Genomic DNA, 144179 nt, shown 5'->3' with positions numbered 1-144179 from the left:
AAAACCTAATATTCAGAATCTATGAAAAATCTTTTCCTTGCATATAATAGTTCATTTCTCTATTTTATACCCTAAAATCACTATTGCTCAAAACGCATTAGTTATTTCTGCAACATAAACACTTACTTTATTATGAAGTTGCTTTTATTTTTGTTTTCCTATAACTAACCCCCTATAAGTAATTTCTATTCATCCCCACTCCCAGAGGGGAGTTATCCCAACCATAAACATCTGCTCAAGGAGAACTGATAACCAATAGCTTTTTCTCTCTAGTCATTTTAGACTTTACCTCAATAAGCAGAAATCACTGTTCAATAGACTACCACTGACTTTAACGGGCTTTTGGCTGAGGATAATCCCAGCAGCAGTTACTTAAAAATGCCCTACCCAGGCAGTCATCTGAAGCAACTTGCCAGCTTCTCCAGTGACCCAACAGCCAAGGTGCATAACAAAGCAGCGAACCTCTCCCTGCACCTCCAATTGCAAACAGCAGCATTGTTGCACCCAGCCTGAATTTCTGCCAGATGCTGATCCTGCAAAGCAAAAGCAGCATTAATTTTGAATGCAGGTGGGCTAGGCCAGATTCTCCATCCGCTCCAGCCTTAGCTGAGTAATTTCCCACGTGCCAACCGAACTCCAGCTTTTTTCTGAATATCATCCTCAGATGAGGAGAAACCCTTGAGAAACAAATTGTTATGCTGCTGGTGTAGTCTGGTCCCTGTTAAAATGAAATGAAGATGATGGTGAGAAGGCAAACACATAACTAGGTCAAGGAGGAATAAAACTGTGTACTTACCAGTGGTGTCATGTGCGCAGTCGCATGGGCTCTGTAACCGATACATGACACTTTAAGCATGCATGAATCCTCCTAACGTGCTGCAGGAAAAAAGCAAATCCTCTGAGACCTGGGAAGAAGGATTTACTTGCCTCCTTATGCCTTGGCTTGTGAGTACGCTCCATTAATTTGGTTTTAAATGACTCTGAAGACAGCAAGCAGTTACCATCTAATCTACTCAAATAAGCGCTTTGGTTAAAAGAGAAAAAAAAAAAAGCTGTTGTCATTTCCATCCGAGAGCAAGCGCTCCTCACTTCACCAGCTGCACAGGCAGAGCTTTGTTCAATAACCCTTACACTCATTTCCAGCAGCCAGCACAGAGGGACAGATTGTGCCTGGCAGAGCGAGGATGCGTATGGAGAGCATCCCACAGGCATGCCAGCCCAGTGGCTAACCATGGTCGGGATTGGGGGCAGAGAAGCTGTGCCAGTCTGCTTGAGCTGCCAAATTTCCTTAAAGGAGATGGATTTGTTTTCCTCCCTGCCACTGGTCTAGATGAAGTTTTGGTCCTTTGCCTATGTGCCCTGTTGCCAGTCGTTACCCAGCTGCTACAGGGCTTGTAATTCAGCTCCATGCCTTGATCATTGCGAAAGAGGTGAGAGAGAAGAGCTGCATACAGAGGATTATTGATTTTTAAATGACATTTTGTTTTGTAGTAATACTCAATTAGAAGAGATTGAAACATCTCCCATTAGGCTTCTGGAAAAGAAACCTTTCCTGGGTTTTTATAGCAACAGGTGCAGGCGAGGGCCATTTACTTTGGGGCTGCATCTTGTCCTTGTGCAAGGGGCAGCCCACACCACCTCTTACCTGGGACAAGTGTGAAATGGGGATCCAGCGCTGCCGTAGGGCTGGGCATAAACCCTCATAGGAATTGTTTGTCCCACAGGCTAGAATGAGTCATTTATCAGGGTCTAGCACAGAAGAGATGGCTGTGGTCAGTCTCTGGCCCTGTGCATAGGAGTCTTGATCCTTATGTTAGACATACACCACTGTCCCTGTATTTCAGCTGAGAAGATGGTGAGCATCAGGACAAAGGAAGATGCCTGATTTTTACACCATGCTTAGCTTTGAAAGGGCATCAGAGAGAATTACTTCCCCTTTCCCCCTCAATGAAAAGATAGAAAGAGCTTAGAAATAAGCACCGATTATTGGCTCCATTTGTACTCATGTTGCTGGAAATAATTTTGAATTACAAATGTACTTAGGGGATCTTGTGCTTCTCCAGAAGCAGCATCACTCAGAGTGATTCAAAAGGAAAAGGTTTGGTTTAACCTCCAAGTTGCACTCACCACTTAAACAGCCTCTCTGTTACAATCCAAGTTTCCATCTACCTTTTTATTATTAAAAATGGGAATGACAAGAAAATGCATAAAAATGCACAAGGCTTAAGATTAGACAACAGGGATTTTCCTCTGCAAACATGTTCCTGAAGCCCAGCAGATCCAGAAAGTATGAAGTTTGATATAAACAGGGGTAAAGAAGCAGGTTTTTGTAACCAGCAAGTGAGCACAGGAACAAAAGGGCAGCAATACCATCATGTTCATCTCAATCAGCTGCATAACTTTGGCATCATAAAGTTCATACTTGTACTGAAAACACAATTGCTAACTTCGTCCTCTGGCATGAAGGTTTCTTTGGATCACGTCAGAGGTGCTGAAGCAAAATTAAACTGGCTCTTTAATTCTGCTGCTGTGCAGTGTCTGCTTTATGAATTGGCAGCACCTACCTCTGGCACCATCAATCCAAAACCTTTATTTCATTTCAGAACTGAAAATTTTATGAAGAAAGAAAAAAAAAAGGGGGGGGTGCAAGAATGCCATGTGGCAGTGCCTCACATTGCAACCATGTATCTGCAAAATTATAATAAGAATGCCTCAATCACAATGCAGATTTTACACAAAAGTATAATGGATCCAGAAATGAAAGAGAATGACCCCCTTTTTGGTCTTATTCAGGCTCTCATAGTTGCATTATACATGCAGACTACATATATTTGCTTTTTCAAACAAGCGCACGGGAGACAATGAAGCAATCTTGTCTGTGGCAGGTGCTGAGTGCCTAAGTTAACACATTTTGCCAGACTTCCCAAGTCAGCCTTTCAGCTGAGACACTAGAGGAAACACAGTGTCAAGTCCAGGTTGACAAACGCTGGCTGATGTCATCTCACCAGATGCTTCATGACACCAGAGCCTCGGTGTTCACTGTTCACCTCTCCTCCCAGCCAGAGCTGGGGTGATATGGAGTGATGACAACGGCGTGCTCAGGTGGAAAGTCCTCTAAGAGGAGGGTTGGCTGCTGACAGAGACAGTTCCTCCAGTTCTTGTCATGCCACCAGTAGAGAAACTCAGGGCATGTGAAGCAAGATGTGCTTTCACAGCACCATAAGGGCCTGTTTAGCTGCAGCATTTGTTAAAGGTTTAAAGACTTTAAAGTAAGGGGAAGAGACAGAAAGACCAAAGCTGAGTTTGCAGGCTGGGGAGGAGCTGGACTCAGGGAAGGGATGGAGGAAGATCCCCACACAGCTTCCCACAAAGCTTCTCAGACCCCAGACTAAAGAAACAGGAGACAACCACTTAAAAGAAATTGATAAAAACACATCAGCAACTTCTCCCTTAGACTTTATGTTTCAAATGCTCACTAAGTATTAAAGAAGAGCTATTTTTAGAAGCTTTTCCCATGTGGGTGGTTAATAACTCAACAAACAACCCTGTGTTCTTGAGGTCACCCTGGCTATGCAGAGAGCAGCTCCGCACTTGGCCATTAGAAAGCTCTGTGCTTTCAGCAAATGCACTCTCAAAAGGGATGCTCTTCCTTATCTCTCTCTCCACAAGCTTTTTTAATGCTCTCCAGAATCATCACATACTTGCCCGTTAAGAGACACCAAACTCATTGTGCCTGTTTATACTTCCAAAACATGCTCACAGAGTGACTTAATTCCTGTTATTAGCACTTGACACAACAGACTGGTTTTCTCGACGCTGCTGCAGCTCCACTCAGTGCTCAGGCATTCCCCCAGAGAGCAATCCTGAGATATTCCTGCAGCTCAGCCACACCTGAGCAACTGGGTTTCATCTCTGGGAAGATCAATACCAGTGACTGAAAGATGTGTGGTACTCTCAGTGGTACACGTACTGTGTGGCAACCCTGACACTAGCCAGCACCCAGAATCGTTGGTGTTTATCTGCTCACCCATCACTTGCGTTAGTGTTCTCACTGCTGACTGCTGGGGTGATCCAGTTCTAAAAGGCTCCACTGCTGCATCGTACATCTTGAATTATACATACAGTGCTCTGACACAGGAGAAGAGCAATCAAAGTGATTTATTTCTGGGCGAACAGAAACTGTCCCTTTGTCTCAAAACAGTAATTACCGTGGGCCACATTCCAATACCAGTCTTAGTCATGGCAGAAGTTACCAGAACAGAGCTTATTTGTGGAGTGAAGTATTTCCTATCAGGTAACAGGATGCAGGTTTTCAGCCCTAAAGCATCTATGTTAAATACTACAACTTTAATTATTTCAATTTCTCTTTAATCAAAAGCTGTGTAACTGCAGTGCCTCTCTTTCTCTTTGCTGATAGCTACTCCCACAGATACACAGAAAAGCAATTAATTAGTACAAATTTTAGAACAGAAATAGCTATGCAGATATCTGTGAAGATGATAAAAATGTCACTACAAAAGCAAGTTAAATGTCAATGTTGTTAAAAATAAATGTCTACTTAATGCAACATTTACCTAAATGTTTCCCAGGAAAACAATAAATACAGAATTAAAATCCTGATGCAGCACAATCACATACAGAGGCTCAAAGGGTAAACTCCACCCCTGCACTGAAAGGCAGCCTGAGATGAAAATCTCATTCCAAGCCTTGATATCATCTGTGCTAGCCCTCTGCACAAAAGTGGATTTTATCCAACATACAGTGACTTTGTAAACAACCCACTTCCTTTTACCAATACTGAGTTTAGTTTTCTAATGTTTCCTTCCACATCTACAATGGTGCCTTATCAAACCCCACACCCTGGCAGAACGTTGGGATTTATACTCCCTTTTCCATCCGCTGGGGCCTCTCAGTCACTGCTTTGCAGAACTGAAGCCTCGGTCTGCCACAAGACCTGCTGCCTCGAGCTCTAAATTCAAGCCCCTGTACTGGGCAGATAATACATTCTCCTCGATTGTCAAATAATGCAGATGGCTCTTCCAGGGAGCTGACTTATTCATCACCTTAGCCAGTCTGCAGGCACATCTGCAAACATTATCAGTAATGATTTTATGTTTTCTAGCAAGTTATTGATATAAGTGTTAAATTGCAAAAGGCCAGCAAATGATCCCCAAGGAGCCCTGCTATACACACACCAGCTCATAGATGATTCCCTCCATCCATCTCCATTTGGAGACCTGTCACTGTCAAAACCATTTTCTTTTGGACATCGTTCATTTTGTCTGTGGATCAAGATGTGAAGGAGGCACACTCAGAAGACTACTGCATCTTTTATCAGGCAAGCTTGTAATCTTCATAAAGTAAAATCCATCAAGCTGATTTGACAAGATCTGCTCTCCTTAGGCTCAGGTAGATAGATGCTAACAAAGTGGTTCTCCCTTAGTTTGTTATTAAAGGAGTCCTATTTCTGTTGTTCCATTATTTTGCTTAGGATCAATGTCAAGCTGACAACTCTACGCTCACCACCAGCACTCTATTTTCATAGAACGATAGCAGTACACTTTTTTTTCCATTCATTGACTAAAAAGTAACATACAGAGGTCACAGAGCTCCTCTCTCCAGGTCTTTAAAAACTCTTGAATATGAATTTCTTGGATATAACGATTCTAAAATGTTCAGAGTCAGCAGCGGTCCTAGCTGCTTTCTGAAATGAAAATGCTTCCAATTAATCTTTTGTGAAAGAGCTACATCTTCTATTTGCTAGGCCATGCAAAACTCTGCATTAGCACTGGTTTGAACATCAATCTCAATAGAAACTATGAAAACTGAGCTAGTCCATAGGTTGAACATCCAAAGCTTCCATTTGAAAAGCTCCTGGAAGCTGGTTTCAGATCTGCACAAGCTTATCCTCTCAACTCTGTGAGAAAGACTTATTTTCGAGAATATCTTCATGAATTACTTGATGAGCTATAACAATTTCTTTGATGCTTGTACGATGGACTAGGAGGGACTATGTAGGGCTTCATGCCAAAGAGAATTAAACTTTTTCTAAACTAGAATAGAATAAAAGCTGTGTTCTACTTAATTTGAGTTATGAGCAAGACCTTGGATTGCTTCCTAATTTGACAAGACTGATTCATTCCCCCCCAAAAGCTGTGCTGGGAGCAATCACCGTAACACCAGAGTAACTCTCAACTTCATACACATCACAAGAGTGACAGAAACCAGCAAATGTCCTCACATGCACTGGCAGCTCCTAAACCTGCAGGGGTTGGACTGCCTGACAGGGAGAACGCTGGGACCTTGACACTGTTCAGACTAATAAGCACATGCTTGACTAAGATTTGAACAGTAGTTGTAATTGCCATCTGCATTATTGGCCTCTGCTGCGTACGAAGAGTGGCAGGCCCACATTTCTGGAATATTCAAGAAGGAAATTCAAGATGTTAGTAAGTGTCTCCTACTCACAGGCTAAAGGTCAGGGTACACAAGTTATCTGCTTTTTTCACACACACCTCCCTCTGCTGGAATCACTTCTGACAATATAACGCTGCAGCTTGATCTGGCAAGCTCTGAGCAACTTGTGAAAAGTCACCCTCCTCACAGAGGGCAGAAGATATACACATAGCCTGGATATTATGAGCTAATATAGAAACATAATACCTTTTCATAGTAGCCCAGCAATATCTAACCCAACCTAATTTCCTGCTGTTTCTTTCAGGAAGCGGCACATCAGAGCATTGGTGGCAGCAAATACAGACTTCAACAAGCTAGAGATGTTGCATGCAGCGCTCTTGTACTCACATCACAGTTTTCATGGAACAGCCCCCATTAGAAACCTGTTAGCAGTTCTTCCCTTTCCAGTGCTTCAGCTTACTCCAGCTACTTGATGCACAAACCCAGCAATGGTCTATAACCAGCCAGACTTGAGAGAACATCGTTCTCCTTGAGGAGAAGTCCGAGATACAGCTCTTCATCCTTCCCAGAAAAAAAAACCAAACCCAGCCTCCTTCTCAATAACATTTTAAAATCCATTGCAGAATTTACTGGAACAACATCCAAAGACAGAAAACACACTGCCAGTATGAAAGATGAAACTGCAATGTAATGAACAATGAATGCCCACTTTTGTGCAAAAATGCAATCCTAGAAAGCTACAAAAACATTTCGAAACAACAGCTCTTTTATTTGGCCATAATACTGCCCTCGTGTTCAGGCCAGTTCACCAAATAAGCCCATATCATTAAAGATGATCTCATCGAAAAGCAGCTCCTAGGAAGTTTTCTTACATAGGAGGGTTTAATTGCCAGCCCTGATGCAGCCTGACTAAGAGTGGTGTTTGCTCAGCACATTTTGGTGGTTTCGGAGACAAAGCCAAGGCTCGAGATATCAAGCAGATGAAGTCATGCACTCCAGATGCTCCAGAAGAAAAATGGATTGCTGGAGGAGGGAGCAGGCCACATTTAGAATTACTACATGGAAATGGAGGTGGGGCAGAAAGTTCTCCTTTTAATGATTCCATACACGAACAGCATCCTGGCATTACCAATAAAATAGTACTTGAAGTGGTGAACAGTTTAACCCCAGGAGAAGCCAGACTCACACACTAAACACGAGCACTAAAATGAAGCACCGAAGCCCACATGCACGTCACAAGGGACAAAGATCTTCGGTGGCTACAGAGGGAGCCTAAAGTGAGTGGCTTCTTATTTTAGGGATCTCAATTAAATGTCACCTTGTTACCATTCCCATCTCTTTCAAGGAAAGTACTGATAATACCAGTCGACAACACATGAAAATAAAAGGTGAATCCTGTGTTTACAGCAAACCTTTCCTTTTTAGAGCCTGCCTAGAAAGCAGCGTAGGGCAGAGAAGGAGTACAGAGCAGCTCTTGGTAGCAATACTTCACTATTCAACTCTAAGGTTGGGAAGCGGGCCAGGACTAGATATTGATAACCACAAACATGTTTGAAAGCAACTGAAGTTTTAAGAGCCCTTCAGTTTCAGTGTTCAACTCTAACCACTTAAGGGAAATAGATTTTCATCCCTTTCTAGCAAATCCTGTACTAGTTGCTTAAAAACTTAAATCTTTGTATTGACCTACCCCTGATCTCCTGTGCCTTCTTTTGTATTCATCTCTGCCTGCAAGCCCTCCAGGGAGGGATGTAGCCTCACACTGCTGCATACTTCTCCAGCTTACATTGCAATTATTATAATGGACAGCTTTCTTTCAGACTGGGGGAGATTTTGGTGAAAATCCTTCCCATTCGCATATGTTTTCAATCATTTTTTCCTCATTCTTACACACATCTCTCTACAATTCAAAAATCCATCATTTCCCTGCAGATAGCACAGCTGGATGGGTACAGCTCATTACTTTCTTAGAAGGTTCTTTTCTTCCAAATTCCTTATTTTTTTCTTTTAACTCTTTCTTTATGCCTTCTTCCACCTGGGTTTGGTCTCTGCTGCTACATGGAAGCATATTATATTCCAGTTATCCACTGCATACTAGATGTGGCTATCCCTAGATAAATGAGAAAACTCCCAAGGGAGCGTTTTTGGAAGTAAAGCCTGTGCCAGTTGCCATGCCAGAATTTCTCTCTGTACAAGACTGGCAGCTGCAGTCAGGCTCAATTCACTTCTACTGCCACTGAAATAGCAGCATGAAACTTGAACAGTGAAAACACTTCATGCTTAGGCAATCCAGCAGCGGATAAAACATAGCTAGCATCCTTGTTGTCAAACATCCCACTGTCTCTCGCCACATTGATTTCACTTCATGCTGAGTCTAGTGGCAAAATCCCAGCACTAATGAAGTTAATGGGAGTTTCACTAGTGAATTCAAGAGGCTTTGGATTTCATACAGACTCTTCAGTCTTAAAGTTCCTTCTGCTCACCTCTGAGCTTAAAGACTGTGGCCGTTACACCCAGCATGGAGGATCTGGGGTTGATCCAATATCATTTTAAGCTAATGGAAAGACTCCCACTAACTTTAATGAGGACTGAGATAGATGGTTAGTGGATGAGAACATTTTATTTGAGAGAGGAAATTTGTTGTTCTACAGCCACTCACACTGTCTTTTTAACCCATCATGTACTTTTTCTGTGCTTCTTTTATCCCCCATGTTGATCCCAGTCATTGTCGATAATGATTTTGCAGAAGCAAGGGAAAGGATCCTCCCATCGTAATCATTCAGGTTTTCACTCTTCCCACCTCCTACCACTTAATGTGAGTGGTAACTATTGAGGAAGTCTGAAGATCAACAGAAGCATTCAGTAGAAAAAATAGAGAGATGCAAAAATGCACTAGAAAAAATAACCTGCATAACTGCGGTTGAGAATATGGCACAGCCTCAATTATGCCTGCAACTTACAGCAACCTCTCTGCATTAGGGTAATGTCCTTTGCTGGAAGGAGACAATAGTAGCCAAACAGCTGTGACAGCAGAGTTGTACTTAAGGGAAGAGTATTACTTTTGTACTGATGCCATCAATAGATACAAGTTAATGCTCTTCCCTTTCTGTATTAATACCATTGGAGACTCCTTCTGTCTCCTGATCTTTCCTGTCAACCCCCTATTCTTCTCGCTGCATCAAAAACTCACAGTTGGGCACCTTGGGCACTGATTCTACCCCACACTCAGTTTTTCTTCAAATACACTCTATAGGGCACCTCCTTAAAAAGAGCTTATATACATCTCTTAGCACTTCCCATTTGTTTTAAATCCCAGTCTTACAAGTGGGAGGCAGTTTCTTTTATACTGGATGAAGCCAGATAAGATAAAAGAGGTTGTGCTAATAATCCAGATAAACTAGGTCTGATCCAAGTCTCCAAGACTGTAGGACTCTGGATATCAGTGAGAGCTGGATGACACTGAAGCCACTGTGAAGATTGCGCAAACCCTCACTGTGTTTCCCCCAATCCTTGGCATGAAATAGGGCTTTTCATAATATTTCACACTTTTTTTTTTTTTTTTACTGCTTTCTTTAAGCCTTAGCCTTGGCATTACGTCATGCTCAAAAATTGAACAGAAAATCACAGGGACACATGTAAGATTGAAATGACAGTCATAGTTACCTGAAACACCAGTCAAAGGGTTTTAATTTCATGCCACAAGAGGGAAACACATTTTAGCCCTGGCCTTCCCACCCTCAAACCCCCATATCGCCACTTGTAATTTTTTTTGATCCCAAGTGTATTCTCAGAGCAATGTATTCAAAGGGAAATGAATAATCACCAGCTTAAAAAAAGTCATTAATCCTCTTTAAGCATGCTTCTGCACGAATCTTAATTCTCATTTCAGACTTCTGTGAACTGAAGTTAAGTGTTTGATATAGTAGGTGCTACCTATTCTCTTCAACTAAACAACCTCCCACTACTGACGCGGGCAAAACATTTCATCAGCCAACAACATGCTCAGCCCTCATGAAGATATTTTTTGGGCTTGCCTGACACACAGTAAAATATCGAACATCAGCTGAAGCTTCTTGACTCCTATTAAACCCCATTTGTGGCAGAAGCAGTGAGGAAATTAATTCCCTGGCATCTTTATGACATGTATCTTAAGAGAGAATTGCACAGTTCCAATTTATATGGCATATCCTCTGCTCTGCTCACTTCTTCACAAACTAAAGTGTGGCTCGGATCAATAGCAAAAAAAAAGGATTAATAACTTTGCTAATAATCTGAATGACAGCAAATCAGTGACCTATAGGGAAACAGTTCTACAAGATCAGTGCATTTTCAAGTGAATGAATGTCCATTCACTAAATTTGCCACTCGGCAACTCTAGCAAGAAATGTGAGTAGCAGAGGGATACACTGTCTATGTGGTGGTGAAAAAGGAAATGACTAGCTGTGTCCATGCTTCTCAGTGCTGCAAAGCATGTGGAAGAAGAAGGAGCTCTAACAAGCAGGTGGCAGAAAACACACAATACCATTTCTTTTTCTAATCCCTTTTTTAATTCCCAGTTTCTTGGAGGGGATCTAGAAAGAGCGCATGCAGCATACAGAAGTAATTTTGTGATATTTTGTGACTTTTTATTGTTCTCATAAATAGAGAATGGAAACATACCACTCTGTTGAGGTGGGCTTCCATAGATCAGACACAAGAGGAAGTCTATAGAGGTTTTTTAACAGTGCCTCATAAACAGGCCCCAGTGTTGTGCTCTCAGTTCTATTTATGATCTCACACCCTAAGCACACAGATACAAGAGAAGAGCATGACAGAGTAAGTATCAGGGCAGCACAGACATTTGACACGGGTACCCCAGGCATACACGGGATCATGTCTTTGCTTGCGAAGAGGACTTTAAGACTAGATAGAAAAGCTGAGTGTGGAGTGAGGGGACTTATCCTAAAGAGCTTGGGCACTTCAGTAACTGATGTTTTGGGACTCAGAACTGAATACTGGTGATTGCTTTTAGACTTTTAAGCTTTCGGGTCACTTTGAACAAGCTTCCTTTAAGTGTGTGCTATTGAAGACATTCCCAAAAGTCCCAGAGGCCTGACACCATCCCCTCGATGGAATCACATTACAAGGAAAACTTGAGTCATCCAAGAAACATTATCTAATAACAAAGCCATCTCTGTAAGTCCCAGCGGACCACAATGTAGGAGGCTGTGAATCACTGAAGACGTGGGAAAATGGCAGCAAGAGAAAATAAAGAAGACCAGCTTGCAGCAGATAAACAGGTGGAACCTTGCTAAATCCTTCTGCAAGCAGTTGTCAGAACCTGATCCCTGCCTGGAAACTTGCTGCTCCTTTCTTTCAGTAGCTAATGTCTGATACTAACCATCTTATAATGAATTCCAGAGTAATTATTGCAATAATAAGCTTGTGAATCCAGCCTGGTCCAGCCAGTAGAGATGAAAGCAACCTCACAAAGCAGCAAGGACTGAAAAGCTGAAACAGAGAACCCGAGTGGAACAAACTGCCAAACTTCAGCTAAACTTTGTGTGATATCATTATACCATTTCAATGATAAACATAAAAAACTCATGAGATTAACAAATTGAAAACTATCATTCATAATCTACCCTTTGAGCTCATTCATGTATTTATAAAGTTCTCATTACAATGATGCAACGAAGTGATTATCTTGAAAACAAGTCCCAAAACTGGTAATATGCCCAGGGAGTGTATGCTTTGTAATTCCAGAAGACTAAGAGAAAGTATGTTTTTATACTCAGAGTTTATTTTTTAGTGCTGGTCTGTCACAGATGAACAAAACGTGCAAAATCGCTATGGGATGGGAACATAAGGTCCAAGAGCACAGGCACAGTAATACCACAGGATTCCTTGGTAAGCTGAAACATTATTCAAAAGGTGAAATAAACCAAAAAAACAAGAAAGCAATAGCAGTATTTTCTTCTCCAATCTGAGGTTTCTAAGTTGAGAAGAAAGCTAATATTCTACATATCTATATGACATTTAGGGACAAGGTTTAGTGGTGAGCTTGGCAGCGTTAGGTTTACAGTTGGAGCTGATGATCCTAAAGGTCTTTCCCAACCTAAACGAATCTGTGATTCTTTAAATTGTTAATAGTAGGAAAGCTTTGTCCATTAAAAATCTATCATTTAAACTACTCTCCCCTAGCTAGGATAAAATAACACCAGGGAATGGAGTTCTGGAGTCAGAAGGCTGAATTTTAATAAATCTGGGAAAAGCCATAACAATTCTATAGCAGAAAAATTAGGAAGTCAGGTTCAGCTAAAGAACAGCGCAGTAGCTGATACCAAAGCAAGGATGAAATCCTCTTCTGTATGATATTTTCTTTGCAGATTTGGCATCATCTCCACTTTTTATCCTTTTTGCAAGATTGGTAAAGTAAATACAGTTCACCCGTGATAGTTTAGAAAGCACAGATGTATAGTTCAGTCAGCTGCTCTTGTCTAACAGTTCTGATCCCCTCTATCCTTTAAAATTAGGCCTCTTGAAATCATAAGGGTAAGTGCCTTAATACTTTCTGACATCAAACAAAAGTCAGTAAGAAACGAATTGTATTAGAATTTGATCCAAAGCCAACTCTAGTCCCTTTGATCTCTCCATTGGATTTCAGTCTGCCTTGGTATAAGCCCACAGAAAACATGCAAAGTAAACGTTGATGCTCTTTGTGGTTATTGCATAATGTTGTGAGGCTCTTTGCAAATGATTTTCTCTTTCTATGTCTCACTCCATGGCCTCTGCCCATTAAAAACAGAAGCATTATCAAAGTAACAATCAAGGTGCCAGATAAAGAATACGAATCTGCATGCAGTATCTGATTGTGGAAAGCAGCCACGTACACAAAGGATCAGCTAGAATTCTACAAAAACATGTAAAAAATTAAGTCAACACCATCATGTTCTAAACCACAAGAGAAAAATATTAAAAAAATGTGTATACAAGGTCTGACACAAACCCCCTGAGACTAACCCTGTAGCTCAGAAACCAAGTATGGGAGGAGAGAAACAAAGTGATGGTTATAGAACATGTTCTAACCCGTCACAGTGAGACAAGGCTCAACTCGATCACTTCGCTCAATCGAATCCAATGAGTGGATGAGTTTTCAAATACAGATGTTTTCTTACCCTTGTGCAAGAGTGAACAGCGACACCAACTTTCTTGTGAAACTGAAGAAATCCCTGATGGAAACTTTCCAGTTATTGACTGAGGCTTACAGTGAAGAGATCACAAAGATCAGTCGGTGCTCAAAGAAACCCATTTTTTGTCAGTAGACGTCAAAGAAAAAATCAACGGAGAATTTCAACAGCCTTTCAGAAGACAATCTGCGGAATTGCTTTGAATGTTGGTAGCATCATTTGCAGCTGTGTGTCAACTCAGAAGGGAACTATTTTGAAGGTGTTCATAGTAGATTTTTTTAATTTGTTAAATAAAAATATTTACAGGCACAGTCTCATTTTTGCGTGTCGGATCTCATATGCAGAGGTACATGTGTGCTTACCAGTGCAGGCAGCATCCCTGGAGGTCAACAATTTTGTGTCTGTGCTTGCATAACTACCCAAGAATCTTGCTTAAGTATGCTAACATGTCTGTGTATTCAACACACATGGAAAGTGCAAATTGTAAACATTTACTAGGAGGCAGTAGAAAGACAGGCCAGTTTCCTGCATTCTGGGGCAAGAAATAAAGAGGGGAAGAAGTATTGACAAACTTCCCTATGGGCTAGAAAGGTCAAGGCTTACAGGAAGGGTGAACAGCATGCAGAGAAAAAAGTAACCTCATTAACTCCTCCCATTTCTTGCAGCACTTGGTATCTGTCATCTTAGATTAGCATGAAAATTTTTAGTTGTCTAGATCATAGCTTAAGTTCAAAATACTGTTTTTCTTGATTTCTGCTGAAATAGATCCAGCATGTTGAGAAACCATTTCTGCTTTTTTTTTTCCCAAGCTACTAAATTATGGATGTGGTTTTCATCACCGGGAAGCCCAGCAGCCCAAAGGTCAGGGAAGGATTAGCTCAGAGCATCATGGTAGAAGTTCAGATCCTCCCATCCTGCCTGGGAGGAGAGGGGTCCCATCCAGAAATCAGAGGAGCCCACAAGAACTGATGGGGAACCAGCAAAAAGAATGGGTGAGTCAATACTAGCAATAAGAAAGGTGTGTTTTAGTCCAGAAGTGAACAATAACTGTAGCAAGGTGGGTGCTGTTTTTTTCTCATAAGTAACAAGTGATAGGACAAGAGGAAAAGGCCTCAAGTTGTGCCAGGAGAGGTTTAGATTGGATATTAGAAAAAATATCTTTCCGGAAAGAGCAGTGAAGCATTGGAACAGCCTGCCCAGGGAAGTGGTGGAGTCATCATCCCTGGAGATGTTCAAAAAGCATATAGACATGGCACTTCAGGACATGGTTTAGTAGGAATGGTGGTGCTGGGCTGATGGTGGACTCAATGATCTTAGAGGTCTTCTCCAACCTCAATAATTCTACGGAAATATAAAAAACATAATAAAGAAGAAAGCCAGCCTACTGAGGGAAGGATTCCCTGCTTTTGCAACAATTATGTTCTCCTGCTTCAGAAACAGAAGCACCACAGCAAATTTCAGTGCTTTTCAGGCCTCACATCATCCTAACATATGTGTACAGGTAAGTCTACTCTCACCATTGTATGATTGTAGGAGGGGGGCCCACACAGCCATTAAGACCTCTGCATTGATGAAGGCCAAGTAGACCTGACACACACTATATTTTACCCCCTCTCATGAAGTTTTTCACATCATCAGCTCCTGCTCCAACTCCTATCCACCCGAATGTGGAATGACAACTCTGTTCTTTGGTCTCATACTGCTGTTCCACTGGTGATGGGGCAATTCTTTATTTTCTGGATGCTGATGACAGGCAACATGTTCATATGAAGATGGCAGCATACAACCAGGTTCCCTGGCTGGTGTGTGTACAACTACACAATTGCTGACATTTTTCACATTCTATGGGGAAGACTGGTGTGAGGAGAAGCCCCTCAAATACCAGACTTAAAGTTGGTATAAATTTTAGCAACTATTAGAGCTGCAAAACAGTTCACAGAAGCCAAAGGGATATGTGCCCCCAAGCAATCAGCATGGTGGGAAAGGTGGAAAAGTAGAGGACTTTTAATGCAATCATAGGCACAACTGCAATTGTTCAAACACTGTCTCTCCCTCCAGAGAACACTGAGCTCATCAAGGATTAGTCACCCATATGCAGTCTAGGGCAAGTCTGCACACATGTTGAAATGTAATCAAACCTTTCCCCAACTATCTGCCTGCTACAGAAAGGCGTGCACTGATCCTGAAAGGATAAGCAAGTTAGTTCTGGAACAAATCAAATTTGAAGAAATCTTCTAAATGGAGGGAAAGTAAACACATGCACACACACACATCTATCTGGGACAAAGGGGATTTCTTAGATGTCTCCATTTGTGGTTGCAGAAGAAGAAGATGACTGCTATTCAATTCCACTGCTATTTATACTCAGCCCTTGCATCTCGAGAGAAAAAAGCAAGAACTGCTTCAGAACAAAACTGAAGTTCCTCCGGCACGGCCCTGCCAGTCCCAGTCCCTTAGCAAACGCTTTGCGCAATCATTCTGAACTTCCCTCTTGCTCACTGGTACTAACATATGTTTCTTCGCACTTGCGTGGGTGAGCCTGCTCCTAACAGCATTATCTGTCACCAGCCCTTTTATGATGCTTCATTCCACGGCTCCCTGGTGCACGCTCTTTGTCTGCTTTCCATCATCACTGTACAGCACACAGCAATTACTTTGGCTGCTCCCTTCACTTTAAGCTGTTCCTTCCTTTTGTGCATGGGCTGGGGGGCATTTCTTTTTTTTCAATTATGAGGTTTTGTTTACAGTATCAGGTTTTGGAATGAAGACTTATAGCAGAACCTATAATTATAGCAGTCCCAATAAACATTATGCACTGTCATTTACAGCTGCAATGCAGTGTTACAGCTATATGCCAGCATAACATCTCCAGTATGTCGGGTATGTCGGCCTAACTATGCATCAATGCACTTCAAGCAAATCAGATCTCACAAAAGCTACTACTGCTGAATTGCAGCTCTCTTGAAGGAATCTTTGGTATTTTCTCTCTTCAGTACTGAAAAATACCATCCAGGAGGTCAGGCAAAAGAAACTCAAGCAAGCAGGAAAGGAGTGGGCACTAAATAATTACTTTTTTCAGAACAAAACCACGTTCAGTTGCACTCCCCCAGCCCTAAACTATCAGCATAACACAAGCATTTCGCTGCCCATTTTGATGAGCACACTGTGCAATATCTGGGGTAAATATGCAGAAATACACACTATGTCGTTTTCCCCTCCCCACTGTAGACTTGCATCTGCTTAGCCTGTTTGAGCACCAAGCCTCCAACGGTGAGAACACCTGCACTGAAGCCCTAAAGTCAAGCTGCTGTTTTAAGCTGGAATGATCTTGTCCCATGAACCACCTCTGTGAATGAGAACAGGTTAGCTCAAGCAATACAGTCTCTTGTCAGCCTGTGCTTCGCTGTGCCCGCAGCACAAATACAGCTTCACCTGGAGAAGCAAGCCTGCTTCTCTGCAACCTGGGTGGGTAAGGGAGAAGTGTGGAGTAAAGCATTTTTTCCTATTACGTAGGCTTTAAATATTAAAGGCTGAAAATGGAGGGAGAGTAGAGACAATTTAAGATGAAAAACTGGAAAAGGTTGCAATCCCAAGCACAATTACGGGCTGGGTGGAGAATGGATAGAGAGTAGCCTTGAAGAGAAGGACTTGAGGGTGCTGGTGGATGAAAAGCTCCACACAACCTGACAATGTGCGCTTGCAGCTCAAAGTCAAAAGAAGTGTGATCAGCAGGTCAAGAGAGGTGATTCTGCCCCTCTAGACTGCTCTCATGAGACCTCACCTGGAGTGCTGCATGCAGTTCTGGAGTGCCCGGCACAGGAAGGACAGGGATCTGTTAGAGCAAATCCAGACGAGGGCCACAAAGATGATCAAAGGGCTGAAGCGCCTCCCATACGAGGACAGAGAGAGAGCTGAGGTTGTTCAGCCTAGAGAAGAGAAAGGTCCGGGAAGACCCTATAGTGGCCTTTCAGTACTTAAGGGGGCCTAGGGTAGAATGAGGGGTAACAGTTTTATGCTGAAAGAGGGGAGATTTAGATATTAGGAAGAAACTTTTCTTACTGTGAGGGTACTGAGGCACTGGAACAGGTTGCCCAGAGAAGTTGTGGATGTCCCATCCCTGCAGGTGTTCAAGGCCAGACTGGACGAGTCTTTGAGCAATCTGGTCTTGTGGAAGGCGTCCCTGCCCATGGCATGGGTTTGGAACTTTAGGACCTTTAAGATCCCTTCCAGTCCGAACCTTTCTATGATTCTGTGATTCAGGTAAAACAGAGGAGGAAAGGAGAAGAAGGTGGAGTAGGAGACCAAGTGCAAACAGCCATAGGGCATGAAGGCAGTGCAGAAGAACAAAGCACAGGACAAGCAGGATTCCTGGAAACTCAACCAGCTTGCCTGAAAGTGATGCCAGACTGCAGAGAACTGCACTAGAAAACACACAAGAGAAATTCATTCATCTGAGTTGCCATAAAAGTATTTTCATTGAAGTAACAGAAAATATAACAAAGAATTCATATTCTACTAATGCTGAGGAAAGCAGCCTCCTCCTTCCAACAGTAACTGAAGTAGTTCCTGGCACTGCATTATATAAGTGGACTTCTCCATTCTTATAGTTTTAAAATCATTCACAAGCACCTATGAATTGATTTGATGTAAACCAGAATTGCAACCTGTTCCCTTTTCTTGTTTCATTTCTAAAGAATGATCAGAGTTCACTTCATTAGCATGAAGTGCTACGAAAAACTAGCATAAAGTAGGAAAACACCTAGGGTTCTTATTTCCCTCACCACAGGATCACACAACTCATCAAGCAGGGTATTATTTCCCATTAATCCAAGACTGGATTGAAATACTGTTGTTACAAATGGTCCACAAAATTTCAGAACGGTGGCCAGGGAGACGGAAGACTTTCTGGCAAGTAATAAGGCAATAAGTGCAACAAGGCAAATAGTGCAACAAGTCTCAAAAAAACATGCGATATTGCCATCAAAGGCCCACGACTGTTAATCCAACACTCACCACATGGCTAAGGACTGAGCCAAGACTGCTGACTTTTCAAAGACGTTCAGACTTCTCCCTTTTGCAGAGGTTACACTGAAGAGCATCAGAAAGCTGACAACATACGTGTGCGCTATACACTGCATCAGAAATGTCAGCTAAAAAGAAACGACACAATTTCTCTTAAATCACCCTTAATTTCATATCAGAAAGATTTCCCAGAGACAAGCCAGAGAAACAGCACATCTTATCAGTTACCTGTTAGCACAAGGAACAACTGCATGCCTTATTAACACAGAACGTCGAATGCTGATAATGTTTGTGTGCACTGCTGTATTAGGAAGTTATAAAAGTAACTGGATTAGAGCTTTCTATGGCACTCAGCCATTTCTAGTGAACAGTCATTCAACCCTTCCTCTTCTCTTCACGTAGAACTCTGTGCTGAGCCCAAGCCAGTTGACAGGAGCCATACCTATGTTGCAGAACTGCCATTCTATCAATCTTCACAGTTCCCCGTCTTCAGTGTAGACAGGTTATGGCAGCACAAGGTCGGGCCAACACTGATGCAAAACCAAGTAACACGGAGTATTTCACTTTTCACTGAGCCATAACCTGATAGTATTTTCAGGAAGAAAGCAGCCACAAACACCAGCACCCTTTTGTTAAGGCCTCAACACCCACCTTCCCTCCTGCAATGCTGATTCTTGGATTTACTTCTGATTAAACAGACTGTACACCAACAAAGGGTTAGGTTTCATTTTTACAAAATTAGCTATGCATGTTCAAATTAAAATAAACATCCTAATTCTCCAAAGAAAAAACCATCAGATGCTTGTTTCGTGATCTCAGGAGCCTGTTCTCTCTGCCTGCCTGCTGGTGCCCTTGCTTGTGATTCTTTATGGCTGTATTATCATCATCACCATCTATGGATTTAGTATTCCAAACATGCCAGCTGCCCACAACTGAAGGGCTTCTTTGCATTACAAATTATAATTGCTCTGCATGCACTACTGGTTCTATGACATAAAAAGGAACAACAAAAAAAACCCCATGAAGCTTATTTTAACTTGACAGAGTTGAACCCAGGTGAAAAGCTAAGTCAGTAACCCATAGAACCCACTAATTAATTACTATATAGATGTATGTATCCAATCTAATGGAGATCGAATTAAAAAGACAAAAAAAAAAAAAAAGAGTAACCCATTTTTCACTACCACAGTTTCAATTACAGCTGGGAGAATAATCCCAGTTAACATATTCTCTGTGGTTTGGCTCACATCCAAAAAAATTAATCTTGAGAAGAAGCTGAGAAGCAAAATTTGGCTTGAAAATTGGAGCAAGAACACCTTTTGAAGTCTTTCCTCAAAAAACAAAACAAAACAAAACACCACCAACAAAGAACCACCAAGAACCACCACCAAAACCACAGTTCTCCCCTTTTGAAGATTATCAGTGTTTTCTAGAGTAAGGCATTGAGATTAACAATTTTTATCCCTCCATTCCTTTGTTAAGATGGACCAAGTTAGCATTAATTTGTAAAACTTCGTAATACTTCATGCACAAGTGCCATATTATGTCAAACTGAATTACAAACCTTCACTTAAGAAAATGGAAGAACACTTCTTACCTGTTACTGTTTCCTCACAACCATGGACACCTACTGCCAAAGATAATCTGTCAATTTAGAGAGTCTTCTTTTCTTTTTACACCCCCTCAACATTTAATAGTACAACATATGAAAGAAAATGCCAAGAAAAATTTGTCTGTGAATGGTTATATACCACTTCTCTTAGTCACCTTCTGAAATACCTACAGATACTTCAGATATTTATAAGAACAACAGAGGAGACAAAAATCTACTTTACAACACACCCTCCTCCCCCCTGAAAAAAAGCAAGAAAGGCTTGAGTTTGAAAATATAAAAGTAACACGTGGTTCCATAGGCATGCAGAGGACCAGAAAATGTTATAATTTTAAATATATTATATAGAGGTTATATTTCATGGAAAGTCAAATGCAGGCTCAAAACATTGTTTGTCGGGTTTTCCAACAAACTATAACAATATTCAACAACTATAGATAAGAATATCCAGCTAAAATAGAGAAAAAGACAATCTATTTGCTTTTGCAATACAGAAGCAAAAAACCATACACATATTAAGCACTGTTTTCATATACTAAAGCTGGTGCACACTTAGGCTGCAATTGCATTATGTGTTCTAGAACAGTATTGCACAACTGATTTACTTGTTAGTTACAAGCCTATTCCACCTAGGAACAACTAGTGAAATAGAGCAGCATCTACCTGCATACTCCTTTTACCCTGAAGCCTTTTATTCATGTGGTCCAAGTGATCTAAAATACTCTTCAGGACTGTTCATACTGCACTCTTGTTGGTTTACACTTTCCCGCTGAATTTTTGGAGTACTGAAGAGAAAGCAACACAAAGATTCACAGCTCCTCATACATGTCAGAAGCCGAGAGTTACTTGAGCAATGCACCTTTCACAGCTTATTATAAATACGTTAACGACTTTCCACTTAAAAATGAGTCATTCCATCCCACTGGAGTTAGAAAACAGAACACTCATCAGATTCTGGAGGCTGCACAGGTTTCGTTCACCCCTAACTTAATGAATTAAACTAGTTTAATATCAAGAAGGAACAAAAGCCCTTATAGTTACTTAGTAGCTTCTGCCAAGTAAATTGCCAGACCTAATCCAAAAGAAGCGTGATCCCTTTCCCAGTTTTTGATTTATAACTTACGCATAATCCAACTCATTTTTGTAAGTAAAACTGTATAACTTCATATTATAATAAAAATTATTGTTCCAAATGTAGAAGATCTTTATTTCCGCTGAAACCATTAAACCAGGCAGCAAGCTTTAGAGCACAGGAGAGCTACAATAAAGGCTTGGAAGAACAGCTGTAAACTTTTAAGGGTTTCATATAAATTTATGAGACAAAAATATCTGAATAGAGAACACTAAACAGAACAATTGAAGAGTGGGACCTTACAGTCCATTCATACAGTCCATATTCATGTTAATTACCCAACCACACATCTTCAGTGACTCTCCTCCATTCCCTAAAAGCAAAGGCTAAGCAAACCCTTTGCTTTTATGACACAGTATAAAGATGTGAGTTTAGCTGGCATGTTCTTGGTTCACTCTCAGCTTAAGCCTTCAACAATTTGTCCCCACCTTATGTGTGGCTACCCTCGCTACTGACTCAGATCAGCCGTGGCTGTCTGGTACCCAACCATGCAGTATTTTGCTGACAGATGTTTCAAGCCAGCTAAAAGCTGCACAGCTGTATTAAGTTTCTGCAGTACTTCTATGCAAGACTTTCGGGCTGAGACTCAGCACCATGACATGGGTTCACACTTTTTCAAACTGGATCTGGCTGCCTGGCTTGGGACCTGTGCAGAAGCTTGTGTGTATTAATCTACGAACTAGTATAAACCTTGAAGTTGGCCAATGTTTTTGGCAAAATACCAGCATGAGAAACAGTAGTATGGGAGCGTAGGTGCTTGGGCAAGGAGCAGCAGCTCCCAGTTGGCACAGGGATATACACCAGTCTGAAACGGCTGGCAGAACACTAGCGATAGACAGGTCCTCCTTTCCACCCCTTGGAATCTTCTCATATATGTGTATGTTCAGAACACCAACAGCATAAAAGCCAGGATGAAGGACTGCACTGCAGATATTTCTGAAGAAAAGCAACTACGATGTTTTTTCAGTTTAACATCCTCAGGAAAGTAGTGCTAAGGAGCTACTGTGATGCCTAAGTTCAGAAGTGACAGGATTTGGACCATCTTTTTATGCCTGCTCAAGCCAGGGCTATTTGGTGATACCACAGACAGTTGAGATAACTGGAAGAGGAAGCTCATCAACAAGCTCCTGGAGCCAAGTGTGAAAACCTGATTCTCAAATTCCTGCCATTGCAAGGAAAGTACAACAACTGCTACAGATTCAGACAACTCATTCACATTCCTGTGTAAACACCAGCATGATAAGAAAATATTAACTGCTATACAGGAATAGCACTTAAGAGGGCAACTTATGCACATATATAAACCAGATATTACGGGAAAAGACAGGCTGAATACCATAAATAAAAATCATCACTCCTACTCTATCAGAAATTATCTGAGCCTTTAATTAAACTGCAGCTGAAGAAACTCAGGTCATTGCAATTCTTCTCATTTTAAAAAAAATCTTTACACCTCTAACCCCAAGCTGTGACAAAGAGCTGTCAAAAAATACAGGTGAGGCTTTATCAAAAGGTAGAAAAGTATGTAAAAACCAGAAAAATAAAATTCATGTTTATTGCCTCTTTATTAAGCAGTTAGTACTGAAGATTGTTAATACTTAGGCCCAATCCAGCAAATTAAGTCAAAAAGGCAGCAAAACTGGCAGAAATTTATCTCAATTAGTAAAGACAGGGACAACTGAAGAACTATTAATGAGACTGTTGAACAGAAAGCCTGTTGATTAAATACAGCACGGGCAAGACGAAGATGAGGCTTGTTTCAAAAATATAACTTGACCTGGTCCTTCACAGTGATGGGTTGTAAATTATCTAACTGCTTCCAAAAAAAAAAAATAAATAAACCAATTCCAACCTCAGTGCACAGAAGCTGTTTGCAGAGGATGAGGTGTGTTTTGGTTTGCTTTGGTTTTTTTTAAAAAAGGTATGATAAATCCAATAAAATATAAAGCATGTGGTTAAAACTTCACTTAGACATCTATTTGATTTAGTTGTATGCTATTAAGACTAGAAAGGGGTTAGGAACTAACAGACCTTGGAAAAAGGGACATGGAAAAAAAGTAAAAAGAAACGATTGAAGAGGCATAGAAAGGCTCCTGGAACAGGAAACACAGGGAACATTTCAGAAAATGAACAAAGGGCATGAAAGAGTAATTGCAGTAATCAGTTTACTGAAAAGGAAAAACATTCCCATATATCATTTTTCCAAATACTACAACAAGTCAATGAGACTGAAAAGCAATTCACTCAGACCTGAAAATGCTCACACAACATATATTTAACTTTCTCAACATCACTGCCATACTTGGTACCTGCTTAGATTCTTCTAAAGACAGAACGAGGTATTATAAGGCAAAAACCTACATTCTCTGCAGAATTCACTTATCAAATTCTAAGAAGCAGCCCACTGTGGAGTCCTTCTGTAGGTAGGCTGTAAACAACCAGTACTTCTCATTAATGTCCTAAGGAAAGCTTCTGCATCCTTTTAAAAGACAGGAATAGGTAGGTGGTCTTCAGTATAATGCATGACCTTTCTGAATTACTCTAAATCACCGCTTTCCTTCACTAAGCTGGACCAAGCCGATGTGTCACTGCCCCATTTTTAGGTAAAGCACATACGGAAAAATACAGTTGTTAATTCAAACACAGCTGTCAATTCCGATAACCATATAGAAATAAGATTTCGAGAGTGGTGTGAAAATAATACGTGTAGAACTCCAAAAACTGTACTTGTCTCTTGGGTCTGAGCAAGACAGCAATTCATGAGCAGACGTACCAGTGCAGTCTCCTGGCAGTGGTCTGATTTACACCAGTCTCCTGGCAGTGGTCTGATTTACACCAAAGCAAGTCAGAGAGTGCTACCGTCCGCTTTGCCAGCACTGAAGTTATGCACTGAGATAGTTGTGCTACCACTGGCTGCAATACAGAATAGGCAAGGAACATATTTCAATAGCAAAAAGGTACCAGGAAATGTCTCCACATTGCAGTTTTCAACAAAAGCTCCGAATGGACTTACTTATTACAGAAACAAGCAACATGGAGCTCATTAGACATTGGCTCATATCAAAACTGTCCTCTGCAGTCACAGAATTTTTCTTTTTAGGCCACACAAATTCCAAGACAAACAAATTCATTATTCACTCTACTTCACCTTGCTAAAGCAACACCAGGACTACCACCCAAGGATAAATCCAGTACTCCATCATGACATAATACCTTTTTTATTACAATATCCAAAAAACTGAGTATGCAAGATTTTGAGATCTCAAGATCCCTTCTTCAATCTGAGGAATGTGCCATCTAAAGACTGTATATTTAAACCATAAAGGAGTTTAAATGTAAAGAAAAGAGAAAAATGCATTTTCTTCATAAACATTCTGTGTGTCTCTTCCTACCAACCACATCATCCTCTGTAAAACCCGAAGATTTCTTTCTGTAAAGCAAATATATATATAGTGTTGGTAGCCTGCCCCACCCCATCCCAAGATCAGTTTTTATTAATCTTCGGTATTAGTGTCAACAATCAGCTACAGATACATATTACTTTGAGAATTAAATACATAATCGTTTAATTCAAACAAGCAGAAGGGCAAGAGGAAAAAGCATTATGTGGATGGCACATTTGGTTGTAGATTACCAAAACATTCAGCCTTTACAATTCAATGATTCTTTCTCTATTAATCAACTTTACATAAAATTTCTCTTTGTTGCAATTACAGACCAAAATACACTAGATAGATTTCTTTTACTACAATCTTACCATAGTAGTTTAAGAAGTACTATTACAAAATGCTTTTAATTAGTGTACTCTTTACAAAGAGTCAGAGAGGCAATGTAATAGCAGAGTACAGTGTAAAGAGTGCTTCTAGGAACTAGGAATTTTTGTAATATACTACTTGGTAAGCGATATAGCTACAGAACTCACAGCCACAACTGTTATGTCTACTCTCTCACTCAAGTAGCTGCAGCTTCAGTGCATTCAAACTGTGCCCGATGTCTCTGAACAGAGAGTTCTGCCTGCGTGAGCAATCTGAACAGATTAACACTGGTTTGAATTGAAAACGCCCCTCCTTGATGTGAGCTAACTATGTAAACGTACACAGGAGAGGGGAGTTTTGAACTCAGCCAGGAAGGTGAGTGCTCGCCACGGCCACCCAAGGGAAACTCTCAACCTGAAAGGAGTTGGTCAGAGATTAACAGAACTGGAACACAAAAAGAGGCAAACAAAAAAAAAAAAAAAAAGGACAAACAGCAACTGACAGAGCAAACACTTTAGAAAGAGCCTATTCCTTAAGCCTGCTTCAGATATTGCTCTGCTCTATAAAAGTGAATTTAGGACCTAAGGCTTGTAAGTTATAAGAGGCCTAGGAGGCCAAGTCCATCTTCAACGTCACTGAAGTGCTTTCACAAGATATAGCTTTTCTCCGTGTTCACTGGTGAAGATGGGAGCCTTTTTGTAGTGTTCCACCAACTCATCCATAGTATTAAAGCGACGCTGCCCAATACAATAGACATTGTCCACGAGCTGCACCTTGAAATGTTTGTTCTTCCCCGATGCCTTTAGAGATACTGAGAAGTCACTGGGCTGTTGAGAAGAAAAAAAATAATTACATAAGAGTGAACAAAACGAAGGCATAATTTTGTGGTTTCAGGAACAAACTGTGTCACACAGTTGACGGTAATTTATGCTAGTCTTTGTTCCACAGCTCGGTGCTTTAGCTACTTAAGAAACCCAATAGCTTATTATTCAATAAATAATTGCCATCATTATTAACATGCACAGTTAAGTCAGTTAAGTGAAAGCTCCCCAGATGCACAGTCTGAAGTTGCCAATTACATGACTAAATTGCAAATATTATCTTAGTTACTCAATCTAGAAGCACGAGAATGTCAAGGAGAAGGGAAAAACTTTCATCATGTATGGCTTCCTTGCTGGAGAGCCCTGGAGAAAGCAATTATTGCAACATTGCTTGAACGAGATGAAGAGAACACCCCATATCGCTTTTTTTTAGAGACATGACCACTAGAGGGCCGTTCATGCTTTGCATTGCTAAAGACAAAAACATATTCACCTTTTATCTTCATTACCATATGTATGGGGAATAATTTTTCCTATTAAATACACCTTTCTTTGTAAAAATAAAAATAAATAAATCAAGCTATAGGATAAAAACAAATCTCACCAAACCACCATGTAAAGAAGACAAAATTTAAGCATTATTTATGTTATTCAGGACAATAATTTCACATGATAAATCTCTTCATCTTGGCAATCAGTTGCTTTAATGAACAGAGCTGTCAACCAGCCAAGATGAGACCATTCTGCTTTCTGCATCACATGCCAGTGCAAGGGTGTAGGGTACACTGTCCCTTGCTTCCAGCTGAACTCCATCTCTAGCCATTGACCACTGCTGTCTGGCTGCAGAGATGGGAGCACGGGCTTTGCCCAGTGAAAGGTGGCTGGAGGCAGGTGTCGCCAGCTATCAGGAAACCAGCATAATAAAAAAATAAAAATGTACACACTGGATTTTGCAGCAATGAAGTAACATCTGACATGACACTGGAGGTACTACTGCAGGGTGTCTGCACACTGGAGGCATGGCTTCATGCAGAAACAAGAGACAATTTCAGACACAGTCTTTCTACGGTCCCTCTGTCCTCTCCACACGGCACAGTGCTTCTTTGGTCAAGCCAGTGCTGCAAACCTTAACATGTCCAGGCTAAACAAAATCCGCAATCTGGTTCCTAACACTGCCTTACAAACACCCCTGAGGGCAGATGGGGCACAGCAGAGTATCGAGCAGGGCGGGAGTGGGAGCTATAACCAGACTTTGATTCATGAAACCACAGCCCCTGGAGTCTTCAACACTGTGTTTGGGGGGTATCAGGAACACACTCGAGTTCATAAACCCATGTAAGCTGAAGGGCAGCATTTTCTCAGGCATGCTGTCTCTTTTTCCTGCAATATGGTATGGGTTTCTGATCCACACATCCTGCCTATTCCAAAATCCCATCCCTTCCATCTCCCTCTCACCTATTTTAGAACTGATGCCTTCTTTGCCTTCCCTTCCTACTTCATCTGCCCTGCCCAGAGCAAACAAAGCCCCTGATGTGGATCTGGCTGTGGCCCAACTTCACAGGCTTACACCTTGGCTTCGGGCAGCAGCTCTTCCCCTCCCACACAGCTCAAGCCAGCAGGTAGTTCCCCATATATCTGGACTAACACCCTTCTAGCTCAAGCCACCACATTCCAGATCCAGAAGCACCACTTCTTTAACAGTCACTTTACACAACACTCAGAGAAGAATTACTTCTTTCATCTACAACCTGGTGCCACCAGGCCTTGACTAAGTGCACGTTCCATCAGGAAGGCTGTTTCAGGCATTGAGTTGCTCCAAATCCACTGTCTCAAAAAACATGCAACACCCCCCTGTGATTGCCAAGAGGAGAGGACTAGGGAGGGGAGAGGGATGGAAAAAAAAGTCTAATAGCATATCTTTGGGGTTTTCAGTGCTCCACCCAAGATACATTTCGTGCCCTGTCATCCATTCCAGTTTGAAAGCTGCTATTTTAAGCCAGCTACTCTGATACTAAACTCCTGCCTCAGAAGTAACACAAACAAGCTGGTGCAGAGCTCACACCACAACTGACCTGTTTTCAACACCTGCCTCTACTAGGTTAAAGCTAATCTGGTTGTACCAACACTGTGCTGTGGTTAAGACCCCAAATGCAGGGTAGAAAAACCCTGTGGCAGCCATAACCATGAAAGCCTAGGATCTGTTGCCATGATCATCTCCATGACCATCAGCAGCCATTAAACAATAACAAACCACAGTCCTGCACAAATCTCTGCAGCACCTCCAGGACCACAGGCTCATGGAAGACAGATTTAGGGCACGAGCTCCGGGCAGTGTGCTGATCATTCTGCTCTAAATGTAGGCTACCAGGCAGGTACATAGGATCTCTTCAAGGACTGCATGGAGGGGAACACTTACTAGCTGCTTAGGAGTCAAAACCCCAAAATTAAGTCTTGCTATGTTCTTGTGCTTCCATGGGTGATCCCTACACCAAATGTAAACCAGTATCCAAAGGGCTCTCATATAAAATAGAAGAACTTACAAACGGGAAGTTCATAATCTGAACCAAACATGGCTTTTTTTGTTGTTGTTTTGTTTTTTTTTTGTTTTAGGAACAGGAAAAGTTATTATGAAAAAAGTTTAAAAGTAACTGAAATAATCACTCTGCACTCAACAAAGTTTTAGTATTTTCTGACAACGCACACTTGTTTTCAGCCTGTAAAAATTATACGTCTTCCACCTCTGATCTACTGTCCTATGTTCTAGGCACTGGCCAGACTTACCTCTTCATGAGGTGATCTACACAATACACTAAATACTTTTCCTCTCATTTTAATTACAACTTTAATGAATGAACATTCTCCTGAACTATTGCCTATTCTTTCCAGCCTTGGAGCAGCTAATTAGTTTGATGCATAAATAGAAGACATTATTATTGCTTATTTTCTTCAGAATATGTTACAAAGTTTATTCTTTTCATGATTTGATTCAATTAAAAGAAAATAGCGGAAAGGCTGATCTAACTCTTCTGAGAGCCATCATCCGGTGCAAAGAGATGGAAGAGCTCAAACAGCTGTTGCAAAAATGCTGAAACCCTTTATTGGCCTCAGTGTAGTTACTTCTACAGGATACAAAGGCAAACAGCAAAAGCAACTGGACTTTCATTTGTTTCTATTTTGGTTCTTTTGCACTCTAATAAACATACAAAATGCTTAAAAAGGGTATTTTAAACAAACAAAAAAAATCTCTAGATAAACTACTGCTCTTAACATTACCATTTCAAAGTACTCTGGTTCCATGTAGCATGAATTGGTTCCCTGCTGTCCTCCTTGGGTTAGCTCCAATTCTGTTTATTTTATTTACTGTTTAAGCTATTTAGTTTCAACTGCTGGCCAATTTTTCTTCCTTCTCCCTCTTAATTTAATTGCTATATTTGGATGTTTGCACACTAACTTTTCCAGGAATAAAAGCCTCATATATGCCAAATAAAGGCACATCAGAAATAAGCTTTAATCCCTGAAATCTGTAGAGAGGTTGATGATTCTGCAACAGAATTATAAAGCACAGCTTCATGGCAGGGAACCTGTGAATATTTCTACACTGTCATAATTGGGAAGACCTAAACCTGAAGTTAAATCAATTCCTAAACCGGAAAATTGAGGATTAGCTGCTATGCATCTGCAGCTCTTCAGTCCAGGTGCAATTATTTCAGATTCCTTTAACTCTGTATGACTAAGATGACCTTAAGTTAGCTGGTGCTTCCAGCACATGGAATACAAAGTAGGAAGATGTTGCTTTAATTTTAAATCTTTGGTCAGGAACTTCACTGTCTTTTCAAAAACAGTGGAAAAGTTTATCATGAAGACAAATTATAAAGCAATGTTGGGAAAAATAACTCCCTCTGATCGTGTAACTTATATTTTTCCCCTTTCAACCCAATTCTACTTGGCAATGCCCTTCCTCCATGGAAAATATTCTCATGCACTGATTCTTCAGACTATTCTAAACCCTTAGAGCCCCCATTTGTGAGCGACCTGGAACTCCCCAGCTCCTTCCACTTCCATCCAAAGGTATTCCCCTCACTCTTCCTCCTACTCAATTACCTAGCAAAAAAAACCCAACCCATAGCTCAAAGGTCTAAGGTCAGGCTGGAGAGACCCATCTGGGAGGGTTAAAAATGCCTTTTTCTACCTCTTCCACCTCATTTTAGATAGAAGCAAACACCCTTCCTCTCAGTGTAATGTTCACTATGTTCCAAAATCAATGTTACACAGGTCATGAATTGGCATCCATCAGTCTTCAAATATAGCTCTAATAAGGTTTCTATTCTTCCATTTTAAATAAACCACTAGGATATTTCCTTAAGCCTATTTTTAAAGATAAACTTTGTCCTTCTCTATGCTGTACTCATCAATCACAGCATGTCACAGAACATGACAATGTTTCAGTTTTTGAAGTTGCCACATTTCACTGCTTCTATCCAACACTTGTAGGATTAAAACACCAGGAAAATATGGGACACTGAATGCTATAGATTAGCACCTCAAAGCATACAAACCCTCAACGTGTACCTCCTCCCACTGCTGGTCAAAGAGCACAGAAGCTAAATGCAATCTCAAAGGACAGACACAAATGCAGTCACACCTACAATCCTCAATATCACCTTAATACATCAACAACCACCAGTATCATCTTAATACTATACCCTGCAACCCCATTTAGGATCAGTTGCTATAACTTGACAGCTGTGACACTGTTGGCAGAACGTAGCCAGTACTTCCTATTGAATAATTGCTCCTGAAATCATCCAAAAAATCTCACAGCTCATTCATGTTAACGAACAGAATTGGTTTGAGAAAAACATCACCTTTTCTGCCTCATGCAAACACATTGCAGGACTGTGAATCAGTTTCACACCCACTAACAGTGTAGTACAAGGGGACAGCAAGTTCTGACAGAAGCTTCCTTTGAAGTCTAAGGGTGGATGCAGCAGAGGATCTGCTCAGAAGCTAGAGGTGTGGTGTGGCTGCCCTCCCACATCACCAGCCACAACATATTACTGCTTCCTGTTAGCTACAGCACTTGCAGGCACACTTGTTTCCCAGGGTGAATCTAAACATAAAAAACCCTCTTCCTTCCAAATTTGCCTCTCTGCCCAGTGGAATCTTACATCCTCAAAGCTTGATGATCACCTACCCAACCCAGGCCAATGGTGTCAGCCAAGACTTGTTTGCCTTAGCTTAGGTGCCACACAGACAGAATAAAAATCTGAGTGCTAAAGAGCCTGCAATTCAAAAAGGGTTAGAGGTGGCTGTACGAAGACTGCATAGAGTAAATCCATATTACTTGTTCAAGAGTGCTACTTAAGTGAGACAATAAACTTCAGGTTTTATCAGCTGAGTAGCCTGCAAGAGAAAGAATGGATCAAGCCATACTTCCGTCTACGTTATGTTCTACTTTGTCTCTTCCTTTACATCTTCAAAACTAAGGTGACATTATCTAGGTACACCAGAGTTGGCAAAAAATGTTATCAGTAGGTAACTGTGCCTGTTACATAAGCTGTGGGCTTAAATGGTTCAAACAAGTTTATGGTTCTAATAATAGTATTTCGTAATTAATGAAGATAATCAGGCTCCTATCTGCCTGACAGAGTTCATCTTAGGATATTCTCCACTATGGCAGCATCCCCTAGGTCTAAATGCAACAGAGGAAAATATTTTTGGCTAAAGGAATGTACCAGTGAGACAAGCATCTGGTAAGTTAAATCTAGACAAACATCATAAAATCTTTCAACTACTAAAATTTGAACTGGAAAAATATTACTCTCACCATGTGAATACAGAATAATACAAATCTTCATCTACCAAAAGAGAGCTTTTCATAGCTCAGTAACAAGAACAAAACTCAAAGTAATCTAAAGAAAACTTTTATACAGCTGACTTTCTGCACCTATGGTGATGGAAGGCTACAGAAAACCCTGAAAGAGGTAAAAAATCAGGCACTACATCAGCAGGATGACAAGGATCTAGGAGTTGTTTCTAAAATCTTTATTTATTCCCTACATAATAAGCTTGAAATAGACCTTGTGTGACCTGTTTCCCAATGCTATCAAGTATGCCCATTCACTTTTTAGATCAGTCTTGGCATTAATCAAAAAAAAAAAACAAAACCCCAAAACAATCCCAAACCCCATCTGCAATGTTGTCACAATTCAGATGCACAAAAAATTATACAATGGTATGACATATAAAGATTAGGGGAGATAAGTTTGAGATGTAGTAAAATATTTCCTTTAAATCTAACAAAAATTAAAACTCTCTAGTACTAAGACAAAAAAGGAGTTTACATGCATAACCACAGTCTTTCTCATTGCTCAAGAAAACACCAAATACAGGATACACAAGACAAGGTCAAGATTAGAAAAAGAAAAAAAAAAGATAAGTTCCTCAATTCAGCACAGGTTGGGGTTTTTTTGTGTTTGCGTTTGTTTGGGTTTTTGGGGGTTTTTTTGTGTGTGCAAAAGAACTTGCTGAAATGTGAATTGAGTAAATTTTCTTGGATCCCAGTAAGCACTAGATGTTGGAAATACTTTGCAGATCACACGCTGAACAAATCTTTTTGTGCTCCACAAATGAGAATTTCCCCAGCAACAATGCAGGCAGCAAATTTGAAACTGCTTTGAATACAAGTACGCTTAGTGTTATGATGTCATATTCAATTAAAAGGTTACTGTGTCCTTTCAAGGAAATTCATTTATTCAAGAGATGGACTCTTAAAAGCAAAGAAATGAGCCATAGCACGGTGGTCACTGTGTCATAGCACGCACTGAGAAATGGCTGCACATTTTTGTATTTTAAGTAACGTTTTTCAAACTGCCCCAGTGGCAGTTTCCCAAAAGATGAAAGACAACTGATAGCTACTGTCTCAGGATAACCTAAAATACAGCATCCAGATCTGAAATTTGAGCTTCTACCAGCTGGGCAGACAAAGAAAGCCTAGTGGCTTTCTACATTTCAGAAGACTGTATGCTCCACCTCAGTCTCTTCTTCTGTTGACTAAACAAACTTGATTCCTCTCAGCCTCTAAGTCTATTTTTCCTTTTGCTCTCCTGTGATTTATTTTTATTTAATTTCTATTTTCTTCCTTTTCTCCGCTAGTTTATTTGCATTTGCCTTTGTTTAGTGAATACAGTTATCTAAGAGCAGAAACAGGAACTCAATGAGACAAAGTTTCAAAGAAAGGGTAGTTCGAAAGCTATTGTGTCATTCTACTAAAAACACAGGCTCTGTTAATTCTGAAGATGGACTCTGCTCATCTAGAAAGCTGTCTTGTAGTTCATTGGTCAGAAAAACAATTTCATTCTGAGGGCACAGAATATCTGCTACCTAATGTATCTGCCTCGATACTACCTCAGATTCTGCTACTTCATTCTGGGACCTATTCTGAGTAGCTGAAATTGCAACTTAGGAAGAACGGAATCAGCAAATGAAAACATGAAACATGCTTCTAAAACAGTAACGGGAGCAAAAAGGATCTTTACTTCCAGATTTGAGCTCAAGCTTGATTCTTCCCCTTACTTAAAATAAATTGTTTCTTTTCCAGCATGCAGTCACGCCAACACCTGCTGATGATCCATTATTGAACTAATTTACACAAAGAATAGGACACGGGAACAGTCCTCCCCATATTTATAGACAATTATAATAAAGAATATTGCAAGTTCTGACCAGAAGTGACACGTGCAACCAACACAGCCTTCTGAAGACATTAATTAAGAGTCAAGAAATCTTTTAAAAAACACATTACAGCTCAAACTATAAGCAGCTGGCACTGTTTTAGTTTTTATTCACAGTCTACACTGTAAACCATGAGAGCCCTGGGCACAGTGAAACCTGATACAAGTACGGCTTATAGCTAGATGTCCATAGCAATATGAGCTATACTTATTTTAGTAGTACTGTATCCTGAAATTGAAAGACTGAGCTAATATATCTATATTAATTTTGGTTCTTAATACATAAAACAATAAAATACTTAGATGGTGACATCTACTGAACGACAATTTGTCTTCATGGAATGGCTCTAATTTTATTTTATTTCTTTAGGTACCTTTTGAAAGATATATTATGGAATTATTAAAATCACCACTTCTTAAAAATCACAGTGAAGGGATAATTAAATTTTGAGTGTTTTAACTAAAAATTCTCTGGCCTCAGCATACATGAAAGGCCTTTCAGTGTAACTTAAAATTTGAACTTTCATAATCATAATGATTCTTAACCAGCATTACATGTCATCAAGGGTGAATTTAGAATGCATATGAGCTGCTGACTTGACCCTGTCTGTTGTTTATCACAATCTTAACAACTATATAGAATAACTTTGCCTATTACTATCTAAATAACGTAGGAAGAGCAGAAAAACATTAAAATGGGATTTTAACCAATAGTTTAAGGAACCTATGTTATTATTCAATTAAAGGCAGAACAAAACTGATCAATGCAAAGATCCCATTCAAAATAAGTTTTAAAAATCACGTTAATGATCAAATTCACTATTAAGATGAATTATTTATCTCATAGCACTACAAATGTAAGAAGGATTGCATATGAAGAACACATGAAAAGTTAAATTAAAGACTGAAATACTTAGCTGCTTGCCTACTAATTAAGAAACCCTGGATAATACAGCCAACAGCTGTGAAATTTCAGTGTAAATGTCACTGCATTTCAGTAACAGACTGATTCTAACAAGAAGAAGCAGTAAGCATCTCAGCTGGTAATGCCGAAGCGCATCTTGCTTCTTTAAGGGTGAAAAGAGCTGTACCACAGGTAGGGAAGCTATTAACTGTCATGCTTGCTAACCCAAGCATCAGGTATTACAAAGACTGCAGGGCTGAGTACTACTTACCGAAGATTCACTATCTCTAACGAGGAAGTCTCCTTCCACTCCCCTTTCATTCAGAGCACATTCTGCTTGGTGTCGGGTAACATTCCCGTAATACCACTCTCTTCCAGCAAAACGTCCTGTAGAAGATGGTCCTGTGTAGCTTATCTGAGGTGGATGGGAAGTGTTAATGGTAGGACCATCGCTAATGATTACTACATAGTTTTTAGGAACAAGACCGATTTGCCCTCTGGAATTTTTACATTTCCACCACTCTGGGTCGTTTTCTGGTTTTTCAATTACTTCCATCGTTTCCCCTTTTTCAAAATTGAGCTCTTCTTCTGTGACGGAGCTGAATGGATACAGTGTCTGAACAATGTGGAGTACTTTGGTGCCCTGGCCGTTACTCATGGAAGCCCCTTTCCTTAAGCTGAGAAAGCTCGGTGAATCTGCTGTTGCCTCCTCAACCTCCTCTACCACATAGTTCGAAGGGAACCAGCCTATCTGTCCATTGTAGCTACCTCTCCACCAGCCATCGCTGCACTTCTCCATGACAATCACTCGGGATCCTTTAACGAGGGACAGTTCATCCTCCCTCTCTGCAACATAGGCAAATTTCACATAGGCTGGAATGTTAAGATCATAAATCCGGTCGGCGCTGCTGCCATTGGATGGGTATTCTGCGTCTGTGCTAGGAGTGGGTGAGGCGTCTCGCGCGCTGGTCTTTCTCTTGGTCTTTCCCAAACCTGTTAAAGAGAGAAATGTGAAGTGGTCACTCTGCATGTTTGTTCCCAGACTGCAAATGCTGGATTTGGTGACACGTCCTCCATCACTTTAACAACACTAGTCAGGAAAACAGCAACCCTTTAAGAGATTAACATCCAGCTGATGCACCATTAGGTAAGAAGCAATTTGTGTTATAATGGCTCTTTTCCTTTCCCAGAAGTATCAGAGTTTTAACACACTTAAAAACAGTGGTTTCTTCACTATGAGAACAGCTAATCACTGCAACGATTGCACAGCTTGCTGTTATGTCTCTTAAAAATCCAACCAAAACAATCATGCCTTTTAATTTCAGTGATGACTTTAATTTGGCTCAAGCACAACATGAAAGAAAACCTGCAAAAACAAACTAGCACAGCAATAAAAGTTTCTCTGCAGATTACATTTTGCTCTCTTCATCCCTACAGTCAGTCTCCACAAAGCTACAGCTGCAACTCCTTCAAACTGCAAGCCCCCTTTTTAAATTCACACCTCTTTTATCTACATTTTGTCCCAGCCTTCTTGAGAGGAAAATCATCTGCATAAAATCCTTTATAATCCTCCAATGATGTACTGTTGTGGCTTTAATTAGAACATGAAATACAACACACAGAAGAAACAACAGTAGTATTAAATACATAGATTCTTTTTTTTTCCATTAGAGGGACCATGCTAATGTCTGTTCAAATACAGAAAAAAAACTGTACAACACACTTGGTGTACTTCTCAGACTTCTGCAACAAGGGCTGCTTAAGCTTATATATAAAAAGGAAGATAAAGTGAACAAGTAGCTCTCTCTTATGAAATTCATTGATGAGTGCTGTGAAGAGACCACAAAAGGTGAAGTCTCTGTACAGCACAAACCAAGCGACACCCAAACTGTCATGCAAGGGACACAAAGGGGAAAACAACACAGAAACAGGAGCTTTTTTACTTTTCTCTATGCTCCTAAAGCCTTGCTGGCAGGCAAGAGATTCTCTTGAGAGACAATGAGTACACGCTGATCACGGCAGATTAAATGGGAAAAAAAATTAACAGGACTTTGCTTTTTTTCTTCAAATAATCTGACAGAAAGAGATGAATGCGATTTAATTTCTAACAATTCGTGACTTTAATCCAGCCACTCCACTGCTGCAGTGTGTTCAGTTTTTTAATATATATACAAATATATGTACATGTATATACAGTTAATTCAAAACTGTTTGGTTGACTGTAAAACTACTCGGCTTATTTCACAGGGTTAGCTGTACAACACAAACAGTGCACACACACCAACACACAGATTGCTAACTAGAAGGGTTAAATACATTATTTAATACAGTCTTAAGGTCTCACAAGACAGCAGAAAATTCCAATGATCCTAAAGTGTTTCCTAACCCTCCCCAGCAGCTCCTTGCTTCCTGCTGGAGCCTGCTAACATCCTAATGTCATTCTACTACATCATTTCAGCCAAAAGCCACTTTCAGGCAAAATGAGGGAGAGCAGCTTATTGTACTGGGGGAGACAATCACAGGAAAAGAGTGTCCAAGCAAGCGCTAATCGGAAGCTGGCCAGGCTCTGATCTCTGCCAAGACTGGAATTTTTCATCAGTTTAGAGGTCATTTTAAGACAAGGATGCATCAGAACTAAGGAGCATTAAATTAGGGTGATATAAACAAACACAACTTAAGGGTCGTTCTGTTAGGAAAAGGGGGAAATTACTCATAACTTCATGAAAAACAGACAACTGTAGCTCAACAGATTCATTCACTCTACGTGAAGCCCTACACTGAGACCAAATCTTGCAGATTAAAAGCTTATGTTTTTATGTGCTTTCCAACATAGATGTAGCATCACTTCTTAGAATTACAGCAGAAGAACTCTTAAATATAAAACCCCAGCTACTACGATGAAGTAGCTGGCCAGGAGATGACTAGCTGAATATCAGAGCAAAGAGATAACTGTGAGACACGGGGATGCAGTGTGCCAAAAACATGTCATAAAAAGAAGTATCTACAGAAAAAAAATGTTGTCAAACAGGTGAAAAAACCCACCCAATTTCTCAAAAAAGTTTCTGAAGTCTGATAAAGGTGACAAAACATTTAGCAAAGGGTTATCATCCAAGCACTTTCTTTCACTTAGAGTTTCCTAAGTTGCCCATTTTCTACAAACTTTCCAATGCTGCATCTGCCATTTCAAATGTTCCTTTCTATCCTCTCCATTCAACACACACCATAACTATGAAAAACAAGATCAGAAACTTCACTTTTTTTCCTTTATCAATAAAGACAGTTGGAGCTCTTCAGTTTAAGATTAACATTTAACGTAACAAAACTTCGCTGACAGCAAGGCAACAATTAGCCTTTTTCAATAGCAGCCATGTACATCAAAACCAACTAGTCTGACCAAAGTATGTAAGTATTCAGAGACAAACACAAGAGAAGGACATGTGCCACATTATTTAACGCTCATTTTTTATGTGAGGTTACAACATTCATAACTGCAACTATGACAGAAGAGGAAACAAGTTGTTCCACGAGAAGAACGAATGAAATCTGTTCCTGTTTTCCTCTTGATACCTCCTGCTGCAGTACTCCTGCTCTGCCTCCCCCATCTCCTGCTGAATCCACAATAAGACCCATTATCATTTGACTGCATTCACATTCCCAGGTCTTTCTCATACCTCCAGCTCCCCACTGCAACTTCCAAACTGCCCCCAAAAGTATACTCCATCTCCCCTGGTGCTGCGCTCCCTACCTTTGCTGGGCTGGTCAGCCAAGCATGATGCCCAGCATCCCACTGCCTTTCAGCCCTGCCTGGACTGAGCAAAGAGCTAGGATTGCATTGGCTTCTCCTCCAATGGCAGCCACGAGCAATGACCCTCCCAAGCACCGAGTTGGAGAAAACAAGTTAGTTTGTCTCTGCCAGTCTGTCAAGTTTGCTTAAAATTGGCTGAGTTATCAAGGCTGGACAGATGGGTGGACGACGACAGCTGACTGTGACAGCATGACTACTGTAAGCTTCATTTCCTTAGAAAAGAAGTCTAAAAAATATTATTTAGTAGGATGGTTGGTAATAGCTAAGCAAGCATAAGGTTAGGATGATCATAAACTATGTATGCATCTATGACAAAAATCACAGCTTCATTTAAGAAAAAAGGTACAACCTACATGAGTCACCTCTGGAAAAGTAAACACTGCCATTACTAACAGGAATTTTCATATACTACTATTTGTAAGAGTATCCCTATTCTTATGTCTAAATAGCATGAAGCCCATGTAAGGAACTTAATGGAAAACAAAACTTTCAAGCTCTGTGGGAGTCACCTTTGGAAGAGTCAAATATACTTGCAACTGCAGTTATAATTCTGGCATTTTTATTGCCCTTGTTTCAATGAAAACTTGCCTACTAGTAAGCTAGTATTTTACTTTACCATTCTGACTCATTTGCCTGAAGCCATAACCCTTTGCAACACAACTAGTTGTTGGAATAAGAAACCTAGAAGAATAGCTTAGCTTTCAAGCAATGGGAAAGGAGTGGGAGAAAAAGCATTGCAAAGCAGCAGAAAGCCTGTTTTATGGTATGGTGTCTTGTATGAAATTACACTGGTCACAGTCTACACTCGACCCACACTAAACTAGTCCTTTTTCTTTTCTTTCTTACAAAGAGGTTGCCAAGTGGTGCAAGTAGGTTTCATTTTTAGATGGATACATTGCTAAGATAAAAAGAAACGGTTAGAATCATATCCAGAGAAGCAATCTACTGCAAATCCTCCTTCTCTCTGCAGTGAAAGAAATCCACTGACCCCAAGGTGAGTCCTAGGCTGACTCAGAAGCATGCTTCCCACATTACTTCATGCCCTCTTCCTTTCCTCGCTCAGTTGCAGCTCTAAAGAATAGCTAGCTTTTTGAGCAGCAGGCTGAAGGAAGACCAGTTTCCTACGAATGTTTCCTGCCTCTTAACTCTCCATTGTGCAAATCCCAGCCTTGCACTCTTTCGTTACCAGCTTGTCCCCATGACGGCTTTCCTACATTGAACCTGTAGGTCTTCCAGCTCAGACTTCCAATGCCCTCTCCCTGCAGCACTTCTAGCCTTCTCACCTTGTGCTCCTTAAGTTCCCCTAGAAAATAAAGGTCTTCAGCTCCCCTCAACCCAAGCCTCAAAGTGTCAGAATTTCCTTCAGGTCACTCCCCCTTTGGATCAATGCTGCAATACTGACGATTCCCCATCCCTTATCGATGTCTTCTGCCATGCTGGCCACACTCCTGGCGCAAAGCTTGGCTGCCTGACACACAGCACAGATACACCAACTGCCTACCCTTCTCCTGCTAAAACCGAAAGAAAGATTTCTCTTTCCTCCTGCCTCAGTGAAGGCACTACAGCCTGTAGCACAGCTACAGCCTTTATGAAAATTAGTACTTAGGAGAAACAAATTTAATAATCTTTATACCTTTCTCCTCATATATACTTTATCATATACATACATGGCACTTGTAGAGAAATGGATGTTCTTGCCATTAGTCAAGATTTAGATTCCATTTGCTAATTAAGGTTTATATTACACAGCACCTTTACTAAAAAAGCCTATTTACAAAACAGATAGCTTTTCCTAATTCAAGGAAGACTTATTTGATGAGTCTTTCCAGGCTCCTGTGAGCCTTGAGTCCTTGCCTGAAACTGATGAGTGACCACACTTTGCATTTGAACTGCTTCTACTCACTCGCGGAGGTGACGGAGCTGATTCACAGACATGACTGTATAATGCATCTCTGTAGGCATATGTGAACTCACATTTACTTTATTAAGGTCTATTTAAGAATAACATGCACTAAGCACTGAAGATATTTGCAGTCAAATCGTCTAGCATTCCACTCCCCAGGGTACAGTTTGTAAATTTATTACATCTTGTATGTAATTTAAATTTAAACAGGAAAAACACAGTCCTTTTCCAACAGAATTTTAATTTTGCTTGATACCTCAGATTACTGACTTTCCAACGTCCCATCTTCTGTGTATAAAAAAAGGTCAGTCAATATCCAATGCCAATTCCTTAAAAACAGTTGGCAAGTGAAACTAGTGTCGCCTGAATTCTCTCAATATGTCTCTTCTAAAACCTTCTCTGATCTTAATACATAACTCATGAGCAAAAACATTTTCTGTAGCTTGCCTGTGATCAAGTAAAATTCACAGGACAAAAAAAAAAAGACCTATCAGAAAATGATGCAATAAAACTGCATTGCTTTGAGAAATCATAGAGGCAACACTGACCAATTTCCAGAACATAATTCCTCAATCTAGAACTCAGTGAAAGAGACCATGCCACTAAATATGCCAGATAAAACTGTTCAAGTACCCTCCAAGAACTTCTTATTAAAATATCAAGAGCAAGAGAAGGATTTCCCCTGCCCCTGCCCCTTCCTCCCCGCCCCCAAGTAAGTGACCTTTAAACTATAAAAAAGACTGGAAACCCAACAACAAAAGCGCCCCAATAGAACTGAGCTCTTGGAAAAGAGTGCTCTTAAAGGGACTAGATTTCTACTGAATGGCATCCTTTAAATATCCTGTATCACTATTGGGGTAGCCAGCTGTAAATCTAAATATACAGTGGAAATAAATGTTCCTGAGAAATCCTGTTACCTTCCCTTTCCCCATGGCAATTAGGAAGTAAACTTCTTATATTCTTTTTTTTTGTTATATTTACATATCTTAATGGATTCTTCTTCATAACAAGTCAGAACTGATTTTTGTATCATGTATTCAACTTTCCATGTTTGAAATTAGTTTTCTACCAGTTATCAAATATTATTACAAAGCTCTAAATCAGCAAAAAAATTAACTCAAGCATGATAAGGGTCATCAAATAAGTATCTTGAATTAATAGTACATCAAATACTGCCAGCTACTTTCTTTCATAGTCTATTTACAAATACAAAAAAGCTTCTTCTCAATTAAAAACGAAATTATGCTGTATCAACTAGTGAAAACACAGGAGCTGATACTGGAGATGAATTAAAAGCACACTCATGTACAGTCAGAAACAAAGGTGGCTAAAAAAATACTGTATATCATTTTTTATCTCTAAGTTTTGTAGATGTTTTTAGTTTTTAAATCCTCCAGAAAGAGACATGATGGCCACTTGAAAAGGCAGGCAGGGCTAGAGAGGATCCTGCCTTCCCACCAGCTGGCTCCCCACCAGCCTCCAACTTAGCCAAACCACCATGCCTTCCCCAAAGAGGCTTGCTCTGCAAGCAGGTTGGCAAGAGAAACTCAACCCGTGATGCACAGTTCTGTCAAAAGCTGTCTAACTTGCACAACTTTAGCAAGATGAAGTGATGCTGGGATGATTTTTATTTTTTGACTGCAGTGTTCCTCAACCCCCAGCCGTAGGCTGAGCACATTCCTCCTTCCACGCAGTAATACCCTTGCCCAACTTCACAGTTTGCTTTTGACGGCAACACCTTTTGAAGTGATGTTCAACTTCAGCACGAGAGTTCGCAGCTGTTCAGCATCAAACTGACCAATATAGAAAAATGAAAGTATTGAAAAGAGGAGGAAAAAGGGAAAAAATTCCAGGGAGAGGGTTCCTTCAGCTTTTGCCTTAAATCTTATCCATGCTGCCACAACTCTCACCAGGATATCAAAGCCTCGGTTTTAAATATATCATGAATGAGTATCTGAAAATTTATTTATGAGAAAAAAAAAATTTAAAAAGGCTCTTTCATTGGTATTACAAATTCCCAGTTACTGAAATTTCTTTACATTACTGGTCATGATTCTCTTAATTAAAAAAAGACAAAGCAGTTATTTGTAAAATTTTTCATAGAAACTTTAATGTATCTCAACTTGTGTACCCTCCCTCTAAAGTAAAATGCTTTATAGAGTGCTACTTGCTTTACGGTATTAAAAAAAATAAAAAAATCATAGAAGCCACCACAAAGTGCTTAAGTACAATAGGCTTTTTATGAAAATATTTTCATTTTAATCACATTTTAAAGTAAAGTTTTTCTTCTTTAAAAATCAATCCATTATAATTCAAATAGACACAATGTACTCCAGAGATGAAAAATTTAACATTACTATAATCTATTACGACAATTTCCATTAAACAGCTGAAACATTCAAGCAAAACAAGTTTGAGGCTGATAAATGTAATGAAGTCAAACAAATGACCTAGGGGAACTCCCAGTATAAATACCTAGAGCAAGAGCTTGTTTAAGAGCTGAAGAATAATAGTCAACTCTGAAAGAGCTAGAAACATTTTTTAAATAAATTCTATTAAGTTTAATGACTTACATGAAAAGTTAAACAATCATTTTCATCTGAGAAAGAAATATGTATTAGTTCTCCCAAATATAAACCTAAATTTTAAAGAACAGCTCTCCTAGTTCTAAAGGTCTTCAAAGACAGGCTAATCAGAAATTCTCAATTTACTAATCAAGTTTTTTATGTGAAATGCAGCAGAAAAACAAGTTTATCGAATCCCATCTTATTTGGGGGTAATATTCATTCGATATTTTAGCCAATTTTTATTTAAGATATTTAAAATCATGACTTTTCTTGTGAACTTGAATAGAACTCCATCTGGCTTCACACACACAGTTAAAGAAAAATTATTCTTTTCTGTTTACCAAATAAGTTATTAATTTCCTAATACTAAGGCTCTGAATTACATCGTGTATAAATGCCTACGGTTAATAAACATGCAAAGCATAGAGTGCCTTTTTTAAAACAAAGAAAAAAATGTATTAAGAAAGATGTAATTAACTTATTAGTAAAATTCTTAGGAAAAAATATAAAATTATGTAAATTAAGTAATTAATTCACCCAATTCGGAGATAAATACATAACATTTTGACAGCTGGAATGTCCAGATCAGACATTCATTTAGCTTTCTGTTATATATTAGTATTATTATTTTTATAATTTTAAAATAACTTGTCTTTGCTTCTTTATTAAAAAGGAATTTAGCAGGCTGGAGTTTCTTCTGTTACATAGAAACAAAAACCAAATACCTCTGCACATTCTCTGTCTGCAAGCTCCCACTCTTCCCCCTCCACCTACACATTCAGTTTCCAAGCAAACGTTCAAAGACCAAGATCCATATGGGAGAGTCAGTATTTTAGAAGTAATATCTCCATCAATAGCATTCTTTAAAGGACATTGCTATAAATTCCAGAAATCTTCAACTGCATTTGTGATACAGAAATGAAGCCTTACAACTCTATTAATAATTCTTTATGTCCTCTTTAAGAAGCTCAATATCAAGAAAAGCTACACTAGAACAAATCAGACAACTGAAATACTGCTTTAAATGTCAAAAGTGAATTCCTGACGTTGCTAAAACCAGGCTGCTTTTATCACTGTTTTTCAAATACAGGAATAAGTAGTTTCAAAGTTTCCCATACAGCAAACACTATTTGGTACAGAGGCTACCACAAAGAAATCAACCCAACCGTATTAAAAACAACTGCTGTATTAAATTCTTGTGATTTAGACTGTGTTAAATATGCCTATCTGTTATCGAGCAACATATATTCAAATTCTAGTACTGGGTACTCAGTTTCCTGTACCCAGAGCATTTTAGAACAAGAAGTTAAAAATGAAAAATATACTATTGGGATATAGCCCGTCAGAGTTTTCCAAAGGCATCCAACACACAATCCAAAGGCTTCCATAAACCATCACATCTATGTTCTTACTCTAATAGAAAAGTGAAGTAGATGAAGTCTTACTAGGCAAATTTAAAACCCCCTGGGGATTTTAAATCCTCTGTGGAATAGGAAAACAGCTATCTCAGTCTCAAATAGAAGGCATATAAAATGAACGGGGTTTCTCAAGATCCACGGTTCCAATTTCTGTCTATGAATTTCAATTGAAGACAGTCTGTTTTAAACAGCCTTTGCTTTCATAGAGAAATCATTTAAAGATATTTCCATAAAGATATTTTGTAATCATATTAATGATGCTTTCTTGATTTTGTCAGATGCCCTGATAAGAAAAAATAAACTAGGACCAACTTAAGCCCTGTCACTCTAAGAACAGATTTATAAAGTATGGGGGAGAAAGCACAGTAGCCGTTTAGGACTTTTCAGTGCTTTCAGTTCCCTTGATGCAGAGAAGGAAAGCCAGACTCTTTTGCCTCTCCTTTGCAAACACTAACAGAACATCGTCAAAAAAAATCCCTAAAATGCATGTGGTGCTCCAAACTGTCTACCCAATACACACTTCTATCCCTTACTAAGTATACAATAGTTTATGCTCCTCTTCCTGCTCCAGAATTTGATGAAAAGATGATTTATATTTATCTATCTCCCATTTATACGAAGTGAAAGAAGCATATGGGACAGCTTGGAATAAAAATCCCACTCGCTAACCTGAACCCATTTGATGTTCTATTTTTTATAAAATAATACAGCAAGTACAAAACAGACTACCCTGATGCAAAATGATGACCCTCCAATTCAAAGACTCTTCCAGAAAACAGACCGAATCATTCTATGTTGGATATGGATGATTATAGTACTCACTTGGTCTTTTTACTTCTTTACTCAAATTTGCTTTCAATTCTGTACATGAAAATGAATGGCTTAATAGGTGTTACAAATACAGATTGAAGCTCAGATCATGAAGTCCAAACCTGAACAGATAAATTACAAAATAGTAATGATAAAGTCCCTCAACTCAAATAAATGCATTAGAAGACAACGATGCAAATACTGACTAAAGGGCAATCTCTTAGTACTGAAAAGTTCAAGAAAGTCCCTCCTGAATGTAAGACGGTCAGCTGCTCTTTAAGGTTATAGTGTTTCATTCCAGTTGGCCCATAACCAAGAGCAAGCATGAGGTAAAGCCTTAGTAATTCTCCCATAAGTTCAGAATTACAATGCTATACTATTCTGATGTTTTCAAACATTAAGTACTACGTTACAAGAAAATCCAAGGTGTTTATTACTCTTTTCTTTGGAAACTTCAGAGCTCCTTAGAAGCCTGTCATAGATAATTCAATTTTATTTGAAGTTCCTTTTAGGAAAGGAAAGTCAAGCAGATACCGCCTTTTCTAAGGTCCTCTCTGAATTGCAATGCCCACAGCTTCATTAATCAAGGGCTCTCAGGTTATTTGCCACTACAAATGCAAAACCAGACCTTCCCATCACTTAAGGGGAAGTACAAGGGGAAAACGGCTCACTTAAACAACCAGCTCCAGCTTCTCTGAGCTCACAACTCACACACAAACTAAAGCAATTTCTTTTGCAGATTAAAACAAAATAATGAATTAGTAGTAATAAATTTAGCTCCTGTTCTGAAGAATAACTTTCTGAAGGAACAATTCAAAAAAGAATCTTGCAGGTTTGTAAATTGGTAGAGTTCATGTACAAGAACAGTAACATTTTCACTACATCAAAATATATTTTCCCTTTCTGTTTTCTTTCACTTTCCTTTTTCTTTCATTTACAAGGTCCAAAAAACAGAACAGGAGCGATGGCAATGATTGCGCACAATTTAGCCGAAGTCCTAAATGAGTTTTCTGAAGCAAAATAGAGCCACGAATAGTCACTCAGCAGAAACAGGGCGCCAAATGTCCACCTGGCCAACGTGACCACTCATTCACATTACAAGCCGAGTTTATCCATATCTGTTTGCCAAGACCACAAAGACTACTTGTCAGTAAACAATTATATTTACCACTGAAGTGACTCTCAAAGAAAGCCAACGCAATCCTCTTCCTTAAAAACAACAGAAGTGGGCATTTTCTCTCACATAGCAGGTTTATGCTGGGTGTCTGCACACATTGTTTACAACTCAGACCCTGCTTTATGAACACGCTCCAAAAAACAAAACCTTTTTGAGACTCAGGGAAAGGAAGGAAATCTTCTCTTGTACATTCTAAGACAAAGCACAGGTTTTTTGGCATTAATGCTAATTCAGAAACTTTGCTATGCATGGTATGAAAACGTGTGGCAGAATGGCCAGCTATTGTTCAGCCTTCAAAAAAACACGAGAAACAAATCAATTGAAGAGAGTGGGACCACACCAAAAAAAAGCAACAAAATAATACTATGAAACACCATGGATAAGACAGCCCAAGGCTTCAAAAACAAAACAAAAAGAGACATCCAGTAATACTGAAGGGTTTATTTAGGGACACATAATGGAAGAAATACCCACACATAAATAAGAAGAATCCCCCAATGATTCTAAGATGGTAGAAAGAGCAGCCACTATCACTTCAATACAGAAAAGTCACTTGTCCTTTGAGTCACTGGAATTCTTAGAAAAATAGTGTCCCCAAGAATACAAACACAGGCTAATGATTTTTACCAGTCATCTTAGGAAGAATTTCTTCACCATGAGAGTGGTGAGACACTAGAACAGGTTACCAAGGGAGGTTGTGGATGCCCCATCCCTGGAGGTGTTCAAGGCCAGGTTGGATAGGGACTTAGGCAACCTGATCTAGTGGGAGGTGTCCCTGCCCATGGCAGTGGGGTTGGAACTGCATGATCTTTAAGGTCCCTTCCAACCCTAACTATTCTATGCTTCTATGAACTTAGTTCAGCCTTTAGAAGGGTGATGCAGCTATACACACACCATGCAAGGCATATGCAAGACCTCCAAATCAGCTACTGTCAACTGCTTCTTCTCTGCTACCATCTTCATGTGCTCGGACGTGAAGGCGAAGGAGAGGACAGTATGCAGACTGCACAGAGACCACATTTTCTGAAGAATCATGGTCACTGCACCCTCCCACACAGCACTTGTTCACAGGAAGGGTTCAACCCCCACAGCAGGATGCAACACACACACTGTGACCACAGCTCTGCTGCTTCAGCAGGCTTTGGTCCTTCCAGAAGCTCGAGGGAAAGGAGGACAGAAAGGAACACAATGCAACAAATTCCAGTATAAGACACTACTTGTAAAAAAACCCAAACCCAAACCATACTCTTATTTTCACTGCCTTGGAAGAAGAGATAATCAGCAAGTTGCTTAAAGGATTTTATTCTATGGAAAAAAAGAAACATCAAAAGAGTTGAGGGGTTACACACAAACTTTTAACATCAAGAGAGCAAAAAGCTCTGCCTCCACAGCTGAAGTAGGCTGTGCGTAAGAGCCAGTGGCAACAGGGTGATTACAGGGAAAAATGAAATAACCATGGGAGCTAAGTTCTGGCCAAACACGATTACAGGTTGAAACGTTAACTGGCTCAGAGAAGGGAGAAACGAAGGGTCCTTGAAGGTGACAGCAGAGGGAAGTCATACCAAAGACACCAGAATACGCAGCCACACTGAGTTAAGACAACCCTTTTATCATTTAAAAATATAATTATGACTACAATAGAGGCTTGTTCTGTAACCTGTGAAGGTCAAATTGTACCTCCAAGCACATACACACACTGTATGGGGAGGGGGGAGAGAAGTACCTATTACACAAAACCTCTAACATAATACAAAGGACAAATTTTTTCACTCAACATGGACTAAAATTCTTTGCACCTTCAGCCTTGCAACATTTTACTGCAACCATCATATTAGAAAAATCTGCTGAAAGGTAGGACACACTGTGGTTTCCATTATATGCTTGCGTCAAACTCTTGAAGCCACAAATCCTTTAAATAATCCACCAGCATAAATGATTAACGCAAAACAAACTTTCAGCAGAATAAAATATATAGAGTTGTAAACTAAAAAAGAGCAAAGTTCTGCTCCCAACACCAGCCAGCACTGGAGCTCGGGGACACTGCAACAAGCTGCAGCTTCTGCTTTCACTGCTGTTTTTGGCTTTTCACCTCAGATGAGATAAAGGGCCTAATGCAGACATCTGATAGAGAGTCTTTTATCAAGCAGTAGAAATAGCATTGCTCTGTACCTCAAGTTCTCCAGATAATTTATCAACTTTCTTTGCTTTCAATTCTTTTTTCTGCAGGTACAAAAGAGCACAAAGTTTGTGTTTTATTTTGGGTTTGTTTTGGTTTTGTTTGGGTTTTTACATTAGTACTCCGTAATTTTGTTGTTTTTTGCCTTCTTAAGGACACGTTCCTTTACAAATTATAATACGGTATTTTTCAGAAAGTTTGATTTTAGTTCCACAAAGCAGAAACTTCAATTCCTTTAATGCTACTTTCAGTGGATGATAGCTGATATGCATGAAGTTATTTAAATTTTCACAGGCATAAAACAGGCCCGTTACCATAAATTTGTGAGGCTGTTTTGCATTCTGCGTAACTACTATAACATGCATAATAGTAATACTAATTCAAAATAAATATATTCTTCTGCCATTATGTATATATCAAGTTCATAGTGAGATAGGAGATCCTTCTTTGTCAGGGATATCTTCTTGCATCATTTTCCATATGCAGAGCTACTGCTATAGAATATGTATCTAGATCTTCAAAGATCATCAATGAACTGAAAATAGTCACTTAAGCTAAGTCTAGTTATTAATGACAACCATGAGGAAGACATGTTTCCAGAAAGTGGCACAGAATTTGAATTCCTGATTATACAAATCATCTGCTATATTACTCCAGTGGTATCAGCACTGCCAGCTCCTAACCCCATGTGCTTTAAATGCAAATGGAAGAAATCTCTTCCCTGTGTTTTGAAACCACTGCGAGCATCTCCCATTTCTCCTTTCAAAGCATCTAATAACAGTCATCCATGCAATCAGACTGATCTATTATTACTGTGAAGATGGAAGAAACACAATTGTTACAGCTTTTTTTTTCCTTAAACCATCAAAGACACCACACCTAAACAGATCCCATCAGCTTCTTCCCTACCACAAAACCATCTTCCTCAACTTCATCGCTGGTGGAGTCTCCACGTTCCACCCTGTCCCATCAAACATGCTTACTTTGAGCAATCAACTAAAAAGCAGGACAGAGTGCAGCAGCAAAAGTGCTTTTGCTGAACCACAGAATAAGCTTTTTTAACACACAGATTCTAGGAAATTGAGCAAGAATCCGTACTGCATATAAAATTTTTTGACTACTTCCTCCCTGTAAAGATGAGCTTAAATTCCTGCATAGTAACTGCTTAAAAGTGTTACCCTCATTCAGCCCTCCAAGAGACACGACAGACGTGCCACTGCTGTCATGTCTACATTTTCTGACAAGCTAGAAAGCTTCAAAGCAACACGAAGTGACATAGGAAAAAAACATTTTTATTTGTGTTGAATTCCTACAAGGGGATATTACTGCCAATTTTAACTAGAGATGTTTGGCTAAACGAAAGACTTCATATCATTCCATCTTAGAAATCTTTACATATGATAAATAATTTGACACAACATGCTGTAGAAAGTTCTGAAGGTTGGTTGGTTACTTATTTTTTTAAATCAAATTTATTAAACGCCTACTCTTCAGAGGAAAGATGATAATTTCTTACATGACTGTGACAAAAAAATCCAACACCATCAGGAACTTGAAGTTCTGAAGAGACTAAAATAACTTCTGTTTGTCTTACAAAGCAGCTCTGTTTTTATTAACATGAGCTCTACAAGGCATGAGATCTGCTACACAACAACGTACTTATTACGATACCACATTCATTCTTATTTCCATCATTCTTTCATTCTGTAGTAAATTTTGCACCCACATAGTATCCAGAAAATGCTAAATATGAAAGCAACTAATTAAGACCTAATGGATGTATTTTCAAACTAGTACTCGGTCATATTACAGATATAATGTGTTTTCTGTGATCTTGCAGCTAATATGGCTAAGGCAGTTTGTTGATAAACAAACACAAATTCATCAAGCAAAGGGTATGGAAGACTCAATTTATAGGAACTACCGTGCCAGAAATACTGTGTATGTTTCTCATGATTATATTTTTCAAAACAAGTGCTGAAGAAGTGGAAAAAGTTCAGTTAAAACCCACAACGATTAGAGTCACATAACTTTCACCAATGAAAGACCCAAGTAGTAATCAATTTGTGGTACTCAAAATTTACAAGTGTTCTGATGTATGTTAAAATATCACTTCATACAACTAAATTTACTAGATGTACCATGACAGAAGTATCAAAATTGGGCCATTAAGTAATTTCCAAAAAGAAAAAAAACCTCAAAACCAAAATAAAAAAATAAAGACCACTAATCCACACACAATAGAAGTTAAAGGTTGATGACTTATTTGGAGAATGAGATTTCATAGCCATGTTATGCAGAACTACGATACTAGCAGCTTAAGTATGAGCTGAAATATTTGTATCTAAAAATGAAGTACACTGAGCCTCCTAACCAACAGAAATTTCCAGTGTTAAAGAAAATACTGCGTTAAAAAATGACCTGTTTCACACTTCTGCTTGTTACTAAGCACCAGCTGTCCAAAGAAAAAAAGAGCTAACTTCCCAAGCAATTCACAGAGAGGTACAGTGAAAGTGATATTAAGTAGCTCTCAAATGGGAAAACGTGAAGTTATAAATGTATAAAAAACATTTTTATATAAATAAATAATAAACAAACAACGCGACAAACGAACAAAAAAAAGGTGAGAGGTATAACAGTGCTGATTCCTGGAAGCAACAGTAAATACAAGCAGTTGGGAACTGCTGCAGAGATCAGCAGGGTGACCCAGGTAGACACCGTGGAGGCTGACAAAACTGTTCAAAGTGAACAAAAGTGTTCACAACACTTCTGAAATAACGTACCAGGAACACTGATACACATAAGGACTGGTTTCGATACATCTCATTTGGCAATTCTTACTTTCCACATAAAAATCCAGCACACTGAATTAAAACTAGAAAGTTACTGAAATATTTTGCTGACTTACAGAAGCCTAATAAATGAGAAACGTGGAGAGTCTCTCATGCAATTTAAGCATCCCTGTGAGATGTTATCGAGATTACTGTTATTTGCCATCACTGCCAACACTCACCTCTAGTGTTTCTATTGTTCCTACGCATTTTGCAAACACATCTCCTTTGTTCGTGGTGCCAAATCGCCCTTTCAATGCCTTTTAATAAACTTGCTTTCTTTTGCTGGGCATCTGTTCAAAAACCTACACCAAGAACCAAATGCAAATGTCTTCAAGGTTTCTTATGCGGTTGTATTCACTAAAGGGAGCAAGACCAGATACCTCTAAGAGATCCTTCTTATGCAGTGCTGGTTGTGCAGCTAAAGCAGTAATGCTCAGAAAACCATGGATTCCCATGAAAATGGCACCCTGCTGCTGGACCACATGCAGCAGTCACCCATGACATGCTGCTGCCTGGGGAGCTGTGTGGTTGCCAGGAAAATGACTTACGAAAGGATGGAAAATATGCGTAAGGTTTTTTTTTGGCTTCTGCAAACAACTGACTTCTTAATTATTTTTGCTTCCTTCAGATAAGGTTTCTGTTTGGCAAGACAGAGATGAGCCAGCAAACAGAGAAGGGGAAACCCGTGGAGCCACGCTCAGAGGCGACTCTGGGGATGGTGCTGGCAAACACTGCTCCATCCAAACCGGTACGGGAATTCCTTCCCACCCCCAGCGCATGGGAAGAATTATATTACAGATAATTAGAGTCTGGAAAATGCATGCTGGAGGTCTCTCGCTTAGCAAGACTTAATCGTAACATATAAAAATATACCCTTCCCACAAAAGAAATACTGTACAAAGAAACTATTTAAAAATTCATTATAATGAACGAAGATGAAATTGTAATCACAGGCCTGGAAGCTGGCTTTTGCCTTAAGAACAGTAATAATTACCAGATTTCACTCAATATGAGCAAACAGAAGACAGTCATTTCAAATGGCTAAATTGCCATTAAGTTTTTACTACAGTATCACTCAGTTCAGACAAAAAAAAGGAATGAGAAGATGAATCATTTAAAATACTTAATAGGTGGCCTATATGCTACATTTCCATAATTAAAACCAGGGCGTTGTGCTATGTATCCGTTACAATTCATTCAAGAAGGAGACTGAGGAACACAGAAGTAATGTATATCAAATAGAAAAATTATAAAAACAGACAGCCACCAACAGAAAAGTTACAAGTCTTGAAATGTCTTCATGCCACTCAAGGAGAGTTGAAAGCTCCACAAAAATTCCAATGGCAGGAATAAAAGAAGACACGGTATAACAGAATATGCCTTTAGAATGGGAAAGACAAAGTGAATGGTGCAGAAAAGGCTTTTGCTTTGTAAAAAGATGTAGGATGAATGAAAAGTATTGTTTCAGAAATTACTGGTGGTCATCTGAGGTTTGAGGCAAACTGCTTTTCAGTCCACAAGTTACTGATGTATTGAACATATGCTAAACAAGTGTTAATCAGCATTTAATATGCACCCGACACATTTAGAAGAGCTGGCTCTGAACACACTTCCATTTGCTGATGCTCTTCAAAAATGATGAAAACCAATGGAAATTACAGAAGCCTTAAGACACTGCTGAAAATGAGCTGATGTTTTAAACCATCAAGCTGCGTGTTCTAGGTATCCACTTGCCCATTAACCTTCCACCAACCCCAAGCCAAACAACAGTAAAGCTGATGGGATGTTATTATTAAAGTATTCAAGGGCCGAGATTCAATTAACGACAGTCAACAGAGCTCTCTGAAAATCAGTTTTCAGCATCAAACAGGCATGACTTCATCCTCTGATGAGATTAAAAGTATTCCTGATAAAAGCAACTTCATAAAGTCAGGAAACTTTTGTGGAATATTTTGCTTTTTATGTATAAGACACTGATGTATGAACTTGTGCCATAAGCTTCCATTACAATACAGACTGCATGGATTAAGAACTCTTTAGATGATGCATCTTCAACAATCAACTACAAGGACTATTAATTAAATAGTAATAGCTTTTATGAGGTCTGCCACAATTTGAACTATGGCTGGCACATTTCATATTTATTGAATATCTGGAAGTGACTATGAATCAACCACCGGTAATTACTGTGGATAAGCACAAGAGTGGCAGATAGCTATGGGCAATCACATAGACAATACACTACATCATTTGTGCGATAACAATGCTTTCAGATGAAATATGTTTGAACACAAGGAAATGTAATTGATTAAGGAAGAGATAGGAAAAAGTGCATCTCTGTTGCAGCAACTGTTTTCTGGAGCGCTCTAAGTGTGAAAGGCAGGTCTGGGTACATCAGAGGGTCCATCTGTTTAAAGACTACTAGCCTTGTCACTGGAAGCAGCTAAGAGCCTGCTGTTTCTCTCATGAGATATCACAATGTGATAATTATTGACTGATTATTAAATGACTTTTTTTCTATTTTTTCCTTTTTTGTTCAATACCTCATATTGTTGTAATAGTTTCAAGATCAAAGTTGGAAACAGATTTGGCTTAAGGACTAATACTCATGACCACCATTCCCATCTGTGCTAGATTGGCGGGCATTTTAATACGCGTGTCCTTGTGTTCTTAGGAGAGGCATGTTTGATATCAGACAGCTTTCTATAAAGTGAAGGTAAGAACTTGTTTCACTGGGCACAGCAAGACTTTCAAAAACTGTTTCACTAGATCAAGCATTAGCCTTGCAATTTGCAAGCCTCTGCTTAAAAATAACAAAAAAAACCCCTAAAAAAATAAAAGGAGGTGTGTTCTTGATGGCCACTCAAAACAAAACATCCTCTAAGGAAGGACACACGCTCTCGTTGTTCTTAATGGGAAATTACTATAGAGCAAGATAAGCAAGCCTTAAAGATAATTCAGTTGAGGACTCTGAACTCAGGAAAAGTAAAAAGAAAATTGTACAGGTAGGTCATGTACAGCAGAGGCATAAGTTTCATTATGCTAAGCATTTCACAGCCCTTGAACAACAAAGAATTCTCTTAGGCCCCAACATTTTGGGGAGGATATCAAGAATATTCTGAGCCAATTTGTGGGTTAGCTATGTCTTAGGCAGTTTCTTACTGTCACCGGATGTATGAGCATAAAAGAGCATGAGAGATGTTTTGCACTCTGTATGCTCTGCAGGTACTTTTGGCCACTGCAAAAGAAACAGCCAGAATCCACCACATGGCATTTTCTACCTCAGATGACCAAACAAAGCACAGAGAAAACTACTAGAAAAGGTATAAGGGAATCAGTAGATCGTAATAACAGTCCTTCAGAACTTAAAAAACTGTGTACGCGTGTGCAAAGGGCTGAGGTTTGGAAGATGGTTCAGTCATAAAACCACCAGGCTTTGTTCTCACACCCGTTGCCACCATAGCGAAGTGAAGCACCCTACAGCATGCAGCTTTGTTGAGATCAAGGAGGTAAACCTGCACATATGCTGACATGTTTCTGTTCACTTAAACACACTCCTATCTGATATAAATAAAAATGTGTTTATTTTACATCAAGTAAATACCGTCCACATTTCACACCAACATTCAATATGTTATCAGTTAGATGCAATCCTTTCATAAAGTAGCTTTTACACAAAGAAACCTCATACCTTTTAAATGACAGAAATACACATAAAAGGAGCTTAGAGCCACAACTGGGATCTGGATTTTAACTACTTAATTTATGTTGGAGCTTTCTCCTTAAAAAATTCTTTGAAAAGGCATAATCAACACCAGCTTCACCGTAATCAGTATATTCAAAGAGTATCTGCAGAAAGACCCGTGGTTTAAAATACTACGCTAGCAAATCTTGTGATAACCTTTTTTTGCCTGTCACCAGCCCTGTAGTCCTGTGTGCTTTATGGCAGCTTAGCAATGGAGGCCACAGTAAAAAAGAAGTGACCAAGAAATCTAACCTGTTAGACACAACACAAGCAAAGGACACCTGCAATAACACGAGCTAATGCCATGTTACTTTTTAAGTAAACCTTTTTGCTTTCTAACAAGTCAACTCCCAAATTCTAATATTTCTGTTGAAGAGTCAGTATTTTTCTACAGCAAACTGCAACAGAGTAAGTTTTCCAAACCTAAGACTTTACAAAACACAAGCAAAGACCAAAACATAAGCTAAAAATAATGTCAGTATGCCTCCAGGTCTGTATTTGTTTCTGTTTTATTCATTACATCCCAAAATACTACTACAATGGTGTTTTTGGCCTCTATATGTAAAATGATCACATATTGCTGCTTAAGCTCTTCTAGCCATACGCAAAGCCCTTTATTTTTTAGTAATTTAATCACCCATTAAAAAACACAGCAAAATGATGAAAAAATTTCATTTAACCTAACTTTCAAATACATTTCTTCAAAACACACTCAAAATTTTTCAAAGGTATAACGTTTTATACACGATACACTGGTGTGAAGAATTCATACACAAGTACAAAACAGAGTACATATTAAGGACTCGGAAGAAGAAGGAATATCTTGGACCACAGAAATTAAACCCTGACATTGCACATAGCCACATTATATAATCCCATTCATAAAGTGATTTAGCTTTGCTATGACAGCTGTGGTGAACAATCTGGCACTAGAGGAGAGAATCAGCAGTTATCTCAATGAAAACACAGTACTTCAGCCTCTGAAAATACACAACCTCTGACAAACTTGAACAAAAATATCATCTCATTCTCTTGGATGTGATGCGAGAAAACCTGTTACAGATTTTCCAACATGATTCTCTCCCCATTCCCACTCTCTCTCCCCAGCCTCCCTCAGTCATCTACCATGTCACAAACTAAGGATTAAGAAAATCCTAACAAGCATGTTACAAAATATTTATATGCACATTACATTCCCAACCTGAAACCCATAAAGTCTAAAAAACTTTTTCCAAAATACAAAAGGACTTACCCAATGTGTCTTTTAGATTTTTAACGAGAGAACCTTTCTTCAAGCTGTTTTTTCGCTCCACATAATTTGATGGCACATATCCCGTTTTGTTGGCCGCATTTCTTACCCTCCACCATGTCTTGGAATCATCTAATAGCCAAAGACGCTCATTTTTCTTGATGTCAAGTTCTTGGTCCTGCTGTGCAGTATAATCCCACTTCGCAATAACAATAACTTCTTCTGTCATCTTTCATGGAGTCCTTCTGCAACAAAACATTAAGCATGCTCATCAGTAAATTATATCATGTAATCCTTACTCAATTTTTTCTTCAAGTTCTCCTGAAATAGGCAAGGAAAAGGTAGGGAAAAATGAGGAAGCCATACAGAGAAAAAACACATTGATTGGAGCTCCTCTTTCAAAAATATGGGAAGTCATATCGACCTTTTTTGCTTTTTCTGCCACTAAAAAATGACAATACCTTGACAGTAAATTCTTCTCATAGTGTATTACATTCACTTCCTCTGAACGTATACAAAATATTACTTGGATATACATTAATAAAGTTTACTTTATAAACCTTACTTGTTTTTTGCATACAGCGTTATAAAACTAACCAACACCTGGCATTCAAAGTTCTGATCTAAGAAAAACCTAGCAGCATTCAAAAAATAGATTTTCCTTGTGCCCTAGTTCCTCGTCTTCATATTAACATATTATTTAGAAGTTTTCTGTGCTCAAGCAAAGTTACCCATCTTTTTTCTAGCAGGAAGTTAAAAGTACTTGAAGAAGTAATGTTAACTGCAGTGAAATGTGCCATCAAGAAGAGGGTGTTGTCTTTAGTAAGCCTTTGTTCACAAGGTTTTGTGCAGGGAGCACAAAATTGCATTTTAGGAGAAGCCTTCATTCCCTCTTTGCTCCAAGGAAAATATAGGCTCACTACAGTTCTGCGCTGGGCACAAGTCAGCAGAGTGGAGAATTGTACCCGCTGCGCTTCCCTTGATAGCATTTCATTTCTTCCCTACCTGAAACTTATCCAGAGCTCTGTTAAGACTGAGTTGTCTTTTTTTAAACTCACCTGTAACAAGGACAATCTTTTCCAAAGCAATTTGTCAGCTGCATAAAGACAGCTACATGCCTCCACATTTTCCTACGCATTCCATTAATTACCAGGAGCAACGTGAGGGAGCACAATAGCATGCAAGGAAGAGTCCCGTGCTAGTACCAGTGACATTCAAACATATTATAATGTCAACCAAATTACATTGATTTTACCCTCTAAGTTGTTTGTAGAAATTTCTGAGAAATTACTTAAAATTTTCTACTCACTGATGGGAGTTTTTGTTGAGGAGGGAATTGGGAGGAGGATGAGAGAGAGTGGGAGGTAAGAATATATTTGAAAACTGATGTAGCTTTTAAATTTTTTTTAAAGTAAAAGCTGTTGATTTCCTTTAAAGTACAGATGAGTAGAAACAGGTCACAGAGTACTTCCAACTACTAATGTCCAATGATCTTTTTGACATGATTTGACTCTGTTGTCTGGTTCCAAGCAGTGCACAGCCCTATGAGCTCTGATACCTAATCGTTACATGACAGAGAGATCATTAGAAAAAAAAATCCAAACATCATTCAGAAATTCTGTTCAGCATGGAAGTTTTGTCACCTACATTCAGAAAGGGTTCCTTCTGCATTCTGTAAAGACACACACTCACACTTCCTCCCTTCAGCTACAGTAAAAAGCTGTAAAAACTACATGCTAGACAGCCCAGCAGTATGCTCTTAGAAAGAAAAAAGTGTTTTCTTTATTTAACGTTAACATATAATCAGAAGACAGAATACTGGACTCTAGTAAAATTCAAAGCTTACTCTCATTATCATTTTTCTTTCCAGGAGAGCACCATACAGAGTTGAGCTACGGCTGCTAAACTATTTGACAGCAAAGCTGTGGAAAGCACCAGTGTCACCTCTCATGGACACCTACAATAGCCAAGGCCAGATGAGATTTTTGAAAATCTGAATCTGAAATCAACAGGTTCAAGTTCTCATTTTCCAGTTAGAAAACACAAAGGAACACACAACAATTAAAACATTATTCAAATGCATCCTCGCATGGCTGAGAGCTCCAAGATGAACTTAAAAAAAACCCTACAATGTTTTGAACAAATCTGAAGAAATACAACTGTTAAAGTTCAAACAGACTGTGACTTATGAAGGTGGAATTGATGATTTTACAGGAAATAAGTCACTACATGTTTCAACAATTTTTTCTTCCCTAAAATAATAATCCTTTCTGACACTGACAATGACATAGGACAGTCTGAGCTTTGAACTGCAGCCTCCAGTAAACTGCCTTGGTTTCTGACTCACATAAAATGGACAGATAGCCTACAGGTCGATAAACTGATGTAGCCACAGGGGGACTGCAATCAAGCATGTTCTAGGGGTTGGTGTTGTCAATATAATCTCTCTCTCCAATTTAGACTGGTTTATTTTATCTCAGCAATTGTAAAATAGTCAATTCCTACTATTTCTGGGAACACAGAGCATGATGAAATAGGACACCATCAATGCAGTTGGCTGATGTTGTCACCACAGAGGCTCCACTTCTAAAAATGTTATTTTCACAACACAGGCAAGTTAAAAATATCTGTCAATATTACAGTATATTACTAATAAAAAAAATATACAGTAGGCATAATATTCGACTAGGGACTGATGGAAAACTATTAAACTCCTTCTATCCCTCTGAAGCTAAAAAAAAATTGAATTGGCCTTTGTTATAAAGAATAACCAAGTGTTTCCCCAGGGTTTGGAGCAAGGACAGGAGCACAAGAAAAGTACAAATGTCAGGGCTGAAAACATTAACTTCAGTCTTCCAAAATTTACTAAAGAAGGGGAGACCCAAGACCCCCCTATTTCCACACTTCCAGTTACTCTGCCTGAGAAACAATGTCATTTCACCAACAGACCCCTTTTGTGATGCAATTTTGGCAGAAGTTAAGGGAAGTCAAGTTTCTCAAGCGGCACCTTCACATAGAACCCAAGCTAGTCCAAGTTTTGCTGAATCTTTAATGGCACAGGCCCTCCTGTCCTCCTAAGTGGGGCCAGGAATTATAATGAGTCAAAATGTGTCCTATAATTGCAGCTAAACACTTGTCCATTTAAAGCTCTAGAGGAATCTTGTTGTGTTGGTTTTGGGGTATTTGTTGGGTTTTTTTTTTGGGGGGGGGGGTGGGGGGGAGGAAGGGAGCTCGTTTGTTTTTTTAAAAAAATGTGAGGAACCAATATTAAAATTCTTAAAATTACTTTCTTCTGGTTACATCATAGACTGGCTCAATCAAGGACAATAAAGTTCTTCCTGTGACATTTGCAGAGCTACAGTTTCCTTGTATATGAATAAGGATACATTTGTTCCCTAGAAGGGTGGCTATAGAATTAAGTTTTGAAATGCTTCTGCAACACAGCTATGTGCCAAACAAAAGATTAGAAGCAAACTAAATTTTGGGAAAGACATAAGGAAAAAACAATAACACAACCTCCTAAAGCATCTGAGTGCCCCATAAAAACTTCACATGCACTCAAAACATTAAATTTCTTTAGTACACTGATCATAGACTGCACAACAAAAAATACCAGAGTCCTCATAGATTCTAATGCTAGCACGAGACTCTTTCACATCAAGAAAATTTAAATTCATTACTGCCAAGCGTGTACAACCTTCTCGAAAGTACCTTCTCAAAAAGCTCAAAAGCCTTAGCACTGAAATTGTCTCCTCCTCATACTCAATAAAACAACACCCTCCACTTTAAAAATCACCAGTGAAAAGCTTTGAAGTATCTATGCAAGGAACTGTAAAATTATGAAACGCAACATAGCTATTTCTCAGTACAATCCTGTTTCACTTTAAAAAAATGTATGTATGGCCTTGTTTTTTTTTTCACTGTATCAAGTGGTCATTTGCTTTATTTTCATGGCAATTCTACTTCCTACTGCTGTTTTTAAATCAAAACCAAAACAAACACATAATACTAAACAAGCAAATAAACAAAACTCCATAACCCAGTCCTTCAAAAAGTAATTCTTACGTGTGACTAATGTACAATTGCAACCCCTTTTAAGCCAGTATTTCCTTCACTGCTAGCAGTGGTAGTAAACTAATTTATTTTACCAATATTGTATTTGCTGAAATGTTACAACTAACTAATTTAGACTGAGCTCAGGTATTTTCAGCCACTTTGTTTCTTCTTTCCAACTTAGGTTTTGTAAGAGAGAAGTCCTGTCTTCAGTGGCAGCTGCCCTACAGCAGAAGCACACGTGAAAACGTTCCAATACAAAACATATGCTTAAGGGAGAGAGAGAAAAAATGAAAAATCTGCCATGCTTGGAAGGTAGCGCACAAAAAACCCCAGCCAAAGTAAAGTCAGTAATAAGAAGGTAATACTGAAAGCCTGCTCAGACAGGTGAGGAATATTAGCTCACCCTAAGGCAGAACAAAAGCAGTCATCAGTGGAGTATCCAGTGCTCCTGTATAGACTTCATGAGAAGTAAGTACAAAAGGAAAAGGTTAAATCCAATAAACTACTGGCAGAAAGAACCCAAAGACAACTAACGACCTATCCAATGGCTAAAACTGAACCATGCAAAACTTGTTTGAGATTATGGAAACCTAAACGTAGTAGAACATAAGAGAATTTGCTCCCACAAGCTTGTAAACCTGATAGTGATTTTTCACGTGAAATATTTGCTCTGATACACAAATTTCATTTTATCAGGCCCAGTTTATTTCTGCCCCCCTCCCCTCCGTGTTTCTCCCACAATGATAAATAAGAAAGGATCCCATCTGAACTGGAATCTTCTCCTATAGACTGACATGAGTTAACACTCCCATTAGTTTAACACCTTGACCCAATAAGCAAAAAAACAGCATTTCTTCTTGCTTTCAGGAGGAAATATTTTATTAGGGTAGTACAAACAGGAGGTATGGCTAAGCTTAAAAGAAAAGCAGCAGCAGCTCTTCACCCCTCACAATTTATTTTGGGAAAAAAAAGGCTGAAAAATGACTGACAGTAATGCTTGAAATTTCATCCCTTACCAAATTCTATTAATAGGAAGTGACAACTAATATAAGAGACTGTTCTGGAATTGCATGTCTATGACACACTGAAAGAAAGGTACTAAATTGACATGGAGGATTTCACATGACACTCAATGTGCATCAAACACATAATTGCTATATTGCATTACATAAGATGTAATTACTATACAGTATTTAGTTAATTGTCTTGGGAGAATGAAAAGGCAACCAATGACATATCCTGGTTTCCTCAAAAATTTGAATACTGCGGAACCTCCCCTTCTCCTGCCTCCAAACTCTGAAAATTAAAATGGGTTTTGAACCCTGCAGCATATGTCACTGATGGGCTATCTATCTGATGTCCATGTGGATAATCTTTTGTAAAATACAGCAAATCAGCAGTGTTTGGTCCTCAAAAGTAATGTAGCTATGGAAAACAGAAAAAAAACCCTCACAACAACTCTTCCTATAAAGACCTCTTTTGTCGTAAGAGGACGTGCTTACTGTATTCTATAACTAATGAGATAATTTGTAATAGATCACATCATCTGAAGTACATTCTACGTCTGAAGCTTTCTTATTTATGAAGATGTAATCTCTGGTTAGCCTGCTCACTGCCTCAGGATGTTTAAAGTTTTTGTTTTCACTTACAGTTGTTTTCTTTCTTGCATGTATGGGTGTGTGGTTAGTTGATTTTTACAAAAATCAGCAATGGATGAATATATGTGACACACGGAAAGATTTTGAGAAAGTGCATCTCTCCATTTGAGATTGTTTCACCTGGATCTTGAGGAACAGTAAGGCACCAAACTTGAAGACGGGCCTCAGAAAGCATTAAAAAGAACAGAAATGTGAGTTCAAATGAAAGCTTGTGAAAATGAATATACCTTTTGAACACACTTTTAGCTATTTCCAGCAGAACAGAGAATTTCTGACATTTAAAGTACGTATGTATGTTTGAAAAAACAGGAGAATATCATCTCCTTTTGGCAAAGGTCAAAGTTAACCAAAACCAAGCAAAATATTTCTAACGGGTAATACAAGAAAATCTCAAATTCAGAGACATTAAAAGAGTAAACATAAACAACCTGACACAAATTATGGCAAAGCACTGTCTTTTCTTAAAACCAGTAAACCCCTTTCTATACTTTATTACATGAGCTATTTGCTGGTGCTGAGACAAATGGAGATGGATCATATCACATCAAGGCCAACTTGTCTAACTGTTTCTGCAGCCTTACACTTCAGTACTGCATATAATGTGTGTCAACGCACCTCAAGGGACAAATTTCTTTGGAAAGAGGTCACTGCACCAAAAATTATTGTAAGAATACTCTCCTCCTCTTTTAAAGAAAGCTAACTAAATAGCCGTAGTGACCATTCATCATCTGACTATGCAGTGTCAAACTGACACCTGAGTAGAAAACCACCCCGCATACCTGGGCTGCCTAAAATTGCTAACTGTTTTAAAACAAGCTTCACAATTAATTTGGGGTATTTCACCATTGGGTCTCATTAGGATGCACTGACTACTTAACTAAAAGTGATAGCTGAGTAAATGCAAGTGATTATGTCTAATTTACTTTGATGTGCAAACTGAAGAGACAGTCACAATCAATAAAACCCACTGTTGGTACTTTAGGAGGGTCAGTTTTCCAAAGCTGAAAGCAAGGAAGAGCAGAAGCTGGAAAGAATAAACATGAACAAAGATGTAAAGAAATTGATCCACTACAAATAAAGAATGTTTTATTACATTTCCCAACCTACTCTCACAATGCGTCTATGAAAAAAGTACTAGATGGTTAAAAGAATGTCCTGTTTAAAAGTGACATATAAAGCTCTAGAGGTTTTCTGTGTCCTCTCTCCCTGGTCCTTTCTTTGAAAAGGAAAAACTGATAGCAAGAACCTCAAATCAGGATATCCAAAATTAAGGCATAAAAAGAAGTGCAGTTCAGCTCATTAAGCACTATAAAAAGTTATTAAACTGCATCTGGAATCAATTAAATATTAGCAACAGAATAAGTACAGAATTAGACAGAACATTGTTTCCTGCATATGACATAAGAAAAAAATGTTTAATACTTATTTCTACCTAATGAGCTTATTTTGCAGTGACAACCGTTTTCTTCTCTGTCATCAAGTAGGCAATAAGTATAAGAAATATTAAATATTTTTAACCTTCAAATGCCCCTCAAGACAGCAGAACCATCCACAAAGCTTTTATAGTTTCAGCGTCAACACTGAAGAAAACCTGGAGCAATTAAGAAGTTCTGAAGAATTACAACTGTGCCATTAATTAGAAAGCATAAATTGGGGGTGTTTGATAATCCTAAAGAAAAATGAAGGAAAGAGACAAAGAATCAAAAAAAAAACCCTAAAAAGCCCCAGCAAATCATGGATGTGCAATTACTGCTTATTAAAAGGGTTTTAAGGAAGATAGGGATGAACAAACTATATTTCCAGCACATTTTTCACGTCATATGAGCTCCTTGTTTAGGTCTATCCACCCATCCACCCACCAACCCAAGGACCACAGCCTACGCTGGACAGATGACAGCCAGCGGCCAGGGAGGTCCAGCTACAGTTGTGATTTCAAAGGCAGGCACCATCAGCCTTTCCAGCAGCTCCCAAGATATTTGTTCTTAGGTGCAAAAGTACTCTGTTTCCTTATGAGAACCTTAGGGGGAAACCCCCCAATAACTATAGAAAAACAGTAAGGGCAATACAGCCTAGTGGAGTACATCACTGTTTATTGGAGGTGCTGCAGCCACAAGCAGGACTGCCCTGCCATGGCAAGTCTGATTTTTTTGGACAATACTCCTTGTTAAAGTATAATCAGGCTGTGTATCTTCAAAAAAAGTGAAGGATTAGTCTTAATTAACCAGTAATTTAGAACTGCACTCGCTAAATAACTTCATCTTGATGCCACACAACAGCCTGCCCACACACGCCTTAAACCCTCTTCCTCTCTGTATCACCTGCCATTGTTACATGGCACAACACTACAAGGTTTGGAGTTTTGTTTCTTCAACCGGATGCCTCTGACAACTTCTAAGCAACGTTTGCTTCTCTCTGCCCCATGACATATCTGATATCCCCATCTCTAATACAACTGCAGCTACACTCCTGCACCTTGTACCTTGTGTTACACAACTGCAAACAGGAAACCTCAAGACTAGTTTAGCAGTAACGATTTTCTCCGTAGTTCCAACAGAGCACAAAGTTAAGCTTGTTTTTTGTTTTGTAAGGGCTTAGAAGTCTTTTAAAAAAGACACAAAGAAATATGGAAGAATACAGATTAGAAATACCCAGAAATACATCCTTCCTGCTAAGTACAGCATTTTACCATTGAACAAAAAAGAAATCTCACTTTATAAAATGTTTATATAATAACACATTAAAGGATGTTTGCAAACAAGTTACCCATTCAAATTTCATGAAGCCTATCTCATGAATCAGCCTGCCCAGATGAAATAAGCAGGGACTGCTTCAAATGATTCTTCAAAATGTGAACCCACCATTTAAGGGAAAGGAATAGCTGTAATTAGCAGGCATCTCCTCAGCGAGACTCGCATCTTGTTTGCAACCCACAGTCTTGGCAATGACCATCTCTGATGGCTGTAGGTAATGACAAGACCCTTCCTAGGTCTCCAAGCCCACTCCAGCGGGAAGGTAAAGCACTAGTGCCTATCGTGCAAGAGCAGCAGGGATGCACTCAAAAGCAGAGACTGCCAAGCACAACAAACACACTGACGGCAGCTGCCAGCTCCCATCTTTCCTTCTTTCTTGGAAGCCAAGGTCGCCTCACAGTCACAGCTGCCCATTATTCAGACTAATACAGCTTCGTAATGAGAGGCATATGGTCTCAGAAAAAGATGAAGTTGTAAGAAGAGGATATAATGCTGTCACAACAGGAAGACTCTGGAAAATATTATTAGATAAGAATAAAATCGCTAACATTTGTATGAGAAAGCAGCAGACACTTTAGCCTGCTATGCCTGTAGTGGTAGAAAGAGAAAGCCATCAGGACTGCTACAAAGTAGGCTGCTGTAGCACTAAAAGAACACAAATCTGAGTTCTGGCCTTCTATTAATTCATGCAATGCCACCCTAATTTTATATGATGTTCACTACGTTTCATGTTGTGACCTTCAAACAAACTAACCTTGCCAATTTTTTTTTTTTTAATTTCATCAAAAATACTGCTATGCCACAAAATTTCCTCATCTGGGGCTGTTCAAGATACAAATGCTTAATCAATGTGACAGTCTTTAAAACACATAATATTATCTTTCCTATTTATGTGACAAGCACTCCCCTGCTTTGGGAAGCTAAGTTTAAAAAAATCTTTTGATGTCTTACATAAAAAGAAAACTATATTCCTATACCCTTTCTGGAACAGCATGCCTATTATAAAGTAGGTAACGTTCATTTTTAGCTTCTGATAGAAGAATTAAATTTAAAATTCTATTTCAAAGGACAAAAAGCTGGTATTCTACAGGAACAAGATGGTATTATATTAAAGTATGTTAAAGTTTAGAAGTACTGCTTACTTAGTTGCTTTATAATTTAAGCTAGGGATAACCTTAAGGGATTTAAAAAAAACCCAAACAAACATATTTCAGCTTCTTTTATGTGCGTTTGCATTTAAGAAATGGATACTTTTATTTCATTCAGAAAACAGGACAAAGAGGCCAGGCAGAAAACACTAAGATTGAGGATTTTTGTAGGTAGATGACTTGAATAGTACTCCATATAACCCAAATGGTATTTTTAGAAGAAGGTGTTCCCCCATATCTCTAAGACTAGAAAAAATGGCATCTTTTTGTGCCCTCTTATTTTATACTCATCAGAAAACACAAGAAGCATGCATTATCAAGTTATCATTATTGGGTTTAGTCTGTTAGGGGGGGCGGGGGAGAAGAATGAATATACAGCAACTCCCAACAGCAGATAACTAACTAGCATCCCTTCCTACCACCCTTTCCCTCCAGCCTTTACACAACTCCACATGCTCATGTCATCTACCCTCAACCTCCTTTTTCCTGCATCTGCTGCTGCAAGCTCCACCAGCAGGCAGCGCTCAGGAAGACACTGGCAGCAGCTGCAGGTTCTCATTCTGCCTTTGTCAGCAGCCCAGCAGCCTACACAAGGGCAACTACTGCGGATGACTCTATCCATGGAGACTTTTTCCACATTAGGGCAAAAAGCTGCTTCTTGCTTTACTTTGAAGGCACTGCTGTCAAGAGCAATAGTGTTCCACATCTACACAACAAGGATAAAACTCAGACTGTGCAATGAGGAGAACTGTCAGACCCTTAAGTTGCAAAGAGCAAGAGACAAACAGGGAGGAGGCAGCTTCTTTGGCCTACGTTCCTTGACTGCAGAGTAAACAGAACCCCAAATGCTGCCTCACATTTTGATCAATACAGACCCTCAATGAGAGGGTCAAAAAAGAGCATCAGCTTGCCTTATTCTGAATTGCGTTGAAAGCAGCCTCAGAAACACCATGCAGCTAATAAACAGCTCAACTGCACTGAAGGAAACTTTTGGGAAAAGAGACCTCATCTCACCTCTAAAACAACAGCAATGATTAATGGCCACATCTCCACCTTGGTTTATGGGTGTTTCTGCTAAGTCAGAGACACGGATAAGCTTAATGTTTGTTGGTGTAGCTCTGGACTGTTATCTCTCCATTCCTCCCAGCAGACAACATTTAAGCTTACCCATACATTTGAAAATACATGAAAACAACAAAAAACCACGAAGATAGAAGAGAGGGGTAGGTCCAGGAAGAATATAATATACATTAGGTGTCTAGACAAGACAAAATTACAAACCATCTACACCTACCAACCTCTCCACAGTCCCTTACAAAAAAAAGGGGGTAGGAGGGAGCAAAGCACACAAGATCAGAGAGGAAAAAAAAAGAAAAAAAACCAACAGACATTACTGAGAGGACATATAGGTAAAATTATCTACATGATAGACTGGTGAAACATGCTCCACGGAAGAACAAATTAAGTGTACCGTCATTCATCCTCACTATCAATAAACCTTCTTTCTTGCTTGAAAGTAAAACAACCAGCCACCCCAGATATGGTAAACACCATAAAACTTGATAAAGGAGACACCCTTGAATTTCTTTCAAGAGTCAAAAAAAGCATTTGAATATTTGCTTCCATTGCTGCTTCTTTTCCCCTAGTTCAAACTTGCAAAGTTCTGCAGGAAGTATACTTCACTGAAAGTGTTAGTACATTTACGTATTGTATAAACAAAGAACAGACCTGAGACTTAAGAAGTTTAACCTTGATCTCATACAGAAGGACAAAGCTCAGAATCACTGTGGACTGCTACGTTTCATTGCTAATCCCTTGAAACACTGCTACCTACTTTTCAAGGGATTTCACTTTAAACTGTCTATAAAATGCTGAAAATAAAATTGAACTGCTGACCTTCTGTTCCTCAACAGAAAAAATCATATATTCGCTTTTTAACTAGAAAGAGGAAGAGATGTTTGTTCAGTTCAAAAATGCATTTATTCCCAACCAAAGCTGTTTAAAGAAAAAAAAGAACACATTGTCCCTTTCTAGACAATGTTCACTTTATAGTCTAAAGCAATTTATCAATTGCTTTACAAAAAACCCCATTCAATCCACCTCATGACAGTAGGAAAATGTGAAAAGTATGACTATTAAAACAATTTTTAACTTTCTAGCTCACAGAACACTAAGTATTTTAAAGGCCTGTTCAGACTCTGCTCCTGCGAGCTTTCCAGTTTACTGTCATTTCAAATACTGAATCAATTCATAGACTTCCGGACTTTTTTTACCTGAACCTGAATTTTTATCCAGTATAGAAATATGCATGTAGCAGCAACAAAAAATATTAAAGATACTTCTCAATTTAACTCTCAAGGCAAAGTTCCACAGATTTTAACCTAATTTGAAGTAATTGAACTCCCGTTTCTCATATCTAGAAGAGCTTCTCAGGCAAAAAGGTACTTTCTGGAAGCAGGGTCTTCGAATGGTATAGGTAAAAATAATCACTGGATGCAAGGTATCATTCTTGATTCTTTGTTTAAGTACATAACCAAAGAGGCAGTTTGAAATATAGTGTTAGATTTCTTTAAGAAACAACTAATACCATAAAATTTATTCCTGTATAAATCTGTACCTCTTCCTGAAGAAGATTGGACCAAAAGACAGTTACTCAGAAAGCTATCCTTCTACTTTTCCTGATAGGACATACACCAAAACAAAGCACGATTAAGCTAAGAGACACTCTTGGATCTTGTATGAGATATTTGTGAAGCTGCAGCATTCATTCACCTCTTTTCGGTTAGACCATTAGCGTACTAATGCTAAACACCAGGGAAAGTATCAGCCCAGGAAAGAAAGGGCCATCCCAGTCTGCTCCTAAAATTAACAGTTCTCCTTCCACCTAACAGCTCTTTCCCTCCTACTGCACCCAAAACACAAGTGCAGGGGAAACTCTACCCCTTCTGCGGTAGGTGACAACCAATTGAGGGTCATTACTGAAGGAGACCCATGCAAAACAACTTGAGAGGTTGCAGGAAATCTAAATGATGACAATTCAACAGCTGTTCGACATTTGTACTGAAACGGAAAATCAAAAAGCTCGACAAACGGTTGTGGCATGAGCTCAACCAAAGAAGTCAATAAAAAGGCCACTACAAAGTCTGTGCTGCATTTCTTTTGCATAACAAAACCAATCAAATTCTTGATTGCATTGTGAAATGTGACAAAATGCAGAAACTGATGGCTTTCCATGCAGTGTCTGGACCAAGGTGAAGTACCAGAACACTTACTTCCCCAAACCAAAGCTGCATCAAAAGTTATCGTCACTATTTGGAGGTTGCCAAACAGAATCATTCACTACAACTTCTTGAATCCTGTAAACTATTACAGAAGTCTTGCCAAGAAATCAACAAAACGCATGAAGAACTGCAATATTTACACTCAACATTTCCGTGACATCGCCTGATCGGATGTCTCCTAAATAAATCCTCAACCATCTTACTCACCAGGCCTCTCTCCACTGATTACCACATTTTCAAGAATTTTGACAACTTCCTGCAAGAGAAGGTTTTCCACAAAAAAGCAGCAGTGCAAAATGCCTTCAAAGAATTCACCCATTCCAGGACACCAGAATTCTGTGCTACTGGAAAAGACTTGTTTCTTGTTGACAAATATGTGTAGATTTGAATGGCTCTTATTTTGATTAATAAATTTTATTCTAAGCTGAGACAATCAATAGTTTGATGTCCACATGAAGATCCATGACAAGTGGTGTCCCTCAGGACCACTACTGGGACCAGTGCTGTTTAATATCTTCATCAGTGATATAGACAGTGAGATCGAGTGCACCTTCAGCAAGTTTGCCGATGACACCAAGCTGAATGGTGCAGTTGTCACACCAGAAGGATAGGAGGTCATCCACAGGGACCTGGACAAGCCATAGAAGTGAGTCTGTTTGAACCTCATGAGGTTTAAAAACGCCAAGTGCAAGGTCCTACACCTGGGTCGGGGCAATCTGCAGTATCAATCAATACAGGATGGGGGATGATGTGATTGAGAGCAGCCCTGCAGAGAAGGACTTGGGGGTGCTGGTTGACGAGATGCTCAACATGAGCCAGCAATGAGTGCTTGCAGCCCAGAAAGTCAACTGTATTCTGGGCGACATCAAAAGAAGCATGGCCAGCAGGTCGAGGGAGGTGATTCTGCCCCTCTATTCCTCTCTTGTGAGACCCCACATGGAGTACTGTGTCCAGTTCTGGAATCCTCAGTCTAAGAAGGATATGAAACTGTTAGAACGAGTCTAGAGGAGGGCTACAAAGATGATCAGAGGGCTAGAGCACCTCTGCTATGAGGACGGGCTCGGAGACTTGGGGTTTTTCAGCCTGGAGAAGAGAATGCTCCAAGGAGACCTTACAGTGACCTTCCAGTACCTGAAGGGACCGTACAAGAAAGTGGGTGAGGGACTTCTTACAAAGGCATGTAGTGATAGGAGGAGGGGCAATGGCTATAAATCAGAGGGGGGAAGGATTTAGGAAGAAATTCTTCATGATGAAGATGCCCAGGGAAGCTGTGGATGCCCCATCCCTGGAGGTGTTCAAGACCAGGTTGGATGGGGCCTTGAGCAGCCTGATCTAGTGGGAGTTGTTTCTGCCCATGGCAGGGGTTTGGAATTAGATGATCTTTAAGGTCTCTTCCAAGTGAAACCATTCCACGATTCTAAAATAGTGCTTTAAAGCTGACAGTTAAAAATGGCAATTATTTCTGCACCAACCTAATACCTATTTTCCTCCAGTTCAAATTAGGTTCTCTTCCAAAAACATAGCACTTGTGAGTGCTCTGCCACATGATTCTGCCCCTGTTTATTCCTCAGTCGAAGGGGAGAGACACAGAACGAAGAAACACCATTTGCCAAAGGCAGAAAAGGATGAAAGGGGATTTACTGAAACCCTTCTGCCATGTGTGCTCCAAAGAACACAGGCTGCTGTAAGCACATTAGGAAGATGCTCCTTATTCTGAATCCTTGCCTTGCAATTCAAGTGTCAGTGGTTTTAAGTGGCTTACACACAACCTAAAAAGTTGTGATGCTACTATTACCAAAACCATGATTTTCCACTGCACAAGAACTGCTGCTCAAAAAGATAAGCTTCTGAAAGTAAACTTTTACTGGATAAACACTACGAGTATCTGACTTTTTTGATACAGTTACCCAAAACCAGGAAGAAGCAATTAGAAGAGTCTACATTTCTATGAGCAAAATATGCATTCAACAGAAACCAACATTGCCTGGTGACTGTGGACTCTTGTCCTCCTTTATTCCCACTCGTCAGCTCCAGCACTTGAATAAAACTGAATCTTTCCAAACTCCTCTAAATCTCCTCCTGTTGTTTTATCTTCTGCCAGAAATTTTTCCACAGCTGACTTTTCTGAATAAAATCTCTCCCTGCAATAAACAAATTGGTTCAAAATTAAACATTTGACTTTGGCTGCTACTTCACATTCCCTTTCATCCAGAAATGTTATGTACTTTTAACACTGACAAGACATGCTATCCTCACATGCTCACAGACACATTTTCTTCCTCACTCCCACTAGATAACAATAAAATGCATCAACAAGTGTGAAAGGGAAATAATAGCAGCCAAATAATTTCCAAACATTGAGAGAGACTGGAAGGATTAATATCTGTTCTGGAACAAAGATTAAATAGAAGAAAAACAGGTTCAAACCCACAGGTCTGAAATTTGGAAGTTTAGTGTCAGATTTCTCATTATTTCTAGATTAATACAAAATTTAAAATGTGTATTGCTACTGAGCTTCAGTAAAAGTGACTATGCCATCATTGTTTCATAAACAAGTTTAGCGGAGAGCCACACAAAATACTTAATACTTGACTGCTTCTTGTAGTACCTTATTATTACTTGTAGTCAAAATTTAAGACCAACACGACAACTCCTAGGTAACATTACAATAGAAGTAGACAATTCCTTCATTATCTAAATCACACTTTACTAAGGGAAGCCAATAGTGTTATGAAATCTGCATCAGGCCTCAATGAAAAAGACTTTTAAAAAACAATTCATACACAAATACTGGGAGCTGCACAGCAGGGTGTGAAAGGAGTGGCAAGTTACAGTCCCTTGACTCATAAAAAGTAGGAGCAAGTATGCCAAGAAAAGAAAAAAAAAATCACCAATAACCTCAAGATGGGGAAGAGAATAGGGAGAAGTGGAAGAGATGCATATCTTCATCACAGAACTTCCGAATGCTTTAAATGACTAATACCATGCTTTTTTTTTTTTTTTTTTGCCCTTAAGGTCCTTCTTGAAAATTAAACTCTGAGAAACTGGTCTTGGAAGTGTTATTTCATACTTCGTTCCTGCTTCTCTAGTGCGTAATACATTTAGGTTCAAGAATTCAAACCTGAAACCAAGCTTTAGTTCCAAAAAGCTAAGTGGTGCTGTGTCATTGCATCAGATGCTGCCCCTCAGGTTTTGTTACTCTTATTTTTAAGGATTCTGCAGTATCAGTCAGGGTACTGACTCAGGCTGCAGAGATACCCAGCCACCACTCACAGAATCCTTAGTCTAATGACTGGCCTGCTTTGTGTTGTCATTTTCCTCTGCTTCTCCTGAACTACAGCCAAGAAGCAGGTCACAAACATCTACTGATCTCTCTGTCATCACCTCTTTTCCCAAAGGATACACAGCAGCAGCCACTTCTCACACAACTGGACGTAAGCCCGGCACACATGTGGGACACCTCCATTTTGGCCCCATGAAGATGTATTACCAGTTACACAGTTACAGCTCACAGGTTAAGACTTCCTGAAGATTGAGTTATTTACTGCAGTCAGAAAAGTGTGTTATAGTATCCACGTATCCAGCGTGCCTAAAGCATAAGTCAGCAGTTGAGAATGCAAGATTCCATTATCCCTCTGACGGGAAATTTTATTTCTGAAGAGCCTAACTGTCAAGATCTTAATTAAAAGCTAGCCTCAAAACCAGTTTTATGTACATACATTCATGCACATACTAGGTTTGTCATTCTAGTCAAAATGATTAAGTAAAACCAAGGATGTCACACCCTTTGCTTTTGAGATAAAAGCTTTAACTTACCAAACACCCTGATCATCCTCATCATAAACGAGCACACTCTCTAGCAACAATGGAACAAACCTTTCCAAGTCTTATATAAATTCAGAGCTGGCAGAAAATGCCATTCAGTAATCTTGAGGGAGAACTAAGAAGGGAAAAATAATACTCTGTTTAATCTTGAAAGACAAACTCAGAGATCAAACATAAAGAGAGGTCTAACTATCATTCAACAACATTTTTGGGGTGGTACATGATAACTTGAGAACCAATGTTATGAGACAACCCAGCTTATTAGAGAATGTGCTAAGCACTGAAGGACAAAAGACTACTGATTTTGATGTAAAATAGAGAATTCAATATAAGCCTCCTGGGAAAATCTGGATCCCCTAAACTACCTGCTGCTTCAGGCAAAGGGTCTTTCTGACATCACCTGTGATACCTGGCTTGCCTCACAGGCAGATACTTAACTTGCATATAGGAACAGGTTTGCTAAGATGTCAGTATTATACACTAAAAAATCAGGTTATTGGTAAATTTTATAGGATAGTGGGAAAAGAATGGACAAGCGGTGACAGGGAAAAGAAGTGCTAAAAAGAAATGTAGACTCAGCCTAGCTAAGGCAAACTGAGCATGAGTAGCAATGGCAGTATCAGGGGATTTGCTGGAAGGATTGCATACACAGCTGCTGAATCAAAAAGCAGGAATAGGTTCATTTAAAGGAAGGGGGATTGGAGGCAGAAAGAGGGTGACAGAGCAGGTAGAAATTAAGCTGCACGAAGATCCTGTTATGAAGAACAACTAAGAGAAGCTGACACAGACAACAGCCTCCAAAATAAGGAAGGATAAAATGAGAGCTGCAGGGGATCCCTGAAACAAATGGGCATAAAGATAGTACAAGTGAAAGCGGGGATTAAACCCAGGAGACTGCAAGGAGCCTGTGATGTCTTAAAAAGAGACTCTCAAACTTAAAATCAGCGAAAGAAACATAGACTGTAAAAGATCTGTATGCATGGTATTCTATGCTTCGTGTTACTACTGACTTAACAAATAAACAACAGGACAAGCTCATTTTCTCAATTCTCTCTGCGTAGTACAATCTGTGCTTTGTTACTACAGTGCAAACACTAATTGTAATCCAAGATTAATTAACAGAGTTATTAGAAATAGAATTCCACAGCAAATATACCACACTAACCTTTAACTGTTTTCTGTTCTGTGAAATCCACCAATTTCATCAGTTATCCAGAGAGTGCCTCTGTTATGTGGGGTTAGGGGGTAGGAGGACTACATCCGGGTAACACATACAAACCATCCACCAAATATTAAACAAGATGAACTGCAGGTACGGTCTCTTCCCATTCATGAAAAGGCAATGTTTCAGCAAGTCAAATTGGTTTTTAATATCATAATGCATTAGATGTAAAACACACCATTTGAATATGATGTTATATAGAATATGTTAAAGAGTACTACTGAATATACACGTTTACAGTTATAGATGTATTTCTATGACACACCAATTCTAACATGAACAATGAATCATTTAAAGTTCCCTCAAAGCCTCCACACCAGATGAATTGCCTTCCAGCCATTATCAAATGGAGGAACAAGCCTTCAGCTGATTTTATAAGTGATCTATGCCAATGCTGGCTGTGTGCCCACTCCTACCAAGCACCAGCTCTATCAGTCAGCCCTGAAGACCTACAAAATAGGCACAGCACCCTTCAGAAACCTGAGGGGAAGAGATCTCCAGGAGGCTTTTGGAAGCAGGAGATGACAACAGCTCCTTTACGGAGCAGTTGGATCTTGGGAGTAACTCCGGGGCCTCAGTGGCGCCAGCTGCTGACCTGCTTCCTCCTTTAGGATGGTTTGGGATCACTGACCAGCCCCTGGGCCAATCCAATACAGGCCTACTGCACTAAACAGAGATGGCACAAGGACTGCTCCTAGTCCCTGTGTCCCAAAAGCCTCAAGCTGACTTTCCCAGACCTGTGCCTCTATGTACAATACTCATTAAGTCAGGAACTCTTTCAGCATCTCAGAATAACCTCCCTGTGATGTAGCTTAACAGCATAAACTCTGTTGAAGAGTTTCTCAGGATCATATTCGAAGCCACATCAGTTGTCGCTTAAAAGTGCAGTGCACGTTCAAGTCTTCTAACTGAACCTGGTGTAACACAGGGACATGTTGATCTAGAAGCCATAGAAATAGGGGTTCAGTAACCAGTTCTGCCAGTGGCAATCCTCTGAACACCGAACAAGACTCTGAGGTTCACTTTGTGTGCTTTATGCTCGGTTCATGAACATACTAGGAGACAAGTTTAACATTAGCTCACTCATATGTATCTATTTTTTAAATATAGCTTAAGGCAAAGCTTTTTTTTTTGGCTCAGAAAAAAATAACATGCTGGATGAGAAGATAGCCAAAGTCCATACTGGCTATCAAACCACAAAACTACTTCCACCAGGAAAAACACGGTCATCGTCTTATTTTTACTGAACTGAATTTTCATGTACTGATAAAAGCTGTTCAGAGTTCTCTGATGAGGAATCCATATAGATTGCAGTTATAGCATAATGCAAAGGCTGTTTGTGGGTCATAACAGCTACCATTGATATCTACAAACCTGAGTTGCCCTTGAACCTATCAAAGCTGTAAAAAAATATAGACAAGTGCTTCTTAATACGCTACTTTCATACTTTTAGTAAAATAAAAGCATGCCTGTATTTTCATACAAAGAACTATAATTACTACAAAGATAGACAGAAAAAATGCAGTTAAAAAAAATCTAAAAAAGTACTAAACTTAAATAATTCAGGGAAGATTAATTTATTCAGGGAGTATACCTGTGGTTATGGAGGTGTAGGAGTGGGATGAAAGTGTCCTTCTCTACTGTCCACAATTACAGGTTATAAATTATTATGCTACTAGCATAACCTAATGGGTAATATTCTATAAATTCATTTATTATTCTAAATGTCTGTAGATATATTTAAGTAATGTTAACAGTTGCATTTTGAGGCTTAAAATCAAGACTTTACGCACCTGGGTTAATTGATGTAATTAGAAGAAAGTTGTATTTTTTTAAGGGAAAGAAATCCAGACATCCACTCAATAGACACCTTTCATTCTCTTAGTTACTGTCAGAATCAAAATTTCCCGTAACTCATTCATACAAAGCACTAAGAATATGCATTATTTTCCTTGTGTTTAAGCTCCTCAAAAATCAACAACTACAAACATGCCAATGCACAGAAAAATATAAAGAAATGTTTTGATACAGCCTTACAGACAGTTCCACCAAGTTCCATCAAGTCTGCGGTGCTTTTTCCTCTTTAAGCGAGGAGGATGATCAGTCTTTCAGAGGCTGCAAGCAGGTCCTAACTCCCACAACTCGAGAGGCATCTTTGTCTCATGATTGTTCTGAGTACCTCTACAGACCAGGCTTTCCATCAAACGTTGCGGTGCTGTAGCCACTGACACCTGATAGCGGTTCAGCAAATCTTCTGAGTAATAAGAAGCAAATCTTCTGAGTAATAAGAAACTAATAACTTCACTTGTACCTGTTTGCTTCTGATCTCATCAAACAATCTCCCTCCTGTGTACTGAGATATTCTTGGAGAACTGAACAGTACATTCCACAAAGGTGTATGAAGTCTCATAAAAATTATACTCTTAAAGAACATTTCCCAGAAGATTTTACCTAAACATCATCACTAAAACACAAAAATGAACTGCTCAAGGCACTTATTAATATTGCAATTACTTTTCAAACTATTGTATTGTGAATACACAAGATGTGATTTATTTTTTGAGTCGAAGACTGTAAGAGAATGAGGAACAAGTTTGGAAGCACAGATATACTACATACAATATGATGTTCTAAAATAGGTTAAATGCTTTTCAGACACTTCCAGATTTCCAACAACTGAATTGTAATAAATTGCCAGAATATGAGACTTCATCTGTAACTTCATACTAATTTAATCGCAGAAATGACAGGTTTATTTTTTTTTTCAAAAAAAAATTTTTTTTTTAAATATTTTTTCCATATAGCTCTTTTCCTTAAAAAGAAGGAGAGAGAAAAAGATGAAAACAACTGAAAAAAGGCCAGCTTGCCCAGCTAGATAAAAGATGAGCTGGCAGATCCTGACAACCACATACTAATTACACTGTAGTTCTGACTCAACAAGATCCTATAAGAGCGTATTATTGTCTACAGTTTGGTGAAGCTAAAGAACATTGAGTGTAATTTTTGAATATTTACTCCACTGCCAATTGTATTCTTTTCAGAGGGCCAAAGGTTTACTATGTTTTGATTCAACAAAGCATTTGAGTGTAGGCTTTACTGAACCTACACCTATGCATTAATATCCTTTCAGGAAAGGCATTGAAATCCCCAATGTTCTGCAGAATCACATCATCACCAAGCTGAAAATTAATACAGTAGGTACCCATACTTCATATATATATATATATATATATATACACACACACACACATACATATACATATATATACAGAGAGAGAGAGAGAGCGAGAGAGAGAGAGCGCGTGCCAAATAAATAAATAGGCACTCCCTACCCTCCCTGCCAACTGAGACGTGCAAATAGTTCTTTTGGGGAAGCATATAAAACCTTCACCCCACTTCTTGTTTGAAAATGTAGAAGAAAAAAGTTACTCAGTAAGCCAAATATCCAAATATCACAAAAATAAGCTCGACCACAAAAAAAATGACTGAATTCATAACCCAGATTCCACACACCTATTCCTTGAAGAAAGCAGTGGATTTTTTTTTTCATTATTGTTTTCACAGAACATTTACCTGAAAACTATTATAAAGCAGAACAAGAAAGAGATTCAGAAGACAGAAGTCTTTACAGTTTCCATTTGAAATAAATACAAAATTTGGGCTATAGACAGTAAAACATAAGCTTAATTTTTAGTAGAAAAATTGCAATAATTTTACTATGATTAAGTCTACAGTTTGTTGAATCACTGTCTTTAGGATTGTGTGCTTGTTTCATTTGTGCATTAACAGTCCTCTCAAGAACATTTTAATTTTCTTATCTACACAACACACAAAAAGTATGAAGAACACTTAATAGTGTTTCTGCTCCAGAAAATTATTACAGTGTTTTCTCACTATTAGTCTTTTAACAAAAATATGAAATGTTCGATGATATACTCTGATCTGTTGAAATGGTCAGGGTTGAAGACACGTATCAGATAATTTGAAAATGCAGTGCAAAAGCCAATCTCAAGATTTTCTACCCCAGTACTTCAAATTTCCTTTTCAGTTTGAAGAAAACAGAATCATTTGCAAAAACATATGTAGATGTTATACTTAAGACTACATTGCATTTTTAATTCTAACTAGTTCACCTGCACTTTATTAAACAAATTAAGTGTAATTTCAACATCTGATAACACTTCATTGAACAAGTATTTAACATAACTCACAACAAATATCAAGGCACATGAGAACTTCGTACATTGCTTTCCATTTGAAGGCTCCGAAGTGTCAATAATTAGCCTTCATAACTTCCTTCTGAAGAATATAAAATTATTTTTATTTTATAAACATAGAATTTGAGTAAGAAATAAAAAAATTCATGTGGTAAAGTAACGAAGGAAACTAAGATTCCCAGTTTTCCACCTGAGCTGCAGCCACTACAGTGCTAGAAGTTGATTCAGTGTTCTACCTTTTTGCTTTTATTTTTGGTACAGTTCTAATGAGGTTTTATTTTATTAAAAATTTCTGTTAATAAATCTCTTCTAAGCCACAGAGATCAACTACAGTCACTAGAAACAGACACGAGAGTACACAAATTAACAGAAAGAAGATAATCAGACTCTACCACAATATTAATCCTCTGGAAAACACCAGCTTCATTAGGCTACCTCAAGTCTTCTGACTCAGCCCAGGATGATACCCTACATATACTGAATGCAAGTTTGTTCTGCTCTCACACAAAATCCACAAACCTTCTTTCAATATTTTATAAGTTATTACTTGGTTTTTAGAATTCAATCAAAGAATAATATTAAGCCTGCTCCACCACAAGCTACGACTCCTCTAGACCTTCCACACCACCTCATCCTTCCTACAGCGCCCTCAGGGAAAAATGTCAAGTCAGAGCAGTGGGTAACAGAAGAAAGGAGCCAAAAAACAGTGGTAACAATATCTAGTGCTTAATTAATAATCTGAGGCTATTCTTTTCTTGTTCTTTTTTTTTCTTTTTTTTTTTTTGAAAGTATGAGCTCAAACTGATTTGTCTCAGATCACTGAAAGAAAAAGGCTTGCTATTTAAACATCCATCCAGCTCTTTAAAGAAAAACAATCACAAGTAGTACACTACATAAAAGCAAAACCCAAGCAATACATCAGTTCACTCGTTATCTTTAATTATGAAAATAACCACTTGAACCACTCACCTTTGGCACACTGTTAAAAGTATCCAGGCAGTGAACGGCAGGACTCTCCAGCAAAGTTATGTACACCACTGTCTGAAATAACAAACAACACATATCTTAGCTTCAGCACTAAACTCAGAAGACCATTAGCTATTTAATTTATTTTTCATACTCTCAAAATTTCCCAAGAGGTACTTGAGGAGCAGGCAGAATGGCTCTAACTTGATCCACCTGTTAAGCAAAAACAGAATCCATCTTCATATTTAACTTTTCTCAATGAATACGAGGTCAATTTAATCACAGTCCAAACCATTTAGGAAAGAAAGCAACTACAAAACTAGCAGTCACAATACTGAGAAAAAAAAAATCAGTCAAGAAATCAAACAAAAAATCCAGCCCAGTTTGAAAAGATTACATTTTAATAAGCATCATTATTTACTGTTTCCTTCAGTTTTACATTAGTCTAACTTGCCCACACATCTTAAGAAAATGGAAACACTGTTACACCTGGAAAACAAAGGTACATCAGCAAAAGCACAGCCAGCAGCCGGCGGGGGGGCATAATCATTTCCAGCCAGGTGGCACTCACACACATCTAGATGTGAAATCCAGCTGCTTAACTACTGCACATGGTCTGGGGCCCTCTGGCACAAGGGATACGGACTTAATGAGACACGCTCTCAAGGTACTGAAGTTGGTCAAGGGGCTGGAGAGCTCTGCTAATAGAGATTCTGGTTGGATGTGAAGAAGAAAGTTTTCACCATGAGGGTGGCTAAACACAGCCACATGCCCCCTGAGAAGTGATGGACCTTCCTGGGGAAGTCTCAGATCCTCCTGGACATGGTCCTACCTGTGGCCTTAACCCTGCTAGGAGCGAGATGTCACAACCCTTCAGAGGTCCCCCCTGGTCTCCATTGTTCAGTTAACTATTTCTAGACACAACAGTAACATTTCAGAATAGACTTCAAACCATTTAAACGTTTCTTTCTGGTTTTTTTAATGATGCTTTGAAATCCACAGATGTCTGATAAATTCAGGCAGTGTAAACCCATTAAGATCCATTTGAAAGAGAAGTAAGAAGATCAGAACCCTTTCCTGTGCTGCAGCCCCTAGCTCATAAGGACAACAGATTACCACTCCTACCCAACCTCAGGCCACTCATGCACAAATGTCTTCAAACGGTTCAAAGTCTTCTTTGAACAGAATCCAATCAGTTGCTATCTACAAAGGCGTCCTACAAAGAAACTGCATTAAAAATAGCAGTTCATCCAATGATCCTATACATCATAAAGAAGGGGGGAAAAGTATTGAAAAATGTATTAAAAATACCTTACGCATTAAAAGTAAGTTTTAAGACTTCTACATATTACCAAGTGGAGTAACAGAACTACTAAAAACATGAGCCGATAAACGTTTAAGTATAAATATTCTTCTCCTTTATTCCCCAACAGTAAGTCCCACCCCGCAGGTCCCCAGCAGCTACATGGGGAGCCAGAGTATTGCTAGCTCTCCAGAAAAAAAAAAAACAACAAAAAAATAAGGAAAGCAAACAGAAGGTGGCAAATTGTGAAGAAGCATCATTCAAAACAGAAGAGTCTCCTGATCCAGTTCAGCGCCTGAATGAAGATATGCCTGTGACAACAGAGAGCAGATGGGACTGGGAGGTGATCTACTTCCTTCTCCTCTGCCAGAGTTACGGCTGGATAGCCTGCTGCCGCACCACCCAACACTGGTCTTCAGCTTTCCACAGATACAGACTAAAGCTTATCACAATTTGCTATATCAATTTTCCAACACAGTTATAGACCTTAACTGTGTTCTTGCTGAAAATGTTCTGTATTTGAAAGTATAGGACAGATCTCAAGTAAATGAGAAAGATATTTTAATAAGTGAAGCAACACTGAAACCCTGAGGCAGGACAGCTCTATTTTCCTACTAGTTAAATTTTTTTAGTACATGTTTTTCTCCAGTCAATAATACAAGAACATTTCTCTTATTAAGTGGGAAAAAGTGAGAAAATAAAAGCAATTCTGTTTTTTGTTACAAGCTCTGCTGAAAAGTACTATCTTTCACCTTTCTACCTCACGAATCATTTACTGCCCATTACCATCCACCACTGAAGCACTGTACCAAGTTTCTGACTTTGATTTTTTTTTCAGTTTTGTTCCTTAAAGAAATACCAACATCTCTCAAATTATTACTCCCACGTTCACAAATGCACATACAGAACTTGCATTTGAAAGCAAGCTGAAAACCAGTATTGTTAATCATCAATATCTGAAAAAATAACCTTGCATTTATTAGTCAACTGAAAAGGAAGCACAGTTGGGAAAATAAGAGCTCAAATTCCATCTAAACACATAATAAAAGAATGAGTCATATGTTTATCTCAATATAACAATGGTAGCTTCCTTGTGTACAGCAAGAATGGTTTTAGTTTTGCAGCTCTATTAACATTATAAGTAGCTTAGAATGTTAATGGTGATAGTGCAAAGAGTCAAGGAAGAGGATGCACAAGAAAACCTCGTTCCTACCAACACTTTTAAATAAAACTCTCTTAATCTAACACACACACAAGTGCAAGATGCAGATTGGTCTTTGTCCTTTCTGGGCTCAGTACTGGTGCAGTTCAACCTGTTTCTCTCTTTTTCCAGGTAAAAACCTTAACTTGTCTATGGAAGAGCTAGAGGAAGTTTTCTGCTACAAGTCACAGGAGCCACTGCCCCAGAGCAGTAATCAATTTCCATCACAGACCCCATGGCTCAAAGCTTTGCCTGCAATGTTTTGAATTGCAGTGTGACTCAAACTCAGAATGGAAACCTTGACCGCAAATAATTCATTTACACTTTAATATGTTTCTTGAACTTCTACAACTGAAATTTTCTTTCAAAATCTTTAATCTCAAACAGCAATAAATGGAAACTCTGGTTAGGGTTTGGGACCACCTGCCCCCAGGCAGAGTGTTCGCAACACAGGTGGGGTTTTCTGGTTCTGCTGCTTCATCCTACCAGCCAGGACTCCAGAAAGATGTATTTGATAGCAAAGCCAGGATGCAAGCTCCATCAGCCTTCAAAAGCCTTGGAGCACACGCCTACTGTCCACCCAAAACACACATTGGCACATCATTAAAAAACTTGGCAAATTAATTCAACAACTTTTTTTAAAAGGCAGCAAGGCAAACGGAAGTGCCACGGTATGAACAGTGCCCATCACTTCTGTACTACACCTAATGTGATGTCTATTTGTCATATCTCCACCTTAATACCACTGCAGTAATGTCAGCCCTGCTGCATGCAAAATGCCCCGCTTTCTTACCACTCATTACTGACTCATGGACATCCCACACTGAGCATGAGGCCCAGAGCAGAGGACAACAGGAACAGGAGTAGCAGAGTACAGGAACTGGATGAACAAGCGACTACAAACATTCAAGGCAGAAAGACAAATCGGCCTACTTTTGAACAGCAACCTCAGTCACTCGTTTTCTAGACCAAGGTCTTCCGAACACAAGGACTATATGAGTCCCGCCGTAAAAAACACTTTTGAATAGTCTGAAATAAGAGTTTGAACCCTCATTGAACTCAAAATCTTTAAAGATTACAACCTTAACAATGAATTAGATGAATTAGCGCTCTTGTAATGATTCTATTACAAGTAACATCCCAAGTTATTAACCACCTTTCCTTTTCCCAACAGCTCTAATGTGCCCCATTTGCTTTATCCCTATGGCTAAAATCCAGTTTCAGCCTTACAGTATCTATTACAGTGACAATTCTCTCAGGATCTCTTCCCAACCACTTCCTATTTAAATTCTGACACAAAATAGCTAAAATACTCTCTTTGATACTTAATATGCTAATATACAAGAATGACCTGACCACAAACCTGTGCTGCACAGAGTGGGAATTTTAACTCCAGTCATAAGGCATTTAAGTGACTCCGATAACTATGATAAAATTCAACAATTGACGTATTACCAGTGACCTTCTGGAGAACAAATGAAAAGCATCACATTAATACAAATTCTCCTGTGGAGAAGATCAAGCTGGCAATCTGCCAGTTCATTACACCATCTAGCTCCACTCCGACATTAAATATTGCCTTCCTTTGTAATTGACTGGAATATGCCGGAGCAATTGCAGGTAACCACTCTGGGCTATTAAAGTATTCCATTAAGACTTCCCCATTAGGCACATATTTCAAATGAATTTACGTCAAAATAGGCTATGTTCAAAATATTTTAACTATGCAGAAAATTGGGCAGGCACAACCCAGTTCCACAGAACAGCAGACAGATCAGCATAGGCACTCAAATGCTTAGCGCCTGAATTTGCTTAAAGGGAAAAGAAACCAACCAAGCTTATTCAAGACTCTAGTATATGCTTAGTATTTTAACATCCAAGTCATACATATCCTCACAAAACTCACTTAATATTACGTTCTCCTAAAGCTGAGAATACAGCGATATTAAAATTTGCAACTATTCAGATTCGATAAGTCCAGGCATTCACTGAATACTGCGTTTTAAAACTAAGTATGGAACATATGGAGAAAACAGAAAGCAAGACTGGTTTCACACTGTATTTAAGGTTTAAAAAAGGCAGTAAACTGCATGTTGCATTACAAAAACATTCTGAAAACAAACAAAAAAAATTAAGCTCCTTTCATGCTATGTCCTCTACACAACTAAGCTTTACTTATCTTAAGATTGTGGCTCCTTAACAGCAAGAAAGCAAATGAAATGAGGCACAAGAACAGGTTCACTTCCTTGCATGCAGAAAAGGCTGCCAGACACTTAAAATGCTGGAAAAGACTGAAGCCTGTATGTCAGCTGTGAAAATGAGACCAACCCTTGAAGCAAAGACAAACTTCTGTGTTTAAGTGGTCCAGATTTGGCGCCATCAACAGAGGCTGTAAGGTTTAGCTTAAGAAATCCATGCCTCTTTCGAACAGTGCATGGGCAAGAGGTTGTGTCTTCTCTGTGCTCCTATCTGGCATGCGAGAACTACGGTACCCCTCCCAGCCATGTCAATGAAGGAACGATTAAACACGCAGATACCACTGTTTCCTGAAACAACTTTTAAATTATTTATTTATTTTTAAATAAATATGTTCCGGGGTGGGGGTGGGGGGGAGGAAGAGGATCACAGCCAGAGAAAGCGCACAGTGGCTCACACTTGAACCACATGCAATCAAACTGGCTATACTGACCTATATTCCGATTTAATTCCCGCAGTCAAATGCATACAAGCTTGTTTAGCCTAGAGAAGAGAAGGCTCTGGGGAGACATTCTAGTAACCTTCCAGTAGTTAAAGGGGGCCTACAGGAAAGGTGGGGAGGGGTCACTTAATCAGAGTGCAGCGATAAGATGAGGGATAATGGTTTTAAGTTGAAAGAGGAGAGATTTAGACTAGATACTCGAAAGAGAGAGCCACTCCTTGAATACTGTGTTCAGTTCTGGGCCCCTCACCATAAGAAGGATGTTGAGGGTCTGGAACGAGTCCAGAGAAGAGCAACAAAGCTGGTGAAGGGGCTGGAGAACAGGCCTTATGAGGAATGTCTGAGAGACCTGGGGCTGTTTAGCCTGGAGAAGAGGAGGCTGAGGGGAGACCTCATTGCTCCCTATAACTACCACCTGAAAAGAGGCTGTAGAGAGGAGGGTGCTGGCCTCTTCTCCCAAATGACAGGGGACAGGACAAGAGGGAATGGCCTCAAGCTCCACCAGGGGAGATTTAGGCTGGACATTAGGAAAAAAATTTTCGCAGAAAGGGTCATTGGGCACTGGAACAGGCTGCCCAGGGAGGTGGTTGATTCACCTTCCCTGGAGGTGTTTAAGGCACAGGTGGACGAGGTGCTAAGGGGCATGGTTTAGTGTTTGATAGGAATGGTTGGACTCGATGATCCGGTGGGTCTCTTCCAACCTGGTTATTCTATGACTTTTTTTACTGAGAAGGTGGTGAGGTAGAGGAACAGCTTGCCCAGAGAAGTCATGGATGCCTCATCACTGGAAGTGTTCAAGGCCAGGTCAGATGGGGCTTTGAGCAACCTGATCCAAACATGTCAAATGTGGAACTGGGTTCCAACCCAAACTATTCTACAACTCTATGATATCCTCTGCAGTCTCTGGTGTATACACAACACCTTTTCAAAAAACACTCACACACAACCACCAGTTCCCAAGCAGTTCTTTTTCCAAATAATATCAGTGTTTAAGACAAACACTGCATTTCAAAAACCAACTTCCATTGCCAGCTTCCTCTGTAGTTGCAATCCAACATGCATAATTGGCACCTTTTTAACCTAGAAAGGAATGAGGAGGACTACATCTGTAAGTGAGATCCACTAAGAATTCTACAGAATACACTGTACAGATTCACATTACTTTATTAAAAGCAATCATACGCTTCTCACATTCTCTGAGCTAGAAGCTTCCCCCAAAAGTCTGGTCTATTAAAAAACCTAATATGACACCAAATGACTAACAGAACTCACTCCTATTTGCAATTTTTTTAATTCCTGGCTTAAGCGGGACTTTCTACCTTGATACTTACTGATATTGACCTAATTCAAATTCAATTATACTGAGCCGCAAACTTCCAGGGCAGTCCCTGAATAAGGGAAAAGCCTCATAAAGCAGAGCGGAGAGTGAATGGTGAAGCCAGCAAGCCTCCCCCCAGCAAGGCTACAAGCTCTTTGAGGACATTTAATATTGCAGTCTCAGAAACAAAAAAACCCCACCAACAACCACTCCCCCCACACACACACCTTTCACTCTGATAGTCAAACATCAAAATAATGCAAGTCATGTTCAGTCACTCTGCAAGCTGAAGGAGGCTCACAACAAAGGTACCATGTCACCAAACTAGCCTTAGGTTTTTTTCAAGCACTCCTCTTCAAGAGCCGTCTGTGAAAGGTGAAATATTCCAACTTCCATTTTATCTCAATTTCCTTATTTTTTCTATTCTATTTACAGTAAGGAACAGGAACTCACAACCTTTCTAGTTTTCCTTATTTAAGGGTTTACAAGCCGGCTACATAGGTGCACACGGTATATAAATATCCCTAAAGCCCACACAAGAGAAGCAACAAAGGTTTTGATTTAAGCTTATGACAGCTCTAATGACTTCAAGAACCCTTAAAAACATATGTTGAAAGACCCAAATTACCAATTACAAATGCAGATAGATAAGCAGAAGTGGAAGTATACTTACAAAGGCTGTTCTTAAAGTCTGCATCACAGGATCTTTAAGAAAAAGAAAGGTACCTTAGGTATTGCTTAACTAATCAAGATTCTCAGGCCATGGTTTGAACACAAGGTAAGTATTCTGGTCTCCTTAATAGGATATTTTATTATTCAAATTACAAGTCTGATTTTTAAAAACATCTTAACATTTGTAGTTAGATAACTTTCTTCATCACTTCAGTATTGTGAACATACGATTTAATTATTTGTGGAACTTCAGCCTTTTTCTGATTGATACTTTAATTTTTTCTTTGTAAAATCTGCAAAAGGACAGTCTTTTCCATTAACTAAAATCAGTTCAGAATCTCTGAGGACCAGAGCAGTTAACAGCTCATCAGTCAAGCAGCTTCTTCACTAATCTATTGTTCCAATTTCATCTTTGCCATTAAAATGTTTTACATAAAGACATATATGACCCACTGATTCATACCTCTACTTCCAAACCAGTTCTACTAGAGTCAGAGCTTTTCAGTCAATATTTGTGGACCGAGATTTTGTGAAAGATTACTAAAAATGGTACATAAATATACTCTTTACAGTAATCTAGTAATCTGCACATGTAAATTACCAAAAACGCACTCCTCCACTGGAAAAAAGCATTCACAGATGCCTTTTGGAGAAGTGAAAACCACAAATTCCGATGAATTAGCTAACACAAAAGGAAGCAACACTAACTCACTATCCGAGAAACACTGAGCAGAGACTACTATTTACCACTCCTGGCCAGGGAGATCAATGTTTAAAATAAGGAAATAAATCTCACATCTACATGGTTAGAGAAGAATTGCTTTGGGTGAGATGTAACAGCAAATTGACTCTAACAGGGGCTACAGAGAGAGTACAGATCACTAATACAATAGAATCAAGTAAGGCAGACAGCCCACTGGCAATTCAAAGATAAAGGCTAAGTGTACCTTTTATTAGTGTTCCTGCTCAGGTAAATTATTCACCCATTCTTAGTTTAAAGAAAATCTTTCCTACGTGGCCAGTCATCACAGCACTGTCGGAATTTGAAATAATAGTGCCACTGCTGTCTCGGTGCTAAAATATATGGATAAGGTGATGTTAAGAGGGACAGGTCAAGGTCAGCCGTTGTCTCTGAAACCAGCAGGCAGACACAGAGAACTGGAGGAAATTCGCAGAGCAGATCCTGACAGGTATCTTCAAGGAAAACATTGTCGGAAATTTCTTGATAACTCTCAGACTGTGAAGTGGCAACTTGATATTACACTGACAGAACAAGGCCTGGGCTAGGCACTTCCCACCTGCTGTATAGGCTGTCATCACCAAGAGCTGCAGCAATAGCTACCTGCTGAGGGTTTTTGCCTTCTACCCTTCCTCCAGCTGCACAGACACCAGGTATATAAGGATGCTGTAGGCATTACTGTCCGAGTATCTTATTCTGAAGAGTATGCAAGCTCTGCCATATTCTGTTCAGATATCTGTAAGTACTGTCAGCATAAAAGAGAGCCATTTCACTTTGAAAGGAGGGCAGAAAAGTCCTGACACTTCGGCTCTCGGGTGAAGAAATCTATTAGGACTCCAGATGAGGGAGCCAGTCGAGGAAATGTCTCTCAACCACCACTAGCAGAAAAGAGTAGAAAGATTTACTGTTCATTCAAACTCAGTATTTCATTTACACTATGGAAAAGCACAGGGCTGCAGAACTTGCATAAACAGGCTTTTAACTGGAACCCACTAGTAAAATGGAGGAAGAGGGGAGAAAAACAGAGACCACAACACAAAATCCCTTTCTGAAACTAGAACATGCCAAAACAGTATCTGGTGTTAGAGCTCAGTAATGCACTGATGAAAATAATCTCCCCAGGACGAGTAAGCCATTTGTCTTCAAAAGTTGAGAAAAACTGACATTCTAGATTTTAAGTTTTTCTGAGTCTCCTCTGATGACCCAAATCATAGAATCATAGAATAACCAGGTTGGAAGAGACCCACCGGATCATCGAGTCCAACCAAAAATGGAGAAAACCAAAAAACTTCATCTGTGCAGTTCAAGTACAAAACTATTATAACTAGGTATTCACAACTAAGAGCCAAAGTTAAGTGGAAAACAAACACTTGGAACTCAGAAGTGGCTTTGGTTCCTGCATGACTTGGGAGATGGTAACATGCTAGTCAGTGACGTGTGGTACTGTAACTGTTCTCTTTGGGCACGGCAGAATGGTAGTTCCCAAAGTCAGTGCCTTCACTGTGCAGGCCAAAATAAAATCACAAGGTTCTTCAGATCCATGAAAAGGCACTAATACACCAGAGTCACTAGGATTGCTGCTTTCCAAGAACACAGAGACCCGCAAAACTGCTTTTTCTTCCAAGTTAAACATCAGAAACTGTTGAAGCAGTTTTTTGCCTGAACTACCCCAGAAACTTTGCTTCAGGTTGACAAGAAGAAGAGAAACATTAACATAGCTTTGGTTCCACCGCAGCTCACAGCAGCCCTAGCCGGAGGCAATGCTATTATTGCTGTTTGAAAGATATCTAGCTATTCCAAAATCTCATAATACCCAAATAAAATTTGGCAACAGCCTACCTTCTGAGGTTTTCAAAACTGATTTTCTCTCTTTCATGTCTTGTACACATTTGATGGTGTCTTATTCTACTCATTTTAATCATGTCAATTCAGTTGCAAACTACAAATAGGAATGCAATAGAAACATCGCAGGCCCTATAACAATAGTCAAAACAAAGATTTCCTATGGCAGCTGTCACATTAATGACATCTCCAAAGCTATCTAAATACAGTACCTGGGCAGAAATCCAATTATGTCAATTCTGTCTGAATACCCCAAAAGTGAGTCGTACTGGCGTTAGAAGTGGAAATAATTTTAAGTGCAGATTAGCTACATACATAAGCAGCTCCATACTTGAAACCAGAACAAGCGAACAAAAACCTAAAGGCATGACATTTATCTGGACACAAGGGAGAAGGGAAAAAGAACTGCTAGACATCTGGCAAAAGGTCAAAGCCAATTACCTTGTCCAAACTTGACCCCCAAGATAATACCTTCCAGGTTCACTTCTTCGAAATAAGATGTATTGACTCCAATAATTAAAAAGATTTCTGCTTTCCTCTCCATCATCCACTATCTCTTTGCTTTTTTCCAAAACTATTTTTTCCCAACAAAATACTAACAGCAGTAGCAGAACATGCCAACTTCCCAGAAGCAGAAACTAAATTTAACTAAAACCTACATAAAAGAAAATAATTCCCTGCCTCACTTAAATATTAGGCAGCAGTGACAAATGGTATTCAGGGCTTTTAATTCAAGAGTATGATTTCTTGCTGCTTTTGCTGCTTTCCTTAAACCATTGTAACCACAGATTTCCCTTTTGCCTTGGAAGTGTCCATGTTACTGCTTAATTATGTGGCAATTCCAGCTTGCTGAACTCTGCCACAATGTTCTGTTTATTTGTGGTTTTAAAACAGACAATGTTGCAGGGGGGGAGGGCGGGGAGGAGGGAATAGCCTTTTAATTCAACAAAGAAAAAGATGCAAGGATTTTTGAAGGCATATTAAAGAAACTGCTTCTGAAACTACAGATAAATGCAAGTTTATCTATTTTTTAAATGAAAGTATTCAATAAACTGCTACTAAAGTGAACATAAAACTGCATGTTCCAAATAACCGAAGCAATATATGTTGGTTAGTAACTTCATTCTAACTAGAAGCCTTCATCTCCATTATGAATAGATAAATAAACCTTTAAATAAATATAAGAGAATGACGATGAAAAGTAGCAGACTGATCAGGACAAAGTTTCTAACCCTGATCTGTCCCTATACTGGAGGGAACACTTTCAAAGGTAAGGATATAACTCACTGTACATATATTGCAAGTGCTTCTGCTATCAACATGGTATCAGATTCACGAGAGTAAGCATTCATTATGAATGGGTCTATATTTAGGATTGTGCATTCACAGCTGTGCTTCTTATACCAAGACTCACACAGTACAGGAGTGGCTGCGTGCATTACTGGGTTGTTGGTTTTTTGTGCTTATTTTATTTTTCCCTGAGTACAGTAATTAGAGAAAACTCTAAAATTAAGTTTTCTGGTCAAAATCTGGGAAGTTCTAGACTGTACAGCTAATTAAAAAAGATATTTAAAGAAATGGGTCATACTCATAGGCAAGGTTGCATGCCAGAACTCGAGAAAGCCTTAATTTAGAGCAGTGACAATGAAGAGAAGCTACCATTTTCACCCGCTCAGTGCATTTAATCTCAAACTCACTTTCAGAGGTATACACTGAGATTGCTTCACAAACCATCAATTTTGGACATCACCAGTTTGGACCAAATTAAAATCAGTAAGCCACCACAATTTCTGATGTCAGAGCATAACCTACAATATCAGGCACATTAATTTTAACTAAACATGTTAATATTTATACTTTACTGCGAGTATTCTCTTACAAAGGAAAAATACATGATTTATTTAAAATAGATTCCAATTGAACCATGCGGTCAATGAGGATGTCAAACAATTTGGCAAAGCCTAGGACAAATTTCTTCAGCTTTAAATTTCTTTTTGTTTGTTTGTTTTAAGATTATATACAAAGAAACCATTTGTTGCCAGTTCTTTATTACAAGAGATTTTATTTTTACATTTGCTCTCTAGAACACACCAAGCACAGTACCATGAATCCTCCTTTATGTCACACAAGCACTGCAAATCCAATTATTACTCTATGAAGTCTCATTTAAATCCCACACGGTATGACAATAAACCGAATGAAATGAGCACCAGCATGTTTTTCAACCATCTTTACAGTACGACACAGGTGGCAATCACAGCTTAATAAAATTTCATTTAAAAGGAAGGTAGCTCTGATTTTTTTCTCTCTCTGCCAGGCATTTTAGGAAGACTTGGGAAACACCACTTTTTCCCACCCTCCCTTGAAGAAGCCAGTTGACCATTGCTGTTTCATGCTTCTCAAACACCTGAGCCTTCTGCTTGCGGCACAGAAGTTTGTCTTGTCACTCAGTGCTTAAAACAGAGGCAAACTCTACCAACCACCACCTAGTGAATTCAACATTCTCTCCAAAGTTGTCATGGTTTCTTTATTTTAAGTTTTCTGTAAGGAATTCTTTAATGCAGGCTTGGGAAGTGGGCACGGGACAGCAAAACAAAACCCCGTCAATCTGAAGGGTACTGAAAACGGGACAGAATTTTTAAATAAGCTCTTACCCTACCTGAGTGTTAAAAAACTAAATATTACAAATTTGCACAACTTTCAGCAGCTCTAAATACTTCACTACTTCCCTGGAGTTAATACATGGGTAAATTAAAACCATATGTCCTCTATGCTCATCACAGTATTTCCCAAGCTTGTCTCACTACCCAGCAAGTTCAGATGTCCAGGTCAGCCCTCTCTTTTGGGAACACAAATAAGCCAAAGAGCACAAACAAAAAATCCCTCATTTGTAGTAAGCAGTCACCACAGCCAAAGCTCTCTCTGAAGGATGTGGAAGAGCCTTGTTGAATTCCTGTTTCTTAATAGCTAACCTGACTAAAGCACCTTCCTTGTGCAGGCTAGAAATCAAAACATCATGCTGATATTGAAACATATGAACTGTTGTTAAACACAAAATTCAGGGAAACATATGCTGTTCACTTTCAAAGATACTTGGATGGTAGGACAGAAAGGTTCAAAGATTCAAACAGAGTTTCAAATATTTCAGTCATCCTATCAAAAAATTTTAGTTACAATTTTAGTAAATGTGGTCCTTTACAGGCCTACCACTAATAGCCAGAAAACCAGTGAAAAAAACAATGACTGAGAGAAGATGGTGATGGGAGAGAGAGTAATTAAGTCATTTCAAGGTTTGTGCTCCAATTCTGCAATTAGAATGCGAAGATTTAGGCCAGAAGTTTCTCTCTACAGAGATTATACAAAGACAGTAACATTATTGATTTTCGTTTTCCTCCTCTTGCTAGAAAAGGAAATAAAAAGGCAGAGGTATATTTCCATGTATATTACTCAATCACACGGTCTTTTCTAGTGTATTTCCATGGTTTTTTTCTGCATGTTCTTTAAAATGCCTTCTCCACTGCTTTGCCTTTTCCTCTCATTTAAATCCCTTTCACTTATCTTCATCTTATATCTAAAATTATGGGCAGGTCACATTAGGGAACAACAAAAGCCCAAGACCACAGACTTTGAATTAACTCTGCCATCAACTTTAACCAAAAGAATAGACCTTCAGGAAGATAAGTTTCACTAAGAAAAATATGAAGATGCCAGCTTTGCAATCCACATGTCTTTGCCTGAAAATGAAGCTATGATCATCATCTTCCAGTTTTTAAAGCTAATAAAGAACAGAAAACACTAAACAGTATTTATATATTTAAACAATTAAAAAGCTGTTGTTTACTTTTAAGGAAGTGGAATGATTTCCCCTCCTTTCTACAGAATTTTATTTGCTTTCACTGCATTTTACCATTCCCTTCAGTAGGTTATGACAGCATATACAGATCCCATAACAAGAACTTATTCTCTTGGGAAGTTACACCTCTCAAGATGCAAAATAGCACAAACATTCTTGCATGCTTCAGAACAGGAAAACTATTGCCATGAAACCCAAGAGTAACAGTCTCAGGAACCCACTGTCAACTGCTAAATCATACACATAGTTTTTCTTCAGTTATAGCAACCTTCCATTTCAATCAGCAATATCACAGATTGCAGGAGTGTTTTCTTCCTGACAAATACAAAGTTAACAGTTCCCAGTAATAAATCAAGAATTTTCAAAAGCTAGAGCCTAAATACAGACTACAAACATATCGTGTGCTTAAATTTCAGCTACTGTACTTTTAGAAGCATTGGATACTTTAAGAAAGCAGTGCAACAAGCTTCAAGTTCTTAGCACATTTGACATATGGTAACAAAAAAAAAATATTAAAAAAACAGTCCAGGAACAGACACCCTGTGCAAACAGGATTCAGAATTTTGGTGGTAGTCCAGCACTGAGAAATAAACATAGCACAGTGAAGCAATACCAAGGACAAGAAGGATGATGCATCATCTGCCTCTTGCTGAGGTACATCCATTAATTCATTCCTTTGCCAAAAGATTACTCTCATCTTACATTTTACTAACCTGTAGCAACTTTACATGTGCAAACTTACTTGTTCAACCAGAATTACCTTATCCTTCCTATTGACGACACGCATTAATGGTCTCAAGAAGGATCAATCAATACTCAGTATTTCAAAATATACATGGAACAAAGCAATTCAGACTTACTTATTTTCATTATAGACCAATTACTAACTCACTTGTGACGGAAAGGAAACAGAGGACAGGAAAAAAAGCAGCTGTTCAGAGCGCATACCCACCAGAATTCCCTAGCATCGGCTTCTATGCCTATTACTGATCAGTACTGAAGTTTTGCAGAAGATAGCACTGGACTTATAAACTGGAAAGCTAAATGTTACACGCTTTGCATAACTTATGTTTCAGAAGCCAATTTTAGCTTTGCCACCTAAAAATGCTGGCCAGCTTCAACAAAGAAACATAACTCCTCTTTTCTTTTTTTATGGTTGGACTCGATAATCCAAGAGGGCCTTTCCACCCTGGTGATTCTATGATTCTGCAGAGTACCACCTGATGGGAGCTTCAAATGAACACACTGGGTCTCAGAACCAAACTCAAATCTGTCACAGAGCAAGGATGCCTCCTGTTTGAATAAAGCTTCAGATTTTAAAGGAAGGATCACCTCAAAAGAAGGCGGGTTTGCTTCTTCTTCCAGCTTTTTTATACACCCACGGGCAAAAAACTTCTCTTTCTATCAATGTTCTCCACAGAACTGAGGCAGGAGGACTGCCTGGACCTGCTACTTGAAGAAGAATTATGTTGGTAAGCAGAAGAGTAGGTAAATTTACCATGTTAAATTAAAGAATGAGCCATCAGACTACTGAATAAACGTCTCCACACTTAGAAGGCATTTTGTGTACCTACACAAAAACTTTACTGACAAATTGAATGAGACCGTAAGGTCCTCAAAAATCAGCCACAGGACTTCTATGACTCTCAGCGGGGCAGGATTTCCCTCACAACTCAAAAGACTGACTCAGGCTAATTACCACCAAATGTTGTGAAACAATTCTTCACTAAAAAAAACAACTCAAAACAAAACAAAAAAACAAACCCAGACAACTATGGTTTCAAAGAAAACTTGCAGAACTAAAGCATTTGTAAACCGACAGCCTGAGGGAAGCTTGAGTTCAGCTTTAGGTCTACAGAGCTTCTCTAAACAGTACCAACATGTAAATGAGAGTACAAACCTACCAGGAATATATCCTGGTTGCTAGACCATGCTATCATATCTTCATTACTGCCATTACCTGTAATAGCTAGATTAAAGCTTGGATGGACATGCAATCACAACTTAATTTTATTGCAGAGAGATCTGCCAAATTGCTCCTCACTGGTGTCTTCAAAAGGAGAGCTTGGATAGCAGATGCACTCTTTCAATAACCTGCTGGTAAAGACTCCACGCCTTGCATACAATACGGGCGGGAGGCTGGTGTGATAACTCACATAAGAAGGTTGAGCAGCACAAAAGCAGAGGAAGAAACAGGGCAAGAGCAGCCAAAACATAAGAGGAACAACACTGAAAGAGATGCAAAAAGATTTTATGCAATTAGCAATTCTATACACAGACAGGGAGGGAAAAATACAAGTGGAAGAGCTATGCAGAGTTTAGTTTTCTTAATTAAGTGCATGACAAAAAAAAAACCCCACATTAACCAGAATAGACTTCTAAAGTATTCAGAACAATGTGACAGAAAATAAGGGCTGGCTAGTAACAGTCTAGGTGCAGATATCCTTTTTGACACACTGAAATGTCAGAGATAATAAATTTAAGAAAATTTATGAACAATAAAGGAAACACAGATCATCTACAATCAGTATTACACTAAAAGACCCCATGTTTTAGTTAAGGCTTCATATTTGACAGCTTAAGCTCTACTCCTGAAAGATAAAATAAAATGCTAATGACTTTGAACCAGTCCTTCAGAAGGAGAAGGATCGCAGAGACTTTTATTGTTAATTCCAATCCAAGTCAAAGACACAAGATGAAAAGGTTCAGCATACACAGACTCTTCAAATGCCTAAGTGTTCATTTTGTGATTTTTCAACGTTTCTTTAAAAATGTGAATGCACAGCATTTATAGAAAAAGTGGGAGAACAGTTTTTAAATGAAGACATGAAGAAAGAGGCCTAACTAACAAATCCACAAGATAATAATAGTCCTCTTAAACGATGTCAAAACCAGTTTCTATACAGCCAGAAATTTGAGAAGTGTGTTACCGTTCTGAAACAGAACATAATGGTTAAAAATTGTTCAGTGTGTGAAACAGGTCAAGCAAAAACAAAACCTCCAAAAATGTCTTTTATTTCCACCAAAAAGTCCCCAGAAGCTCTATTTCAGAAATGCCAAATTCCTGTTCACAAATAAACAATACATTGAGTACATGTTTAATGCTACATATGGTTTTATAGAACTACAAAAGCAAAGAAGGGCGTCTTCTTGTTGTTGAGGGTTTTTTTTTTTATACTCCAGAAGTAACTGCAATTTGCAATCTAGATTTAAATCTTTAAGTGGAGTACAGATATGACCAGAGATCCAGCAAAAAAAAAAAATTTGCTTAGATTATATTTAAAAAATTCTTTGTCTCAAAACAGGAGGATTTCCTCTGAATAATTTCCAAAGCATCTGGATTTCACAAAAAAAATTTAAAAACTCCTCAAAAAAAACCCAAAAAACCGCCCCAAAATAAAACAAAGCCCAATTAGACTTCCCTTCCTTGAAATCTCCCTGAATTTTCCGTTACCCTTTGCACCCCACAAAAGAACAAGCTCTCAGCATCAGGAACTCCTCAGTGTGTGTCAGCTCATGCTGCTGACCATGACCTCTAACTGGGGAGAGCTGCCCCATGGCCTGGAGCACAAAAGCGTGCACCTAGGTCCCAGAAGCAGCTTCTGGCCCTGCTGCCCACTGCCAGCAGGAACCACAGCTTTCTGCTTTTTGGCTCTGATCAGAGGATCCATCTTCGTCAAATTGATTTATTAACTAACATAGGCTTCATGAATTGGTCTTTTCCAGAAGGAAGGAGAACATTTTTCCACCAGAACGCTGTGTGACTAAGAACATCAGAATTGTTGGTAATTATAAACACATGTAAAACTGCTGCTTTACCTCCCTGAATACCATCCCTTCACTCCCAGTTTTTTATGGCAACTGGAGCGCACAACATGCGCTTTCATTCAAGGTCAGGAACAACAATTAACTAGTACATGGCAAGTTCAACTGAAATCTGGAAATGATCTAACATGGAGGAAACTCACGACCTTATCAAAAGCCTTGGGATTTTACACAAATCTAAGAGCACAAGGGCTGTAGGTTGGAAGGAGTTAGGAACAACTACTGTATCAAGGTACAAGACTTCTTTAAAAGAAATATTTGGGGAAAGGGTTTAGTAGAGTAACATGTTTTCCCCTGTGAACTCTTGTCTTATTGCAACAGGAAGACAGAATTAATTTTAACAAATTCTACCAGCTAAGCAACTACTGCAGCAAAAAAACAATCATTCAAATTATGTATGTCACAAGTAAGTTTTTCTCCCTCTGTCTATATAAACGAAACTTTAAAATTCATTGTCTTTGATTCTGAAGAACATTCACGGAATCTGAGTAAGCTGACATGAACATAACTATTCTTAATAAGCAACTACCTTATTAGTTTCCCCTTCACAAGATGTTTTTTTCTAACCAAAGCCTGACAGAAATTCTCCAAACATCTTTTCTGCATTTAAAAAGTTTTCATAGAGCTTCCAGGATAAAAATAACCTTGGTACAAATACCTCCAGTAATGCTTCCTCAGCTTTTACTAACCAACAAAAGCTTAAGAAATCTACTCATGAAGTACAATCAATACAGAACCTTTTAAGAAGACATAGCATATATAAAAATAACAGCTCAACAATACGTAAGAATTAAATTCTGGCATTAGAGCCTAAAAAAAAAAGAGGCTTGGACACAAAAAAAAGGTTGGAAATGAATGATTGAACATGGTAACAGACTTGCCAGTAGCAAAAGGATACTCAATATTTCTTAGCATCTCCCAGAATAAACTGGGTAGCACATAAACTGACAGTCCTGCTGAAATAAGTGCATATTTTGAAACATATATTACATCTACACCGTGCTGCATTAGGATGGTAGCTCAGAAATAAGCATGCAATCCCTCAAGCATAATTTACTTCAAAGCAAATTCTCCCCTCCTCAGAGCTCAACAACAGATAAAACTGAGAACGTGGTTTTCATTCATTTCTTCCGGGCACTCTAAAATTCACACTTGCACCTCGGAGTGGCTTGAAATCTGGCATGCCATATGGCAGTGCATTTGTCATTCCCAGAAATATGTTGAATATGGGTTCCAGAGATATAAAGCCCCAATAATAAGAAAACCACTCCTGAAGCCAACAGATTCTGCTTTAACACCACCAACTTTATACTATGTGCAACTGGAGAGCCTGAGCTTTGATCAGGCTTCAAAGAACCTCTTCATTTGCCCCAGAAAATAAATCTGGTGTCTTAGCTTGTGGAGGCTCATTTCGCTACTGTTTCGCAGCCCTGTAAAGTTATTTACACTTAAGTGAGACTTAAGTAGAAATAATACATCAACATCAATACTAGATTTATACAAACACATTGCACTTCAAGCATAAGTAAATGATTTAGAAGCTGCAAAACAGTGGAGAATCAGGATCAAGAGTTTTATGGCTATTTCAGTGTGAATCATCTGAAGAAATAATTACTTCTTCTCATTCCTGCATACAAAGTTTAATGGTGCACATTACGAAGTAACATTAAAAAAAATAACAGAACAATTATCAAACAGATTTGGTTTTTAACCTGAAAAAGAAGTAAGACTCTCCTGCTGGCTGAAATAACCACAGTTTTCAAACTCAGCAAATTAGAGCAACATTTCAAAAAGGAATTGATGTAACTCAGCTAAACATCTCACTGTTGCCAAAATAAGCAAGTCCTGTGCTGTAGGTAGGAAGCAACTAATTCATCCTTCTATTACAATTTTTACTTTCCAGGGATGTTTGTTTCTATTTCATCTGTGATGAAATTATCCTTTTCCTGAAAAAGAAAATGCCGATTAGCAAGCAGCAATCAAATTAAAGAACAACTTTTCTCCTTGCTTTCTTCTTTTAAGGCTGAAATCACAGATCACAGCATTTTCTGACACAGAGAAACAGAGAATCATTCCCTCTTTTGCTGGCATGCCATTTTACCTTGCCCTCTATTCTTCTGATGTTGCCTCTTCAAAATAAGCTACCTTAGCACACATCCTTTTACCCCAAGGATGAAAATTAACAGTGTGTAACAATTCTGTTTACAAGAACTGTTTTGGGGGTGGTACTTTGTTTTGACACACACACAGAAATTGAGAAAAATCTTACACTAGAGGGGTGGATCCTAGTCTCTAAAGAACTTCCCATGTCACATTCCAAAGCAAAAACTGTTTTAGAGACAGTGTATGTATACAATTTACCCAGAATGGGGAGGAGACTGAAAAGACTGCAAGAAAGTGCAGGTGATTCTGTAATGAGACTAATCCAGACCTAATGCAAGGTTTCTACATATAAAGAACAAAATTAAGAGCATTTCCACTGTAACCGGCAGAGAACACTTGCAAGCACCTAAAAAACTTAAGGCAGCAGGAACTGGGACATTTAACATAGCACAGATGTTGTTCCACTATACTCATCAGTCACAGAATCACTAGGTTGGAAAAGACCCACGGGATCATCAAGTCCAACCATTCCTATCAAACACTAAACCATGCCCCTCAGCACCTTATCCACCTGTCTTTTAAATACCTCCAGGAATGGTGACTCAACCAGCTCCCTGGGCAGCCTGTTCCAGTGCCCAACGACCCTTTCTGTGAAGAATTTTTTCTGATGTCCAGCCTGAACCTCCCCTCCAGAGCTTGAGGCCATTCCCTCTTGTCTTGCCCCTTGTCACTTGGGAGAAGAGGACAGCTTCCTCCTCTCTACAACCTCCTTTCAGGTAGTTGTAGAGAGCAATAACATCTCCCCTCAGCCTTCTCTTCTCCAGGCTAAACAACCCCAGTTCCCTCAGCCGTTCCTCATAAGACTTGTTCTCCAACCCCTTCACCAGCTTAGTTGCCCTTCTCTGGACTTGCTCCAGAGCCTCAACATCCTTCTTGTAGCAAAGGACCCAGAACTGAACACAATATTCAAGGAGTGGTCTCACCAGCGACGAGTACAGGAGGAGAATAACCTCCCTGGACCTGCTGGTCACACCGTTTCTGATACAAGCCCAGATGCCATTGGCCTTCTTGGCCACCTGGGCACACTGCTGGCTCATGTTCAGTCGGCTGTCAACCAACACCCTCAGGTCCCTCTCCTCCAGGCAGCTTTCTAGCCACTCTTCTCCTAGTCTGTAGCACTGCATAGGGTTGTTGTGCCCCAAGTGCAGGACTCGGCATTTGGCCTTGTTAAACCTCATCCCATTGGACTCAGCCCAGCGGTCCAGCCTGTTCAGATCCCTTTGCAGAGCCTCCCGACCCTCCAGCAGATCAACACTCCCACCCAGCTTAGTGTCGTCCGCAAACTTGCTAAGGGTGCACTCGATGCCTTCATCCAGGTCATTGATGAAGACATTGAACAAGGCTGGTCCCAGCAGTGAGCAAGTGAGCCACTTGTCACTGGCCTCCAGCTGGATTTCACACCATTTCCCACCACTCTCTGGGCCCGGCTATCCAACCAGTTTTCCACCTAGGAGAGTGTGCGCCTGTCCAGGCCAGAGGCTCAGTTCCCTAAGCAGAATGCTGCGAAAAACTGTCAAAGGCTTTACTGAAGTCCAAGAAGACCACATCCACAGCCTTTCCCTCGTTCAGTAGGCAAGTCACTTTGTCACAGAATGCGATCAAGTTACTTTGGCAGGACCTGCCTTTCATGAATCCGTGTTGACTAGGCCTGATCACCCAGTTCTCTTGCATGTGCTGTGTGATAGCACTGAAGATCACCTGTTCCATGACTTTTCCCAGCACTGAGGTCAGACTGACAGACTTGTAGTTTCCTGGGTCCTCCCTCCAACCCTTCTTGTAATCATGTTCATCCAAGACCAGGATCCCTTCAGCTGCTCCAGCTGATGAGGGTTTCAGCCATCCAGAGACAAGACTACCACATATCTGCCACCCACGACTCCTAATTATGACAGTCTATCTGCTCGTTGCTGCTAGAGGCAGTGGGCTTTGAGAAAGCCACAGCTTTTTCCCTAGGTGTAACAAGCACAGAGCTGCCATCATGTGAGTTGCCATCTAGGGAAGCTGTTCCTAGAAAAGTAACAAAAATGCGTGGGCTGAGCTGCAAAGACAATGTAGAAGCCAAAGCAAGCAGAAGAGTCCTCAGTAATAACAGAGGCAAAGAAAATCCCTATGTCTGCTAACATTTAGGTTGATGAATAGATCTCTCCCGCCCAGCCAATACCTAGGCTTTTTAGGGATACGGAGTTTGTGGGTGGGATGAAAGGTTGAATTCACGTGCTGCAGGAAAATTTTACTCTGCCCAGCAGACAAATAAAATATGCTAGATTTCCTGAACATTTTAAGATTCATTACAAGGCAGAGTAAACCCAACCAAAAACCCTATAAAACCTGTACTTTACAGAACTTTCTATATGTACTTCAGATCGCATGGAAAACACCTGCTGGTGCTGCCAGGTCAATTCAAGAAGAACCCAAGTTCATGTTTGACAGGTCCAGACTTGTTGCTAAGAAAGGAAAATCCAACATGGGAAACCTAAATGAGAGAATGACTTCAGCACGATATATGCAGGTGTTCCTGAGAAACACAAAAGAAATTTCTTCTTCGATGACTTTTCAATAAAATCAGTTTGAAATTCAACTTTCAACATATTCTTAATTGTAAGCCTAGAAAACAGAAGAGTTGCCAACTACTGAAATTGCACACACTATACCATCTCCCCACAGTGATTACTACCCTGGCAACAAACTATCCTAGACAGATAAAAGTACTTAGAATAGCAGTTCTCACATTGTCACAAATAAAATGCTAAAGAGACAGAATTGATTCTCAACTATGCATACACTTTTAATCACAGTTCTCCTCTTCACAGATGTGCTTTTCTTGCCAAAATCACAGGTCGAAGCCTGAGCAAAGTTAACTACACGTATTCATAAGTGGCTTGAGTATCGTAACTCAGTTGATCTGGAAAAAGTTCACCTGGTGGCTTTGAACTGGAGCAGAGGACCAAATGAGTTCAGCAGGTAGTAACATACTCTTTGGGGATTTGTCATTAAAATGGTAAGAATCCTTTAGCTGAAGCAAAGCTAAAAGGTTTGTGATGGGAAATGAAGCTATAAACAATAAGAACATAAAAGTTTACTTCCTGTACCCAAGGTTAGCAAACTATTACAACTTCAAGGTACGTGCCAGTAAAGTTATTTTTATTTCTTACTTACAGATTTAGCCCTTAAGGTGTTTTTTACTTTTTCAAGCTCCTGCTGCATATTTTAATTTTATACTTAAAAGATCTTCCTGTATTCCAAGACAATTCTTATTATTTTGCTTTGATGCTTTTTTTCCTCGGATGTTTTCCAGATGAAGCTCTAAATTGAAGTTCAGCAGAAAAACGATCAGAGCACTACATTTCAATAACAGAAGCATTGAAAATGTGGCCTTCGGTGTATTGAACTCATCGCTGGAAGCTACGTATGAAAATATATTACCCACCTCAGAAAACTCTCCATTGTTATAATTTGGTCATTTCACACACCAGTGATCAATCTCAGCTGAGCACATTCTGTAAATCCACACATAAGGACAAAAAAATTAGACCTACCAGAGAAAAATTACAGCCCTTCCTTTGTGAACAAGTTTATTCACCTAGTGATTTTATATAAAAATCACTTTTCCACTGCTTCTTGGTATGAAGCTAAGCAAGCTGAAGATATATATGTTGTTGCTTACAAGGGTCAGTGACTCAGCAACCTGCATTACGTCCACTTTGCAGCAAAAGCTGGTAGGCACAAAGAATCAAGTTTATGAAACAATCTTAGGAGTATGCCCAAAATAAAACTTCTTTTGTTTAAAAAAAAAAGCAGCACACATATATAATACAACTAGCTGTAACTCCTCTTAAACTCAGAATTTCTATTCACCAACTCCTTTTCCTTTATATAGCCTGAGAAATGTCAAAGTTTCAGGTTGGTGTTGCATATAAAAGCTGCAGAAGCGACAATTGTCACTAAGTATATTACAGCACAAGCTGAAAACCTCAGGCTAGGCTATATCTCAATACCTAAGAAGAGAGGCTTTTCCTAACAGCAATGTGTGGAGAAAGAGTACTAAAAAGAGAATACCCAGCTATTGGAAAACAGAAAAACTACAGCAACATTGCTTCCGCTGTTCCCTTAAACACCTATCCCACCGAGATCTTGCACTGGACTTCATCACATAATTCTCACTGTGGCACCTTTCCCTTCCCCATGACAGGGCGGACAAGCAGGAGGATGCTGGATAGAAAAGTACAGTGTTATTTTTATACAATTTGTTTGAGTACATAGCCAGCTCACGCTGGTGAATCCTAACCCAGTTTGGACCACAGTGATATTCATAAATTCAGTTCAGTCTTAATGAATCATCCCCAAATACCAGGTTGCAGGCACATATGCATATAGGTAGAAAATTTAAACACTATATTCAACAGATTAAGCTGTAAGGCACTGTGTCCTTACTCCCAGCCTGAGCAGATAAAGCAGGAAAACAACCTCATTGCTGTGACTGGTGTGCAACTACACTCTTAGAATACTGAGCTAACAACACAAGAACAAAAATATCTTCATCCAAATCCTATTCACAGCTGTTAATTTAATGGAAAAACTCTTTTGACACAAAGAATACACGAGTAATAGCCTCCACAGCAACTTTAACAGCAGACTGCTAGACAAGGGGCTTCGTAAGACAGCAGCTGGATGCCATTCAGCTACCTGAAAGCCTCTAAGCCGCTTGGAAAAAGTTAATTAATCGGAAGACATGTATTTCTAAGGCAACAACCAGTGCCCCGCGGTACTGCTAAGGGAGCAGAAGGGAGATGGAGAGAAGAAGGCAGATTCAGATGCTTTGAAGGAGGGATTAGAACAAGGGGCTATGTGATTCAAGACAATGTATGATCACTCACACAGCACCTGCAGGAGCATACAGCTGTCTCCACAGGATGGTTACACACCATGGCACATATTTTAGCCTTATGCAAATTTACAGTATTTTAAAACAACTGCACTAAAAATGATACAAAACCAACATAAAACATTCACAATTTTTCTCAACGTGAAAATGCTCCTTTTCATTTAGGGAAAGACAGTTACTGATAGAAACATGTGGGAGCCCACCTCAATACCTTAATGCAACACTGCAATATATTCATAGAAGAAGAAAGTTTAAAACAATTCAACAGAAATTTTGCATGTGCTAGTTCAAGTGTGGATCATTTGTCCTTATCTCAGAAACCTCATCAAACCTTTCTGAACATCACTTTTAGCTACAATGTTTCAGTCAAATCTTGCTCTTCTGTTCCTGAGTGAGTGTAATCATGCTAGACAGGACACAGGGCTTTTTTGTTTTATCTAACAATCATATTTTATTTGCTGAAATATTTCTGCCATGTGAATGGATTACAAACAACACAAAAAACCATCTTCACTCATAATCAAGGCTATTCCCAGCCCTAATTACATACAAAACACTGCAAAATGGAAAGGGAGGAAGGAAAAGACTAACAAAGCCAAAGAGCAGAGGTGATCACCATCCATTTCAGTAACAGAACAACCACAGTATACACCCACTAAATTAAAGTTTTTCCAGGATGAAGATCAAATATTTACAAACTTTGCAAAATGAAATGTTATCTCCCTAAGAAAATCTAAGGGCGCCTCTACACAATCACCAAAACTGTGAACAGTATAGTTCATATATCAATATGGATACCAGGTGCAAGTATTCTCATTCAATGTGGGGTTCTGATTGCTGTTGGGTTTGGGGGTGCTGGGCATGTTGGGCTTCTTTTATATCTAGTAGGCACCACAATTTTAGAAAGACAGTATTGGCAATTTAACCCACTGAAATCCAGCTGCTTAACATCAGGCACGGCATCCTGAAAGCAGGGCATATCCCTTATTTTCAAAAAGCCAATCCCAGGAAAACAGGGCAGAAGTGAAAGCCAAGGACTGCTGCCAGGCTTGCCGGGAGCACACAGGGCCAACCACAGCAGGATGGCAGAGGGAGGTCACAGCTCTTGGCTGCCTGCACTGCCCTCATTTTTCTTCCCCCCAACCTGGCTGGGACGAGAGCTGACCAGTGGACATGACTGACGCTGCTTGACACAGCATTTAGTTTTCTTGCCGTTTTGAGCTGCTCGCTGTTTATGAGCCCTGCCCTGCACTTTAACCAAAACCTCCCAGATGGCCGTGGAGCACAGGAGACGTGCAGGACATGCAGCCCTTCAGTCATTGCTCATCCTTACCAGCTCCTTTGCCAAACACATTCCGCACTTGTGTATGGAAACAATTTCTAAACTGCCAAATGCACCTGGAATCTGCAAAACCAAGCTGTTCTCTACACAATCAGCAAGAAAAAGGCTTTACAATCACAAGTTGGTTGATGATTATCTTCCTGATCTATGGTCTATACAGACTCCTAGATTTTGCTGTAACTAAAGCAACTTGATAATACAGCAACAGGTGCTCTACCTCAGCCATCAGAAAAATCATCTTCTCTCTAACGTAACTCCACCTTGACTCACCTGCATTCATGATTCACTGACATCAGACTCAGGGTTGCTATCTTTGAAGAAAGAAACACTTAAAATTCTTCTACTTGCTTCACAATATAATCTACTGAATACCAAGCTGCTTCTAAAGCTGTATAAGCCTAGTACTGGCGCGCGTGCCTTTGCTGCAGAAGAGTAAAGCAGTGTCCTTTCATTCAGATTGCAGTTAGGTATGGTATATTCTTTTAACCACGAGTATGTCACTTCTATTATCAAAGGAATCCAAATGACCAACTACTTAACTGCTAAAATTATCAATTTAGCAAGAAGGAAAAATCAAAAAATAAAAATAAAAAAAAAAATCAAAGAACAGAATAGTTAAATCACCAAGGCAAGAAAAAAAGCCTTTTATCGTAAATGACTGAAACTAAGTCTAGTTGTACCATTAAACAATATACTAGGGGGAATTTTAAAAGTTGTTTATTTCAGTTATCTGCATTGATATACTTAGTTCAAACTTTGATTCCTCCAGAACAGACATTATAATGCATTTAATGGGCTTTTCTTGCCTGTCATTTTAATTTTTCCTTTTTTTTCCTCCCCTTACTTTCATACAGTCTGTTTTCTGTTTTAAATTCTAGGTTTCCATATTTTAAAAATAAACACCAAACTAAATGACTCCTTGTTTTCCCCAGACAAAACTTAACTTCCTTTTTACATCAACTTAAGCAGGCATTACTCGAAGCACTGTCTGATCCACTCCTGTTCTTTAACATCTCAGTATTATCATTCATTAAATAAGGCTAATCTACTTGCAGTCCCACTCGTTTTATGGGACTGCTGATAGAGTAATGAAGTTCACAATGTATAAGTGTAAAGTCTGTCTATAAAAATAAGCCAGCTATGTAACACTGCAGGCAGAAGTTCAACATGTAATTTAACATACGTGTCATGACAAGTTAAAGAATGTATAACTAAAAAAGCCTTGACCTGCAATGTAGTTGTGGTTCTTGTCTTCAAGAAGACATACTCATGGTTCAGCTTCGTGTTTTGTAAATAAGAGACATTCATTCCAATAGTACCACTATTAAGCCCAGCACTAAGCACATACTTGCATTTTCACAGAATACAAAACAAAGAACGACCATTTTGCCTAAGCCAATACGTTATATCTTCATGATATTCTGAAGAGGCAAAAGGAATATCTGAACAAAATAAACATCCAGCATCTCCCATCAGCAAAATGGGGAAAGATCCTAAAGGAATACAACCATCAGTATTACAAGACAGGACTAACGACAGAAGACATGCTATGCTGCAATAACAACATTACAAGGACTCTAATAGTTTTCTGTCATAGGAGGTCTATAACATTTCAGTTCATTACAATTCCCCATGCATTCCTTAAGAGCCTCAGAGCTCATAAAAATGATGTGTCATATTTTGATACTTGATCTAAACACAAGCATTATTACTCATGTTTAAAACAAATACAATCCACACAACCCTTACAGAAATATCTGATTAAATTTCTAATATTCACAAACTAGAACTTTAATATTGAATGTTCAAAATGATTTAAGTCTTCTGATGTAACAGAACATAAGTCATTCAGTGTCAAGTAGAAGGCAGATCCTTTATTAAAGCATTAATTATTTGGGATATTAGCATTAATTTCTTTCTCTATTTGAATAAAATGGAATTCAAAACAGTTTGAATTTATGATAGTCCACAATATAATTATTTCTCTATTATCCCTGCAGCACTAGCAGAAAGACTGCCAACAGAACTGAAAACATAAAGGAAGGAGATTGATCACCAATTTTTCTTTTATTCTTTCTTCTGGAAGATAGGAAATATGAAGCTCAATATGTTTATAATCTAAACAGCTTAAGCTTTTTTGATGTGAAAATACACATCTTTATACCTATAAACATTGCACACTTCTTTTTGTATTCCACATGCAAAGATTAAAGGGACACATTTAAGCAATATATACCATAGCCAATTTCTTTTACAATTGGAACAAAAATATTCTCAATTAAAACCACAAAGCTGCAAAAACAGCGGGGACTTTTACAAAATTTCAGTACTTGCTGGGAAAAATGCTATGTCTTAACTTACATTTCCCAAGTTGCTACATCCACAGGATTTCACTGAGTTCTGGCAGGAAGGACTAATTTCAGACACAGACACGGTACCTTTTTTTCAGCAGCTAAAGAGTATCAATTCTTAATTCTCCTATTTTACACGGATAGCCAGTATGGCTAGCAAAATTAATTCTCAACTCAGAATGAATAAATAAATAAATACAGCACCACTTATGTAAAACTTCTGTTTGCAGATCATCTGAGTCAGAGTCACCAGAGCCCTAGATCCGGACAGAGAGTTAACCAGCAAAACATTCCCATATGAAACATGCAAAAATCAGTATTTACATTTTTTTTTATCCAACTTTACAAGACTTCTGCAGTCTAGTTAAACCAGAAACATCTGTCCAACTGAAATTGCAATATTATTAATAAACAGCAGCCAGTGCTAAAAATAAGCCAAACAAACCATCTGTGCCACTACCCCTGTTCACTGGCCATCTATACAGGTGTCAGCTCCTGTCCTTGTCCTCCACAGCAGAACTAGCATGGGATGTTTTTTATCATCACTGACTGACGCACTGACTCAAAATGAAAATTCAGTGAATAAAGCGCCCATTTCCAATCTGTAAACTACTCAACCCTTGTTCTTCTGGTTTTGTTGGAGTTTTTACTGAAAAAAACACTGAAACAATCTGAAACATACACATCTTTAAAGTGACTAGATGACGTCTAACTACCTGTTTTTTTCTTCTACTAATCTAGCAAACAAATTTTCAATCTAAAATTACTGATTAATTTTTTGACAAACACTAAATCTGTTAAAAACAAAAGGAAGAAAACCCCAAAGGACACCTGCTTTTCCACCTGAACCGAAAACCAAGAAAAAGCCTACTGTAAGTTTTACTAAGCCAGGTGGCAGTGTGCATTTGTGCTAGCAGCCCAAGCCTCCTGAGGTGGAATCCAGAATCCTTGACATATCATCATTCATACCTGTCAAATTTGATAACACACCACGTGTGTCTGGAGGGACACCATCCATTCAGGGAAATGAACATGTGATTTGTTGTCAGGACAGCTATGAAAATTCAGCCCGAGAGCACATCGTACAGCCACACATCTCTCCTTCCGCATTAAGAGGTTGAAAAATACTTTCCTTGTTGCCAGCCAAAACATCATTAGGATGATGTTTTGATCAACAGAGAAGTCAACTCCCATGGAACAGCAGTAGCCCAGGGTGGCACTGGGAGCCAAGTCCAGGACAGAATGGATGCAACAGAAAGCAAGTGTGATGAATATACTGCTGTTGTAAGAACAGGAAGGAAAAATCTTGCATGCTGTGCTGAGGGTGTTCTGATTGCATTAAAACCAAGCAGTCAGTCCAATTGATACTTGGGACTCGCCTCCTCCGGTATCAGTCTCAGGGTTTGCTAAACAGCAGGCCTTATTTCTTGCTGTTCTTCTAAATGTTTTATTAGTCCAGAGTGCCCTAAAGAAATTCAGAATAACACACCAACTTAACTCTCTGTATGCAGAGCAAGTTTTAACAGGATGTAATGTTCCTCTTCTCTCTTAAACCTGTGAAGGGACTACTCATGAATTGCTTTGTTGCACTATACAGTTAACTAAAAACTTAACTGATATACAAAAAGAATTATTTCAGCCAATTTAAATTTGACGAGAAGGACAAGTTAGAAAACCCAATACATTTATTTAATAGATGCTTAACACACACCACCATTCCTTTCTAAATCTTCCCACCCTGTAAGGATTTATTCTCATTTTGAAGGAAAGGCTCTAAAATAGTGTTCAATTACTTCTTAAAAGTAATATAAGTATGGACAATATAGTTAAATCAGAAGAGAAATTGGCCAATTGTTTTTAAACAGCTTACTTTTATTTTCTTCAAAATAAAAAGCATTACCTTAAGTGCTGCACTGCTAGCAGAACCTAGAGTCTCACCCCAGCATAAGCAGAAAGCACGTGCTTTTGCTAACGCTCCTCCGGTTCTCCTGCTGGGTCTGATGGCTCCTCCATATCTGCATGGAGCTAAACTAGTGTAACCTGTATGGAAAGACAGCCAAACAGCACTTGGCTAAAAGCAGCTCCTCACACTGTAACAGGATGCGACCCAGTTCACCTACATCAGGAAAAACATCTGCAGCCTCTAGCTTCCCACTCGGCTTCGGTATTCACTTTCACACCCTCACCATTTCTCCTTACTAAGGATCCCTGCAAATACTCAGATCATTTCTAGAACTCAAGAACTTTAAATGGCTCAGAAGGCTAAAATCTGCCTTTCTACCACAGAAGTAATCATCTGATTTATTAATTTCATTTATTTGTGGTTATTGATCCGTTTTGGCTAAACACTCTGGCCCCAGCACAGCAAACTCTATCCACACTGCTTCCAAAGACCACACATCAGATACCTCCCAAAGCAACAGAGGAAGAAAGCACCTTGCCTCTCAAAAGAGCACAACCTGCTGAAACACAAAAGTAATGAGTTACCACAAATATATATTTTTTTTAATTAAAAATCATCTTGGAAACAAAGTTTATATTTTGCTTGGGGTTTTGGTTTGCTTTTTTTTTTTTAATAAAAAGTAGGTTGCCTGAAGTTACTACCTGATTTTGTAAACATACAAAGTATATCAGTTTTATCTAATAAAGGTTCAGCTATATTCTGTCTGTAGCATATCTCACTACCTGGTTTCGCGTCTACTCCTACAGTTGTTTGTACCCTGTACAGCCAGTAACTTAGATGAATTGAGGAAAACTGGATCAAGTTTCTTCAGCTTAGACTAAAAACACATCTGTATTGCATTTTATTTTGCACCTACATTCTGTCTTGATTGTTAAGAGAGAAGCAACATTTTTAAGAATTCAGGTATCTACCAAGAGTCCTGGCATGTTCACCCCACTGACTGCTTCACAGAATAATCAATATTATTTACATTTCATTATATTAATACTTCTTAATGAGATCAGGACCAAAACCAGCACAACAAACCTACAGAGGAAAAAAGCTTCTAAGCCACAAAGTCTGTTTCTATGACTTTGAACAAATACTGGCTATATCAACATGCCTGAGCTTCCACTCTAACAGACCTTTTTCTTAAAACGAGTATTTCTAAAACTTTACTGACATCAGGTTATTGCTGAAGTAATTTGAGATGCAATGGATTGCTATTGTCTAATCAAGATTTAATCCTCTGCACCTGAATTCTGGAAATTTACATGACTATTAAACCTTAAAAAAATACACTGCCAGGCCACCCCAATGCACACAGTGATTTATGCTGGGTTTAAAATACAAACTCAATTCATTAACGGTGAGAAACAAATTCATTTGTTGTGTCACATATATTTAATGGAATATAAAAATATATTCTTCATATTTCAATGCACTTCCAATTTACTCATTTCATTAGTATTTACAAAACCATTAAGAATCCTTATGATGGAGGGGGTGAAAAGATGATTCTAAATAAAAAAAAAAAAAAACAAACCAACTTAACACTTGAAAGAATTACTTTACCCACCAATGAGTAAAGCAACTGTTTAATTGGGCAGAACATCAGTGACTACAATATTACGATGAAACTAATGGGCCTAATTGAAATGGCAAGAAAAACTTAAATGGAACTACCTAAAGTAGAAATGAACTTGGGGTTCCTGGACCAACATTCATAAATTTGCAAAGCAAAACAAACAGAAAAGTCGTTTATCAAAAGATGTAAGTCACTGAGATTTCATGTAGTATCCTTTGCAGAAGACTGGACAATGGTACACGGGTTACATGAATAGCATAGGCCTCACTCCTGCACTTTAGGAGGAAGAAATAACAATATTTCTCACGTTACAAATACCGTATCAGTTCTCTCTGAAGGTGTTCCACTCCAGGAACTAATAAAAATTCTTGACTTGCACTCCGTGGAAACTATTTTTCTGCAACATTTCTGTATGTAAATACAAGGATAAAGCATACTGTCCTTAAATTTATTATTTCAATAGAAGTAGAAAACAGCTTTCCAGCAGCGCACCTCAACTCTCCGCCTCTTCAACACGCCTGATGACCTACTTCACGGGAGCAGAGTGTCCAGCGAGGAGCACCCAGCACCTTACCCTGGCTCTGACCAAACTAACCAAAACATGGTAGCAATCTGGTCTCACTGTGAGTTTTCAGTTATCTAAAAAATCCTTCAAACATCTCTAATAAATCCCCACCAGCAATCCCCTTTCTTAAAATGCAGGAGGGAAGGAATAACCACAGTTTAGAAAGCATCAGTCCCTTGATGCAAACAGGAAACATTTTCTAGAACATACGCTTCAGATTCAAAGATGCCTTGGTTTTGATTTCAAACCTGCAGCAAGTAAATTGATACAGCACCTGTCTCCAGGAGCCTGAAAGCAGCTTTTATGCTTAAGGAGCATGAAAATCACAGATACTCCGATCAGTTTTGCTGCTGCCCAAGACCATGACCAGCAAACAAAGCTATCTGGGCATCACTTTTTGAGTTGCTACTGTTTTGAGTTTCTACACTGAGGAGAGCCATGGGTGTCACAAAGGAGTAACGTACCAACAGCAACAAAAGGTACAAAAAACAATGGCTGAAAAAGACGCAGATGCCGCTGACCTCATCCCTCTTCTTTAGCTGAGAGCAGACAGAAGGTGACACATAAAGGGGGCAAATACCTTTCCTTACGCTCCCACACATCTAGCCAGGAAAATACAGAAGAGACGAAGGGGAGATAACAAGTTCTCTTTCCACTGCAGTAACAAGCCAAAGGCTAAAGTTTTGAATTTATCATATATTCAGTTGAAAGAACGTAATAGAAAGGATCATTCAGGCAATCAAGGGCTAACTCTGACGTGGGTCATGGAAATACATAGCAAAAGGAATTTTGTGTGTCGTTATATCACAACAGCCACTGGAAATGTCATCTGGTAGAAGTAAAAAGACCAATATAATAGCTACCGTTGCAATGACAAAACGACGGCAATGAGAGCTAACATTATGAGTCTCTATCTGCTTCATGGCCTACATAAATATATTTGCTAATTACAGTCTTGATCTTCGTAGTACAGATGCCTTCTATCTCTACATTTATTCACTGTTCCCAAAAGTAACATCTTTGTCAAAGTCTCCTGAAGCAAAGCAGTTACAAAGAAAGACAAAGTGATCCATTTAACTACCTAAACTGACTTAGGTCAGACAGAGGATTTCCTATTTCCCCGAGTTGCGAAATGAGTATTTCTAAGAAGCAACAACATTATTTTACTTCAGAAGTTATAATCCTAAAAATGAAAGCACAGTACCATCATCAACATCATCAATGTGGTGCTGACTGCTTCAGATTCCTAAAAAGCAGCGGCAATAAAGCACTTTTAAACAGAAATTCTTCCTAAGCCCCTACCCAGTGAGCCCTTTCAAATTCCTCCATATTAAGTCACCAGCCCAAACGCCTGATGACACAAACCACGCATGGTTAGGCCATGAAAATTTGTTTGGTGTTTGGTTTGTTTCTGTTTTTTTAGTTTTGTTGGTTTTTTTTTTTTTTTTTACAAAGGCCACTACCACATTTCACGAAAGAGAAGTCTCATTCTCCTACCTTCAGCCTCTACAACAGCAGCGGAACGTTCCTCAGAAACAACTACTGCTTCACAGAAACGTGGTTCAACCAAAGAACGCTTTAAATACTTTAAATACAGCCAGCATTCTAGTTTTAAAGTAACAAACGAACAAGGCAGGTCCGAGTTAAACGGTACATAGAATTCAGGGAATAACCCCCATGCATGCAGAGGGCCACAAGCACAGGAAAGAAAGGACAACCTGGGAGATGTTAACAGAGGAAAGAGAGCGGAGAGGCAGGTCGCAGCCAGTCGCAGGTCAGCCCAGAATTACAAACCTGAATCCCGACCCCACAACTTTATGTGACCCGGGCCGCGGTCTGCACCCAGGGGCACCCGCCAGCGTTCATTTTCCCTCGTACCAGGTGACATTTCCAACCGCCAGCATTCATTTTTAAACGAAGAACGGGATTAAATACCCAACCTCCCTCCCCAAACACCCAGGGACGGACTTTACCGAGCTAGTCGGTACACGAGGCACGATTTTATTTCGTTTTTATTTTAGCTTTATGCCCTTTACCAACCAGCGGCTTCAACCGGGAGGCGACCGAGAGAAAACCCCCGGCTTCGGCTCTCGGTGGGGGAAAAAAGGAGGAGGCGGCGGGAGGCTGGGGCCGGTCCCGGGAAACTTTCCGGTTGCGCTGCCCGGATACGCCGCCTCCATCCGCCCGGCCGGCCGGGATGGGCTGGGAACGGAGCTCCGAGGGAGGGATGGAAAGAAGGAGGGGAGGGGGCTGTCCCAGCCCGCCGCTGCCCCCCGGCGGGACGGCGGCTGGCACAAAGCCGCGGCTGTCGCACACACACACACACACAGAGGCAGCGGCAACTCGGGAGGATGAGGAGCAGCCCCCTTCCCTCCCCCCTGCAGCTGGACGTGGCACACAAGCCTCTCCCCATCATCCCCCCCATCTCTCCATCATTCCCCCCCCGCCCCAATCCCTTCCCGGGGCGGCGACGGCGCCTCCGCCGCCCAGGTGACCCCCCGCCCCTCCCCCCGCGCCCCGCGGCTTTTCCCACCCTCCCCCCGGCACAAGTTGACGGCGGGTCCCGCCCCGGCTCAGCCCCATCCCGGCTCCGCGCTCACCTCCGGGGACTCTCCCAGCTCCGCTTCTTTGTCTCCTTCGGCGGCGGCGGCGGCGCCCGCTCGCTGCTCCCCTCCCTCCGCTTCCCTCTTGCCCTTCCCCGGGCGGATGCGGGCTGCGTCCTGCGAGAAGGGCCGGCCGGCTCTCCCTCCCCCGCCCCAGCGCACACACACACACACACTTTTCTTCTCCCCCTTTCCTCCTCCCGGCCGGACGCGTCCAAGGCCCCGGCGCTCGGCGGCGGCTCCGCTCCTGCCTCCGCTCGGCGGCCCCTCCCCGCCCCGCCGGCGCAGCCCCCGCCCCCGCCCTGCCCTTCCTGCCGCTGCCGCTGCCGGGAGCGCGCGGGAGGGGCTGCCGGGTGACCCTCGCCTCGCCGCCGGGGTGCCCGCCGCCCCCTGCCCCCCCGCTCCCCGCCCCCCACCGCGGGCTGGGCCGGGCTGGCCGCCTCCCTCCTCCCCGCGGTGCCTGCGGGGCGAGACGGGACCGGGGGGGAGTCGCCCGGACACCCCCGGGCACGCGCACACTCGTGCACATACACTGGTGCACACGCACACCCGTGCACACGCAAATGAACACGCGCAGCACACCCCCATGCACACGCACACCCATCCCATGCCATCCCATCCCATCCCCATCCCATCCCATCCCATCCCATCCCACACCCCCATGCACATGCACACCCATCCCATCCCGCACCCCCATGAACACACACAAACATCCCAATCCATCCCACACCCCCATGCACACGCACACCCATCTTATGCCATCCCATCCCGCCCCAGCATGCACATGCATCCCCATCCCACACTCCCATGCACATGCATACACATCCCATCCTATCCCATACCATCCCACACCCCCATGCACATCCATCCCATCCCATCCCATCCCATCCCATTCCACACCCCCATGAACACACACAAACATCCCATCCCATCCCATCCCATCCCACACCCCCATGCACACGCACACCCATCCCATCCCATCCCATCCCATCCCATCCCATCCCATCCCATCCCATCCCATCCCATCCCATCCCATCCCATCCTTTCAAACCCCAAGGGATGCTCAGAATGAAGCTCCCACACTGGGAGCAGAAGCACCTAAGCGAAAAGTCACAACAACCCCTTAAAAAGAACCTGGGTACAGAGGGTTGTGCCACAGAGGTGCGAGGAGCACCGAGCTGCGGGCAACTTCCAGCCGTGGCATCAAGGCAACCAGAACCCCAAGACCCGTTGCCGGCCCTGTTCCAGTGCTCCAAGCTGTCTCCCTCTGCTCCTGTGCAGCCCCAGGACAGTTTCCACCTCCGTGCTGGGTTAGGCAACAATTGTTATTACTGGGCCTTGGAATTTACCTGCCCAGGTGGTGGACCCTCAGGAGAGGGCACCAGGCATAGAAGCCACATCAAGTTGCCCTTTTCAAGCACTGGGAAGTGCTTGGAAGTTTGCTCTTATCAAGCACTGGAACAGGCTTCTTGGGGGCGTGCTCGAGTCACCGTCCCTGGAGGTGTTTAAAAGGTAGGTAGATGAAGTGCTTAGGGATATCATTTATTAGTGGACAGTCACGGTGGAGCTCGATAATCTCAAAGGTCTTTTCCAACCTAGTGATTCTTCTCCTCTCCCTCTCCCTCTCCCTCTCCCTCTCCCTCTCCCTCTCCCTCTCCCTCTCCTCTCTTCCAGAATTGAACCCAGTCCCCAGGTGCGTGGCTGGTCTGGGCTGCCTTCCGCATGGGAAAGATAGGCTTCCCTATAAGTGGTTAAAGGGTGGGAAAAAGGTCCCTGCAGACGCTGGGGTCTCTCATGGGAATGGCCAGGCTGCCAGCGTTCATGGTCTCAGTGGCCCCAAAGCATAGTCCCTCGATAGGCATGAGTGTCCCTGGGCTGTAGGGAGAGGGAAGGGTTGTTCCTCTGGAGTAACCTGAAGAGTTCTGAGTAAAAAACAGTGCTTCCCTTCTGAAAAGTTATAAAACCGTTATACCTTCCCAGCACAGTGGATTACAAAGAAACGAGGCTTGCGCATTACCCATATGGGTTCATTCTTTCCTCAAAATGCATTTCCTGGCTTGGAAAGCAAGGCTACACACCACCACCTTTTCCAAATCCAAAATAAATTCAGGAGCCCCACTGTTTTGTTTTTCCTGACCAAGCTAAAATTAGCAGGGATAACCTTGGATAAAGATTTCCAACTCTCTCTATATAATGATTAATAAAATGCATACTCCAAGATCTTTCCATTCTCCTGCTTAAAAACAGTTTTGAAATCCTCAGATAACTCCCCCTTCCCCTTGTTAACTTTTATTAATTCTCACAGCACTTAACCGATGGTTTGGAAAGCCCCAAACATCTTCCACGTGCCCATGAGATAAACCTGAAAGGAAAACACACCTCTTCTTTCTTCCAAGAAAGACTTTGCATGCACTTTGGGGAGAAACAGAAAGCCCCTTTCTTTTCCAGGCTTCTCGAGCATGCGTTTGACTTTGATTCAGAGTGGTGATAATTTTCTTTTTGAAACAATAATCTGACCACGATATTTTAGAGCTGGAAAATACTTGGGGTCCCTGCTGCCTCCACCTCGCCGTGCAGTCAGGCCTCAGTCCAGGCTGCCGAGGCTTAGGCTGAATTTAAATGGGATCGGTCATCCAAGGACTTTCAGATCTAAGTCTCTGTTGTTTGTTCCTGGAACAAAATGCACCATGGGAGCAATAAAGAAGAGGTGGACTGCCCCTCCTCTCCTTTGCATTTCTAATATACAGTTAGGTTTCAGTCTCGGTTTTGTCCCTTCTCACTACACCCTGCTAAAGCCATCCTACAGAAATCTTCCACTTTGTTGTTTTCCCTGCAGTGCTGTTGAGTTTAGGACGTCCAGGGGAAGGTGAAAAAAACCCTGCGGGGTTTTCGGGTTAAATTAGACCTCCAAAAGTGTTTGGCACCGTAAGACGCCTAGTGAGCAGTACATCTCAAAGCTTTGCAGGTATCTGAAAAAAATTATAAAGCACACCTAGCTTTAGCAGATTAATGCTAATAGGATTTATAGAAAAAGAACGTTGTGAGGAGGGATTTGGATGAATACATTGTCTTCAGGCAAAGGACTAATTTAAGGACTCTGAAGCATATTGTTGTTAAATATATTTAATTATATTAAGAAACAATCCATTATATCTGTTTTTTCTAAACTGCAGCTTATGATGAAGAGAAGACACTGCAGAAAGGGTTTGCAATGATATATCGAAGGATGTTTTAGCTGCCTGTCTGCAGAACAGATCCTTACGTTTCACTAGCTAAAAAAACTGAGATGCTGCCCTGAGTAGTATTTCAAAACGTTGAGCCTACTGAAATATTAATATACACTTTTTGAAATGCCATAATTAGTTGTTATCTCTGGAATAACTGTTATTAAGAAGAGCTGGCTGCTTGTGATTTGAGTGAGAATTACATTCTAAATATGAGAAGATGGTAAATTTGGGGGATCTGCACAGAAGTAAAAGTGGTATATGATGTGGCAGGCACACTGTTTTGTATAAAGAAAGTAAATATGCAAAGCAAGCATTTTTGCATATGCATAAGAGCAGTGCAATCCGTAGAAAATATATACACAGGAGAGAAAAGCATGAATATTTCTCCCAGCCTAAGGCTGTTAACTGTACAGAAAAAGTGGTTAAGCAATAAAAAAGATGCTTCTTCATCTTTGGCAAAGAATCAGCCTGCCTCATGCTGCTGCTTCAAACAGTTACGTGCAAACAACAAACCCAGAGGTTGTGTGATGGGCTTATTTTGCAGTTATGTAATTGCAGGCAATTCATCTTGACAGTCATATCTTGCACAAGAGGCTAAAATATATTGTATGTTTCTCCTTGTTTTTCTTTCTTTTCCTTCACCTTTCTTTTTTTTTTTTTTTGACTACCCATTTTCTGCCCCCTGCATGATGCTGCTTGCACTTTACCACCTGCCCAGTGGAGCAGTGGATTCCTCAGGGTGGCACGTGGCTGTAGTCTCTACACGGATCCCAACCAGACAGATCCAAACCACGCTCAAGTATTTGCACTCCATTGTGGCGAGGAGATACCACCTCCCAGACAGGCTCCTTCCACCTTCTATGCAAATAGCTGATCCTTTCTCCAGATGCATCAGGTTTTCTCACCAGCTGCCTTGTCTAGAGTGTGAGTTAACACCTGGTCCTGTAGGCCACTAGGAGACATTTTAGTGGGGATGTGAGAAGGAGGGACTGGAAAGTTGTTTGAAAACTTGGAAAACAGCATTGTCCAGTTCAAAAGCGGACAACAAACGTGTTTAGTCACTCTGTGTTATCCCATTGAGAAGAAAATACATCTCAATCTGAATTAACATGTTTTAAAAATCTCTATCCCTGCTTTTTTAAGCTGCCTTTTAAGGGCATCAGTATTGTAATAAACTTCACTTATACAAGTATGGTTTTAGTACTGTGTCACTAACAGATGGAGAGGTAAAGAAACACTGGATTAAAAAAAAAAAAGGTGATTTTTAATTCTGTCGTGAAAATTGTTCATTTCAATAACACCCTTCAGAAAACCTCCCAGCTTATGATTCAGTTAATTTTAAAATGTCAAAAGCAGCGTCAGTGTCTTTTCTCTCAAAATAACCAATCTCCTTCTAAAGGGTTTACATCACTACCTCTACTTTCTGCTCAAAACATATGCTTGATTCTCATGTGGATGAAGGGGAACTACATGACCACTACCCAGGGAGAATAGATCCCAAATACTCAATTAGTTACTGCTGAGTCACTTAAGTATATTTGCACAATGATTCTAATTCAGCCTGACGGTAACACAGCTGCTTTTCTTACTTGCTGCATGGCTGCTGCATCTTCAATGACATTTATGAAAAACATTGAGGAGGAAAAATATGTCCTTAGAGCTCAAAATACATCTAAATTCTTCTCTTCAATGGACCCAAGCTACCCAAAGGTGCTGTAAAACTGTAAGCTAAATCTATCAGCAGATCACGTTTTATTATGACAAATTCTATCGTTATCTTTTGTAGACAGTTGCTAAGATCCAAAGTATTTATGTAAGGAAAACAAACCGGTGTTTTGGGCTTTGGAAATGTCAGGGCCCTTGATTCTCCTGTTTATTTAAAAGTGAAATTGTGCTGAGGGACATCTTTTGAACTCTATTCAAAGGTTAAAACTGATCTTCCATACAGTTTTGAAATTCAAAATATTGCTGCTAAATGGTTTGACTCTGCTGCGTAATCTCCATTTTGCATTTAAATACCAAATTCTGTCCAGAGCCGGCTGTTCTGCACACTGCAAAGATGCAGGCATTGCATCTTCCAGCCATGAGGTGCAGCTGTCTGGAGGGAGACGCACAACCCCCTGACACGTGGCAGAGCTGTGCAAGAGTTCAGGATATAGTACCCTGCTGCCAAGGCAGGTTGTGTTGGCAAAATCTAATTACCCACACTGGACTTCGGTCACCAGCTGATACTCCCTTCTCATGGTGAAAAGCATGCAGGTAAAGGCAACAGAAGTAGAGAGGAGGCTATCTCTTGGAAGTCCTGTAGGCCACATGACAGATTTATGGATTGCATGAGCCCAAGGACCATCGCTTTCTTGGCTTGGAAGAAGAATTTTTGAAGTGCATGTAGCTGTTCATCTCTACTGATGGAGGGAAGCTCAACACCATAGGCCCTCAAGCAGGTCAAGCTCCACAGCAGAGTTCTTGAGGACACTCCAGCCGGAACCTTGTAGCGACTGTGTCTATGGGCAGGACTTCTTCTCTGGCCCATGGCAGCTTGGCATGGCAGCTGTAGTGTGGGGAGGTGAGCAAAGGGACTCGCTGCAGATCCACAGTTATGTTGGCGGGTCCTGTCAACCTGAGACCTTGGAGTGGAGGGACAGTGGCACTGATTTGGGCTGAGAGGTTGGAAAAGCAGCTGCAAGTTGTGAATGAAGGCAAAACAACAGTCCTGTAACATGATGCTGATTTGGATTTAAGTTCCTGCTCAGGTCTGTACTGTGTGTTTACAGCTGTAATTACCAACTTCGTTCATGAGAAGTGACTTCACCCTTAAGAGCTCTAGCTGGTGTCAGAGTTTCATATGCTAACAATACTGTAGATGATGGCAGAGAAGGAAACAAATGCTCGTTATTAGCCTTCCCAATTCTTTTCTAAAGTCTGATGACTAATTACAGGCCCTGCTCTTGAAAACTATTGCAAATTATTATAGTATTGTCAGTGTTATACAAAATATTTGGTATCTCTCAGAGCACTGACTCCAAGCAGCATAAAGTTATGCAAGAAGCCTAGCCTTCAAACAATGTGTTTATCCTTCCTGACTGCTAGGGAAAGTCCAGAAGCCTGATTTCTGTGAACTTAGAAACTGTTAGATAAAAGGAAAATCAATGTGCTTTTAAATCAGAGTTTTACATCAGTTTCACGATTGGTATCCTGATTGAATTTTTTAATGTTTGAGGTTGGCAATTCTGAATTAGGTCACGTACTGTAAGTGGTTTTCTGCTATTGTATGGTGGCCTGAAGTTTACCTTCATGCAACATTTCCTACTTGAATAGGTAATGCAGGCTGTTACCGATCAGTACACAAGGTTTTAGTCTACAGTCTAGATGAATGTGAAGTCCACACTGATCAAATATCATCTACAAACTACACAGATTATAGCCAGATCTCCTTCACCTGGTTCAGAAAATATGAAAGTATAGTCTGTATTTTACCTTTCGATCTAGAATTCAAAGACAAACAGATCAGTAGAGTGATCACTGGATGATTTTCCCTGCATCTACATGATCTACAATAACAGGGGGTAAAACATAGTGGGTGTTACAATAACAAAGCAGACACCACCCACTCCTCGTGAATAACTTGACTTCAAGATGTTTTGTATAGTCATTTTTTAAAATTCCTTCTTAATGTTGGAACGCTTGTGATCTCTACACTTAGGAAATGAAATTATCCTTGTTTTCTCATGAGAAATAAGTTTAAAGAAGTCTAACCAGGTGTAACTTTAAAATCAGCATTTGGATATACAAAATGATGGACCACTGTTTCCAGTAGAACTGGTACGTAATTATTGTAAAGTATGGTGTACTGTGCTGTCACTCAGCAAATAACCTCAGTCACCATGTGGAATTAATTGAATAGTACATCAGTACAATCAATTTCTGCTCTAACTAATTAAAATTAGAATTAGCTGAAAGAAAAATAGTGTGAAGAACTAACATGACTGAAAGACAAATTGTCTTGTGACTCTATCAGTTATAATTGAAATTGCTGAACAATTATACATAATAGAAAAACTGAATACAAGACAGCATTGTAAAGATCACTGGTCAAATACAACTATTGCATAAAAGAATCTGTAAACACTGAACAGTTAAAGCAGATGGGGAAAATTTTAACTATAGAAAGGTAGAAATATGTGTTGTTAACTGAAATCAAGCTATAGGAAAATTTATTTTAAACATTGTTTTAAACAAAACTCATGTTCTGTACAGTTTAGTTGTTTTAAGGAATGAACTTACTTTCAGTTGTGACAAAAGAGCTAGTAAAGAATTGCAAAATACAGTTACAGGTTTCTTGGTTTTGGGTGGGGTTTTCAGCTTTAAAGCCATCCATTTTTAAGCAGCTGTTGCAAAGACAGCAGCCTGGCAGTAGCAAATGACTGAACATATCTTGTCTCAGATCTGCTCCACTACCATTCTTTTAGCTGATCTCTATTACATATAGGTATTGTCTAGAGACAAGAGAAATAATTCAGGAATCAGTGCTCCCAGACTTTGTTTTCTGTTTGTCACTGTCACCCAAGTGTTCCATAGCTTTAGTTTAGTTGGTAAAACTTTGGCAGTTTAGCATTCCTATCTTTTATGTGATTATAGTAATAGTTCACTGGGATGATGGAGAGCTAATTTGTAGATGTAAAGCACGAAGGGCATCATATACAGCTGGTATGTTTTATAGTTATGACTTGCAGCAGTGAAGACAATTCTGATTTATCTGAAAAATCTAGTGCTCAGCTGAAACATATCAGGTGCTATTTTTTCTTCAACAAATTTGGGGTGAATCTGTTGTATTTATAGTTTTAACACTCATTAGCTAAATACCTTTGCCATACGAAGGTAAGTCAAGGTGTGTTTATCTGTAGTCTGTGAGCTTAAATGGGCATATGAAGCGTAAGAGTCCGGATAGGCATCCAAGCTGGTGTCATCCACCAAACGTACAAACAATTTCTAATCTTGGCAAGAAGAAGGCTATTCTGGACCAAGCATCTGCATAGTTCCTCAAATTCCTGATCTGAAATGTTGCAGGTCTTTCAATGCCAAACCTCTTTCAACTGGAAATTGCTCACCATAGCCATGAATGCATGCATTGTGGCCAGGCAGGAGACAGGAGAAGTGGGCAGCCACTTGCTGCTCAGCTGCTGTACTAAAATGCAGTGATCTAATGCAACAGAGTTATTTGACACGATACTTTTAACCAGCTCTATTCTAAGTTTTAAATTACCTACTCACTGACATTTAAATGTATGTGAAAAGAGTTACTTCTTACAAACTTTTACGTGATGTTTTCCTCATTGTCTCCTGGAGAGTTTTCTGCAGAGCTCTCCACTGCAGCATCCTCCTGCTCTCCTGGGTTTTCAGATTTGGTTGGCGAAGCCTCTAGCTGACAGGGCAAATTGTGTAAGCAACCTTAGTTGCAACTCATTTGCTTTGTATTGCTACTGGTCAGTCCTAATGGTCCTTTAACAAATTAATCATGGAAAAGACCATTTCCCCTGCCTGCACCTCACAAAACAGGCTCACAGAATCATAGAATGTCCCGAGTTGGAAGGGACCCACAAGGATCATCGAGTCCAACTCCTATCCCTATATAAGGACAGCCCTGAAATTCACACCATGTGTCTTAGGGCCTTGTCCAAGTGGTTCTTGAATATTGTCAGGCTTGGCCCCATGACTGCCTCCTTGGGGACCATATTCCAGTGCTCCACTATGCACTGAGTGAAGAATTTTCTCCTAGGGTCCAACCTAAACCTCCCCAGGCACATTTTCCTGCCATTCCCTTGGGTCCTGCAGTTGGTCACCAGCGAGAAGAGATCCTACTCCTTCCCTTATGAGGAAACAGTAAACTGCGATGAAGTCTCCCTTCAGTCTCCTCTTCTCCAGGCTAAACAGACCAAGTGACTGAGCCACTCTTCATATGGCTTCCCTTCTAAACCCTTCACCAACTATGTGGCCCTCCTCTGGACACTCTCCAGTAGCTTTATATCCTTTTTATAGTGTGGTGCCCCAAACTGCACACAATACCCTTTCCCAGCAGACCGCAGGGAACACTGCAGAGGATCAAGACTTGAGGTCTGTTGCCTCTGCAGCCCCCTTCAAGGCCCCCACCAACACAGCTGTAGCTCACCTCCCCTTGCCAGCTGCTGGCTTCAGAGCTCCTGTGAAAGTATCAGGGTGGAAGAAAAACTCCACACCGTGGGAGGGCGGGTAGGAAAAATTATAACGGGGAGTGGTTGCATTCTCCCCATTCCTGTCCCAAACCTCCTAGCCACCAGGCCCTTTCCACCAAAATACCCCTAGGAGGGGAATTCCTGGGAAGTATCCAAGCTAGAAGGAATGAATTTTGCCTCTATTATACCTGTAGGTTTAAATGTTTTGCTCCAGGTACATATAAAGATGTGAACAAGGCTTTGTGCTGGTCTCCACACTGTTCTTTGCCTGGTGCAGCATATGGCATCGCAGTACTGTGTGTTTAAATGTTATCTTCCCATTAACGGGTGCCTAACACTGCACTGCCTTGTGCTTTGGTGTCTGTAACTTTGAAATTGTTTACAGAAAAGCTCATAGCTTTCACTGATTTCATCTGCTCTTGCAATTTCACCGTGAGTCATCCAATATCATCTGTACTTTGTTTTGCTTACAGACCAAACTGCCCAAATCGCTTCTTTAGTTGAGTTATCTACTCTCAGCTTTCTTTAGGCAAAAAAAGCAAGCAAATAAAAGAGCTTCTTGTTCTCAAAGCTGTGGGAACACACTTGAAAATGTGTACTCCTAAGCTTTTTTACTAGGGGGTAAATAAAATAAGCCTGCTATCATACTTGCAATAGTTTCTTTGGGGTTTCGAGTTATACATACCAGCAGCTGGCAGTTCTGGGTGTTTGATATCTCTGAAACTTCCATGTATGTCCATGTGGGCACCCAGAAATTGTATTACTCACCCTTGGGAAAGTAGCAATGATACAACACCTCACAGGGTGGTGGTGAGTCTCATTGAAAGTTCATAAAGCACTTTGAGATCCACAAAGGGAATGCACAGAAAGAATAGTAGCCCTGTGTTTTTTCAAGTGCTCCTAAATCGCCTAGGTCTGCTTTCAACTGCATTCAGAGTTTTTTTCTTTATCGGGCTTGCACTACACTGCTTTACCTGTGAATCTTTAAAATCGGGATGGCATGATTGCTACAGCAGTGCAGTATCTACCTATTTATATTTCAGTCTTAGACCTGACTTGATCTTTAAAGGGTGGTTGATGAGAAACAGCAACACACGGCAGAGCCTGAAAGGACTGCAGAGAGAACCTGCTGAGATGGATACCACCACCCAGTCTTCTTGTAGCCCAGAGCTTAGCTTCTGCCTCTAACCTGTGGGGCAGGAATAAAGTCAATCTCACACTTTTCTGTAAAAGCTGAGCCTATTGAGAGCATCAATTATAGTGAAAATCCTTAAACTATGCTTGCAGGGAGAACCCTTTTACTTTTGTGATTTGCTGAAGCCAAGAAGTCACTGACTGCTGTTCTCTCCAAGTGGGGATGCAGCTAACAAGCAACTTCAGTGCTGGTTTTAAAAATAACACATTCAGGTGCACTAGCCAAGCTAATGGAACAGAAAGTTATTTTTCCCACAATTTGGCTAAAAGTGGCCTAATTATGCCCATTACTTTATCAGAGTTGTTACCTTTGCAGTTGTAAACAAGAAAGCCTTGCCAATTTTCCACTCAATGGAAAAATTTTGTATGCTTTGATAGTAGTACACCAGAGATGGCATATAATGGAAATGTTGTCATGGAGTGCCTGCTCAAAATGAGAGGAAAATTGTTGAAGAGTTAACTGTCAAAAGACTTCTTTCTTTCCTTTTATTTTTCCTTTTCCTTGAACTTCTTCTCTTTATTTTCTTCTTTTTATTCCCCTTCCCCTTCCCTTCTCTTCCTTCTTCTTTTCTCTTTTCTCTTTTCTCTTTTCTCTTTTCTCTTTTCTCTTTTCTCTTTTTCTCTTTTTCTTTTACTCTTTTCCTTCTCCTTTTCTTTTTCAAATAGAAACATGCAGAGAAAAGGATTTCTATTGCAAATAAGCCTGTGTGTAGTTTTTGCTTTAATTTAAGATTTAGACCTATGGCAAATCCACTTGACTTTTCAGTTGTAATTTCCCAGGCATTTCCTGCTTGTGTCTTTTATCAGAGTTGCTTAAATATTGGAAAAATAAACTTCCGGGCATGCAGATATCATGGAAATAAAAGTAACATTCTGCTTAAACAGAATTAAGCATTTTGGGAAAAGCTTCATCTGGCAATGAATTTCTCTCAGTTAAATGAATGCTGTAGGTATTTTTTTTTTAATCAAATTATGATCTGGTTATATGAACTTACCTGGCAGCTCCTTGCCTTCTGCAGGACAGGATGGGGAGAAAGGTCTTGCTAAACCATAAATCTGCTTGGTCTCTGCTGCCTACATACATCAGCTGTGCTAACACCAAGAAGGAAGCAGCCCGTCCCATTCAGAGCTGTATTTTACCCTCAATACTTTTCCTCCATCAGTGCAGAAGTGTGTATTTTCAAACTATGTTGCCTCAGTCCTCTTTAATTCAGATTAATTGTTTGCTGACTGACAGCAATTGATTATCTGAAAGAAATGTAAATGTTACTCTAGACTTTTGTGGTTTCCCTAAGGCTAATTCCTAGATTTAATCAGAAATGTTTATAATCTGGGAGAAAACGTGTATTCAAAGCTAGGAGAGCATGTATGTAGTATGAACATATCCCCAGCAGCCACTGTTCACGCTCTGTGTGACTATTTGGTCAGCCACCTATAGTCCTACTGATTAATCTTGTTCTAATGAAGTAATACAAATCTTCATTCCTCAGATCTTTGCTAATATTTTCATCTGCAGGGATCTTCATTATGTGCCAGCAGGATAAGCCTGGAGCTGGGAATGATGCTCCCTGGAGATCACACCCAGAGGCTGTGGATGCAACCATGGAAATGCTCAGCTCAGGACAAAGAGGAAAGAGTACACACCTCTCTCCTCCTTGCTCATTCCTGCACTCTGCTTATGCCAGCCCTGGCTCTGGGTGGACACTCCCCTTTGACTCACTAGAGAGGCATAAAGCTATGTTAGTTCTGCTGTTGTTTGTTTGTTTTCTTCCGGGTTGTTGAACTGAAACAGTTCAAATAAAAAGTCAACGCATGAGTGCCACTGTCACCGTGAGATACAGAATGGGACTGTGTGGTGGCAAGGGCGTGAGAGATTGGTGGAACCTCCAGCTATGGGGTCACAAAGTGGTTATTTGACTCCCCAGAACTTGTGAAACCAAATCCCTGGGGCAAAGAGGTCAGAATAACAACACACACTGCCAGCGCCTTCTGCAGGAAGCACCTGCAGCCCAGCACCAAGAGACATGGTGCATGAGTATCTCTTAGACATCCCACCCCCTGCTCCTCTGGCCAGGATGAAGGGGTCCTGAGCTTGCTTTGTTGACTAGGAGATGGAGATCTCTGGATTTTACTGACTCCTTCCTTCCCATGTGAGTGCCTAACCTGTTAAGCAGTGACACTATACACCTTTTCTCCAGCCCCATAAATCTTGCCTTTATGTTCAACAGCAAAGGTGGAAGGTGTTCATCGTCAAAGCTGCTCCACAACCATTGCTGCCTCCTGTGGTGGATCCACCCGGCAGTTGTGTGCCAAGTCCACTGTGGCAGGCCCTCAAGGCAAAAAAGCCACTGTATTTTTGGATTGTGGTCAAGCCCAGACATGATGAGCATCATGAATGATCCTGAGCACGTGCAGGCGTAGGGCTGGCAGTGTTTAGAAGCTTGTGAAATCAAACAGGAAGGTATGGATTTGCAATGTTGAGCACAGGCATCTTAATAATACATAAGTCTTCTGTTAGTCACTTAAGTCTTTCATTGGGTCAAGCCCTAAGCAGCTCATTAGGTTGCAGTAATACAGTCAGGAAGCCAACCTGATGTCACAGAGAGCCATTGCCCCCACACTGTCCCTGCTGAACAGCTGCAGGAGTGTAGTAAGCCATTCTTAGCCACCTAAAAATGATTCCTGCAAACTATTTAATGGCTACTCAAAAGTGAATTATGCATTCATGATTTATGAGTGATTGGAGAATCAGCCTTCCAGTTCTCCCTAATTTTCTTGAGCACTTGCTTTACTGTTTAAGCAGATTTAAGCTGATATATGTATTTAGACAAGAAAATTTTACAGATTTGTCTGTATTAGGAAAAAAATCTTTTATATACATTAGGTGAAGTGGATTTAATGAAGAAACAAAAGTCTCTGAGCATCATCCTTAGGCAATAGCTTTTTGTTCTTAAAAACAACAAATAATTGCAGAGAGGAAGGTAGAGACTATATTGGGAAATTATTGGAAGATTGTGGCCAGGGAAGAGGGAGGTTGGGTGTAGGATTAGCAAATGACTTCCCCTAACTCCTCTTCCACAGATAAATCAATGGAACATAGATGACCCTAATTCTGCTGGGGAGAGGGAGCACACCCTACCCCCTCCACTCAGCTCCATTTTCTCCCAGTAACACCTCTGGCCCCAGAGAGCTGAAGTCCCAGCTCATCCTGCGCTGCGCCTGCTGCCAGCACGAGCAGTCCCAGATGCAGGAGCATCGCCTCTGCCTTTATCTCCCGGACTGAAATGCTCCCCCTAAGTTTATGTGTATGCTGTATTCTTACATGCTCTTCCAATCATTCATTTCTCAGAAAAGTGGATTTATTCTGATCCAAATGCTTCAGTGTATTTTAATAACACTTCTGTTCATTTACTGTTTGCTAAATGGACAAAGTAATCAGTATGTCCAATACAGGAAAGTGTTAAAGAGGGATGTTTGCACTAGAACAGATTTAGAAGAAATAGTATGCGTGCAAGAAGCAATTTGCTTTGGCACAGTTTTAGGTACTTTGCTTCCTATTTCCATTGATGCAGTGATGCCATTTAGAGTATAAACAACCAATCAAATAGGATTACTGATCTCTTAATTTTCATTGAGTCTGAGTAACTGCCTTCTATAAAGCAGAACCATAAACTATAGATACATCTCATACCACCCAGGCAGATAAAGAGAGAACAACTCTACTCTAACCTGTATACTAGAGGCCTGCATCTCTTATTCATATACAGGGAAATCTTGCTTCAGGTTTAAGTGCTCACTATTTCAGATATTAGTATGATGAACAAGGGGTCTAAAATGTTAAACCCATTAATTAGAATAAACACACATGTGTTGAAAACATAGGTGCTGGTCAGAACATCAGCTGGACTAGATTGGCCCTGTACCACTGCAGCATTCTAGAGATGAGTATATGATCATGGGTCTGGATAATTTTAAATAACAACCCTGCTCAAAGCAAGAGTCTTTTCTTCATGATTTCCTGTAAAATGTCATCTATATCCATAGGAGCACATGAGCGGTAATAATACAATTACTAGTGCAGCATGAGTTAATTTCTGAACAACTGTCTCCTCATATGAAAGCTGCCTTCAAGGGAAAATGTAGATCAATAGGCAAAATCCTTGCACAAGGCCAGGATGCTTGGGCTGCCTGTTTCAGCTGGAGAGTTGTAATCCAAATCCTCTCCACACGTGACTGGAGCAAGCTCAGGGCTGCTTTGCCAGGCTCTTAAGTGTAGTCTTTCCCAGAGAACAAGTAAGCAAAACGCTGCCAGACTCATTGCAACCAGACTGCAAACAGGTTTCTTCAGGCACTGAGCCTTGCTGCCTGGCCTGCTCCAAGCTGTCCAAGAATGAGCAGCCATCCTGGCACCACAGCCACGGGAGACGGCATGATGGCGTGGACGTCCTGGTGGTGGAGGCCAAGACATCAGGAAGCTGTGGGGACTCAGGGCTATTGATTGTCCTTCTGAAAAAACATTTTATTGAAGTTATTGGATGCTGGTGACATGTAATTATCCCCCTCTTCAGCAGAAGAGCAGCACAGTCAGGCATCACAGCTCAAACAGCGTAGGGACCTTGAGGAATGCTGGTGCAACCCTAGCTGGTTAAGGGCGGTAGGGGGCTTGTGCGGGTCCTCTGCACCATGGATGACGGCAAGGTGACTGCAAGGACAACCCTGTTTGACCTTGCCTACAGTCCAGCCTCTGACTTGATCTGAATGCTGTGATTAATGCAAAATCACAGTGTGGTCAACCCTGCCTTGCCTACAGCTAAATTGTGCAGCGCTTACAAGGGACACGATGGTAAGTCCTCATGAGATCTGCCTTTCCCCAATGCACTGAGCTCTCTGCAAAGGGCACCCTGGCCTTGCTGCCATCTCCAGATTTCCCTCTACAACAGGCTATGAGAGAGTGTTGGGGAAACAGTTCTCTGTGTTGAGAGGAATGGACAACAAGGGCTCCTACACATCTTTCCATCCCAGCTCCGCTCTCACACACAGCCTGATGCTCACAGCACAGATGGAGTTTGAAAACACACAGGTAAAAGGACCAAAATAAACCATCCTCTCTAGTACCAATATAGCTCTTCAGTTTAGTCTAAACCACTCAGGAAAACCACAATATTTTGTGAAAGAGAGTAAATCTAAGTACTCATGTCATTACAGCCAGTAAAACAAAATAAAATAAAAGCAGCAGGCAGCCAGTTCTAATGGACAAACAGTCCTTTGGGGAAGACTTTCCCAAGCCAACCATTAAATTCAATACATTTTTCCCTGCTTCCTCTGGACTCCTAAAGAAATGGTAGAACTCAAGGGAGATGGGGGAACTGAGGAAATGAGATAAAAAAGCTCAGAAACTGATTTTCCTCACAGAGAAATTCTTCCATATGCTACATAAACTTTCCTTACCTGAATAAATACTCCAGGGGACACAAGTTTTTACATTTCTAATGTGACTCTGATCATAACCTTTGCCTATATTGCAACTGCACAAGAATCTCAGAAAACAGCAGGAAAATTTGTATCTTGTATACCATCTTTGAGTTAGGCAACAGTTGGGAACCACAAAACCCTTTCAAACATTTGAAACTACCAGAGAAACATAAATACAAACCAAAGCAACAAAAAAAAAATCCAAATCCCACCCCCACCTTGCCCCCCTGCCACACCCTTGTCTCCCAAGCTCTGGCTGCAAATGATTTTAAATATATAAAGGAAAAGATCTTTGTTCTTTTTGGTGACTTGACCTCTGCCTCTATACATGTCAGTGCTTAATTGATTCTTCCTGGACAGGACACATATACACAGAAAAGAAAATAATGAGGTAATGAGAAAAGTGTTTCAGACACTTAGGTTGTAAAATATCAAACTAAATATCAGCTATAGCTGCACTATGTAGTACTTCCAATATATACATTTCTATTCATTGCTGGGGTATCCCATGAGGCAGGTATACTTTATATACAGCTACATTTAGGACAAAGAAATTACAGCGTGCAGCAGCTAGGAGACTTGCCTTTGATCAAAAAGCAATTCGTTATCAGAGATGAAATTCAACACAGAGCTCCTGATTCCATTGCTCCCACCCACAGTCTCAGCAGGAAGATAAATATTTTTACATTCATATAATAAGAATTAAAATTCTTTTGCTTCAAGTGTTTTTGACAGCTCAGAAGTATTCAAAAAAATAAATAAACCCAACCCTCAATTTCTTACCTTACCTATAATCTAAATGGATCTAAAAATCTATCCCTTAACCACTAAACCTACATATATTGTTATACAGCAACACAGAGACTAATAACAACAGCTCTTGACAGGTGGAGACGGGTAAAGTCTTACCTTCTTGCTGTTCCAGAGCTGGCTTTGGAGAGTTTGTTTTTAATCTCACTTCTCTTTCTGTTAAATTAACAGCTCAAACAAGATGGATTACCTTGAAAAGAATTAATTTATTTTTTCTCCATGAGTTTCTCATAAAGATACATTTTCTGTCCTTGGAAGAAAAACCCATCTAAGTAGAAGCAAAAAACAAATAGCAGAGTCCAAACTGTGATTTATTCAGTGCAACATCAGAGAATCAGTTCTTCACTCAGAATAACTGAAGACTGAGAATTTAGAATGAAATTTGTTCCTTTCGTTCAAAGATAACACCATGAATCAGTACTTGTTTACAGTCTGTCTTTCTATACTTCGTGTAGAGGAAGTGCCTTCACATGCACATTTCTCCCCCTGATATGTTCTTGTTCAGATTTCATGCAGAAATATCCTTGTCATCAACAGTAACAGGAAGTAAATATAGTTTTGTAGTATTTAAGTTGTTTCATTAAGAGTGTCAACTGAAAAGAAAAAAGATACATTGAAGTTAACCTGCTGTGAAGAAAGTGGATAAAATCCATCACCCATGTAGGTTTATAATTTTTTTTTCACTCTTCAGGGCAGCCTTCAGTCCTGTGTCCCTGGAATTAATTACCTTTAAAAGAATTTTGCTATCCTCTCACTTTTATTAAAAATAAAGTCTTCCATCGTAAATTAAGACCACCATAAACTAAATCACAGACCTCAGCTTATGATTATTTCTACCACCAATAAAGAAAAGGTTCTCTGCCATACTGGAAGAAATCCTACAGCCTTTTAAGTTGTCTGCATGAATAATCTGTAATGTCCCCTGTTTAAAATCTTTCCTAACATTGCCTCCAAGTTTTGAGAGCCTTGAGAATTTGACAGGGCATTTTAAGTTTATTGCAGCCTAAAAAAATCTTTGCAAGATCAGGGATAAGAAAGTCCTTGCCTAAGTAACAGGGAAGAGATGATTCCAGGCCCACTTGCAAACCCTGCAACAGCCAATGGTGCATACGAGGGCTAAAGGCCTTTCCACGCTGCTTTTCTTACTCTCCTCCCCTTACACATCATCTCTGCTGGGCGAGTAAAGACAATATTCTCAATAAAATGTTGTCATTGAAGATATGGGCAATACAGCGGAACAAAAGGTCAAAGCACATTTTTCGTCCACTGACCTGAAAACTCAAACCAAATCAAACTGATACATTTATAATACGAAGAGATTTATATTGCTGATGCTGGCTGCATATATACTTCTGCAGTCCCCCTGAACAAGAAAATGCCATCACGTTTGTATCTTGGAACGGCATAAGTGAATTTTATGGTTAGAGCAGATACATGGAACAACATAATTCAGATATAAAAAGTTGCAATTAGAGGGAAAATGTTTTTTAATACTATTTTAAAAGAAGTAATTTCCTTTTTTGCAAACATTGAAAAGTATACCAGACAAGGTATTTATGCTCTCTACCTAAGTTCCTCCCATCTCACATAATAAGGGATAAAACCAATTGGAAAAATGCTTTGGGGAAATCTATGAATAAATGTAATATTTAAATAATTCAGTTCTCTGGAATGCTCTCTGATGTCTTTTTCCCATCTTAGTGAAGTAACATCCACTTGTGGCAGCCTGTAGAAGAGGACTGTATTAAGAGACATTCAAATCAAGATGTGATTCCAACAATTTCCAACTTCCCTACTTTGGAGAGCACCCTTTTGGCATGAACTGGGGTTGTAAGAGTTATAATACTCCTAAATACAATTTTAAACACCTTGTATAATTTTTAGACTATTTACTATCTATTAGCAGAACACTACCTTTGAAAAAACAGGACTTAAACCAAGGATCAAAACAAACATCTCCTGTAAGTTTTCCATCTCTGTAGGATTTGAGGAAAACAAAATATTTTGCATCAATTGCTTTATGATGCAGATGTAATGGAAAAGACTGGAGCAAAGGCATATTTTTAAATAGAGGTATCCCTGGAGAGACACGGTTCTTTGGACCACAATATTCTGGCATCTATGCCTGGGGACAGGGGCAGCAAACATCTAGAAGTTTTCTTATGGATAGCGTCTGTAAAACAGATAAAGCATAATGCACCCACATTTGTGGCAGGGGACTGAGCAATGGATGTCCATATGGTAAATGTTCCTTTCCCAGATTGACTGACATGCCATGTGCCAAACCTGCAGCACCAACAGGACAGAGGGGGTTACAGCTCCATTCCTTCCCTGGCAGCTCCTTTCCCTTCAGCTCCATCCCTGCACATGAATATCAAAAAATACAGACTGTGTCTTCAAATGCAGTCTAATACAAAAAATGTGGTTTGAAAAACTATATTTCTAAGTGAAACCTATTAGAATTATGCTTCCTCAAAGTACAAGGGCTACAAAGTTACAAAAATAAAGGAAGGAAGATGAATCGGAATAAAACATTTGGGTGGAAACACTGAGATGTTGCCATGACTAGAGGGAACTAATTATTTACTTATGCATTCTTGTAATCTCATTTTCTCCCATGTGACGCCAATGACTCATCATTTGTTTACTGATGAAGAAAACATACTTTCTGAAAGCTGTACATGGAGGGATCTTCTCTGGACAGTGCATTCTTCCCAAGCCCAAACGCAGGCTGAGCTTCCTCTGCAGTGCCTGTTCTTTATGTCTCCCCAGCCTTGCAGAAAACAAATCTCAGCATCTTGGGGTCAGCAGGGCAGGGAGAGGTAGAGGAGATGCACCTACAGAGGTACTGCCCATTGGGACCACGTAGGGCAGATAAAGCAGCTTGGACTTGCTTGCCTTGCTCTATCTACTGTATTTCTAGTCTTGATATATACCAGCTCAAGCAGTGCTACCAGGAAATACACATGAGGAGATGTTTGCCTTATCTTTTCCTTCCTCTCCCCTCACTTGTATCCCTGTCCTGTTAAAAATGAGCAGAAACTGAAATGAAAAGATATTTCTGGGATGATTCTTCGAGTCAGCAGACAAAAGAATAAGATGTCCATTGAAGAAAAGAAGAGAAAGATTGTAATTTTTTACAAAACCAGCCAGTTGCAAAAAATTGTTGTGGTAATCTACCAGCACCTTATGAATGTGGATGGGTTACTTGTGGTGCGTCATGTAAAAGGCTTCTACTTTATTATTTTCGGTTTGATTTTTCCTCTTCCATTTCCTATCCTTCAAAGATACCTGCTGGATCTCTCAGAATGGTTGTTAACTGGCAATGTACACCATCCACCATGTGGAAGAACGGGGCCCCAAACAGTGGGTCTTTTCCCAAACCCCACTGGCTTTCCCCAGACCACAGGTCTCTCTACCTTTCGAGGTGATGGGCAGCCGTCAGTGTTTGATGTGGTGGATTTGCATCCTTCCATGTCTCTAGTTATAAAAAGGTAACAAAACTGCTACCAGATAAACATATGAGATCATCAACCTTCCCATTAATTAAAAGGGAGTATTCCAATATGAGCAATAATTATCTTAAGCGGATACAGGGTTCAAGCCTTGTAGCAGGACTGACTACAACAGTGAAGCCTTTAATGCCAGGAGGTAACGTTAGTCATCTGGGAAATCCTGAGAGAGCTCTTGAAGAGCGAGACCAAGCTACTTGTCTGCAGCTGGGAAACAAACAATGTCCTGCGGTTTAAACCAGCGCCTGTTCGCAAGTCCACAAATTCTGCTCATGGCTTAGCTGTAGGCTTGCCTTTGACAACCCACTTCATGGGCCTGTAGCTCAGTTTCTGTAATTACAACAACAAACATAAAAAGAAAGCTCTGGATTCAGAAAAAAAGATTTGGCAAGGTGGTTTCAGGAGTTAAAGGCAGCAGCTAATTGCCACTCTTGCCGGAGCTGTGCTCTCAGCATGGAGGAGGCGAAGCCATCAAGGGCACACAAAGCTTGGCCATTCTGGGATGTGGACAGCTGCGTGGAGAAGATGTTGCTGCTGGCTTCCAAGCGGCTGATGCATTTTTGTCTTGAGATATAGAGCCAAAGCCCCAAAATGCCCCGCCACAGGGAGCCCCCATCGCTAGGCTCCAGGCATTGCGTGGGGATCTGTGGGCAGAACTGGAGTAGTGCTGTGGAGGGACAGCAAAATCCTCTGAAGCTCCTGAGCCTGGAAATGGACTTTCCCCATCGCAGCTGACTCTGGCAGGACCGGGCATCCCCCCTGTCCCAGTCACTCCATTGATCTGAGTCTTTGAACGCCTATGTCACTGTGAGCATTTGCTATGCTGCAGCGATGAAATTGATTATTAGAAATAATTTTAGGTAACCCTGACTCTGGTAGTAACTTATTGCTGCTTTTGTGTCACAGAACCAAACTGTGAAAGTACAGAGCTCTGCCTGGCACAGCCCTGCAGGAAGGACACTGAGAATGCCTGCAAACCTGATGATAATCAAAAGATTTTATGCATGTTTATCTCTGAGTCTTTGCTTGCATGATAATTCAGATGGACATATAATTTATGTATCTATCTCTAACTTAAAATACTCCAGGGTGATTGTTCAGCTTGTAAAATATTTAGATGCACACACCCACGCATGGCCCATTTTTTAAAACTAGGTTTGTATAGCTATATGCCTAATTTGTTTGTGCAACTTCTGCAATAGAATGTTCATCAGGCAAATGGACACACAAATGCTTACATATATAAATGCCAAACTTGCTATTTCCTCATTTTTATGGATAAACAAGAGGAATGTTAAATGCAGACTTATGTCAGCTCCCAAGCAGACAGCAGTCTATGCTGCTTTTTAAAAGGAAAGTGGGCCTGGGAAGAAAAAATTCCGGTTACACCACCACTAAATGCATTAAGCATAAAATAAGTCTTTCTATAAATATATGTACTGAAGTTGTAAGTGAGAACTATTCATAGTGGGTGATTACATTCTTAACCCTTGTCTGTGTTGCTTGTCAGATAACTACTGGAATTCCCAAGCTGCATTTAGAAGTGCTGCAGTGTATTCCAAACCCACTTGAAAATAAAGTTATGCTTACTGTAAATAGTACTGCATTTTATGTACTCAGTAATGAAAAAAAAAATAATTATCACATTCCTTGTGCACTGGTTAAGTTAATTTTCCAAAAGTTTTACCAGGTACTGTACATAATTCATAGAGACTAGTTCAGAGAAGTTTTTAAGCTGCATTAAAGGGGCAGGTGAATATGTCATAAACAATGCGTATATATAACTTATATATAAACATATGGTATTATTTATGCATCAGTCAGTGCTCTGACTCATGGTAAACTACACCATGAACACTGCATCACTGTAATGCAGCTATTACCTGTGTGAGATCCTGTTCCTCACAATGCACTGTTGTTCCCCTTAGTGCCTAAGGAGCACGGTTTTCCAAATCCCTCTCTGTAATTTCGTAGACGTCATTTGTATGGAATTTCTACTCTAATGTTCACCTTAATCTCTGCAAACTCAATCTCTTCCAGTTGCACAAGGTATATCCCTTGAAGGAATCCCCTCCCTCTCCTTGGCACTTTATTTGCCCTTCGTGGAGGTGGGAGTGGTAGAGATGTGATGCCATATTTCATCAGGATGCAGAACTGTCAGCAAGGAGCGTTCTCCACTTCTCTTGCAAAAAATCACCCTGCGTTTTCCCAGCTCACCAGCAATCTGATTGTGTTGGTGTGGGCATGAGTCCTTCAACCCCCAGCCAGAAGAAGCTGGGATTTATGTCACCCCAAGTAAAGAGTGAACAGAGGAAGCTGTGTGCCGGGGCTGCTGTGTCCTCGTTTTAAGTGATGCATTCACAGACTGATGTGAGGTTTTTAAATAAAGCTACTTCTACCTAACAAGCCCTGTGCAGGCCATGGGCGATGAAGGCAAGTGATGACTCATTTCCTGAGCCTGGTCCCTGTCACTGTGACTCAGGGTGGCGAGCCTTGCCTTTGGTGTCACATCCTTGCCAGGGACCCACGCTGCACCCCATGGGACGTGGGTGCCTCTTCCCACACAGCCCTGAGTGTCAGGGTGAGCTGGACTCGGGGCAAGCACCAGAGGAGACACAGCTCTGCAGGGAAGGGAGCCAAAGCCTCTGCCTGTTGTGTGATGTGGTCATCAATGTGCTGGGGAGGAAACTGCAGTGCATTATAGTTCTTTGACTTTGCCGAATACCATTAGCCCTCCTAGCATTTCTTCAGGAAAATCCTGGCAAATAAAAAAAAAGAAAAAAACCAAAACAGAACAGCTTTTCTTTTGCGTACATCAGCAGAAAGCTGGCCTAATTGTTCCAAACATTGAAAAAAAGTCATTTTCTGCAGAAGCAACAAACATTTGAGAAAGGGAATCCTTCCTATTTTAGAGGTCTGCTTTGGAGTGAGAGGGATTGCACTTCTGTGCCTGTCTCTTTTCATCTGCTGTGTAAGGGGTAGCTTGTTTTGGCACACACCTCTCTAAAGGAGATATCTGAAGTTAGACCAAGATAACGAAGATCACTGGGAGGGGGCCTCCCTGCATCTCACACAGCCCAGCCACGGGGCTGAAGTTGTCTGCTGCACCTTTCACTGTAGGTGCCGTAGATGCCAGTACTAAGATTAACTGATGTGATCATTAGGCACGATGTTTAGATGCCAAGAGCTGTATTATTTGTCCACTGGGGGAACGTAGTAGTAACTTTAATGTCTAGGTTATGTGCGGAGATGAGCATTTAGACTCTTAATTTGGAGATACCTCCCACTCCCAGCTCTTGATTCGTTTCATTAACCTCAGGTGCCCAGTGCATTCTGAGGTGCTCGAGGCCTGTCCTGTCCTGCCTGGCCTCCAGCTCTCTGCTCCAGAGGGACATGGGTTTCTTGTGGTTCCTGCGATGTGTCAGTTCCCAGTTCAGGTCTGCTGTCCCCCAGGGCCATTAGGCCATGCCTGTGTGTAAGCAAATGGACAAAGCTCTCAATTGCAACCGATTATGATGGGATGTTTGATAACTCAGTCATGTGTAGACACTTCCCTGTTTAAGGGTTTCTTGAATCATCAAGATGAGTTTCCCTCAAAATTCTTTCCCTTGTCTTAATGTATTTTTCTATATCTCTGAGACATAAGAAATAATATAAAATTCAATAATAACTCCTTCAATATTATGGATGAATTTAGTCAGAGCAGTTAATTTGCCAAATATTTTCTCAGATGCTCTTTTGTCAAAAGCTAAAGTGTTGTCACTACTACTTAATTGCCAGTATTCCATCTTCATTTTTCTCTCTATAAAACAAAGTTGAAAAAAGTTCCGTATCATTACCATTTTGTAACAATTTATTTCACTTCCCTCTTTAGGAGGGGGTCCACTTCCTCTTTAGTGCAGTGCTCCTCCTAACCAGATGCCCCTTTTGGCTACCCTTCACTCCTCCTGTTTTCTTGCTGGTCTTACCTTTTCCTCATAGGGCATCCTTTTATACTCTTGACTGCATCAGTGCAAGAACAAGAGTTAGAGAGAAAGGAGAGGAAGGGGAAAGGGGAGAAGAGAAAGGGAGAAAGGAAGAGAGAGAGAAAGGGAGGAAATAAGGAAAGAGTAAATTTTTGTGTGACTGGATAACTCCAAAAGTGAAGTTTTAAGGCAGCTATTAGGAAGTTCCTATAAATCTTAAAATGGCTGGCAACACCGGGGCACTCTATTGTCTGAATCATGATGAAACTGTGTCTGCAACTTAGAATTGCCTTGATAGTTACTGAAACTATAATTGTCATACTGCAGATGACAGAGTGGGGTGGCCCCTGGTCCCTGTATTCCCAAACTATGGAGCTGTCAGTCCTTGAATTGTTCAGATTCTCTTTCTGCCAGGCTTTCATCCCCTGCACCTGTTCTTTATTTCCCATGACAAAAATAATTTTAACTCCCCATGCCCTCCTTTCCTCATCTGATCGCACCCACCTACATTAGTGTCTGCTCCTTCTCCATCTCCTGCAGCCGAGCCAGGACCTGCACAGCCAGCAGCCACCCTGCACACCTGTGATGATCCCTTGCTGGCACACTCAAGACACCACCTGGGGGCTGCAAGGTGAGGTGTTGCAGTGGGGAGGATGCCCTTCAGACTGGCCCCCACTGCCAGGTGCTGTTCTGGAAAGCACATTACTTCAGCGTAGCTGGGGATGGAGTTTCAGGTGGCCGGATACAGGTGCCTCACATGCTGGGAAAAAGGGAAAATTAGGAGGTGGGGAACTATCAAAACTAATAGCAGGTTTGGTGTGGAAGTGCTGGACAGAAGTGCTCTGAAGACAAAAATACAGGAAAACAAGATCTACCCACAGCAGATCAATATTGTTAATATAACTAAGATCTTTGCGAAAGGCAAGGGCACACATTTCCTACATTAGCCGTTGTCATAACAAGTGTTCCCTACCGTTCACATTTAAAAATTGACCTTTTCATCTTTCATTACTGCCACAGAGATCAATAATCTCATGTATGAGCAGAGAGATACCAGTATCTGTTGGATGTCCCGAGGATAAAAAAATAAGGTTGTGGTTCTCGCTCCACTTTCTGCCTAAATACTCCTTTGCAGGTGTCCTAAAACAGCCTGCTTAAATTTCTTCTACAGCACAGAGATAGAAGATAAGGCGAGAACTCATCAACATTCATTTTACATAATTAATCAGCTATGATAAGAGCTTGATGAAGAAACATTTGCAGTAATGCAGACTTTAAAAATAGATTGTATAATTCCCTCCATGTTTTCAGTTTCAGTCTACATTCATGCAGGATGTTATGCAAATCTATAATCACATCCTTTCCTCCCACACACGTGCACTCATAGGAAGGCTGGCTGATACATACAGAAATAAAACACATGTACCCATGCAAAAACATGCTCGTGTTGAGGTGTATGCATTAACTTAAAATGCCCTAACATTACTATTTTCAGTTGCATGTTTCTATATGTGCTTACACACCGTGCTGCTACAACACGTTGTACAAGCACGGTGGTCTCCATATATTAAACTGGAGAGATATGGGATGAACATTGCTCATAAGAGACACAGAGTAAATGTTCAGGTGCATCTCCATTATGCAGGAAAGATTTGTTTAAATATATATCACAAAACAGTTGCTGCCAAGGCATTTTCAGTCTCTATTTATTATCTGATGCATTTATAAAGGAAGGGGAAAAAATATGAGAGGAAACGGAGGAACAAAACACAAAAATAAAACAAACCAGAAATTAAAGAAGGGGGGAGGAGTAAAATGTACTTTCAATCTCTCTGTAATAAAGACTATAAAGTGGACAATCATTTTTACAAAAGGAGTCTACGATAATTATATATACACTGTCCTACATCTGAAACCTCTCTCATACATATATACACATACATATATGTATATAACCATATTTTCATACGTGCTTGTGTCTGTACACGTATATATATATGTGGGTATATATATGTGGTATATAAATGCCACTCAAAACCCTAAAACGTTTGCAAGGGGAAGAAACCAGCAAAGCAGATTCCTGACCATCTGACAGAGCTGGGGGGCCAGCTTATGTCATTTCTGCCTCCAGTTTGCTCAAATACAAAGGATAAATTTCTGCTTTACATGCTGCTTCTGCAAGCAGTGTCTTACAGGCAGATTTACAGCACCAACAACATCAACAACAGCAGAGCAGGGATAAAGTCACTGAAATTGCTGACACAACTCCTCAGCTAGATAAAGCCCTGCGGTGGCCCAAAAAAAACCCCAAACCACTCCAGCCAATTTCTTTCCTCATCATGTCCTAATATACACCACTGTCATGTCTTGGAAGACATTCAGGGCTTTCTACTGCAAGAAAGAGCAAAAAGGAGGATAAATTGCTTTATCTTTGGCAGAAGTGGAGCAGACTTTCTGTCATATCCCCAAAGCTGCTCCAGGGAGAGGATTTCCTCACGTGGATTCAGGCAATTATTTCACATTGAATGAGGAGCAAAAATGTTTCTGCTTCTGCGACTGAGCCTCCCTGGGGGTCCTTTGCTGCCGACAGTCAGGATCTGGAGCTCCTGGGAGACAAGTTTGAGAGCTGATGTGGTTTTGGTAGTCAGTGTCTCTATGGGGTGCTGACTCCCCCAGGTTCACTCCAGGGACATCTTCCTTCTCATGGGTAGAAAGGCAGAAAGGCCCTCTTCATCCACATCCCGACCTTGAGATGTCAGAAACTGGGATATTGGCAGCTGTATTTCAGGCCCTGAACTATGACTGGATACCTTCTCCCTCCCCCAGGAGCTGGGGTTGCAGCACGCCCACCCTCAAAACTTGCGCAGGGGATGCAATTGCATCCTGCAGAGCTCCTGCCTGTGGATTGCTGCACCACCGAGCTTTCCTTCTCTATTAAAAGAAAATCTATCTTTAAAAAGAAAAAAGTAAATATATATGTGTGTATGTGTATGTGTATGTGTATGTGTATGTGTATGTCTATGTCTATGTCTATGTCTATGTCTATATTACCCTCAGGAAAGCCAAGAAGCCTAAACCCAAAGGTTTTCTGAAAAGCACAGTCCCTGGCAGAGGTGCAGCAAAACTTTCTACGCCAGGTAGAGACCACCCAAGCCTAGGGGGGTGGGAAGGAGCCCACTGGCAAGTGTAGGATGTGGGAGGGAGCCGTGGAGATGGAGCCACCTGGCAGGCATTGCTCCCTTCCAGATCCTGCCAAGGGAGCCCCACTGCTGGAACACAGCTGCTCTGTGCTAGGTAATAGAAAAAAAACCGTGTTTGTTGAGGTTCTGTTACAGTAAGTTAAAGGGGTGATTGCAGCAGAGTTGTGTGTTTCTGCTTAGTTTATTGGCACCTGTTTCTATAAATGCTATGGGACAACCAGCGATGATTTCCTTCACAGAACGGCCATTGTATTTCTCACATCCATACTCCTTGTAAACTCAGTGTAATTAGTTGCCAAGTATCAGTGATGATGTCATTAAGAGAGAGACAACTAAACTTTTGTCATCAATCTATTTTTAATTTAGGACATAGAAGATTCGTTTTCCAAACTATTTACTTATATTTATGGGCATCAGAATTTCAAATTTACAGGAGAGCATCTGCTTTGAATACTATTTTCTGCAGCTTTTATTATACTGGAGAATGAATCAGTGCAGAAGATGAGAAAAATAAAACTGGACATGTAAACTGCATGGCCTGGACCCATACATTTCTAATTGTATTAAATATTTGAGTGATTCAGTTCTACTTAATTGAACCTCAAAGTGGTTGTGAAGGTGCCAAATACAATTTATCAGTATACCTATATCTTTAATATCTCTAAACAGGCATGATTTTTGTCTAAGTATTCACATTAATTTTTTAGCATTGAAAAAATAGAATATTTTAATTTTTTTAATTGTGTTCCCATGCAGTGGCTGAATCTTCACATGGATTTTTACCAGAAGTACAATGTCTGACTGACTGACTGCCACCTTACAATTAAGTGTAATAATTAGTCTCATGGTGTATCGAGAGCACTTGGGGCATAGCTCAGGGGTGGAGAGGGAAAGAGTTATTTTGCTTTCATGGAGTAGAAACAAAACAGATTTGGCAAGCCCTGTGAAGTGACAACATTTACATTATTACCATGAATAATTTGTGCATGAAAGGGTCCTACTCAGCACCTGGCTTTTTCTGAGCATGTTCTGCACACACCTGCACAAGCTAATCTCCTGAAGAAACTAGATTTTTGGTATATCATAATGAATAAATTGATAAACTTCTAGGGAATTTTATATGCAAAATAGATGAAAGATATTTATGTCTTTCTCAAGCCTGGAGGCTTTGCTAAGGAGGGATTGTAAGCAGCAATACTAGCATCAACCATTAGAAAAGATTAGGATAGCCCATTTCTAAAGCTGAAGGAGATGGGAACAGCTTCCTGCAGAGCCAGGGGATGTGTCAGTGACACCCTTGCCAGGCTTGTAGGTAAGCAGACATTCCCCTTGCATTGTTTACATGGGCATTTTTGGTTGTTCATCACTAAGAAGAGTCATTTCAACTCAGTGAGCTGTCGACACCCAACCCCATCTCAGTGCACTACCCCCAGCCACATGCACTACTGCTCATTCAAGGCATGGCACCGGGGGAACAGCAAGAGCTACTGGGGTTTGAGGTGAACAGCACAAGTCACGAAATGCGTGACAAAAAAATCAACAAAAAGAGAAAAGACTGAGGCTTCAGAAACAATTAAGCCACTTAAAAGCTGTGTGAGACTCTCAGGGCGGAAAAAATGAGAAAGAAAAGGTCTTGCAGTCCACAGCAGGGGAGCAGAGAGAGGTTTGTGCTTCTTCTGCTCACAGTGCTGCCCCACTGACATGTTGCAGACGTGAGCTCACCTTCATTTAAGGTCAACTTTCCGGTGCTTGAAGTTGCTAATCTTGCCAAATAGTCAGGCCCCAAATGAGCCCCTTCCCGAAGGGAGCTGTCAAGCAATACTTGCCCACTTAACTGATTAAGACCTGTTCCTAGTTTTTCACTGGCAATTGATGGATTTAGTAGTTGTCTTCCCCATGCCAGATAGATCAATAGACAAGAAAACTATTTAATGACAAAGCTTCTAAATGCTTGTCTAAGTTCCTTCTGCATTTTAATAGTGGAGACAAGTTATTCAATCAAGCATGGCACTTAGTGCCACAGCGTCTAGTTGAAATGTATCAGCCTCTCCTAAGAAAAGGCTTCAGGTCATATTGTGGACAGAACATCCAGAGACACATTTAATGTGACAGGCTTATCCAGTATCTAAGAGTCTGGATTGGAAACTAGCTTGCAGAGGTACTCCAAAATGCCAGCTGAGCTCACAAGCGTGTAGCCATATTTATTGACTTAACTCTCAAGGGCTCTGCTGTGATTCCATAAGTGGTGCGGAGGTGCACATGGGCAGTTAGTGCCTGGTAATAGCCCCATATTTACGCTCCAGTTTCTCACTCCAGGCACTCAGTTTTGTCTTA

At 40.0% G+C, this 144179-nt stretch overlaps 1 protein-coding gene across 1 annotated transcript; it reads right to left on the bottom strand.

Moving 5' to 3' along the window:
* Positions 1–24551: 24551 nt before the first annotated feature.
* On the bottom strand, positions 24552–114335 carry NCK2 (NCK adaptor protein 2). The gene is made up of 5 exons (XM_069877171.1): positions 114254–114335; positions 79373–79444; positions 56250–56491; positions 34834–35555; positions 24552–25931 (listed from the first exon to the last, which is right to left on the bottom strand). The coding sequence occupies exons 3-5, from the start codon at positions 56473–56475 to the stop codon at positions 25737–25739; spliced, it is 1143 nt and encodes a 380-aa protein (XP_069733272.1). The 5' UTR covers positions 56476–56491; positions 79373–79444; positions 114254–114335; the 3' UTR covers positions 24552–25736.
* Between the last annotated feature and the right edge of the window lie 29844 nt (positions 114336–144179).

Source organism: Phaenicophaeus curvirostris, chromosome 1 (genome assembly GCF_032191515.1).
Source record: "Phaenicophaeus curvirostris isolate KB17595 chromosome 1, BPBGC_Pcur_1.0, whole genome shotgun sequence".
Taxonomy (NCBI): domain Eukaryota; kingdom Metazoa; phylum Chordata; class Aves; order Cuculiformes; family Cuculidae; genus Phaenicophaeus; species Phaenicophaeus curvirostris.
The sequence above is the reverse complement of the archived record's forward strand: the minus strand, read 5'-3'. Positions and strand labels throughout refer to the sequence as shown.

Coding starts and splice junctions, on each gene's coding strand:
- NCK2 (XM_069877171.1), bottom strand. CDS start 56,475: ATGACAGAAGAAGTTATTGTTATTGCGAAGTGGGATTATACTGCACAG. Junction 35,556..56,249: donor AAATCTAAAAGACACATTGG/GTAAGTCCTTTT, acceptor TCTCTTTAACAG/GTTTGGGAAAGACCAAGAGA. Junction 25,932..34,833: donor TTAGAGATAGTGAATCTTCG/GTAAGTAGTACT, acceptor TCTTCTCAACAG/CCCAGTGACTTCTCAGTATC.